The sequence below is a fragment of the Mustela putorius genome, unplaced genomic scaffold (genome assembly GCF_011764305.1).
Source record: "Mustela putorius furo isolate JIRA1106 unplaced genomic scaffold, ASM1176430v1.1 tig00537350_pilon_pilon_pilon, whole genome shotgun sequence".
Taxonomy (NCBI): domain Eukaryota; kingdom Metazoa; phylum Chordata; class Mammalia; order Carnivora; family Mustelidae; genus Mustela; species Mustela putorius.
The window spans coordinates 2655330-2787082 of NW_025422471.1; the positions used below are offsets into that span (position 1 = coordinate 2655330).

Consider the following 131753-nt stretch of genomic DNA (forward strand, 5'->3'; position numbering starts at 1 on the left):
GAGATCATGACCTGAGCTGAAACCAAGACTAGGATGCTTAACGGACTGAGCCACCCAAGCGCCCCAAAAGTGCTTTCATAATATGCCCCAGGACCTTGAATTAGGTCAAAACTTCCTGAGAAGACGAAGGGCTGTCCTGCTTTGAAGATAATCAACTTGGTCAGGCTAAATAAGCAGTCACTCTTTCAGTTGCTGTACTCACTTCAGTACTTTTTCAGGATCTCTCTCTTTTGCTCGGCCTCCCAAAGATCTTCTTTCCCTGTTTATGAAGCACCCCTAAATCCCACAAAAACCCCCAGATCTTTCACTGTTTCTTTTTTTTTAACTTTTTATTTTTTATAAACATATATTTTTATCCCCAGGGGTACAGGTCTGTGAATTGCCAGGTTTACACACTTCACAGCACTCACCAATCACTGTTTATTTCTAATTCAATTGCTATCCTATTTCACACATGCACATGCAAAATACTGGGATTCGTGGTGAAACTAATTATACCCCCTTTTTGCTTTGAGTTCTGAAAACATTTAAAAAGTAGAGACAGAAGTGAGGTAAGGAGTAAAATGGTAGCTGTTCTGCTAGGAAAGCTAGATCAAAGAGCACAGCTGGCACTTGAAGGTGAATTACACATTTCCTCCCACTGAATCAAATTTACCACTTTGTCAGAGGTCAAGAGAACAGATAACTTGTAGACCCCAGTCCTGCATGCTCAATCCTGACCCAATTTCACCAATTTGATAAATTAAGCCTTCTTCCTGGGGTCTTTTCAAGTAACGAGGCAGACAGGGTGATAGGAAATAATCCCCATTGAGTAATATAGGGGAAGGCCTTTTTCCTTGAGGAATGAGAGAAGTAGATGTCTCCCTCAGTCAAACTACTACATACGTAAAATGTCATTCAATCTGCTGAAACCTACCTACGGGCCAGTTTAACCCCTTTGGTTACTAATTTGTGTATAATCAATCCTGGCCTCAAAAATTTGAAAATTAGACATTCCTGATTCCTAACTAAGAGAATTTTAAAATCTGATTAAATGTTTAAAATTTGAAAAGTTCTGTGTTGTAACTTGTTTTATAAATATGTTATGCACTGTTATAAAAGTACTGCATAAAAAAATACACTATTGCACACCTAATACAGTCAGTAATTCCAACTCTTACAGAGTACTGGAAGCATGAATAATTCTGTAGTTTATAATAACTGAAAATATTTTCCTGCAAGAAAATGTAAGTAACAAATGTAACAGCATATGAATTCTACTTTAGTGTCTAAATCCATTTCTTTTAGATTTAATATAAAAATGAAAGTATATGCCCACTAGATGGCGGCAAACTAAATCTTTTAAAACTACCTCTGATGAAGCAGAGGCTGGTCATTAAGTTAGTAGACAGGCACTAGGAATTTAGACAGAAACCATGACTCACAAAATACACTGGCAAATTGTAAAAGCTATCAATCAGGTTGTGGTTACAGACTATCTAGATTGGCTTCCTAACGTCAAATTCTTTCAACACCAATTCCTTTGGACCCGTATGTTCGAAGATCACACCACAGATAAAACTGATTCAACAGTAACTCCTCGCAGTCTGATGAGTTCTGAAAATATAATCATTCACTGTGACAGAGACTGACCTAATTTACAAATTCTGACCAGTTTTTGCCAAGCCCACCGTTTGACTCAGTCTAGAACCAAACCCTTTCAGTACCCATCCTCCCCTGACTCCCTCCTGTGGTGGTCATTTTGTCTTGCTAGAGGTGGTAGACTCATAGAGGTTTTGGCCTTGTAGAAGTGTTCCTAGTTGTGTTGATTGGGAGTTTTAATACACCAATGAAACATGCTGCTTTCAAACTTATTAAGGGATTATCTTCAACATACCCTGTGATAATTAAAATAGATTTATTTTAGGGGTGCCTGGGTGGCTCTGTCAATTAAGTGTCCAATTCTTGAGGCTGAGGCTCAGGTCTTGATCTCAGGGTTTTGAGTTGGGCTATGTTGGGCTCCACACCTAGCGTGGAGCCTACTTAGAAAAAAAATAAAATAGATTTATTTTAGGTAGTGTAAGTTGAGTGTTATCAACAGTACAGAAGCAAAGCATCAAATATCCTGACAAAGACTTTCTCCCTGACCAAACTTTAGACAGACCTCCACCACCCTCTTTTCAAGTAGTCTAAAAAAGTCTTGGCAAAGAATCCTGCTAAGACATCATCCCCCACCCTCCATAATCAGATGACCCTTACTGTCTGATCAAATTCCTCGAACCCACCTTTGATCTATAAGTCCTTGGCTTGCTTTTAGCAAGAGTCCTGTTAGCAAGAATCCCCTCATGCTTGATGTCTCCTCTTAGTAATTTTCTATCTACAGACCCCCTTGGTCTGCTCTTTAGCTGTAAATCTGCACTTGCTTTGCTGTATTTGTAGTTGAGCACAATTTCTCACCATTATTGCAACATTTTTGTTTGTTTGTTTGTTTTAATTTTTAAGATTTACTTCCTTACTGGAGAGATACACAGAGCATGAGTGGGAGGGGCAGAAGGAGAGGGCAAAAAAATCCCAAGCAGACTCTGTGGCAAGCATGGAGCCTGTTGCTGGACTCATTGTAACAACCTGAGCCAAAACCAAGAGATGGATGTCCAACCAGCTGTGCCATCCAGGTGCCCACAAAGTCTTGAACAAAGTCTTCCTTTTCATTTTAATAATTTTTTTTAATGTTTTACTTGTTTTCAAAACATTAACGTGTAATCTAGGAATCATTCTGAATGGCTTTAAATTTGGAGTTTTATGTATATAGTTTTATATATATATTTATATCTATAGATATATATCCATATATATATATAGTTAAAGTGCATTATTTTTAACAGGAATTCTTTGCTAAAGGTCTTCTTCACCATCTATCTTTATATTCAGCATCTTATAAGTTTATTGATTGACTTAAATAATCTTCTACTGTCTCCAACCTCAATCCACTCAACCATTTTGCGCACTGAATTCCTAGACTTCACTAGCTAATGAGTAAAATTACTTTATGTTCATTTCAAAATCATACATTCTTTTTTTTTTTAAGATAGTGGGGTTATGGCCCATTATTGTTTTCTTCTTCTTTTTTAAAAAATATTTTATTTATTTATTTGTCAGAGAGAGAGAGAGAAAGAGAAGGCACAAGCAGGGGCAAAGGAAGAGGAAGAAGCCGGCTCCCCAGTGAGCAGGGAACCCAATGTGCAACTTGATCCCAGCACCCTGGGATCATGACCTGAGCTGAAAGCAGACACTTAATGAACTGAGGCACCCAGGAGTCCTCAACATCATACATGTAGAACTCAGCTCTCCAAGATACTTCCATGTGCTTCCTATTTCCACAAAGATGTCAGCCAGGGGTCATTCCTGAGTATCTACATATATATATATATATATATATATATATATTTTTTTTTTTTTTTCCCCAGCTCTTTCCCTTCCAGAGTCATTTGTTGTTGTAAAGCAGCTTCAGGTAGCCTTAAAACTCTTTATTAGAGTTTTAAACTTTATTTCTAAGTGTCTTCAGCTTTATCTCTAAGGTACCTCGTGGTAAACATTGATTGTGGCTGTTAGATTTCTTATAAACCGTTACTTACTCAAGTTCATTAAGGATACTTTCAAGTGTTGTCCTCTGCCTTCTGCCTTCTGTGAGAGCATATGCTGATGTATTTCCTCCTCAGTTAAGTCAACTTCTACCCATTGATGGAGGCTCTAACTTATAGAGGGCTATGCATAGTAGGTACTTTTTAATATACAGGTTTATGATTATAATAATTTGATAAATAATTATCTTTGTTGAAGTACTCTATATCGGGAACCGTGCTAGACACTTTTAGCATATTGCTTCTAACCCACACAATAATCTTTCAAATGAGTTACCATTATTTTAATTGTACAGATGAAGAACTAAGGGTGAGAGTGTTTAAAAGAATTCTCCAAAATCATGTAATAACTAAGCAGAAGAGCTGGATCCAAAGTCTAGGTTGAATTCTCCATACAGAATGCTTCCTTCATGCCCCAATGTTTGTTTTTCTCTGGGTTTAAACATTACTTTGCATTTCAATTATCCAGCAGTGAGACCTTTAACCTCAATAAACTTGGGAGGTGAGGTATTAAAGAATCAAGCATCATTTACCAGAGCAGCTAAGCAAACCAGGGCCATTTACTAAAGGCACAAATAGTTCTCTATCCCTCAATAAGGAAGTCATTCCCGTGTTAAAACTACATTACGGTAATTTTTGCCATCATGTTGTTTTTCAGCTTTATTGATGCATTTGCCAAAAAGAGTCATATGAAATACACTCAGTAGGCTAATTTAGTGACTTGTTCTTCCTACATACATGTTTGGAGGTTTTAGCTTAAAATAGATATTATATGGAGGATGTTTAACAGCACCTCATAAACATTCATTGTTTAATTCAAGCTTGTTTCTTGAAATGTCTTAAGCTCTTGAATTGCTTAGTTTCTCAGGGATTGCTTTAGTTGGTAGCTATATTCACTGCTCACACTGAAATTTTATTTGTCTAAATTACGACAGTTAACTTGTTAACTTCTGGAAACCATGCAAAAATATTTTAATATCCATGTTTACAGATTCAAAGACAGTTTTTTCTACATTTAGTATTTCCAAAATTGGGTTCTGTTTTATAACTTTGTTTACATTTTCTATGAAAAGTTGTTTTAAATCAGTGACTCATCTTTCAGAAGAATACTCTGCATATGAAGATGTCCATTTCAGTATTGTCAAAGCCAAAATTGGAAACAAGCCATACCATCAACACGGGATTGACTAAATTACAGCAAATTCATACATGGGATTTTATGCAAATAAGAATATCGAATATGGATTGTTCAGTGTGATGTTTACTAAAGTTAAACATGCAAGGCGGGTGCCTGGGTGGCTCAGTGGGTTAAGCCACTGCCTTCGGCTCAGGTCATGATCCCAGGGTCCTGGGATCGAGTCCCGCATCGGGCTCTCTGCTCGGCAGGAAGCCTGCTTCCTCCTCTTTCTCTCTGCCTGCCTCTCTGCTTACTTGTGATCTCTGTCTGTCAAATAAATAAATAAAATCTTAAAAAAAAAAAAACTTAGTCTATACTCCTTGGGTTGGATGGCAGTACCCTCTATTATATAATAAAAACTCATGGTTAGACATTTCTCCACTCAAATAAATGCTTTTTTTTTTTTTTTAAAGATACAATGAAATCATTTAGCTAGCTTTAAAAAATTTATTATAAAAATGGGAAAATATCAATGTAATATGAAATATTGCTATTAATTCTGTGATTTAAACACATTTAGTCCCCAAATAACTTACAAACTTTTTCGAAATGAAAAGGAGCCTCTGTAATCACATTCTGCATTATGGTAGCCACTGGACCCATATGGCTACCAAGCATTTGAAATGTAGCTAATCTGAACTGAGACGTCCTATAAGTATAAAATACAAACTAAATACTAAAGACGTACTGGAAACAAATACAAAAGAGTCCATTAATAATTGGTGATTTCAAAAATATTAGTTACATGTTGAAATGCTAATGTTTAGGACATATTACTCAAATTAATTTACAAAAGAGTCCATTAATAATTGGCGATTTCAAAAATATTAGTTACATGTTGAAATGCTAATGTTTAGGACATATTACTCAAATTAATTTACCTGTTAATTTACCCGGGGGCTAGAGAATTTAAAATTATGTATTTGTTGACATTTTATTTCTATTGTACAGTACTGCTCTATAATTTTGATTTCTTACAGACTCAGAAACTTCAAAGGTCTCATTTTTGGCTAAAACTGAAAATAAATTAGTGAGGCACCACTTATTATTTCATTTTCACACTCCTTTGGACTTTAAAAAATTTTTTTCTGATCAGGACAACAACCATTAAAAAAGCCAAATTACATGGGCAGATCTTCCTCTAAGACCTCATCTTTCTATCAGTAGGCAATTATGTTAGTAAACAACACTACAGGTGTGGTTGCCCTGACCTTCTAGCTCATACTCTCTGTTACACTAGAAAGGCTATATCTTTTTATGACTGTCACCTGCTGCTTCCAGTAGTGATTTCCAAACTTAACTTTCTTTTTTTTTAAAAAATATTTTTAAAATTTATTTATTTGAGAGAGAACGAGTGAGAGAGAACATGAGAGAGGAGAAGGTCAGAGGGAGAAGCAGACTCTCCAAGGAGCTGGGAGCCCGATGCGGGACTCGATCCTGGAAGTCCAGGATCATGACCTAAGCCAAAGACAGCTGCTCAACCAACTGGGCCACCCAGACGCCTCCAGACTTAACTTTCTTAAAGGGCTAAATCATCTTTTTCTCCATGGGTATTTTAAACATTGGCTACTGAAAATATGACTATACTTTCACACAGTTGTTTCTTGCATAAAGGATTACTCAAGTAACCCTGGACCAAGTCAAAGGTCAATAGGTATGATACCATTTATCAGTTTGGGGCACTTCCCTTGTATTCTTAATTTCTTGTGTGTTTTTATCATGAAAAGATGATGAGTATTTTCAAATGCTTTTTCTGCATCTACTAAAATGATCAGGTAAATTTTGCCTTTTGTTAATCTGGTATATTTCATTAAATGATCTTCAAATGTTAAACCAAATTTGTATTCTTAGAATAAATTCCACTTGATCATGGACTATAGCTCTTTTCATATGTTGTTGGGTTTGACTTGCTAATATTTTGAGGTGGTTTTTTTTGTGTGTTTGTTTTGTTTTGTTTTTACAGTCCTTGACATCTTTTTGAAAGATATTTTGATGGATAAAGAATTTTTAGTTGGAGACTTTTCTTTTCCATTTTAAAGATAGAGTTTACTTATATTCTGAACTGCATAGTTTCTGATATTATAATTTACTATTATTTATTTAATTTTTAACAGTTTCATTACTTATATATTTATTTTAGCATAATTTACTTTTAAAATTTGTTTCTCTATAAACTATACTTCTCTTTTCTGTGACTTCCTTCAAACTGCTCTAATTAGGCTTGATTTTTAGCAACTTGACTGTGATATGTGTAAGTATATTTTTCTATGTATTTATCTTGTTTGGGATTTTCTGAGATTATTGAGATTATTGGGATTATCTGAGATTATGTGGTTCTACATCTTTCACTAGTGTTATAAAATTTGTGACCATTGCATCCTCAAATAATTTTTCTACTTCATTGTCTGTCTGTCTGTCTCTCTCTTTCTCTGACTCTCTGGTACCTCAGTTATACGTGTGTTAGACCACTTACAACTAATTTTCAGACACTGTATAAGAATGTGTATTTCAGACTAATGTATTTACACCTGGAAGTGATGATTCTTCTATCTGACTGTCAGTGTAAGTTTGTCAGTGTTGACAGGGGTGGAGACGGATTGGGCTTTTGTTTTTGCTCTATTTATCTTTAGCGTATCACAGGCTTCAAATTCTTCTGATGGGGATTGAAACTTCCTCACTTGGTCTGGAACCTGGAGTGCTTGAGAGTGTTTTGTTAGTGTTACTAACACTAACCTACTCTCAGACTTCAGTAGGTCTAATATGCCTGCACCACAGAAGGGGCCTCCCTCTGCTCCCTTACCCACCTATATTGGTATAGTGCCACTGATTTGTATTCATGCAAATCTCATAATGGAAGCAGGGGATAGGTTCCCCTAGACCAGCCACAATCTTAGTCCTGAGTGTCTGAGTCTCAAGGGTTGGACTTTGCTTGTTTTGGTGCCAGGTCTTGGGAAGGTATAATGTTCTTGCTCCTCCCTCTTTGTCAGATGATTTGTATTTCTACCCTTCCTTCTTGTGGGAGCCAACCTTTGGGTGAAACAGGATGTTTTCCTGCCTCTCTTTCAAGGACAAATGGCTTTTCCTCTGTTTCTCTTGCTTTGCAAGTGACTAGAGGACAGGAGAGTTTCCTGCCTCAATCCCAGAGACAGAACTGCTTTGGCTTTGCTTGATAAAAGGCTCAGGAACATGAAACTTCAGAGCAGGAAGGTAAGCAATAGTCCCTGATTCTCCCTCAGTGTCAGCCTATACCTCCCCGCCCCCCATCAAATGCATTCCTCACTAAGGAGGCTCCCTTGCTTTGTCAGATGGCAGAGATCTGATATATGGGTGTGGATTCCCCTTGTTTTTAAGGCTCCTGGGGTTTCTAAACCATTATGCTACCCCTCACTTGTTCTTTAAGAATTAATTAAGATTTCAAATGTTTTCTTTTTATCTTCTTTTATGGTTTATTGCTTACCTCCTCCTTCTGTGTTCTACCAAAGGTGAGTTCATGTATCTCATCCTTCTTCCTAGGAGTTTGCTTCCGTCTGGAAGCAATCCCCTGGTTGCTTTGCAAATGCAGTTCTCCAATGGGCTTAAAAGTGATAATTTTTTATGTTATCCAGGTTTTTTTTTCTTTTGGTTATTATTGTTGGTAGAGTCAGGTGACATTCTGTTTGGCTCTGTATTTTGAATAGAAGCAAAAAGTCTCAGAATAATTTCTTTTGAACAGAGACATTTGTGCCCAGCTGGGTACCAAAGCACAAAGATGAGTCCCCCTGCTTTCCTCCTTCCTAGGCATCCTATTTCCCTTATGCTTATTAATGTCATGAAGCAATGTGAGGGGATACCCTAGTTGAGAATGATGAATATGGAAGAACCAGGGCATTTTTTCTACTTATGTAGTGATTGTTTCTTTGACAAAGTAGGTCTTGTCCTAAAGGCAAAATAACATTTCCACCCACTGATCGACATATAGTAAGGCAAGCTGAGGATTCAGGTTGGAAGTAGGGTCTGTGTACCCTCTTCCACAGCTCTTCTCAGTGATTTTTCTCCTAGCACTTGCTAGCTGCACAATATTTTGTTGAAGACCTGGATTGTTTTTAGTAACACGATGTCTAATCCATTGGAAGGAAGAGCCTTTCATTTCTCCTGTAAAGTCAATTGGCCTGTATATATGGCCTGAATAACTTACATATCTGTCTAAGAAAGCTGATAAGAAGGTGAATTTTTACCATAAAAATATACAAGTTTCATATTCTATTACTGTTCTCCAATTCTTTTTTTTTTTCCAGTAAACTTTTTTTTTTTTTTTTAAGATTTTATTTATTTATTTGACAGGAAGAGAGAGATCACAAGTAGGCAGAGAGGCAGGCAGAGAGAGAAGGCGAGGCAGGCTTCCTGCTGAGCAGAGAGCCTGATATGGGGCTCGATCCCAGGACCTTGAGATCATGACCTGAGCCGAAGGCAGAGGCTTAACCCACTGAGCCACCCAGGCGCCCCTCCAGTAAACTTTTTATACCTGAGAAAGTAAAACACACCCTGGGTCCCATCCCCCTCTTTAGGGAAGAAAATAATAAAGCTTTCTACTCTTGGTTAAGGATAGTTTCTAGGGCAAAAACGTCTATGTGTAAAACACTTAAGAGCATTCCTTGGGGGTATTTTATGATCTTTGCTGGTTTCTCTAAATGTAGTAGAAGTGTCTTTTTCATGTCTCTCATTTCTCCTGGTCCCTTAACAATTTTCAGGTTGTTTATAGTGAGATCATCCAGTTCAAAAAACATTACAATAACGTTATAACATTAGATAAGCCTGGAGAAATCGGGGGATTTCTCCACTATTTCTCCACTATTGCCTCACTGCACATTTCTCTTTCCTTGCTTCCTAAGAAAAAGTCTTAAATCTAGCATCTTTTGACTTCCTTGAGAATTACTCTGGCACCCCCTGTTTGTGTTAGCAATGATCAGATTCTAGTCGTACGAGCTTCCTTCCCTCCCCACCCCCACTCCTCTTCCCCACGTGGAAGCAGAGAAGGAAACAGCCTTGGAAGTTCTCTCTGGGCAACTGTCAGCCTTTCAGGGACGTTTGCTTTCTGCCCAAGGAGAAACGTTCCCCTCTGGAGGCTTGGGCTGCAGGCAGCTTTGGGGGCCACCAGTTCCCAGACGTCCAGGCCGGCTGGCCTTTCAGTAGAGCTGGTAGAGCAGGAAACCCCTGCAAGCAACAGGGCACACCTCCTCTGGCCCAGTGCCGCCCTCTGTGAACAAGGCCTCAGCCTCCGCAGGCCATCAAGCCGCCATGCCAGACGCCCTGGCGGAAGTGGAGCCGAAGGCTGCCCAGCCTCAGGTTGCTGAAAATCCTTTGGAGACGGAACAGGCAAAGCGCAAGAAAAAACCCAGGCTTATGACGATGGTTCCCAGTAGCCTGATCAAGTTCAGCACTTTTCAAAAAAAAGAAAAAGGTCAGGCTGGGGCCACATCCCCCATTACGAAGAAGCCAAAAGAAAATCTGGAGGGTCCCTGCGGCTTGGGCTGTATAGTTATTTCCAGATGTCAGCGTTTCAACACGTTCCATTGCTTCGTGGTTTTCTTCTGCCTCCTGATCACGTCTCAAGGTGACCTTGAGTGGGGTGGCAGGCATTCTGGGGAGGGCAGCCCCGGGGCACCTTGGGACAGGCGCGAAAGGGGTAACCCCCTGTGGTGACTCAGCTTGAAACAGCTGTAGTCTCTCCGGTTCTCAAGGTCTGTCTGGAATCACAGCAGGTTAATCGGGCCATTACCTTGGGTGCATACCCCGTCATAGCTTTACCTGGGAAGAAGGTACGTGAGTGCCAGTCCACTGCACACAGTGTAGGTGATAGGGGCCTGGCCTCCAAATAGGAAGGGACTGTAGAGTCATTTAACGTTGTTGGGTCAGGGATCCTGGGAAGTAAAGGGTTGAATTAACTGGGGAGGTTAAAATAAAATTGAATATGGTGTTTGTGAGCACCAGTTTGTTTTCTGCTTCTGCTTACCATTTTGAGACCAGCTGGCCAAACTGCTTGCTGCCTGGATTTGGTATCCTCACATGTGAACTGAGGAGGTGAAGTGGGACCTCAAACAACCTATACCATAGAACCCAGACTGGAAAGTGTTTTATCTTTTCCCACACAGTTAAACAAAGCATGTGAATTTGAATGCCCTTAGAGGGGGTGTCTGTTCTTTATTTGGCCTCAGCCCTCACCACTCCCTTTATGCTCAAGATTCTTTACTATCCTGTTAACACTGATGGCATTGACGCTTCCTGGACATGATCTTTTTGCCCTAAAATGTTATTTCTAAATAAGTACAATAAAAAGGCTGTGTGTGATAAGAACCACATGAAAGGGACACATAAATAGCGATAATTTTATCTTGATTTTATTAAAGAAGTTTCTTGGGGAAGAGGTGTTTGAATTATGCCCTGATAAATAGGGTACAGTTGTGATAATGGAATGTAGTTAAGGAGTATTGTATAAGGAAATGAATGTATGAATGAGTGAATGTTTGGATGAATAAACACTCAGGTATGGGAAAGCCTTGTTCCAGAATGGTGAGTGATGAGTTTAGCTTGGATGATGGTTTCACTTAAGCATCCAAAGGCAATTATATTTGTTTTATTCATTGTGTCTCCTTAAGACCTAATTATAGTGACTAAAACAGAAAAGACACTCATTAAGTATGTATTGAATGCATAAATGAATTAAAAAGATGGAAAAGACAATTTTATGAAGGTCTTTAAGTGACAGACTAGAGATTTTGAGAGGACACTGAAAGTTGTTCACTTCCTCCTAATGTGCTGGGTGACGAGTAAGGTGCTTTACAGGTATTCTCTTACTGATATAATCTCCTTACTAGGTTCATAATGAAAGTTTTTGCAAAAGTAGTTCGCAGTGAAGTTTTTTAGCTCCACTACTTTTTAATTGACTTCTTATAGATCATTAGCTCAGTTTAGGTATAACATTGGGTCTTCGATTTATAAAAATGATTTATCCATGTGTATTTACCAGTTGATCTATTTATTATTTGTTGTTACCTTTTAAACAATTTTGAAATAATTTCAAACATAGGAAAAGGGTGCAAAGTTGATACAAAGAATTCCTGCGGCCCCTCACACACATTCTCTAGTTGTTTTCATTTCACCACATTTATTCCTTCCCCTTTTCTTGAACATACGGACTTTTTCAGACATGGTGTCTATTATAGCTAAAGACTCCAGTGTGCATTCTCCCAAAATGAGGACACTCTTCTTCCTAACCACTATACGCCTCTCTCAGTCAGGAATATCAGTGCCACACTATCATCAAATTTGGAATTGGTGGCCCCACTCAGATATTGCCAACTGCTTCAATACTGTCTCCTTTTCCTTTCTGGCCCGAAATTCTATCCAGGATCACACAATGGATTTAGTTGTCATATTTTAGACTTCTTTCATCTGCAGCAGTTCCCCCACTTTGTCCCTGTTTCTTATGTCCCTGCAAGTCTTAAGGTCTTTCATTCTGTATGTTGAATTTCAACCTGGGTATATTTGATGTGTCTTTATGACCAGATTCAGGTCATGCCTGCCTGATTGGATCCATGCTACTGCGAAACTGATATCAGGCCTAGTCCCAGAAGATATATCCATAAAAGGTGGGATTTTAGTGGGAGATGGGTAATCATTTTCGGCATGTAGTGGCATCATAATGCATCAAGCTATCGCTTATGTTTGATTGGGATGAAGTACCAGCTGAAGTACAGATCTTAAAAGCCCAAGTGGCTCTACGCTTTACCTGATAGTAGCAATAATGATTATAAGGATTCTGATGCTGGATGGAATCTTCTGAGTGCCCTTAAGCACTTACGAAGAGAAAATGTCCAATTCAGTCCTCTTAACTCTCAGCTCTCAAGCCCTGTCTGAGAATTCTGGAGCTTCCATTGCAGCCCTAAAAGAAGTTCTCATTTCTTTTAGCCATAGATGTTATATATTGGGGAATCGAACACAAAATTTAAGTGTATGGACTCATGAGTTGTAATGGCAGTTGAGTGCACAGTCAAGTTTGTCCTCTTCTGTTACATATCCAATAAGAGTGGTTGATTTTTTAGTCTGTTAAGTTTGTTACTTGTTAGGACCGAATGGTGATTACCAAGCTTCTTACATGTAGAACTGGAATGGTATGTACGTGTGTGTGAGGGCACGTATTTTCATTTTTCTGGATTTTATACCCAGGATTGGAATTGCTCAATCCTAGTAACTTTATGATTCACTTTTTAAATATTCTGTAGGCTTATCATATATGTGTTTTATGGGTTTGAGGAAGTTGTCTTCTATTCCTAGTTCATTGAGTAGTTTTACTAAAAGTGTGTTGGGTTTTGTTAAATGCTTTCTCTCTCTCTCTCTCTGTGCGTGTGTGTGTGTGTGTTTTGCCCATTATTATATTAATGTAATGAATTACATTGATTCACTTTCATATTTTGGTAGAAGTCCCATGGCTTTCACATTTAAATTTGGTGAAGCATTCAAAATAATCATAAATAGAAAAAAAATTTATTTGAAGAGTTTTGTCTTATAAGGTATTTGTCAAAAATTCTCTGAATGGAGTATTTTGGCTGAAATATTTCAGTGGAAAACAGAGCTTCATACATTATTTAGTAGTGATTTCCTTGAGCTTGCTAGACATTTATGCACCTGTAGAGAGTGTTTTCTATTAAAATGGAGAGTCATTTGAAATGGAGAGTCATTTGAAGTCATTTATTAGCTATTATGTTGGAGGTACCTATGACCTCTTTCAGGCTCAGTGATTCAATAGGAGAATGTGGGACTCAGAGAAAGATGTTATTATTTATGGTTATGATGTATTATAATAAAAGGATACAGATTAAAATCAGTAAAGAGAAAAGGTATATGAGACAAAATCCAGAAGAAACCAGGTCCAAGCTTCCATGTATCTTTTCCCAGAGGATTTGCATGGACATGCTTAATTTTCCCCCCAACAATGTGTTGTAATACATGCAAACAGTTGCCAGCTTATGTGAGCCTTGGTGTTTTTTGGGGGGGGCATAAATTATCTGATCAAACAGATGTTTACCTTAGATGACCTTGTTTAATATAAGCTGTTGAATCAGACTTGTTCTGTGTGGTCCAAGGCCTCAGGCAGAATATTCCAAAGGCTCAAAGTCACTTTCCAGGAGCCAATGAATGGCCAGTCTTGAAGACAGGCATTTTTTGAGCAACCAAGACCTGCTGCAAAACTATACAAAGCAACTTGGATGAATTGCAGCTATTTTCAGGGGAACAGTCGGGAAAAAAGATCATATTAAAATGTATTCTCCAGAGAAAAATATGAATAACATTTTATTAGAGGTAAGTATGGCTAAGAAATTAAAGTAAGTGGAGTGCATATCAAGAATCATATTCTTTTATTTTTCCAAAGTTATGATATCTAATATAAAGGTGTTTGAAAAGTTTTTTTCTTAATTTTTTATTTTTTATTAATATATAATGTATTATTAGCCCCAGGGGTACAGGTCTGTGAATCGCCAGGTTTACACACTTCACAGCACTCACCATATCACATACCCTCCCCAATGTCCATAACTCAACCACCCTCTCCTTTCCCCCCTCCCCCCAGCAACACTTATTTTATTTAGTGAGATTAAGAGTCTCTTATTGTTTCTCTCCCTCCCAATCCCATCTTGATTCATTTTTTCCTTCTCTATCCCCTAAACCCCCCACTTTGCCTCTCAACTTCCTTATATCAGGGAGATCATATGATAATTGTCTTTCTCTCATTGGCTTATTTCACTCAGCATAATATCCTCTAGTTCTATCCACGTCATTGCAAATGGCAAGGTACCATTTCTTTTGATGGCTGCATAGTATTCTATTGTATTTATATACCACTTCTTATTTATCCATTCATCTGTTGATGGACATCCATAGTTTGGCTATGTATAGTAGACATTGCTACTATAAACATTCGGGTGCATGTGCTCCTTCGGATCACTACATTTGTATCTTTAGGGTAAATACCCAGTAGTGCAATTGCTGGGTTGTAGGGCAACTCTATTTTTAACTTTTTGAAGAACCTCCATGCTGTTTTCCAGAGTGGTTGCACCAGCTTGCATTCCCACCAACAGTGTAGGAGGGTTCCCCTTTCTCTGCATCCTTGCTAACATCTGTCATTTCTTGACTTGTCAATTTAGCCATTCTGACTGGTGTGAGGTGATATCTCATTGTGGTTTTGATTTGTATTTCCCTGATACCAAGTGATATGGAGCACTTTTTCATGTATCTGTTGACCATATGGATGTCTTCTTTACAGAAATGTCCGTACATGTCCTCTGCCCATTTATTGATTGGATTATTTGTTCTTTGGGTGTTGTTTGGTAAGTTCTTTATAGATTTTGGATGCTAGCCCTTTATCTGATATGTTGTTTGCAAATATCTTCTCCCATTCTGTCAGTTGTCTTTTGGTTTTGTTAACTGTTTCTTTTGCTGTGCAAAAGCTTTTGATCTTGATGAAGTCCTAATAGTTCATTTTTGCCCTTGCTTCCCTTGCCTTTGGTGATGTTTCTAGGAAGCATTTGCTGCGGTTGAGGTCGAAGAGGTTGCTGCCTGTGTTCTTCTCAAGAATTTTGATGTATTCCTTTCTCACATTGAGGTCCTTCATCCATTTTGAGTCTATTTTCATGTGTGGCATAAGGAAATGGTCCAGTTTCATTCTTCTGCATGTGGCTGTCCCAATTTTCCCAACACCATTTTTTAAGAGACTGTCTTTTTTCCATTGGACATTCTTTCCTGCTTTGTCAAAGATTAGTTGACCATATTGTTGAGGGTCTATTTCTGGGCTTTCTATTCTGTTCCACTGATCTATATGTCTGTTTTTGTGCCAGTACCTTACTGTCTTGATGATGACAGCTTTGTAATAGAGCTTGAGGTCTGGAATTGTGATGCCACCAACTTTGGTTTTCTTTTTCAATATTCCTCTGGATATTCGAGGTCTTTTCTGGTTCCATATAAATTTTAGGATTATTTGTTCCATTTCTTTGAAAAAAATGGATGGGATTTTGATAGGGATTGCATTAAACACGTAGATTGCTTTAGGTAGCATAGACATTTTCACAATATTTGTTCTTCCAATCCATAAGCATGGAACATTTTTCCATTTCTTTGTGTCCTCCTCAATATCTTTCATGAGTACTTTATAGTTTTCTGAGTACAGATTCTTTGTCTCTTTGGTTACATTTTATTCCTGGGAATCTTATGGTTCTGGGTGCAATTGTAAATGGGATTGACTCCTTAATTTCTCTTTCTTCTGTCTTGTTGTTGGTGAAGAGAAAAGCAACCGATTTCTGTGCATTGACTTTATATTCCTGTACAAGTTTTAGCAGTTTTGGACTGGAGCCTTTTGGGTTTTCCACATATACTATCATATCATCTGCAAAGAGTGAAGTTTGACTTCTTCTTTGCTAATTTGGATGCCTTTAATTTCTTTTTATTGTCTGATTGCTGAGGCTAGGACTACTAGTAGTATGTTGAATAGCAGTGGTGATAATGGGCATCCCTACCATATTCCTGACCTTCGCAGAAAAGCTCTCAGTTTTTCTCCATTGAGAATGATATTCGCTGTGGGTTTTTCGTAGATGGCTTTGATGATATTGAGGTATGTACCCTCTATCTCTGCACTTTGAAGAGTTTTGATCAAGAAAGGATGCTGTACTTTGTCAAATGCTTTTTCAGCATCTGTTGAGAGTATCCTATGGTTCTTGTTCTTTCTTTTATTAATATAATGCATCACATTGATTGATTTGCGGATGTTGGACCAACCTTGCAGCCTGAAGGAATCCCACTTGGTCATGGTGAATAATCCTTTTTTTTTTTTTTAAATTAACATGTAATGTATTATTAGCCCCAGGGGGTAAATAATCCTCTTAATGTACTGTTGGTTCCTATTGGCTAGTATTTTGGTGAGAATTTTTGCATCTTTGTTCATCAAGGATATTGGTCTGTAATTTTCTTTTTTGATGGAGTCTTTGGTTTTGGGATGAAGGTAATGTTGGTCTCATAAAATGAGTTTAGAAGTTTTCCTTTCATTTCTATTTTTTGGAACAGTTTCAGGAGAATGGGAATTAATTCTTCTTTAAATGTTTGGTAGAATTCTCCTGGGAAGCCATCTGGCCCTGGGCTTTTGTTTGTTTGGAGATTTTTGATGACTGTTTCAATCTCCTTACTGGTTTTGGGTCTGTTCAGGTTTTCTATTTCTTCCTGGTTCAGCTGTGGTAGTTTATATGTGTCTAGGAATGCATCCATCTCTTCCAGATTGTCAAATTTGTTGGCGTAGAGTTGCTCATAGTATGTTCTTATAATTGTTTGTATTTCTTTGGTGTTGATTGTGATCTCTCCTCTTTCATTCACGATTTTATTTATTTGGATCCTTTTTCTTTTCTTTTTGATAAGTCTGGCCAGGGGTTTGTCAATCTTATTAATTCTTTCAGAGAACCAGCTCCTAGTTTCGTTGATTTGTTCTATTGTTTTTTTGGTTTCTATTTCATTGATTTCTGCTCTGATCTTTATGATTCCTTTTCTTCTGGGTTTGGCTTTCTTTGTTATTCTTTCTCCAGCTCCTTTAGGTGTAGTGTTAGGTAGTGTATTTGAGACCTTTCTTGTTTCTTGAGAAAGGCTTGTATCACTATATATTTTCCTCTCAGGACTGCCTTTGCTGTGTCCCATAGATTTTGAACCATTGTGTTTTCATTATCATTTGTTTCCATGAATTTTTTCAATTCTTCTTTAATTTCCTGGTTGACCCATTCATTCTTTAGTAGGATGCTCTTTAGCCTGCATGTATTGAGTTCTTTCCAAATTTCCTCTTGTGATTGAGTTCTAGCTTCAGAGCATTGTGGTCTGAAAATATTCAGGGAATGATCCCAGTCTTCTGGTACCAGTTGAGACCTGATTTGTGACCCAGGATGTGATCTATTCTGGAGAATGTTCCATGCGTACTAGAGAAGAATGTGTATTCTGGGATGGAATGTTCTAAATATTTCTGTGATGTCCATCTGGTCCAGTGTGTCATTTAAGGCCTTTATTTCCTTGTTGATCTTTTACTTGGATGATCTGTCCCTTTCAGTGAGGGGGGGGGTGTTAAAGTCCCCTACTATTATTGTCAATGTGTTTCATTGATTTTTTAATTAATTGGTTTATGTAGTTGGCTGTTCCCATGTTTGGGGCATAGATATTTAAATTTGTTAGATCTTGTTGGACGACCCTCTGAGTATGATATAGTGTCCTTCGTCATCTCTCATTATAGTCTTTGGCTTTAAATCTGATTAATCTGATAGAAGGATTGCTACCTCAGCTTTCTTTTGATGTCCATTAGCATGGTAAATTGTTTTCCACCCCCTCACTTTAAATCTGGAGGTGTCTTTGGGTCTAAAAGGAGTTTCTTGTAGACAGCATATTGGTGGATTTTGTTTTTTTTATCCATTATGATATTTGTGTCCTTTTATTGGGGGCATTTAGCCCATTTACATTAAGGGTAACTATTAAGAGATATGAATTTAATGCCATTGTATTGCCTGTAAGGTGACCGTTACTGTATATTGTCTCTGTTCCTTTCTGGTCTACTACTTTTAGGCTCTCTCTTTGCTTAGAGTACCCCTTTCAATATTTTTTTTTAGAGCTGGTTTGGTGTTTACTCTTCTTTTAGTTTTTGTTTGTCCTGGAAGCTTTTTATCTCTCCTTCTATTTTCAATCATAGCCTAGCTGGATATAGCATTCTTGGCTGCATGTTTTTCTCATTTAGTGCTCTGAGTATGTCATGCCAGTTCTTTCTGGCCTGCCAGGTCTCTGTGGATAAGTCTGCTGCTAATCTAATATTTTTACCATTGTATATTACAGACTTCTTGTCCCGGGCTGCATTCAGGATTTTCTCTTTGTCACTAAGACTTGTAAGTTTTACTATTAGATGATGGGGTGTGGACCTATTCTTATTGATTTTGAGGGGGGTTCTCTGTGCCTCCTGGATTTTGATGCTTGTTCCTTTTGCCATATTAGGGAAATTCTCTACAATAGTTTGCTCCAATATACCTTCTGTACCCCTCTCTCTTTTTCTTCTGGAATCCCAATTATTCTAATATTGTTTCATCTTATGGTATCACTTATCTCTCAAATTCTCCCCTCATGGTCCAGTAGTTCTTTGTCTCTCTTTTGCTCAGCTTCTTTATATTCTGTCATTTGGTCTTTTATATCTCTAATTCTCTCTTCTGCCTCATTTATCCTAGCAGTAAGAACCTCCATTTTTTATTGCACCTCATTAGTAGCTTTTTTGATTTCACCTTCTTTAGATTTTAGTTCTTTCATTTCTCCAGAAAGGGCTTTTATTTCTCCAGACAGGGTTTCTCAATATCTTCCATGACTTTTTCGAGCCCGGCTAGCATCTTGAGAATCGTCATTCTGAACTCTAGATCTGACATATTACCAACATCCGTATTGATTAGGTCCCTAGCCTTCAGCACAGCCTCTTGGTTTTTTTTGTTTGTTTGTTTGTTTTTGTTTGTGGTGAGTTTTCCCACCTTGTCATTTTATCTAGTTAAGAATATATGAATGAGAGAATAAAATACCAAAAGGATGGCAAAGACCCCAGAAAAATGTGCATTAACCAAACTATAAGAGACCCCAAGTCATGGGGAGAAGAAAGGGGGTAAAAAGAAGTTAAGAAAAAAAAAAGGAAAGAAGAAAAAATATATATTAGACTGGTGAATAGAACAGAACCACCCACTTGATTTGGGGGATATTTTGGTCTTTTTGAAGAAAATACCTCCCAAAATTTTTAAGAAAGAAAACACAAACACACACACACACACACACACACACACACACACAAATAATGGTAAACACGATGAAGGGATGGAATATGACTATAAAGATGTAAATTTTTAAAAAAATTCTAAAAATGAGTTGATAAGATAAGTCGATTGGGAAAGAAAGAAAAAGAAAGTGGAGAGAAATTCTGCTCAGGTTGAAGACTAGAACAAACCCTATGCTAGATTTAGGGTATATTTTGATCTATTAGAAGAAGTTGTATCCCAAAAATTTTTAGAGGTAAAAACCCTATGTGTACACAAAATATAAAGTTAGATAAAATGAAGGACAAAATAGGACTATAATAATGAACGTTCAAAAAGATATTTTTTTTTTGAAAAGATTTTTTTTAAAGAAAGGTATTGTTAAGATAAACCAGTTCAAAAAAAGTTAAAGGAGGAAAACTTAAAAGTTAAAAAAATTAGAATAAGAAAAAAATAAAATTAAAACATTTAATTAACTTTGCAAGACTAAAGAATCATGGGGAGAAAGCCATGAATTCCATACTGTGATTTCTCCTCCTCTGGAATTCTGCTGTTCTCCTTGATCAGTGAGCTTGGCCTTGGCTGAATTTCTTGCTGATCTTCTGGGGGAGGGCCTGTTGTAGTGGTTCTCAAGTGTCTTTGCCCAGGTGGAATTGCTCCGCCTTTGCCAGGAGGCGGGCTAAGTATTTTGCTTGGGTTTGCTCTCGGGAGATTTTGTTCCCTGAACACTTTCCAGAGAGCTCTGGAGGATGGGAATGAAAATGGCGGCCTCCCAATCTCTGGCCTGGAGGAGCTAAGAGCTCAGGGCCCCACTCCTCAGTGCACCCTCAGAGAAAAGCTCTCAGTCACTCCCACCTCCTTGGTCTCTGGTTGCAATCTGAGCTCACCCGGCCTGTGACCGAGCGTCTCTATCTCTGGCACACAACCTTGCCTGGAGTCTCCAAACCCAGCAGATCCCTCCCACTCTTCCAGGGGGTTCTCCCTGGATGTGCCACTTGTGGGGGCCCTGCTCAAAGAGCAGTCATCTGACCATGCCACAGATCACAGTTTAAGGTAACCCTGAGCTGAGAGCTCACTCCTTGTCTCTGTCTCTGTGGCTGGCTTCCTGCTCTAATACTGTGAGCTCTATGATACTCAGACACCCCTGATCCTTCTGTGACCCCACAAGCGATGTATGGAGTGATGTCCCTCAGTGGAACAGACTTTTAAAAGTTCTGATTTTGTATTCCATTGCTCTGCCGTTTTCTGGGACCTGGCCCCTCCCCCGTGGTCTATCTTCCCATTGATTCGGATTCACTTCTCCAAAGGTTCTACCTTTCAGAAAGTGTTTGATTTTCTGTTTCTGGAATTGCTGCTTTTCTTCTCTTCGATCTCCTTTTGGATTTGTAGGTGTTCAGAATGGTTTGATAACTATCTAGCTGATCTCTTGCTACCTGATGTCATCGCAGCCTTCTTCTCTGCCTTCTTGACTCTTCCCCCTGAAAAGTTTTTGAATAAACTTTTAGTTTCACCAATGTAATAAAACTAATTTGCCTATAAATGACAAAAATCTTAGGATTTTTTTTTTTATTACTAATTCATTACCAGGCATTGAACCAGGAAACAAACAAACCGTCAAAGATGGAATCTGAAGCTGGTTATCTGACCTGATTGGGCTTGAAAACAATGAAAACAGCAATATTGTGCCAATATTTGTGGAAAATGATGTAGTGGGCATTTATGTCATGTAGTGTTGTTATTTAAAATGTTGCCCAAAATCAAGTTCTCACTGAAGGCAAGACTTGGGGAGATGAATGGCTTCTCTGGCTGACTCCTATGGTAGAACTTTTGACTAGAGAGATTCTGGGGTTGATCAACGGCTTCTGACTGCTCTGGAAAGGTTACAGAAAGGAAATAAGAAGTTTAAGTCACGATTAAGGAAATTTGTGAGCTTCTCTGGTGTTCTACGAGAATCTCATCATTTTTAGTCACACTCTGCATATTTTGAACAGTTCTAACTCAGAATTACAACGTTTTAAATTCAATGCACAGATTCACCAGATCGCTTTTGTTATAGTTGAGATACTGATTGGAGAAGAGTGGACCCTTAAGAATTGGGATGAAGGCATTTGGCTGGAATTCAGTGAATCTGAGGGCCATAATTCCCCAAATCCTAAACCTCCTTTCCTAGTAGGAGCAACTATACCTTTTATGTCTGAAGAAAAATCATTTCCTTTTTTTTATAGACACTGAACTTGCCTCATCCAAGTTAAGAGAGTGCTGATTGCCCCATGATCTATCCCACTACACCTTCTTGCTGCCAGACTCATAACTACAGTTAGATCCCAGCCTTCCCAGAATGACTGACATGAGGTCTATCCTGGAAGATACCACACACCACAAGTTTGCCTGCCACTTCAGTGATGTCTCTAGGGAACAATTGGTTTAGAGTGTGAGGGCTACCTCTTCTAAAATGAAGGAGAAGTTTCATCACTTGTTTCATTCCAATTAAGAAACATAATCTTTAGTGAACCTGTGTGTGTGTGTGTGTGTGTTTTAAAGGTAGAAGTATGTTATGTAGCACTATAGCTCCCCTCAGGGGAGGCCCTAAAAAAATAGAGGAAAAAGGAAATCTTTCCAATGGGCAGACCATTGAGCAGTACATCTGATGATCCACACTGCCTAGATACCATGCTGACATTGCCTAATGGTCTGACCATTTGGTGACTTGGAGAGTTGGGTAAGTGGCATGTCTCTTTGAATGAGCACAGTTATCCATTGTGGATCTTCACCAAAAGAAATCCATTGCAGAGGAAGCTTTCAATAATGGGACAGGTAACTGTCCTCTGAAAATTCCCCACTCATTGTAAGTCTTGTCCAATGGGTTCATATTTATAGTGACAGTTACATCAAGAATAGAGGTTATGCAAGAGCTGAATGCATGGAATACATACACACATACACACATCTGTACCAGTGCTGATGTCTTTATTGTCCTTATCGAATGCCTTATACACCATTGTGATCATCTTATTTCTTATCACAATGTTTTAAATGAAGGAACTCACTTTATAGGAGAAGAAGTAGAGCTGGAAGTTCATGTTCATGGAATTCACTAAGGTGAGAGATAAGCTTTGAGGTAGCAACCTACATGTTATGGTGATCAAGAAGTAGAAGAGAGAGTGAATAATGGAGGAGGGAAGTTATCAACTGTGTTTGCATAGCCATTTAGAGAAATAGAAACTGCAGCAACTATGCATTTTTTCTCGTTTGTTTTATGTGTACGTTTGTATACACATTTGTGTGTGTGTGTGTGTGTGTATGTATTCCATTTTTTCCCTCTTTTCCCCTTATTATTTGATGAGAGTATTATGGGAGATAATGTTACAAATTCATCTCTAGGTTACAAAATATCCCTGAGAAGGGGAATTAATACCCCAACCCCAGAGATGGACATAGTAACTGACAGGACATTTCTTGCCTTGACCATTATCCTCCTTGGCCACATCTAAAATGAGAGTTGAAGAAAACTCTTCTCTTTGATGCAACCAAGTTTTTAGATCTTGTCTTCTGCTGGTCTTGGTCTGTTAAACTGGTGTTGCTCCAATTTGACTTACAGTTTCTTTCTCAGTACTGTTCCCTCACAAATTTAGTTAGGTCTATGATGTGTTTGAGAAGTTATTTATTTATACCCTTCATGCAGTTTTATACCATTTATACCTTTGCAGTTTACTTTTTGTATTAAAAAAGTTCATTTAGGTTTATGATTGACCTAGAAGATGGAGTAATTTTACCTTGTGGTAGATATGATGACTGGTTGATCTCATGTCTGCTTTTTTTTCTTTTTCTTCTTTTTATTTGAAAGAGTAAGAATATCTTTGTAAGAATGATAAATGTACAATGTTAGGCATTAAAATGATGACGTTACTATTCATTGGTATGCTAGTTTAAATAGAAGAAGAAGGGCGAAAATGAATCCTGAGTGTCTAAAATGTGAACTCTGCGAGCTACTTGTCTGTTGGCCATAGACTTCATTATGCGTGGTCTGGACTCACTGCTTTTTCCAAGGGGCATAGGAGACTGTAAACTGCATTTCCCAGCCCTTCTTTCTTGCTGGCTTCCACTTAGGTGTTGCCAATGAGAGGCTGTGACAGTAGATTTGGAAAAGGGGCAAAGGAAAGCCTCTTTTTTGTTTTCTCCTCCCTGTGGTGACGTCTTTGGCAATAGCAGCAATACTGGATGGACAGGAACTCCTGGATTTATGCTCAGGCATTGCTACATCTCCATCAGCAGCAACAGTTGGCGCTTCAACAGCCAATGCTTATGGCCCTGGCTCCACAAATGCAAGAAGAGCAGAAGTAGTGGAAGGCTGTGAGTTGGCTCTCAGAGCATTAGCAGTAGTGTAGGTTCTGGCCTTCTGGAAAAGAGGTAGCTATTGCAGTTCCAACAGCAGTAGCAGTCCATGTTCCAGCAACTTCTGCTTCATAGGTATTCATGAGCTTTGATTGGTAACTCTTTTCTGTTTTCACTCCAATAAATGTATGACTTTTGTATCCAACCTCTGTATGCATTTCTTGAAGTTTCAAATATTTAGTACAATATATTTCAAATATTGAGGACAATTGTTTTTTTCCTAGTTGGATACTAGGGGATAGAAATGCACCTCTATGATAAAATTTACTTAATGTTTAGGAACATGACAAACAATTCTCCATATTGTTCAAGGATGTACACATTCTGGCTTTTAAAAGAGTCAGAAATTATGACCTTCAAATATAGGTTATGGGTTATGGAGAGAGAGAAGAATGCATTTTGGGGGGGTACATGCTTGGCTTCAAATACTTGGATGTTTTATTTCCTGTTCTGAGTGATAGATAAGTATTCATTAGATTGTCATTTATTTATTTTTTAAAAAGATTTTATTTATGTATTTGAGAGCAAGAGAGAGCAAGAGCGAGAGAGCGTGAGGGGGGGAGTTGCAGAGGAAGAGGGAGAAGCCAACTCCTCGCTGAGCAGGGAGCCTGACACAGGGCTCGATACCAGAACCCTGGGACCATGACCTGAGCCAAAGGCAGATGCTTAACTGACTGAGCCACCCAGGTGCCCCTGTTATTTATTCATTTTTATAACTGAATCATAATACATTCAAATAAAGATCAGTACTAAGTAAGATGACTGAAAAAGATAAGTATTCTCCAGTAAATCAGTACAAAATAGGTAAAATTCAATTAGCAAATATTTCACAAAGGTTAAGGCCTGTTAAGTATTTTTTTTTAAGATTTTATTTATTTATTTATTTGACAGACAGAGAGCACAAGTAGGCAGAGAGGCAGGCAGAGAGAGAGAGGAGGAAGCAGGGCTCCCTGCCGGGCAGAGAGCCCAATGTGGGGCTCAATCCCACAACCCTGGGATCATGATCTGAGCTGAAGGCAGAGGCTTTAACCCACTCTGCCACCCAGGTGTTCCAGTATTTTAGAAAACAAATCATGTATTTATGGATCTTAAACAGTCAGAATAATGTAAAGTAAACTTAAATTAGTGTAAATTGTTTTGATTTGTAATGATTATATTTTGATTTGATTATATTTTGTCTCTTAAAATGAATGCTACTGCTTTCTTTTTTTTCTTGTTACATTTTAGGTATTGTGTTTGGTCTCAAAGAATTGAGCATGGAAACTTTTGTAAAGGACAGTCATCTGAATGATGTGGAGAATTTTTTGTTGCCTATGACTTATGATATTTCATCTTCCCTGGTAGCAGTGTTTATAGCATACTATGGAGGGAAAGGAAACATACCAAGATGGGTTACATTTGCCTCCTTTTTAGTGGGATGTGGATCACTTTTATTTGCTTACCCATACTTTACTGAGGAAGATTTTAAAGCAAATGTAGATATTGAAGGTAAGATTATAAAAGGTGTCAAATTATTATTTAAATATTGGCTTTAAGAACTTAAAATAGGTTATAATACTTGTTTGTACATCCATCCGTCTGTATCTATGTATATTACCAGGTTTATTAAGCTAATTTATTGCAGCTCCCAACTAATATATATATGCCATTCTCTTTTCTTCTCATGATCAAATATCCTTTCATGTAAGAGATAGGCATAGGAAAAAGAAGGAGTTTGGGGGATAATTATTTTATGAAATTGTTTTTCTTTTATTAGTTTTTATATGTATTATAAATCTCTTGAGAACTTTGGTAATTCCTTATGTCTTCCACAATATGCTTTCCTTAATCCTGCATTTTGACCTCAATACACATACACAAGAACACAGATAGATACATAAATAAATGCACAGAAAAAGAAAGATCAGACTCCTACCATTTCAAAATGGGAGCTGCCCTTTGGCCTAGGACTTGGAATCTAAAAATATTAGTGCCTTCTTCACTTTATTCATTTTTAAAAAGATTTATTCTGGGTGCCTGGGTGGCTCAGCCAGTTAAACGCCTGCCTTCAGCTCAGGTCATGATTCCAGAGTTCTGGGATCTCATCGAGCTCCTTGCTGGGCGGGGAGCCTGCTTCTCCCTCTCCCTCTGCCTGCCGCTACCCCTGCTTATGCTCGCTCTCCCTCTGTGTCAAATAAATAAATAAAATCTTAAAAAAAAGATTTATTCCACAATCTTTTTGCTATTGCCAGTAGTTAAAGGCTATTTTGAAGTTTCATAGCTCTATTCCTGGCACTGTTGTGTTGAGTACTTTCTTGCTGTGTATAGGTCAGCAATGTTAAAATGGATTTACCCATTTTGGCAACTTTAAAATGGACTTGAGTGAGACATGGGGGAAAAAGCCAGAAGGATGTTTTCATGTGTGTATGTATGTGTATATACATGCTTATGATATTTAAAAGTATGCTTATGATGTGTGCACACAATTTAAATAAATAGTTCATATTAAGTGCAATTTATACAACATATTTATATACTGTAGAATTCACATATTAAACAATATGTTGGTATACATTTTCAACATATGAACTATATAATATTCATTTATATTTACAATATTTTGTTCTTTTTGTAGAAAGTATTTATTTTCAGATATTGGACAGTAGGAACCTCAGGATCATGATCCCTAGGAGAAGGGAAACAAACAAATTGAATTTTATAGGAGAAGAAAAGTGTAGCAGACTATGGACATATTTGATTATCAGGAGGCTGAATGACCTCCTTGAATTTAATAATTATGAATTCAAAGTGAGATTTGCATGGTTGTGTGTTTTCCCCCAGCCATAGTCAGCTTTACAAGTATAAAAGCAGAGTAGGTAGAAGACTTTAATTTGATGAGGGTTGCAATTTTACCAAGAGATTGCTTGATAAGAGAGCATGGGATTTAAAAGTGCTAAAATGACAATGGGAGAAGATAAAGGACATCAGAGGATATTGGTATGGCGAAAAGGAGCAGTATCAAAATCCTAGTGGGTTTTAAGGATTGTTGAATTGGGTTACTAGAAGTGAGCTGGAAAGATAGGGATATTTTGAATGTGAAATGCTTGAAATTACAACTAAGAAAGGTTTTTGGTTATTCTTTTTGAAAGTTTAAAATTAATTAAGTGGGTGGAGAAAAATTCAAGGGACCAAGAGATTGGGGTATTTAAAACATCACATTGATACCAATGTCACCACAAGTTAATATATCTTTATAAGATTGAATTATCAGTATTTTGAATCACAATTCTTTTTTTTTTTTTTTTGAATTTATTTATTTGACAGAGAAAGATCACAAGTAGGCAGAGAGGCAGGCAGAAAGAGAGAGAGAAAGATCACAAGTAGGCAGAGAGCCTGATGTGGGACTCGATCCCAGGACCCTGAGATCATGACCTGAGCCGAAGGCAGTGGCTTAACCCACTGAGCCACCCAGGCGCCCCTTGAATTACAATTCTAAAGACCTCCTCCCACTTGATATGAAGTCAACTAGCATTTGGTATGGATACTGAACCAGATGAAAATTTCCATTAGTGTACTATATTGCGATCTGCATTCTAGTCAGTTTTCTACAAAAATATTTTCAGAGCATTTGTTAATACCAATCAAAATGGACACAATCAGAATGATCTAATGACATTGCCTGTATCTACCAATCTAATAACAAATGAAATTCCAGGAAATCTTACTATCGTTTTACAACCATAATGAATAAAAAAAAGTGTGAGAAATAGATGGCCACCTAAAGGAATTTAAAATCTAGTGGTTTACCATATAATGACTAACTTTAATGGAAATAATTTTTTATTGTATGATGCTTTCTCTTTATGAGAAGTTAATGGGTCTAAAAAGGGAAATTATTTGTTTGCTCGGATATTTATTTATTTATTTTTAAAGATTTTATTTATTTGAGAGCGAGTTAGAGAGAGAGAGAGAGAGCATGAGTAGGGGAGAGGGAGAAGTGGACTCCCCTCTGAGCAAGGAGCCCGATGTGGGACTTGGTTTCAGGAACCTGGCTGGCATCATGACATGAGCCGAAGGCAGACACTTAACTGACTCAAGCACCCAGGTGCCCTAAAAAGGGAAATTATTTAAATAGAGTGCCACAAAGTTAATGTGAAGATTGCTGAAGAAGTGGATATAGAACTAAACTCAGAGGATAATCTGAAGATACAAATAATCTAGAACATCAGAAACACTTTTTTCTGCATGTCAAAAGTTAGGGATACCAGTTACTAAATTTAAGAGGAACATATGTATGTTGTGTATGTGTGTATATGTATAGATACCTATGCATATATACATGTTATCATGTATATATACATGTTATCATGCATATACATTTATATTTGGTTTATAATTTTTTTTTCTCTTTTAAAAATTAACATATAGTGTATTATTTGTTTCGGGGGTACAGGTCTGTGATTCATTAGCCTTACACAATTCACAGCACTCACCTAGCACATACCCTCCCCAATGTACTTATCTTTTCCAGTATTCCCACAAAATTCCTTTTATAATTGTGTTTTTTATGAGAATATAATGACTGATTTTAGAACTGCTACATTCAGTGTAAATGAAATGTTAACTTAAAAAAAAGGTATACTGGTGGAAATAACTTTGTAAAAGGTGAAATATTTCATGAGAGATACTGCATATTTGTTGTATGTTTAATTTTTGACTCATTTAACAAAAATAATTGTTTTTTCAGAAGATATTTGCCAAGAAATGAAGAGTGCCCAGGCTTGCAGGAAAACTGTACCATCATTCCATGTGAAATATTTAGTTTCCTTCATCCTGGGGCAGACTGTGCAGGGAGTAGCAGCAATGATTCTTTATATCCTTGGAATAGTCTTTATTGACAACAGTGTTGCCATACACTCAACTGGTATTTATATAGGCAAGTTTTTTTTTCTCCACCTCTCTAATATGGTTGACCCATTTTGAGTTTTTATTGAGCTTTTACATCTTGGTGTACATATCTAAACTGATATGTAAGTGCTAATTATTGGCCCTTATAATAACATTATAACAAATGTTATAATATAATGTTAGATTTATAAGTCTTGTGTTTGACTTCAAAATCACATTGGGTTGCCTAATTCTGAGGAATTGCTTGAGATTTTGAATTGTAGACAAGTCATCTGAAAGTCATCAAAAAGATAAAGAGAAGTAGGAAAAGCACATACTTTCTTAAGTAATAAACACTATATTCTTTCTATGTACTGTGTCTAATATATAATACATAGAACATTGGTATATATATGTCATATCAAACTATATAGATTACATTTCATTTCTCTGGAAAAAGTCTCAAGTTATTAGATTGAATTGTCTGAATAATTGTATGTCTAAACTTTGGGGACATAGGTGAGAGTTGCTGCCATCATGTTCGTAAGGGGATAGAAATACTGTTTCACATTTCCTCAGTACTTGATTCAGTGTCGTGTTGAAATCATCATCATCGTTTTATTAAGCTCTTTAATGCTTTAACTCAGTTCACCTTTTGGGGGGCTCAGATATTGTGAAGTTAATGAAAATACAATCTTGTTCATTAAATCAAGGAGGGAAGTTATATGCCTTTTAATCGACTACAATGTAGTACATTCTATTTCTAGTCTTTTGTGTCATGGTATCCCACAATAAGTAACCCAGGGGTATATCTCACAATAACCGGTATTTCTTTATGTTGCAATAGCTCTGGTTTTGGTAGATCATCTATCTGTACAGAGTTATCATATTTTTAAAAAAATTTTAAATTAAAGTATTGGAAAGCATTTTGCACCAAAATAATTATTTTTCCATGAGAAGTAAGGAAGGTTATGTCAATAAATTTAAATAGATGATATTCATATTTATGTTTGCTTTTAGAAAAAAATGCAGTGAGTTATTAGTGTTGGCTGAGGATGACAACAAATTTGTTTGTTTTACTTTTGGTTCTACTGATTAGTAATTAAAATGCACATCTACACACTGCAAACAGTTGCCACCTCTTTCCACCATGGCAGCTATGGTGAAGTATACAAAGTTGCCACAAAGTGTAATCAGCTATATTGGATTTATATTTATATTAAATAGAAATATATTTATATTATATTAAATATGTAGATTTTAAATAAGATACAGTGAATTATATAATTATCTAAGTTTCTTTAATATAGATATAAGAATATATGAATATATGTGTATATATATGATTAATTTTATATGTCTGTTTTGCTAGATTTGTTTGGTCAGAGATCATTCTAGATGTTTCTGCTATATTTTTTAGATGTGAGTAACACGGTCAGTAGACTGAATAAAACAGATTACTCTCCATTATTAATCCATTATTTATGTGGGTGAATCTTATCAGTTGAAGTCTTTCAGAGCAAAAATGTAGGTTTCCCAAAAAAGAAGCAATTCTTTCTCTAGACTGCTAGATAAAAACTCTGCCTGAGTTTTTCCAGCTTTCTGATCTGCTCTGTGGGTTTTAAGCTTAAGTATGGACTCAATACTGTAATATTAACTCTCACCTGGATTACCAGCCCACTGGCCTGCCCTACAAATTTGGACTTGGCAGGCCTTATAATTGTATAAGGCAATGCCTTAAAAATCTCTTTCAGTATCCTATGGGTTTTGTTTCTCAGGAGGATCTTGACTAATAAAGTAGGACATGAGGATTTCAGAAGTGATCTATTTCAGTGATATAATTTTTACCATGACAAAGCTGGCTTATGTGGTTGTTTGATGTTCAGTATTCATTTTATAGGTTTAATGGACGCGTCCTTTGTATTTGGATATTCTCTGAGTTTTGGGATAGCAGCACCCCTTTTGAAGGGCACTAAGAACGGAACTTCTGCAATTAGGTAAGCCATTTTATGTCCTTGTTTGTTGTTTACATTGTTTTCAATATTTTGGGTAGATACTGTAACCTATAAACCTATTACACTTAATTTGTAATAACCATATTTTTAGGAAAAACATGTAAATGTGACTGATATGGATATATATGTACATATAAATCTAGAATATGCACTTTTATCCTTACTGTTTGATATGTAATTTTAAAAACACTATTTATAATGACAATCTTATTACTGTTCTACATAGTTTTGTGAAAAATTGTGGAGAAACCCCATAACATAAAATTTACCAACTTAGCCATTTGTAAGTGTATGATACAGTTGTGTTAACCATGTGTACTTTGTTGTGTAACAGACCACTAGAACTTTTTATCTTGCAAAGCTAAAACTCTATATCCATCACAAATAACTTCTATTTACCCACTTCTCCCCAGACCCTGAAAACCACCATTCTACTTTCTACAATTTTGACTACTTTTTATAACTCATGTAAGTGGGATCATGTAGTATTTGTCTTTTTCGTGACTGGCTTATTTTACTTAGCATAATGTCCTCAAGGTTAATCCATGTTATAGCATATGCCAGTATTTTCTTCCTTTTAAAGGCTAAATAATATTCCATTGCATGTATATGCTATAGTTCTTTATCTTTTAAGCTTTTATTATTTACTTATTTTTATTTATTTTATTTTTTCCCCACCCTATCCCTCCCCCCACTCCCCCAGAAACCCTCAGTTTTGTTTCCTGAGAGTAAGAGTCTCTTATGGTTTGTCTCCCTACCTGATCCCATTTTGTTTCAATTTTCCTTCCCTTCCCTCTACAACCCCCTGCTCTGCTTCTCAAATTCCTCATATCAGAGAGATCACATGATAATTGTCTTTCTCCGATTGACTTATTTCACTCAGCATAATACCCTCTAGTTCCATCCATGTTGTAGCAAATGGCAAGATTTCTTTTTTGATGACTGCATAGTATTCCATTGTGTGTATATATACTACATCTTCTTTATTCATTCATCTGTTGATGGACATCTAGGCTCTTTCCATAGTTTGGCTATTGTGGACATTGCTGCTATAAACATTTGGGTGCACGTGCCCCTTCAGATCACTGCATTTGTATCTTTAGAGTAAATACCTATCAGTGCGATTGCTGGGTCATAAGATAGCTCTATTTTCAACTTTTTGAGGAACCTCCATGCTGTTTTCCAGAGTGGCTGCTCCAGCTTGCCTTCCCACCAACAGGGTAGGAGGGTCCCCTTTTCTCCACATCCTCACCAACATCTGTCATTTCCTGACTTGTTAATTTTATATGCCATACTTCTTTATCCATGTATCTGTCTATGGACATTTAGCTTATTATGTACACTCCTTGATTACTATGAATAATGCTTCAGTTAACATTGATAACATGGATAAGCAAATATCTCTTTGAAATTCTATTTTCAGTTCTTTTGTATATATACTCAGAAGTGGGATTAGTAAATCATATGGTAATTCTATTTTTAATATTTTTGAGGAACTTTCATCTTATTTTCCATGGAGGCTCTACCATTTACATTGCCACTAGTATTATATAAGGGTTCCAATTTTTCAATGTCCTAGTTAGCACTTACTATTTTCTTTCTTCTTCTGCCTCTTCCTCCACCTTTTCTTTCTTCTTTTTTCTTCTCTTTATCCTTCTTCTAGTAGTCATCCTGACAGTTATGAGGTGATAGCTCATTGCAGTTTTGATTTTCTTTTCCCTAATGATTAGTGATATTGAGCACCTTTTCATTTACTTGTTGCCTATTTGTCTATTTTTTTTGGAGAAATGTCTAAACATTTAGTGTGTAACATGTACATATGGTGCTTCTTCTAACAATACCATTCAAAGACTCATAGATGCCATATTCATCATATTCATTTCTCTCATCATACTACCTCTTACAAGGGACCATCTGAGAAGACAAGAAAAGTGTGACAGTATGACAGCTACAGATTTCACTGGTCTTACTCTGTAATCCATTGTCCAGAAATAGCTGACTTGATAGAACAGTGTCATGGCTTGGTACCTTCAACAGTTTTTTGGTGGAATCTTTAAGTTTTCTATATTTAGGATCATGTCATCTTCAGAGACAGTTTTACTCATTCCTTTCTGATCTGAATGCCTTTATTTGTTTTTCTTGACCAGTTGATTGGGTTAGTATATCTAGTGCTGTGTTGACTGAAAGTGGGCATCCTTGTCTTGCTCCTGATCTTACTTTGTCATATATGGTCTTTATTATGTTGATGTATGTTTTCTTAAGTTCAATTTGTTGAGAGTTTTTATTATGAATGAATGATGAATTTTTTCAATGATTCTCTATATCAATTAACATGATCCTATGATATTTTATCTTTCATTTTATTCATGTGGTGTATCACATTGATTGATATGCAGTTATTGAACCATCCTTGCATGCCTGTTATAAATCCCACTTGATCATGGTGTATGATTCTTTTAATGTATTGTTAAATTTGGTTTCCTAAGATTTTGTTGAGCATTTTTGAATCTGTGTGCATAAAGGATATTGGCTTGTAATTTTCTTTTCTTGTAGTGTCTTTGTCTGGTTTTAGTTATACATATGAATGTAACATCCAATTTTAATTTTTTTTTATTTAATATGACAAATGGGTAAAGTTTCCCTTTCCCCCCTCAAAGGGATAGATATCTCATTGTACAGATAACATTTATGGATCATACCTTTTTTTTAAATTTTAATTTTTATTTATTTATTTTTTTACATAAAACAGACTTCAATATTTATGACATAAAGGGTACTAACTTAATACATTAAGAATCTTCTAGAGATCAATAAGGGAAAAAAAACTCCTGCAAACACTTGTAAAGATTAGCAGGAAGTTCACAAAGGAAGGAATACATCTTCCCAATAAACATAAAAATATATAGAAATTGGTTCCATTTCACTACTAATTTGCAAAAATAATAACAGTAATATATACATATACATATTATTATGTTAGATATTATATTACATTATATTATATGTAGTTAGCAAAGATTTTGAATGAATATTTAGTGCTAGCTAATTTGTGGTGAAAAGACACAACATTTGAAGAATATAATTAGAATAATTTTTTTCCTTTTTAATTCCTTTTAATTTAAATTCAATTATTTGTTTCTGAAGTAAAGTTCAGGGATTCATCAGTCTTATATAATACCCAGTGCTCATTACATCATGTGCCCTTCTTCACCCAGTAACCCCATCCCCTAACCTCCCCCAGCAACCTTCAGTTTGTTTCCTATGATTATGAGTCTCTTATGTTTTGTTTTCCTCTCTGATTTCATCTTATTTTATTTTTCCCTCCCTTCCCCTATTTGTTTTGTTTCTTAAGTCCCACGTATGAGTGAGATCATATAATAATTGTGTTTCTCTGATTGACTCATTTCACTTAGCCAGATACACTCTAGTCATAGCCAAATACCATCCACATCATTGCAAATGGCAAGATGTCATTTTTTGATGACTGAGTAGTATTCCATTGTGTGTGTCTGTATATATGTATGTACGTGTGTATGTATGTATGTATGTATGTTTGTGTGTGTGTGTATACACACATAGATGTATGTGTGTATATATATATATATATAAACAATATTTGTTCTGGCAGTCCATAAACTTGGAATGTTCTTCCATTTCTTTGTGTTCTTCAGTTTTTTCATGAGTGTTCTATAGTTTTCTGAGTACACATCATTTGCCTCTTTGGTTAGGCTTATTCCTGGGTATCTTAGGGATTTTGGTGCAATTGTGTGTGGGATAGACTCCTTAACTTATCTTCTGTCTCATTGTTAGTGTATAAAAATGCAACTGATTTCTGTGTATTGATTTTATATCCTGCTACTTTGCTGAATTCCTGTATGAGTTCTAGAAATTTTTTGGTGGAGTCTTTTGGTTTTTCCACATAGAGTATCATGTCATCTGTGAAGACCGAGAGTTTGACTTCTTTGCTAATTTGGATGGATGCTTTTTATTTCTTTTTGTTGTCTGACTGCCGAAGCTAGGACTTCTAGTACTGTGTTGAACAACAGTGGTGAGAGTGAACATCCCTGCCATGTTCCTGACCTTAGGGGAAAAGCTCTCAGTTTTCTCCCATTGAGAATGATATTCTCTATAGGCTTTTTACATATGGCTTTTATGATATTGAGGTATGTACCCTCTATCCCTACACTTTAAGGAGTTTTAACCAAGAAAGGATGCTATACACTGTCAAATGCCTTTTCTGCATCTATTGAGAGGATCATAGGGTTATTATCCTTTATTTTATTAATGTATTGTATTACACTGGTTGATTTACAGATGTTGAACCACCTTTGCAGCCCAGGAATAAATCTCACTTGGTTGTGGTGAATAAGCCTTTTAATGTACTGTTGGATCCTGTTGACTTGTATCTTGGTGAGAATTTTTGTATCCATGTTCATCAGGGATATTGGTCTGTAATTCCTTTTAGTGGGGTCTGTGTCTGGTTTTATGATCAAGGTAATGCTGGCCTCATAGAAAGAGTTTGGAAGTTTTGCTTCCATTTCTATTTTTTGAAACAGCTTCAGAACAATAGTTACTCATTTTTTAAATGTTTGGTAGAATTCTCCTGGGAGGCCATCCATCCCTGGACTCTTGTTTTGGGGATTTTTTAAAAAAGATTTTATTTATTTGTCAAAGAGAGGTAGAGTGAAAGCACAAACTGGGGGAGCTGTAGGCAGTGGGAGAACCAGGCTCCCTGCTGAGCTAGGCGTTCAATTCAGGACTCAATCCCAGGACCCTGAAATCATGACCTGAGTCAAAGGTAGATGCTTAAATGACTGAGACAGCCAGGCATCCCTGTTGGGAGATTTTTGATTACTGCTTCATTTTCCTTGCTGGTTATTGGTCTGTTCATTTTTTCTATTTATTCCTGTTTCAATTTTGGTAGTTTATACGTTTCTAGGAATGTCTCCGTTTCTTCCAGATCGCCTACTTTTTTGCTGTATAGTTGCTCCACAATATGTGTTCTTATAATTGTTTGTATTTCTTCAGTGTTGGTTGTGATTTCTTTCATTCATTATTTTATTTATTTGTGTCCTTTCTCTTTTCTTTTTAATAAGTCTGGCCAGGGGTTTATCAATCTTATCAATTCTTTTAAAGAACCAACTCCTAATTTCATTGATCTGTTCTACTATTTTTTTTGTTTCTATTTCACTGATATCTGTTCTAATCTTTATTAATTCTCTTCTCCTGCTGGATTTAGTCTTTATTTGCTATTATTTCTCCAGCTCCTTTAGGTATAAAGTTAGGTTGTGTATTTGAGCTCTTTTATGTTTTTTGAGAAAAGTTTGTATTGCTATACACTCTTAGGACCACCTCTGCTGCATTCCAAAGGATTTGGATAGTTGAGTTTTCATTTTCATTTGTTTCTATTAATTCTTTTAAATTCTTCTTTAATTTCCTGGTTGACCCCGTCATTCTTTAGTCAGATGCTCTTTAACCTCCTTATATTTGAGTTCTTTCCAAATTTTCTGTTGTGATTGAGCTGACAGTTCAAAGCACTGTGGTCTGAAAATATGCAGGGAATAATCACAGACTTTTGGTACTGGTTGAAATATGATTTGTGACCTAGTATGTGATCTATTCTGGAGAATATTCCATGTGCACTCCAGAAGAATGTATATTTTGTTGCTTTAGGATGGAATGCTCTAAAAATATCTGTGAAGTCCATCTGGTCCAATGTGTCATTCAAAGCCCTTTTTCCTTATTGATCTTCTACTTAGATGATTTGTCCATTGCAGTGGATGGCGTGTTATAGTACCTTACTATTATTGTATTATCATCAATATGTATCTTTAATTTTGTTGATAATTCATGTTTATAATTGGCTGCTCCCATGTTAGGGGCATAAATATTTACAATTGTTAGATCTACTTGGTGGATAGACCCTTTACTTATGATCTAGTGTCCTTCCTCGTCTCTTATTACAGTCTTGGATTTAAAATCTAACTTGTCTGATATAAGGATTATGACCCCAGCTTTCTTTTGATGTCCATTAGCATGATAAATGGTTTTGCACCCTCTCACTTTCAATTTGGAGGTGTCTTTGGGTCTAAAATGAATCTCTTTTGAGCAGCATATCTATGGGTCTTGCTTTTTTATCTAATCTGATATCCTTTGTCTTTTAATTGGGGCTTTTCCCCCATTTACATTCAGAGTAATGTATATCAGAGTATCTATTGAAAGATATAAATTTAGTGCCATTGTATTACTTGTACAGTCACTGTTTTGTATATTGTCTCTGTTCCTTTCTGGTCTATGTTACTTTTAGGCTCTCTCTTTGGTTAAAAGATCTCCCTTAATATTTCTTGCAAGGCTGGTTCAGTGATCACAAATTCTTTTAGTTTGTGTTTGTCCTGAAGCTTTTTATCTTCCTTCTATTTTGATTGGCAACCTGGTTGAATAAAGTATTCTTGGTGCATATTTTTCTCATTTAGCACCCTGTCTATATCATGCCAGTCCTTTCTATCCTCCCAGGTCTCTTTGGATAGGTGTTCTGCCAATCTAATGTTTCTGCTTGTATATGTTAAGGACCTCTTGTCCTTCACTGCTTTCAGGACTTTTTCTTTGTCTCTGAGATTTGCAAGCTTCACTGTTATATATTGAGATATTTACCTATATTTATTGGTTTTGAGGGGGTTCTCCGTACCTCCTGAACTTGAATATTTGTTTCCTTCCTCAGATTAGGTATGTTCTCAGCTGTCACTTTCTCAAAGATACCTTCTGCCTATACCCTTTACTCTTCTTCTAGGATCCCAATTCTAATATTGTTTATTTTTATAGTATCATTTATTTCTCTGATTCTCCCCTCATGACCCAGTAGTTGTGTATCTCTTTTTATCAGCTTCTTTATTCTCCATAATTTTGTCTTCTATATCACTAATTCTCTCTTCTGCTTCATTTATCCTAATAATTAGTGCTTCCATTTTTTATTGCATCTCATTAATACCCCTTTTTATTTCAACTTGATTAGATTTGAGTTCTTTTATTTCTCCAGAAAGGGGATTCTTTCTCTTTTTTTAAAAAATTAAATTTATTTATTTTTTAAAAATAAACCTATAATGTATTTTTATCCCTAGGGGTACAGGTCTATGTGAATCACCAGGTTTACACATTTCATAGCACTCATCATAGCACATACTCTCCCCATTGTCCATATCCCCACCACCCTCGCCTGTCCCCCCTACCCCCAGCAACCCTCATTCTGTTTTTTGAGATTAAGTCTTGGTTTGTCTCCCTCCCAATCCCACCCCTTTCATTTTTTCTTTCCTACCACCCAACCCCCCCACATTGCATCTCCACTTCTTCATATCAGGGAGATCATATGATAGTGGTCAGAAAGGGATTCTTTTTATTGAAAATATTCCATTAAGCTTATTCCTAGTAATTTAAATTGTTTTGTTAGTATTGTGCATGGAATCTTTATAGTATTATGTTTCTTAATTATTTCTAGTAGGAGGAAAATCTATTGATATAGAGGGCACTGTATTCAATTCTTTGCTTATACTTTGTTTTTTCCTTTGTTCTTTGCTTACACTTTTAATTAATTTCCTCAGTCTTCTTGGTTATCAGTTGTTTACACATATGTAATAACCATATGTAGCATAATGCACATACTTATAATACATAGCTGGATTCAAAAACAAAAAGAGAAAAAGAGCAAATTTCTAAGTATTATAATCAGTGAGGAAACACATAGCCCTAGTGACAATCTTCTCCCTAAGTGTTATAAAATAATTTTACAACTATGAAAAATTTTCCAAGATTGTGGCCTTAGCATAACTGAAGGCAAAGAATGTTGAAACTGCAAAATGAACAATCAGTAAAAAGAGAAAATCAACAAATCCAGCACAGGATCCCTCACCTTCCCCTCCCACCCTGCTCACTGCAAAGTCTGTAGAGGCAGACCAAGAAGAACTGCAGAAGATAAAGCCTATAAAAGGGTCCTTTGGGTGATTAGGTATGATCACTAGAAGGGTAATTAACATTCAGTCTGAGTTGAGTCAGAGAAGGAACTGTTTGAATAAGATTTCCAAGTATTGGTGATTTAAAGGGCCAGATATCAGATAAAGTGTTAGTTATGTACCTTAAAGGGCCAGGGTTGTCCTAAAGGGTATGCATGATTTAAAGGGGCAGGGGTGATTTTAAAGATAGGTGATATTTAAAGGGATAGTCTTCCAAACACCTGGTTTCTGCTGAAGAAAAAAAGTAAAAAAGAACAAAGAATTATTTTTGCCTCCTGGGTGGACATGGGAAAAGAAAGAAAAGGGAAAAATAATTCTTTGGAGGACTCACAATCAGCAAAAAAAACCAATAGGGACAAATTAACAGAAAATGTTTCATCTCTCTCTCTCTGTTTGATTATGGCATTATTGTAATGAAATATACGATGTTAAATTTTTTTATTTTTTCTCTGTTAAAGTGTTGAAGATAGTTATGACATCCAAAGCTGGCTGCAGCATTGGTGGATTTATTTTGGTTTGGTTTCAATTATTGCATGGTCTACATTAATACCATTGTCATGCTTTCCACACAGTGTACGAGGTAACTATAAAACTATAATTCATTTAATTAAAAGACAATAGATTCCTTGTCCCCACCCCCATCTCCAATGTCAGAATATGGCTGAACTACATTTCTTTTTGTTATGGAGATATGGTGACATATGCTAGTGTTATTTGAGCAAATGAAGCTGGATTTGGCCAAATATTATTTTACTTATGTGCCAGACTTTAATTAGTATGTATTTTTGCTTCTTGACATTTTTTAAAATACTAGAGTTCATAATTTTTCTTTAAAAAGAAGCATGTTTTAATCTATTTATCTAGTATTATTTAATACATGAAAGAATTATTGTAAGCTAAAATAAGTATTAACTTTTTTTTTAAAACACTGAAAAATAACATGTAACATTAGAGAAATCATATACTTTCCTAACAGTAGTACAAAATATTTTTAGCAATATCAAAGATTACTCTTTTACATTTTAGGGCTGTGCTGTCAAATGCTAAAGTCACTTGCCACATGTGGCTACTTAAATTTCAAATTAAAATTAGAAACCCATGTACTCAGTCATAGGAGCTACATTTCTAGTATTAATAATAGCTTCATATAGCCCATCGCTACAGTCTTAGACAGTACAGATACAGATACAGATTCTATAATAATGAAAAAAATTTTCGTTATTATAGAATATTCTTCATGACAACACTGTTTTAGGAGAATGTGCTTTTTACTTAATTAGATTGATCTTAGCTTGTTCACACATAGCTCACTTGTCATTTCAAGAAAAACTGGGTTTATTAAGATGTGTGCATATATTTGTATACTTTTTAAATTACTCAAACATGTCATAAGATTCTTTTACTTGTTATCCTATAGGTACAGCAAAGATAAAAGCTGAGAAGCGTAAGCAGCCTCATCCATTTGGTGGACAGATTAAAGATAAGGAATTTGAAACTAGTATCAAGGATTTATTTGCTACTCTTTGGGTAAAGTAAAATATTTTATGCACATAAGGCAAATAAGTTGACCTGTAGAAGATTTAAGAAAATAACCACAAAGTGTTCAACTAAAATCTGAGTAGGACTTTCAAAGTCTTAATTAACTTTTTCATTTTATAGATAATGAGAAATAGGACCTGCCTTACATAAGTGGCATTTCCAGGAACATGGCTAGTGTCAGAGAATGGTACTAGTATTTTCTCTCTATTTCTTTTAATTTTACTTTTGTGTTAATTTGTTTTGTTCTTTCCCTGAAGAAATACATAAGACATTTAATGAGATGACTTACAGGTATTAACATCTTTTTAGTATGCTTAAATGACTTAGCAGAGAACTCTAGAAGTTAGCAAATATTCTTGCAAACATCATATTTTATGGAAAATACCTCAGTATCCAATGGAGAAGAAATCTTTGCTTCTCTAGGTAAGAAACAAGACCTACGATATAGACATAGAGGGATTTAAAAACTCAACTTCTTTTTAAAATTTTTTAGATTTTATTTATTTGAGAGCGTAAGAGACAGAGAGTATGTGAGTGCAAGCAGAGGAGGAGCAGAAGGGGGCGGAAAGGCAAAGAATCTCAAGCCGACTCCATGCTCAGCATGGAGTGGGCCATGGAGCTCCATCTCACGACCCTGTGATTATGATCTAAGCTGAAACTGAGAGTCCGATGCTCAACCGACTGAGCCCCCCAGCGCCCTGAAAAAAACCCAGCTTCTAAATAGTGATTCTATATTCAATTTGCTTCCTCTTCTCCTTTTCATAACTTTATCCTTTATGTTGTGGGCAGAACGGCATTGAAGATATAATTCTAACACCCATGGCCCTATGGAGCCATGTTCTTATGTGGGTCTTAGATCTTAAAAAAATTACAGATTAAAAGCAAGTGATTAACAATTATGTAGAGGAAATTCCATGTAAAATGGAATTGGGTCAAAGTCAGCTTCACCAACCAGGAGCTTTTAAATGGAAAACCCTAAAGCAAGAGAAGGAATTACTCATGCAAAGAATGGTCATTAAGAAAATTCCAGGCATAAGAAACACATGTGGAAACAGCTTGAGACGGCAGAGTTTTGGCTACATTCAGTTTAGAGAATACTTGTATGTTTAGAGCATGGTTCCTTGGTGGGCAGAGTGAAAGAATATACTGGGTTGGAGAGACAAGCAGAGGCTAGCTCTTGAAGGTCCTTGTGGGACATGATGAGAACTTCAGATTTTGTTTTTAACACAACAGGAAGTCACTAATGTACATAAGGGAATAATGTTTTAAGAACTTTAAAACATGGTTTTATGTAAAAAACAGGTTAGAGTGGGATAAGAATTGAAAAGGCAGTATGATTTGGGTGTTGTTAACAGGTAGTTTTCTCTCGGTATTATAAATGGTTATTTTTTATTCAGCTGTAGTATATGAGACCCAGTTGCAAGAACCATCTAAAGAATTACTTGGCATTTGTAAATTCAGGGCTATTGACAATGGTTTGTAGAAGGAAAAAGGTAAACCTTTCACACAGGAATATGATTTGAGGTTCTTGAACCTTAAGAAAGAAAGAAAATAAATTAAAACCTAAAATATGGGGAAGCAAATGTTCTAAAATCTACATATAGACATGTAATATTAAGATCCAACAGAAAGCTTATGTATCTAGGCTCTTGCCTTTAGGTAAGAAAACAGAGGAGAATGGGCCATACTTTAGTGAACCTACTAGATTAGAAAAGTTCCCACTGTTTGCCTTGTTTCGTGACTTAGCACCTGCCAAAGCTATTTCTCAGCAAAATGTATCTATTAAGCCATGTTGGTGAGATTATTCTTTTTATTTTATTTTACATTTTGGTGAAATTTGAGTAGGGTATTTCTTCTCTGATCCTAAGTGAGTCAGCCAGTGATTTCTATTAGGTTGGTGGTTACTCGTGAGTTAATTAAGCAATGCAGGTCATTAAAGAATTCACATAAGGAATGTAAGAATTCATGTAAGGAATTGAACAGTGGGTAAAAATCTCCTGATTTTTTTAGGTGTAGGTTTTTTTTTTTTTCTAAAAAAAGAGTTTTCTTGTTATAAATTTTTATTTAAAGCATCCAGAGAACTATCTAGTTTTAGAATGTATTCTCTCTACTATCACCATATATCTTGCTGGTCCTTACTTATATATTTAAGAAAATTCATCAATTAAGGAAAGAAAAGAGTTTTATTTAGATTCAGTAAAGATAATTTTAATTTTAAAATAGATAAAATAGACATAAATAAAAGCTAAAAAGCCAGAACAGAGACAAAATATTTAATATATTTATAAAGTTGTAATATCCATTGCAAATCCTTAATAATATCTTAGCAAATCAAATCCAACATTAAGAGAATTATTCACCATGATTGAGTGGGATTTATTCCTGGGGTGTAGGGTGGTTCAATATTTGCAAAACAATCAACATGATATATTACATTAATAAAAAGAGAAGAATGATATGGTCCTCTCAATAGGTGCAGAAGAAGTGTTTAACAAAATACAGCATCCATTTTTGATAAAAAACCCTCAACAAAATGGGTGTGTATGGAACATGCCTCAACATTATAAAGGCCATGTATGAAAGACCCACAACTAATACCATTGGGGAAAAACTGAGAGCTTTTCTTCTAAGTTTAGGAACAAGACAGAGATGTCTATTTCACCATTTCTATTTAACATAGTATTAGAAGTCTTTAGCCTTTGACAATCAGACAACAAAAAGAAATAAAAAGAATCTAAGTTGACAAGAAGTAAACTTTCATTATTTGCAGAGGACAGGACACTTTATGTAGAAAATCCAAAAGATTCCACCAAAAAATTGCTAGAACTAATACATGAATTCAGCAGAGTTGCAGGATACAAAATCAATGTACAGAAATTTGTTGCATTTCTATACACTAACAATGAAGCTGAAGAATGAGAAATCAAGTAATTGATCCTATTTACAATTGCACCAAAAAACACAAGATAGGAATAAACCTAACCAAAGAGGAGGTAAAAGATCTGTACTCTGAAAACTATAGAACACTTATAAAAGAAACTGAAGATGACACAAAGAAATAGAAAGGTCTTCCATGCTCATGAATTGGAAGAACAAATATTATTAAAATATGTATACTACCCAAAGCAATCTACATATTTAACACAACCCTTATCAAAATACCACCAACATTTTTCACAGCATTAGAACAAATAATCCTAAAATGTGTATGGAACCACAAAGCCACAGAGTAACAAAAGCAATCTTGAAAAACAAAAGCAAAGCTGGAGGCATCATGATTGGGGACTTCAAACTATACTGTAAAGCTGTAGCTATCAAGACAGTATGGTACTGGCATACTGTCTTAATATTAAGATCTGTTGGATCTCAATATTACATGTCTATATGTAGATTTTAGAACATTTAGGACATTTGCTTCCCCATATCAACAGATCAAAAGAACAGAACAGAAAACCCCAAAATGGATCCACAACTATAAGGTCAGCTAATCTTCAACAAAGCCGGAAAGAATATCCACTGGAAAAAAGACAGTCTCTTCAACAAATTGTATTGGAAAAACTGACAACAATATGCAGAAGAAGGAAATCGGACCACTTTGTACATTACACACAAAAGTAAATTAAAAAATGGATGAATGACCTAAATGTGAGAAAGCAATTCATCAGAATCCTAGAGGAGGAACAAGCAGCAACTTCTTTGACATCAATGGTAGCAACTTCTTACTGAACACATCACTGAAGGCAAGGGAAACAAAAACAGAAATAAACTATTGGTAGTTTGTCAAGATAAAAAGCTTCTGCACAGCAAAGGAAACAATCAACAAAACTAAAATGTAGCCCGTGGAATGGGAGAAGATATTTGCAAATGACATATCTGATAAAGGGCTAGTATCCAAAATCTATGAAGAACTTACCAAACTCAACACCCAAAACCCAAATAATCCAGTTAAGAAATGGACAGAAGACATGAATAGATATTTTTCTAAAGAAGACATACAGATGGCTAACAGACTCATGAAAATATGCTCAACATCACTCATCACTGAGAAATGCAAATCAAAACCATGACAAGATACCACCTCACACCTGTCAGAATGGCTGAAACTAATGACACAGGAACTAAAAGATTTTGGTGAGCTGTAGGGAAAAGGGACCCCTCTTGCACTCTTGGTGGGAATGCAAACTGGAGCAGCTGCTCTGGAAAACAGTATGGAGGTACCTCAAAAAGTTAAAAATAGGGATGCCTGGGTGGCCCAGTCAGTTAAGTGTCCAACTGTTGATTTCAGCTCAGGACATGATTTCAGAGTCCCGGGATTGAGCTCCACATCGGGCTCTCTGCTTAGTGGGGAGTCTTTTTCTCTCTCCTTCTGCTTGCTCTCTCTCTCTCTCAAATAAATAAATAAATCTTACAAAAAAAAAAAGGCTAAGAAAAGGACTATCCTATAACCCAGCAATTGCATTATAGGCATTACCCAAAGGATTTAAAAAAATACAGATTCAAAGGGGCATATGCACTTTGATGTTTATACCAGCATTATCATCAATAGCCAAAATAATGAGAGAGACCAAATGTCCATCAGCTGATGAATGGTAAAGAAAATGTGGTGTACACACACACACACACACACACACACGGGAATATTACTCAGCCATCAAAAGAATGATATATTGCCATTTGCAATCACGTGGATCGAGATACAGTGTATTATGCTATGTGAAATAAGTCAGTCAGAGAAAGACAATGCCATACATGGAATTTAAGAAACAAAATATATGAACATATGGGAAGGGTAAAAAGGAGGGGGGGGGACAAATTATTAGAGACTCTTAAAGATAGAGAACAAACAAGATTGATGGAAGGAAGTGGGAAGGGGATGAATTAAATGGGTGATGGGTGTTAAGGAGGGCAGTTGTTATCATGAGCACTGGGTGTTGTGTGTAAGTGATTAATCACTGAACTCTACTCCTGAAACAATGTTGTACTTTATGTTAATTAACTAGAATTTATTTAATTTATTTTTTTAATATTTTTAAAAAAATTTATTTATTTGACAGACAGAGATCACAAGTAGGCAGAGAGAGAGGGGGAAAGCAGGCTCCCCACCAAGCAGAGAGCCCGATGTGGGGCTTGATCCCAGGACCCTGGGATCATGACCTGAGCTGAAGCCAGAAGCTTTAACCCACTGAGCCACCCAGGTGCCCCAACTAGAATTTAAATAAAAATTTGAAGAAAAAAAAGTAAAAAAAAAAAAACATTATAATATCCATGAGGTGAAAAGTTACAAATAAAAAGTCAATGGGTTTAAGCTCAAGAATAGAAGGTGAACCCTCTTATGCTGTTGGTGGGAATGCAAGTTGGTGTAGCCACTTTGGGAAACAGTGTGGAGGTTCCTCAAAAATTTAAAAATAGGGCTACCCTATGACCCTGCAATTGCACTACTGGGTATTTACCCCGAAAGATACAGATATAGTGAAAAGAAGGGTCATCTGCACCCCAATGTTCATTGCAACAATGGCTACAATAGCCAAACTGTGGAAAGAGCCAAGATGCCCTTCAATAGATGAATGGATAAAGAAGATATGGTCCATATATACAACGGAATATTACTCAGCCATCAGAAAAGACGAGTACCCAGCTTTTGTATCAGCATGGGTGGGACTGGAGGAGATTATGCTAAGTGAAATAAGTCAAGCAGAGAAAGTCAATTATCATATGGTTTCACTTATTTGTGGAACATAAGGAATAGCATGGAGGACATTAGAAGAAGGAAGGGAAAATGAAGGGGGGAAATTATAGGGGGGGAGAGGAACCACGAGAGACTGTGTACTCCAAGAAAGAAACTGAGGGTTTTAGAGCAGAAGGGGGTGGGGTGATGGGTGAGCCTGGTGATAGGTATTAAGGAGAACACATATTGCATAGAGCACTGGGTATTACATGCAAACTATGAATTATGGAACACTACATCAAAAACCCCTGTACACATATAGGAGTACTATTGTATGGTGACTAACAACATAATAAAAAATAGATTAAGTAGATTAAGCATGTGAATTAGTGAAATGTTAATGTGTAAATTTGAAAATGTTTCAAAAATATTTTGTTGTAGAATGCCAAAAAAAAAAGAGCAATAACTATCCATAGCTCTCAGAATATAATGGATTAAAAATATATTTCAAAAGAATAAAAATAGAAAGCTTAGTAATTAGGGAAATAAATCAGGGAAAAGAAAAAAATGAAATTATGACTGGCTAGAAGTAGGTAAAGAATAAATTTTATAGGAGAAAACTTTTTAAATGTATAGAGCAGAGAGATCAACACCTTTACCTTCTCTTTCTTTCTCATGCCTTAAGTCTTATACCTTATTAACAGAGAAGACAGTTATATACTAGAACTCCAGTGAATGAAGACTTGTTAATGAATATTATGACATGAAAGAACTTTTTGAGCTATATAGGACAAATTGAATTTAAAGTGTTACTCATTAGTTTTGTGACTAGAAATGGTTGACAGAATACGTCAAAGGCAACTAGTGTCCAATTATTTAGATATTATGCTATTGGTGGTCAAAATATTGAATTTCCTTGGAAAACAGGTGGACTGCTATCATAGAAACTAGAATCAATATACGTTTGACACAAGTAAGATTTTTAAAAATATAGTTATTACTTGTATTTATATCAGGACTTCATGTACTATTTTCAGTTTCTGATCCATCTACTAGGTTTGATGAAATAAATTGTTGTTTGTAGAAGCAGAGTAAGTGAGATTTCAGGATAGAGGGCTGAAACATTTTTAAACTTGGAAAAACAGCCTTTTCTAGGTGAGTTATTTTACTCTTATTGACAGATTTAATAAAGATAACCATCATTGATTTTCTATGGCTAATTGTAGATGTTCTTCATGAGGAACCAAGATGAGAGAAAGGGAAAAGTTAATTGATCAAGTAAAACACTTGAATAATTCCAAGAAGTTTATTGGTATCCTCTTCAACTTATGTTTTCCTTCTATTTGCCGATATGAAGGCCTTTTACTGGCAAGATCATTGTCTCCTGTCATACTACTTTGATTAGGGTAGAAAATAGATTAATGCTTCTATCACCTAAAAGAAGAAGCTCCATAATTAATTGGGACACTGCATACCACATCTTCAATGAATCTTGGTTCGGTCTTTAGGAGCTCTTTCCTTCCTGCAGCATTCCTCTGCCTCAGTTTCCTCATTAACATTTGTTTCCCACTGCTACTTGAAACCTGTCCTGTGTCTCAGTCTACTTGTCTGTGTCTACTATACCATTTACCTTATATTTTGCTGATCCTGTCCTTGTTTCCTACTCTTAGTGAGTAAGTACATGCAGGAGTACTATTTTGGTTGGTTACCATTTGAAAGCATGCATCCCAGACCAGCATGAACCCCCTCTGGTGTGGTAAAGACCATGGTTTTAGATAAAACTGTGGTGGAGTAGGGCTGAGGCCCACAGTACTATAAGAAATGGTTGTTGCATGAATTATCTGCTACTATGAAGATTTGATTTCTTCTTTTCTTTTTCAGTTTAAGTCTGATTTTATTACATAAAATACCTTAAATACTGGTTTTCTGTCTGGCCTTTGTCTTTGCCTCCTGTATTTATATTTAAGAAAAAAATACATTTTTTGAAGATTTTAATTATTTATTTGAAAGACAGAAATCACAAGTAGGCAGAGAGGCAGGCAGAGAGAGGGGGAAGCAGCCTCCCTGCTCAGTAGAGAGCCCGATGCGGGGCTTGATCCCAGGACCCTGAGATCATGACCTGAGCCAAAGATAGAGGCTTAACCCACTGAGCCACCCAGGCACCCGACCCAGCCACCCAAATAGACTTTTTTAAAATGAAGAAAGCCTAGATACTTTTTCGGAAGGGTCTATTGTAGTCTGAGTGTTTGCTATGCTCACAGTGTCTTTCTAAGTAAAGTGCCTGTAGCCCTTTCTGAATAAAGTGCCCAGAAGTGTTTCCTTGTGCAGAGTTGCCATGCTCTATATAATGTAGTTCAAATGTAATAGAAGTAGATATAAGCACACAGCTGATGGAAAGAAGCTGAATATCTGGGTCTTTGTAGCAATTAAGACAAAACAATGGAATGCCCACTAGAGAGCAGACCAGATAAGCTGCCATTTGCTTCTGAATAATCTTCTGTTTCTTTAGGAGTGCTGAATTATTCAGCTACTCAGTGTTTTTGGCTTTTTCACTTTACTGTATAACATTATAGTAAGTCTCATCAACTGGATTAACCTGTTCATTTTAATTCTAAGAAGTTCAAACACAAAAATTATCTAGTGCAGTGGTTCTTAGTGTGGCTCCCAGGCCACCACTATCCTCATCATTGCCTGGGAATCTGCTAAAACTGCAAATTCCTGGGCTGTGCTCCAAACCTATTGAATCAGAAACTGAAAGTAGGACCTGGTAATCTGTGTTTTACACCATCCCAACGATTCAAAGCACACTACAGTTTGTAAACAACAAATCTCCTAATCTAGTGTGACCCTCTTACTTTATAAATTATGAAAATGATGTGTATTCTTTCCTGGGTAATTTCTAGTTGCCAGAAATTAAATTATTACATATATTCCATTCTCATGATTACCTGGATATATATATATATATTATCATTTCTAGTTTATAGATCATCAAGCAATAATTTAAAGAGGATGAGTAATTTTTCCAAAGGCATCTGTATCTTTGGATGCACACACACACACACACACACACACACACACAGGTAGCTGAACCGAGGTTAAGAATATAAAAATATCTCATGTACCTGACTAAAACACCATTCCTGCATCTACTATTATATAATACTCCCTAAAAATGGAATATAGAGAGATGTGACTTGCTAATTGTTGTTTCAAAAATCAGTTGCAGGGCCAAGATAAAAGCGAGGTTTTCTGTTCCTTATTCTACCTGTTATACCTAATACAGATTGCCGTTTCCTATAAGATCATGGTATAGACCTGTGAAACAAAAGACAGAACTCAGCAACAGATTAATATATATAAAAACTTGCTATCTGATAGGGGAGGCAGTACAGTGATATAGTTCAGTAAATGTGATGATAAATTTGATTCTCTGTATGGTGAAATGAAGTTGGACCACTACTTCATATGATACACAAAGGTGATTTACAGGTTAATAAAACGTGACTAGGAAAAAAAAAAAAAACCAGCACAGTTAATGCTAACCCATGAAAGAAGTATCTTGTGACATAGAGGTAGGAAAAGTTAAGCAAGGTTGTAATAGTGTAAAATACAAAGTAAAAATTAGTGGATTAAAGTTCTGTTCTATGAAGGAAACTGCAGACAATGTTAAAAGATGGGTAACAGGGGAGCTTGGGTGGCTCAGTGGGTTCAGCTTCTGCTTTTGGCTTAGGTCATGATCTCAGGGTCCTGGGATGGAGCCCTGTATGGGACTCTCTGCTCAGCAGGGAGCCTGCCCCCCGCCCCCACCGCCTGCCTCTCTGCCTACTTGTGATCTCTGTCAAATAAATAAGTAAAATCTTAAAAAAAAAAAAAAAAAAAAGATGAGTAACATCTCTCAATGTAACAAGAGATTAGTAATTAGAATAAATAAGGAATTCCTGGAAAATCTATACAAAAATTTTAGGAAGCCTAATAAAAATATGAATAAGCAGTTCACACACAATAACCAAGTCTAAATAGCTATGAATTACATGAAGAAATGCTCAGTTGGACTTGAATTTAGGAAAGTACCATATAAAGCATTGTGGTATGACTTTATATCCATCAGCATGGCAAAATTTTAAAAGCCTGCTGATAATACCAAGTGTTGCTGATTACATGGAGTGTACTACTTATGTATTGCTACGTGACAAACCACCCCAAAACTTAGTGGCTTAAATAATAGAACATGATTTTGCTCATTAATCTGCAGCTTTGTCAGGGCTTACTCCGCTCAGCTCTATTTGTCAATTAAAGTGAAGTCTGGGGGATAAAATCCCCTGATGGCTTGTTTACTTAACTGTGAGCTATCGATACTGGCTGTTTGCTGGAACACCCACACATGGCCTCTCCATCTGGCCTTGACTTCTCACAACATGGTGAAAGAGTCCCAAAGCCAGAGTCCTGAGAGAATGAGCATATACAGCAGAAGTCCTATTGTCGTGTTATGATCCAACCTCAGAAGTCATGCCGCATCTCTTAGTTGAGACAGCCATTGAGGACTTTCCCAGTTCAGTGCCTCCTGATGGGGGAATGGCAAAGTTCTCAAGGGTATGTGGAACTGAAAATATTGCTGTGGTGAATATTATAAATTGCTACATGAAGAAAATAGAAAACTCTGCTTCATTATTGGTGGGATTATAAAGTGATACATTTTTGGGAAAAATTTTAAAGAAATAATGGAATGAAGTGTATAGTACATCTTAATGCCCAAGCAATCCTGTTCTGGGATATATACTTCCAAAGACATTCTACTCTGGTCCTTAAGTGTGCACGCACAGGCACATTTAATATAGTCTTGTTTGTGACAGTGGGAGTTGAAGTGAGCCTAACTTGTGGGAGTAGATGAATATGGTAGGATCACAGTATGTAAATTTAGATAGCACTCAGAAGATGAATTAGATTAATACAGAGAATATGTTTAGATTTTTTTTAAATGGTGTTTACGATTAGAAAAAAAATTAAGTTAATTTAACAATATATAAACAAAATGCCACTGAAATGTTTCAAAGATAAGTATATAAGAAATACAGAAATCAGTTTGAAAGTTTATATTTTAATGTTAATAATTATCATGTTAATTACTATGTATAGTATAATAGTACTATACATCCTCCTGAGACTTCTTTTTTTTTTTTTTTTTTCCTCCTGAGACTTCTGAGTAAGTTAAAAAAATGCAGAATTTGGGCAACTGGGTGGCTCAGTGTGTTAAAGCCTCGGCCTTCGGCTCTGGTCATGATCTGAGGGTCCTGGGATCAAGCCCTTCATCAGGCTCTATGCTTAGCAGGGAGCCTGCTTCCTCCTCTCTCTCTGCCTGCTTCTCTGCCTACTTGTGATCTGCCAAATAAATAAATAAAATCTTTAAAAACAAATGCAGAATTTACGTGACTTCACTGTATGTGGAATACCCAGGAGTAAAATGTTATAGAATCTTAATAGTAATATTAGTAATTTTCCTTGTGTGTTGCTTAAGTTATCTTCATTTTGTTTTTTAGTTAGGTGAAAAGATTTCTTAAGGAAAGAAATAGATTAACTAAGGTAAAGGAACATTCTAGACACCTGGTTAATGATATCTATTTTTCCTTAATTTTTGTAGAAATTTCCTTATTTTTGTAGAAAACTGCCAGAATCTCAAATAAAAATTATAGGTGGTATGGAGGTCAAATGAATAAAAATGGTTCAAATACTACATGTCTTTAATAGTATATTATTATATATTATATCTTGGTGAACAGCAGATTTTGATTTATATATATGTTCAGTTTAGATTGGGAAAGGTAAAATTTTTGCTGATTTGTCATTAACATGTGAGTGAATAAATCTATTTTTCTTTACCTAACAAAATGAAATAATTTGTGTATAACATTTCTATTTTAGGTTCTGTTGAAGAATCCAATATTAATATGCCTAGCTCTGACTAAAGCTTCAGGATCTTTTGTTTTTATTGGAGCTTCTGAATATTTGCCTTTGTATATAGAAACTCAGTTTTCATTAACACGTCCTATAGCAACTAAAATTGCAGGTAGACCTTTTCTGCTCATTATACTCATTTTGAAGTTTTTATATAAAATTTTCTTATATATTTTTATGAAATATTTGAAATAAGCATAAAGTGGGAGTAATATCATTTGCTGAAGTTTCATTTATCTTATTTCATTTTATTATTTTTCAATGCTATATATTACTATATATCACTCAGTGTTCATCAATGCACATCACAATGAGTGTACTTTTAATCTCCTTTATTTTACCTACTCCCCCACCCACCTTCCCTGTGGCAACCACCAGCTTATCACCTGTATTTAGAGTCTGGCTTTTTGTTCCCCTCTTTTTTTTTTTTCATTTGTTTTTTTATTAAATTCCACATATAAGTGGAATCATTCGGTATTTGTTTTCTCTGAATGACTTATTTTGCTCAGGATTATAACCTTTAGGACCATCCATACTGTTGTGAATGGCAAGACTGCATTCTTTTATTCCATTGTATATGTATTTCACATTGTCTTTATCCATGCGTCCGTCTATTAGTGGACACTTTGACTGCTTCTATAATTTGGCTTTGTAAATAATGCTACAATAAACATAGGGAGGCATATATCCCTCCAAATTAGTGCTTTTGTATTCTTTGGAAATATTCCTGGTAGAGAAATTACTTGATCATAAAATAATTCTATTTTTAATTTTTTGAGGACTTCCCTACTGTTTTCCATGGTGGTTGTATCAGTTTGCATTCCCACCAACAGTGTACAAGGGTTCCTTTTCCTCCACATCTTTGTCAGCACTTGTTTTGATTCTAGCCATTCTGATAGGTATGAGGTGATATCTGGTTGTGGTTTTAATTTACATTTCCTTGATGGTGAGTGATGGTGAACATCTTTAAACGTGTCTGAAATGTGTCTCTTGTAGGCAACATATAAATGCTTTTTTTTTTTTTTTTGAGAGAGAGAGAGAGAGAGGTGGGGAGGGGGCAGAGGGAGAGAGAGAGAATCTTAACCTTTTTTGTATTTTCACATTGATATTCTCCACTCTTTTCTCAAGTCCAGTGAGTATCTTTATGATCATGACTTTGACTTCTCTATCAGGCATATTACTTATATCTGTTTCACTTAGATCTCTTGCTGTGGTTTTGTTTTGTCCTGCTATTCATTTGGGACATATTCCTCTGTCTCCTCATTTTGTCTAACCCTCTGTGTCTATTTCTCTTGTTAGGGAGCTGTATCTCCTTAGGAAGAAGAGGTCCTGTAGTGCTCTGCAGTGCAGAGTCCTCTCTTCACCAGAAGCTGGCACTTCAGGGTTGTTTCCTATGTGTGTTGCTTGTGCCCAGCTCTTGTGTCCCAGCTGCTTTTTCCTTCAGTCCATCCAACTGAAATGGCTCTCTTTACCTGTTGTGGGCAAGTGTTAAGTCCCCAGCTGGGGTGGGGCACACGGTTTTAACCACTCCTACTGCTGCTGGGACTGAGGCCCTTAAAACATGTGAGTTGAGAGGTATGGTGTTGGCAAGGTTTGCACCAGTGTTCTGGGGAAGACTTCTCCAGACACTGGGACTGAGGCAAATGTGGCTGAAGGGTGGATCCATCGAAATCTGGGAGTCCAGGGCACAGTGTAAACAAGTTAGTTAGTGAATGTGGGGACAACTCTGGAGGAACATAAATCTTAAAATAGACAGTAATCATGCTTATCTTTTGATCCAAAAGAAGACATTATCTCTATTGTACTTGACAGTACATGTATCTTCTCTTAGTTCCAGGAGGAACAAAATCTCTGTTTTCTAGAACTATAAGCAAACTTCCTTCTGTTATTGAGAACACTCTCTCTATTACCCAAGGCTGTGCAAATATCTTTGAAGAGATAGGGCAAAGATCGGTCAGTGATTCTGTTTGCTAGATATGCAGAAACATGAGATACATGGAGAATTGCTGCCCAATTTATATGACAGTAATTATGTAACATGTAAATAATGATTGTCAGATTAAGCAGACAATCTAGTATGTTACTTGCAAGAGGCACTCCTTAAATATGATGACATTGAAAAGGCTGAAAGTCAAAGGGTAGGAAAAGTTCTACTATGTGGATGCTAGCCAGAAGAAAAGGTGGTATAAATAGTTGTTGTGAAGAGATCATTTATAGTGACAGCAGTGAGGTAGATGAAACAATTATACATGGGCATGCCCTCAAAAATGTAGCTTTAATTTTTTTAAAAAAGATTTTATTTATTTGAAGAGAGAGAAAAAGAGCACAAGCAGGCAGATAATTCAATAAAAATGGACAAGAGACTTGAAAAAGTATTCAATAGAAGATGCTATCCCTTGGCCAATATTCATATGAAAGTGGGTTCACCTCTACTGGTTTTTAGGGAAATGCATATGAAAACCACAACACAATCCTATTATTAATTCACCACAATGGCTAAAATGAAAAAAGGGGGATGCAAGTTGGCATGGATGTGGAGTGGTAGCATTTCATTCCCTACTAGTGAAAGTAAATTGGTTTAACCATTATATATCTGTTTGGTAGTATCATGAAAAGCTGAACTTATATATATATTCCCTCCTTCAGGAATTCTACTCCATGTTACATACCAGACTTAAATTCCTCTCTTAAGGATATACCTAGAGGAAGTGCAAATATTTACAAAAAGATATGTACACGAATTTTTTAAGTTGCACCATTATTCACAATATCACAGTGAATAAGTTGTGGTGTATGAGTATTTTAGAATGCTGTTCAGCAATGAGAAGGCATCATCTGTTTTCATGTATAAAAACATGAGTGAATTTTTCTAACATCATACAAAGAAGCCTTAATGTATACATACTTTATGATCCATATTTTATAAAATCTTGTAAGTGCATAAAAGAGCCTTTGATCTTCTGGAAGTATTAAATTTTTGATCTGGATGGTAGTTTCATAAGAACAGTCACTTTGAAAAGTCATCGGCATGTACAGTTGTGATTTGTGTACTTTTCTGTACATCAGTAAAATCTTTACAGAGTTGAAGTTCTGTGCATTGGTTGAATTTCCAATTGTCTTGTTTCCTTTTGGGGTAGACTTTAAAGAGCTAGCCACTTAATTGTTGAACTCCCTGTGCCCAGTATTTTCTTATCACCTAGGTCAATAGCCTGACAGGCAATGTTTTCCTAGCTGAGTGGAGTTCTCAGTTTTGTACTCACAAATGTTTGTGGTTTTCCCAAATCTGTACTTGTTGGGTTCAAGCTGAATAAACTAAGGGCCTTTCCCTGGGTTAGTTATATGGCTTGGGGATGGGGATAGGACTTGGAGCTCAAACATTTTATATAGACTGCCATCCATTCCCCTTGTTTTTCCTTTATCTCATTCCTGCTTGTGATTGTACTATTGTCCTTCATTTCTGGGATTCTGGGGTAAAATGTGGCTTGCCTCTTTTTGACTTCCTTACTTTCAGGCTTACTTCTCACCCTTTGAAGTCTCCTGATTCAGTTCCATTTCTCACAATTTTCTTCATAAATATTGCCCCTCCTCTATTTATTTGTAGTTTTTTTTTTTTTTGCTTTCTAATGAAGGTATTTGTGAATGTCTACCTTTTTTCAAACATTCATATGTTTACTTTGTGCCGAACACTTTTCTAAGCGATTAAATATGGGCTCCTGTAATTCTCTTAACAACCTTATCATGGTGATATAATTATTTATAGATTTTCCTTAATAGTATCTCATACTTTAGGTGTAATTTTCATTGATTTTTCTGTTGTAAGTATTTTTAAAATTATGATTCTCATCATGTTTTTATTTAAGTCATGTCTTACTTTTTTTTTTTTTTTTAGGATTTTATTTTTTTATTTATTTGACACAGAGAGAGAGAGATCACAAATAGGCAGAGAGGCAGGCAGAGAGAAAGGGGGAAGCAGGCTCCCTGCTGAACAGAGAGCCTGATGCGGGGCTCGATCCCAGGACTCTGAGATCATGACCTGAGCTGAAGGCAGAGGCTTAACCCACTGAGCCACTCAGGTGCCCCTCAAGTCATGTCTTACTGAGAAGAGATTTTTAGTGTTTAAATATATGGTTTGCTTTTCTTTTTAAATAACTATTCACATCGAGTAATAGTTTCCATATCTTTAGTAATGTTGTAAGCTGGGACTTTGTGAGAAAGCTGAGTCCAAATACTTTGCTTATGGATTTTTTTAATTTCCCGGGCAATTTTAACAAAATTTATATGCAATGTTAAATATGTATAGGTTTATGAACAACATTTCATGGCACATTTTTTTAGTATTTTATTTTCAGACTTTCCTTTAAAAATACCCAATTTAATTATCTGTCTTTTTAATAGTTAAGCTTTATCCATTTACCATTATTGGGTATTCTGACTTTTTTAAAAGATTTTATTTATTTATTTGACAGGGAGAGAGATCACAAGTAGGCAGAGAGGGAGAGGGAAGCAGTTTTGCTCCCCACTGAGCAGAGAGCCGGGCTTGATTCCAGGATGCCGGGCTTGATTCCAGGACCCTGAGATCATGACCTGAACCAAAGGCAGTGGCTTAACCCACTGAGACACCCAGGCATCCCTGGATTCTGACATTTTTAAGTAACTTTTAACTTCTTACTTACATTTCTTTGTTTATTACCTTTCAATTTGCTTCTTTTCCCCCCTACTATCTTGTTCTCTCTCAGTAGACTCATTTCTTTTTTTCATTTTATCCCCTTTGTTTTGTTCAGGAGATTTTAACAATCCACTGGTAGTTCACTAGCCCCACTCTTCAAGAGTGAGTGCATGTGTTCATGTCTAGTCTAGTTCAGGAGGTTTTAACTATCCACTGAGATAGTTCACTAGCCCCACTCTTCAAGAGTGAGTGCATATGCTCATATCATGTCTAGATAATTTTATCATTTATGAATTAGCTATAATTATTCTTTTGCAAGTAACATGCTGTTTGGAAGATTTTTACAATTTCTCTTTATTCTTGATGATATGAAGTTTTCTTACCTTCTGTCTATCTTAGGATAGATTCAATTATTTACTCTTAATCGTTCTCAGTAGTTGGAGTGTTCTTTTATTCCCAGAACTAATGTTTTTTTTTTTTTTAATGGTGGAAATTTCTTATTCTCAGTTTCAATTGTTCATGTATTACTTCTGGGGAAATAATTCCCCAGAATTTATTCCATTATACTTCTCACAAGTGCAGTAAAGCATTTTGTAGAGCCTCTTCCTGTTGTCTGAAGTCAGTATCTCATTTTTATTTCCTTTGCTTTTACACAATGTCCTTTTTTCTATCCCAAGATTTCATTCAGGATACATCATATTTAGTTATCATATCTCTTAGGTGTCTATTGGGTTTGACAGTTTCTAAGTCTTGCCACTGTTTTTTATGATCTTGACAGTTTTGAAGAGTGCTGGTCAGGTATTTTTTAGAATGTTCCTTAACTGGGAATTGTCTGATTTTTTTCCACCTGTGATTATACAAAAGTTATGGGTTTTAGAGGGAGGATCACAGAAGTAAAGTGGCATTTGCATCAAATCATATCAAGGGTGCATACTGTCACCATGGTTTACTACTTTTGAATTTGACCTTGTTCAACTGGGTAATGTTTATCATATTTCTCTACTGTACTCATTGCCTTTAATTACTTATTTTGGTTATTCTCCTTTCACTCTTCTTTTTAAAAAAATATTACATAGTGCATGAATTATACAATGTTCTCTTCCAATCTATTAACTTTTCAAACATCTCTGGTCTGGGACTTTAGTTTTTATTTTAGGAATTAGAGTTTTAAATATCCAGGTTTATTATTTTTTATTCATCTGCTCTTATTTCATTCCTTTATCTTTTTATTTTATTTCTTCTTTTTATGGAAGTTAAACTTTCATTTATCTTTTTGAACATTCTAAAATTACTTACTTACAAGTCTCCCACAGACCTTCAAAGATAATAAATTTAATCTGATGTTGGTGGAACTTTTTTTGTTTTTTTTGCCATATATTTCTCTTGCTATATTCTTATCTAAATCTACCACTTCTTTATGTTTGGAGCAAAGGAAATCACAGCAATGTTTGCATTTACTGTGCTACTTTCATATGACTATCTTCTAATTACATGTCTTCTTCTCCCTCTTTCTTTTCCTCCTCCTGTTCACCTCTATCTAATCCTTTATGCTTGATTGAAAAAAAGACTATTTCTCATAGTGACTATTCTGAATTCTCAGTTTGTTGTGAGATTGTTAATATTGTACACCCATTCATAGAATCAGTGGGTGGCTTAGTTAAATTTTTGGTAGTAAGTTTCTGTTACTGAACTCTTGTGATGGGCGTGTCTCTTGCTGTAAGGTATAAATCCAGACACCTATCCAATAATAGCTCTGAATAAGACAGTTCTCATCTTCTGTTTTGCGTGGATTAAGTTCTGGGTTTATCTTAGATGTCGTTACCACATAGGAGCAAAATTTCTCCATCGTTCCACTAGGCCTATAGGTTTAGCCCTACTCCCAAATTTGTACTTCTCTTAAGGTTCAGGTTTGTTGAGATGTTTATCATGCCTTTAAGATTTCATTGTCTTTTTATTTAAATCTATATTTGATTTATGTTTAGAGCTGGGGGATTGTATCAACCTATGAATGTTCTGTACTATCTTCAGCTATTTTTTTTAAAAAACTGTTTTCTTTTCCTCCTTTTTTCTTTTAGGATTTGTTTTACTTCCAGCAGGTGGACTTGGCGTGCTTCTGGGAGGTATCATTGTTTCCACGTTACACATGTCTTGTAAAGCCCTTATGAGATTTGTAATGGTTACATCTGCTGTATCACTTATGTTCTTTGGGTTTGTAATTTTTATAAACTGTGCTCCAGTACCATTTGCTGGGATCAATGAAGATTATTCCGGGTAAATATTATTTTGCAGATTGAATATTTACATTCAAGTCAACAATGTATTTCTCAGTTAGTTAATAATTATCTAGTAACTCTGTAAGTTTATGCCATTCTTAGAATTATTCAACATGTAAAATAAATATAAAGCACACTTTTACCTTTCATATTAAGGGCAGAAATATCATGATGGTAGCTTGAGACACGGCTGTTTATGCATAAAGTACTAAAGAAAAAAAAGGCATTGAAATGATTCAGAACCAAGAAGTAATATTCTGTATTTAAGTGGCTAACAACTAAAAGACAATACTGTCTATACAAAGCCTTACCTTGTGTTCCTGAATTGATATATCTGCCTTTTTATAGATATCAAAGAATAGAACTGAAGTACAGCTGAAAGTATGTGTAAGTAATATCTCCTTTAACCAAAAATTCAAAGAACTTGGCAGAGATTGATATTAAACACAGCAGAACAGAATTTAAATAGAAAACCTAAGGACAGAGCAAGTAAAATAAGTAAAAAAAAACAAGAGTTTCATTGCTACCCACAATGGAGTAATTTGTGGCCGACCAATGCTCCCACTGAGAACAGCTATACAGAACTGAATCAAGTTTAAAAGATTTGTCTCAAGGTATCAGAGGATTGTTTAGGCAAATAGAAATTGAAAGGCCAAAATTTTGGAATAAGGCATACCCTAAAGAAGAGAAGCAACTTCTTGCATTTGGATACTTTAGAGGTATTTGCTAACTCTCAACATTGAGAAGAAGCTGAGAATTTGGGCAAAGGTCTGGGCAAAAAGCATCTAGTTAGATGACAAGAAATCAGCACACATTTGTGACAGATGCGTCAACCTAGAGACACAAAAATAGGGCTGCGCAGGATATCAGAGAGGAGAGAGAGAGAGAGACAAATGACACAACACTCTTGGGTTTTCACTCAGTACTCAGTACATGTGCTGAATTATGAATGTAAGCAGCTGTAATCAAGCAGAAATCTTAGAAAAAGTAGAGGAAAATTCTAGCAGTACTGTGATACTCTGTAGATGAGAGTGAGTTTAGCATACACTGGGAAGAGGAACGGTGATGAATACTACTTGTTCTCTGATATCTCTGTAAGGCTAAGACCTGAGAGTAAGGGCCTTCCAGATGTACTATAGCCTATCCAGGAGTTAATTTGGTTTCTAATTGGATTAATTTTGTCATCTAGCACTCTTTAACTAGCTGCAGAAAAAAACCAACACTCTAAAAAAAAAGATAATACCCAAAATTATCAGACAAAACGGACAATAGGACAGACCACAGGGGATCCAGAGATCATCATGATCAAAAAAGAATGTTGAAACAATATTGAGAAACAAACTGAGGGTTTTGGAGGGGAGGTGGGGCTAGGTGAGACTGGTGGTGGGTATTAAGGAGGGCACATATTGCATGGAGCACTGGGTGTGGTGCATAAACAATGAATCTTGGAACACGGAAAAAATAAAATTTAAAAAAATAGACAAATGGATTAAAAAAACCAGTATTGATATGAGCAATAATACAAATGACTATGAATATCTCTTCAGAAACCACGGGTTCAGAAGAGAGTAAAACAGTAGCTTTAGAATGCTGAACGACAACCCTCCCCCCAAAATAAACGTTGACTTAAAAATTATTATCCAGTGAAAATAGCCTTCAAGAATGAAAATGAAGTAAAGATATCCTCAGGTGAAGGATAACTCGTAAAATTTGTTATTAGCTCTAAAAGAAATTATTAGGTATTTTTTCAGTCTGAAGCAAAATAATCCTAGAGGAGAACCTGGAGGGTAGAGGAGGAATAAAACAAGTGATAAATATACTTGTAAGTAGACTAACTTTTCATCTTACGTTTAAAATATATATAACTACTGAAAGAGAAGTATAACATTGTCTGGTGTAGTTTTTCAAAGGTTGTAGATGTCATACATCTGACAACCATAAAGCGAGAGAAGAAAAGGACCTCTTATAGCACTTATACATTTTAAGTATCGTGGCAAAATGTCAGCTTGAAGTAGAAAAGTAAGTATATATACATATAGTTTAGATATCTGTATCTGTATCTCCTGTCTTTGTATGGTCTGCACACTAAGATTGTTTTTATATTAGTAAGTGTTGTGAAAAACAATAAAGAACAAGAGGACTTATAGTTTCTACTCCAGTATGTAAAGAGCTTATAAGTCATCGCTCCCATCCTCACAGTAAGGAAGAGGTTGAACAGATAAAAAAAATTAACAGTAGAGGACAGACTGGGTGAACTGCTGTGGCCCAAAGTGGAGAGATAGGCAGGGAGGGAGAGTTATAGTTTGCTGGAGCAGAAGCCATTGGAACTGAATATTAAACAGCACTTAATCATTTGCTGGAGGTAGAACATGGAGTAACTTGAGAGTTAAAATCTACTGGAGACTTAGTGGTAGGAGGACCCCACACACTCTCATGACTCTAAACATCCCAACATCCCAGGTGCCCTACCAGGTTCTCAGAGTGGAAACTGAAAGAAAATCCTCTTGTGTTTGGGCAGGAGAAGAGGGAAAATAACCATGTGAAATATGCCCAAGAGAAGTCTACTGTCTGTAACAGAAGCCTTACCCTGTCGGAAACTACTTGACCAGAGTTTCCCCTGCCAAACTTTAAAAAGGAGGGTAATCAGACAAGTCAATCCCTCTCTAACCTTCCTGTCTAACCTAAGGGAAGGGAGAAAAGGGGCTCAGAAAAACTGAAAGTCACAGCTTAGAGACTCAGGCACACTGGGGTGGAAAGAGACACAAAATCTAAGATTTGATTTGATTTTTATTTATTTATTTGACAGAGATCACAAGTAGCAGAAAGGCAGGCAGAGAGAGAGGGGGATGCAGGCTCCCCACTGAGCAGAGAGCCCAAAGCGGGGCTCGATCCCAGGACCCTGAGACCATGACCTGAGCTGAAGGCAGAGGCTTAACCTACTGAGCCACCCATGTGCCCCCCAAATCCAAGATTTAAATGTAAGATTATAGAGCACTTTCCCTCAGCAATATCTTACCGCCACACCACTAGATCCCCAGCATTATAACAGAGAAGCACAACTGAGAGAGCTGGAAGGCTCACTCTGTTTCATAAAAAGATTCTAGGGAAACGCAAAGACAACTAGGAAGACAGAATGAGGATACCATGGGAAACTGAGGCCTTTGCCACCTTGCTACAGCAAACTTTAAACACAGCCTAACTCCTAGACAGAGAAACATAAAAACCTCTTATTAAAAGACCAATTTACCTCTTTTTTTTTAACATGATGCATAATGCCTGACTTTTAACAAACACATTACAAGGTATTCTGAGGGCAAGAAAACGTGCAAACCGAAAAAGCACAACATGCGTCAGACCCAGACTCAGGTATGGCACAGGTTTGGGAATGATCGGACTGGGAACGTAAAATAACTAAGATTAATATGCCAAGGGTTCTAATGGGAAAAAGTGTGCAACATGAAAGCAAAAATAGATAATAAGAGAAATACAAATTCAAGAAAAAATCAGAGGTAAATTTCAGAAAGCAAAAACCATAAGAGAAATGAAGAAATCCTTTCGTGGGCTCATCAGTAGACTGGAGAAAACTGAGGAAAGTATCAGTGACTGTGAAGATATGTCAATAGAAACTTCTTAAACCGAAAAGTACAGAGAAAAAGATGAAAAAAAACCCAACAACCCAAAATAAACAGAATGTCCAAGAACTGTAGCAATTACAAAGCTAAAACCAATTGCAAAACAAACACCAGAAAGAGAAGGACAGAGAGGAACAGAAGAAGGGAGTAATAATGGCTGAGAATTGTCCAGAATTAACAAACACCAAACTACTGATCCAGGGAGCTCAGAGAACACCATGACGGAAAAAAAATAAAAAATACAACTAGGCATTCAACCTGTAGAATCAGGAAACAATGACAAAATCCTGAAAGAAGCCAGAAGAAACAAAACCTCACTGATAGAGGATTAAGGATTATTTATCTCAGACTAATCTTACAAACCATACAAAAAAGAAGACAGTGAAATGAAATATTTAAAGGACTGAAAAAAAAAATCATTAACCTAGAATGCTATGTGCAATGAAATTGTCCTTCAAAAATCATGAAATAAATATATTCTCAGATAAACAAAAACAAACAAAAAAACCCACATGAATTGTAAACATGCTTTGCCAGAAATGTTTAAGGAAGTTCTTCAGATAAAAGAAAGATGGTATGAGTCAGAAATTTGAGTCCACCCAAACGAACAAAGAAACATGCTTTGCAAGTAACTTACTTTGCAAAAAAGAAAAATGATATGAGTCAGAAATTTGAGTTTGCATGAAGAAACAATACCAGAGAATGAATAAATGAAGGGATAATATTTCATTTTTTATTTTTAATTGGTATAATTGAAGACTTGTGTTCAAACTAATAATGGCGATAAGATGTTAAGTGTTTAAAGTCTATGGACTGTGAAATAGATGAGAGAAATCTTATAAAAGAGGAAGGAGGAATTGAGAATATTTTCTTACAAGGTACCTTCACTACCCATGAAGTGGTATTGTGTTATTTGAAAGTAGACTTAACCTGCTTATATACTGGGAATCCTATAGAGACTCCTAAAACATTTTTAAGAAATATCATTGTCGTGGCCCCTGGTGACTCAGTTGGCTGAGCATGTGACTTGATTTCCGCTCAGGTCATGATCTTGATGAGCCTCCTGTCAGGCTCTGTTTGCAAGGCAGTCAGCTCGAGGGCTCTTTTTTTCCTTCTGCCACTCCCCCTGCTCGTGCACAATATACCCTCTCTCAAATAAATCTTTAAAAAGAAAAAGTATAATTCCATTCTAACAGATGAGAAACAATAGAATCTCATAAAATAATAAAACCAGAGTAGGGAAAAAAAATGAAAAAGAAAGAAGAAAAAAGAGGGAAGGATGAAAGCAAGAAAGAACAATTTGTTGGCATGTAATTGTTTGTAGTCATCATTTATGATCTTTTGTATTTGTGTTGTGTCATCTGTGATGTCTCCTTTTTCATTCATAATTTCATTTGTTTGAGTCCTCTTTTTTTCTTGGCAAGTCTAGCTGAAAGTTTGTCTATTTCGTTTACCTTTTCAAAAAACCATAGATCTTTTCTATTGCTTTTTTAGTCTTTATTTCACTTATTTCTGTTCTGACTTTGTCGTTTCCTTCCTTCTATTAACTTTGGGCTTAGATTGTTGTTTTCATAATTCCTTGAAGTATAAAATTAGGTTGTTTATTTGAGATCTTTCTTTTTTCATAATGTAGGCATTTATTGGTGTGAACTTCACTCAGAATTTCTTTTGCTGCATCCCATAGATTTTGGTATGTTACACTTCTACCTTTATTTATCTCAAGGTATTTTTTAAATTTCTCTTTTGAGTTCTCCTTTAAACCATTGGTTGTTCATTAGGATGTTTTTAAACCTCAACATATTTGTGAATTTTCCAGTTTTCTTATTGAAATCGATTTCTAGTTCCATACTATTGTTGAAAAAGATGTTTGATATGATTTCACTCTTCTTAAACGTAATAAGTCTTGTTTTGTGGCCTACTATGTGATCTGTTCCACATGTACTTGAGAAGAATATGTACTCTCCTGCTGGGGATGCAGTGTTGTGTAAATGTTTGTCGGTCCATCAGACCCAATGTGTAGTTTAAGTCCAATGTTTCTTTACCGATTTTCTGTCTGGATGATCTATCCTTGTTGAAAGTAGGGCGTTTAGGTCCCCTACTATAATTGTATTGCTATCTGTTTTTCCCTCTAGGTCTGCTAAAATTTGCTTTACATATTTAGATGTTCCTCTGTTAGATAAATAAATATTTGCAAATGTTATATTCTCTCACTGGATTGATTCTTTTTCATTATGAAATGATATTTGCCTCTCATTACAGTTTATTGTCTACCCCAGCTTTCTTTTGGCTTCTATTTGCACGGAATCCTTTTCATCTCTTTACTTTTAGTCTGTGTGTGTCCTTACATATGAAGTGAGTCCCTTGTAGGCAGTATATAGATCGGTCTTGTTTTGTTTTGTTTTGTTTTTATCCATTCAGTCATTCTATGTCTTTAAATTGGAGAATTTCATCCATTACATTTAAAGTAATTATCAAAAGGTATGTACTTGTTGCCATTTTGTTAATTGTTTTCTGGCTGTTTGTAGTTCCTGTTTCCTTTTGTCTTCTCTTGCTTTCCTCCTTGTGGTTTGATGATTTTCTGCAGTGGTATGCTCTGATTCCTTTCTCTATATCTTTTGTGTGTCTACTATAGATTTTGTGTTTCTGGTTACCATGAGGTCTACATAAAACATATTTTTAATGAGCTCAGCTTAACCTTGAACACATACTAAAACTCTAATTTCTTTTTTTAAAGATTTCATTTATTTATTTGACAGAGGGATCACAAGTAGGCAGAGAGGTAGGCAGAGAGAGTGGAGGCAGGGTGGGGGGGGAAGCAGGCTTCCCACTGAGCAGGGAGCCTGATGCGGGGCTCCTCCCAGGACCCTGAGATCATGACCTGAGCCAAAGGCAGAGGCTTTAACCCACTGATGCACCGAAGCGCCCCAGAAGCTCTAATTTTTTACTCCTTCCCTACATTTTATGTTTCTGATGTCACAGTTTACATCTTTATACCTGTGTGTCCATTAACAAATTCTTGTAGTTATGTTTATTTTTATTAGCTATATTAACCAGATAGACCTTATTTATAATCGCACCTGTAATTATAATTACATGAAACTTTTCCTTCAGCCAAGCCTGGGCTCTTGGTTGTCTCTCAAACTTTTGTGATTGTCCAAATTACCTTCTTTGTGGGTCCTATTGAGAATGTGCTAGACCTCTCAGTGTCCCAAAGGGGAGAATAACAGTACCTAGATTTAGTCTAATTGGAAGCTGTACCCTCAGCACTGTTAAGAAAGAGTTAGTTTGGACTCTTCCAGGGAGAAACTGGGAGTTGTGCTTTTTTTTTGCCTGTTACCTCTTTGCTGGGTTTGAGTGTATAGCTGCGGGAGGGTAGATCTGTGCACATTAATGACTGCTTCTTTGTATGCTATGGTCCTGTGGGACTTCTCAGTGCAACACCTTTTGGCTATGAGAGCCATACAATCCTGGGACACATCCTTTGGGTGGCAGCCACAAAAAAACAGGGATGCCGGGGTGCCTGGGTGGCTCAGTGGATTGGGCCGCTGCCTTTGGCTCAGGTCATGATCTCAGTGTCCTGGGATCGAGCCCCGCATCGGGCTCTTTGCTCAGCGGGAGCCTGCTTCTCTCTCTCTCTCTGCCTGACTCTCCGCCGACTTGTGATCTCTCTCTCTGTCAAATAAATAAATAAAATCTTTAAAAAAAAAAAAAAACAAAACAGGGATGCCAGTATAGGTGGAAGCTGCTTCTAGGGAGACATTGGCAATTTGGAATGAGCTCAAGTGAGAAGGCAAACGTGGTGTCTAATGGTTTCCCTGATCTCTGGGGAGGATTGCAGTCAACCCCAATAGGCCTTCTAAATTGGAAACCTGATGCTCAGACAGCTACTTTTAAAATACTCAAATAGGCCTCTTTCAGGGAAAATGTGAAAGATGGGTATTTTTTCTTGCTCCCTCTGCACTGAACCCTGTGGAAATAGCTGGTTAGGAACTGTTTCTTTGGAATGGCCTGGGTGTCTCAGTCCTTAGACATCTGCCTTCGGCTCTGGTCATGATCCCCGGGTCCTGGGATCGAGCCATCTCTCTTTCTCTGCATGTCAAATAAACAAATAAAATCTAAAAAAAGAAAAGAAAAGAAAAGAAAAAATAAGAAAGAAAGGAAGAAAAAATAAGAATAAAAAAGAAAAAGAACTGTTTCTTTGTTTGCTACAGTATTGTGGAACTCTGCAAGGAGCATTGTGATCAGCCCCTGAATACATGTTAAATTAGAAGCCTGACCCTCAAGTAGTGACTTTTAAATTATGCAGATAGACCTCTTTCAGGCAATGATAGAGATGAGCATTTTTTCCATTCTCTTTCTGTGCTGAGCCCTGTGGGATAGCCACGGTGAGTCTGCAGAGACCATTAAATGTTTCTTCTTTGCCACAATCTCATGGATGTGTGGATGCAAGCCGCATTGGCTTTTGGAGCTAAGTGTTTTGGGTGTCTACCACTTGGTGTGAGTCTTAAAAGTTGATGCAATAGATGTGGGGTCGATTCTCTTCACTCCTTACGGAGAGGTTGCTAGTTGGGTGGTCCTTCCTGAATATCAGGCACTGCGCCTGGGGAAGGGATCATGGTAAAAAATATGTCTCAGGGTTTCCTCCCTGTTCAGTGTGGGTGATGGAATTCTCTTACTTGCCCAATGGGTAGGAGGGATTCAGCTAGTTTTGGATTCTTTTCAGTGGAATTTCTCTGTGTGGCTATAGATTTGGTGTCCTTGGGAGGAGGTCAGTTCTGGAGGTCCCTATGTCATCATCTTGGACTGCAACCAAGATAATCTTTTCAACAAATGATGCTAGAAAAACTGAACATGTACATGCAAAAGAAGAAGAAGAAGAAGAAGAAGAAGAAGAAAAGAAAAGAAAAAGAAAAAAAATCTAGAGACAGACAGACTTACATGCTTTACAAAAATTAAAACAAAACTAACTAAAAATGGATTATAGACTTAAATATAAACACCAAACTATAAAACTTCTGGAAGATAAAGTAGGATAAAATCTAGATAACCTTGGGTTTTGTGATGATATTTCAGATACAACACAAAAAAAGGAAGTATGAAAGAAAAAAAAAGATATGTTAAATGTCATTAAAATTAAAATCATACTCTGTGAAAGACGCTGTTAATAGAATTAAAAGATGATGCACAATTTGGGAAAAAAATACATATTTGATACAGGACATACCCCAAATATTTAAAGAACTCTTAAAACCCATCAATTTACAGAGAAACAACTCAATTGCAAATGGCCAAAAGGTCTGAACATTCACCTCACTAAGGAAGATGTACAGGTGCCAGTAAGCACATGAACATATGTTTAGAATTATATGCCATCAAGGACCTGCAACTTAAAACAACAATGAGATGCCACTACACATCTATTGAAATGGCTGAAATCCAAAAAAACCGACAAAACCAAATGCTAGCAAGGATGTGAAGTAAAAACGACTCACATTTGCTGCTACTGGTAATATAAAATAGTAAGTCACTTTACCAGTTTGGCAGTTTCTCATATCGCTGCACATAGCTTTTCCATACCATTCAGCAATTGTGCTTTCCGGTATTTACTCAAAGGAATTGGAAACTTACATTCACACAAAAACCCATCAGTGAATGTTAATAGCATCTTCATTCATAATCACTAAAATTGGAAATAATCAACATACCTTTCAGTTGTTGAATAGATAAACTATAGTACACCATACACAGAAAATTATTCAGTGATAAAATGAACTATTAAGCCACAAAAAGACATGGAAGAACCTTAGATGTATATATTGCTAAGTGAGAGAGACAGTATGGAGGTTACATATTATATGATTCCAACTAGAAGACATTCTGGAAAAGGCAAAATTATTGGCAAAATTGCATATCTGATTTGGGCTTTTAAAAATATCCTCTGGGGGTGCCTGGATGGCTCAGTCAGTTAAGCATCTGTCTTCAGTTCAGGTCATGATCCAAGGGTTCTGGGATCGAGTCCCACATGGGGCTCCCTGCTCTGCGGGAAGTCTGCTTCTCCCTTTTCCTCTGCCCATCCCCCTGTTTCTGTTCTCTCTGTCAGATAAAGAAATAAAAGTTTAAAAATTTCTATTTACTCTTTTGAACATATGGAATACTGATGTAATAACTGATATAAGATCAATTGTGAAAAAATGTACCACACTAAGGCAACTTACTACTAATTGCTGAAACTGTGTGTTGAAGGAGAAAGAGGTATATGGTAACTCTGTATGCTCAATTATTCTGTAGACCTAAAATTATTCAAATATCTAGTTTATAAATCAGAATATAATAATCTAAAATTATTTTGAACTATAGGTACTTTTTCAAATGATTTATAATATAAAGTAAGACCCTTTGGCTTCATTCTAAATTTATATTTGGAAATTGTTCTGGGCTTTCACTTCCAGCCAAGATGGGATAACAGATTTCCTCTCCTACCAAAACAACCGAAAATTTGACAAAAATCAAAACAGTGGTTTTCAAGATCTTGGAATCAGTCACTGAAGGACAGTGGTACATGAGATGAGAAGCATTCAAGATGAGCCCTGCAATTCCTCCAGCTTACTGCCTTAGTAGAGTTTTAAGGTCGTAGCACAGGGAATGCAAATGAGACAGATCCTGGCTGATTGCCTGAATTGAGGACATTGAACTGAGAGTTCAGAGAGACCAATAGAGCTAGGGTTCACAGGCTTGTATACTAGAGGACATACCTGTAGAAGACTCTCTTATGTATTCAGTAAAGTGGTAGCTAGTAACTAGGCTATGTTTGAAGAAAGTTATTGAGTCTAAGTCCACCAAGAGAATGAGAATTACAGTGTACACCACTCATACAAAATTGTCAATAATATCTGCTCTAGTCAGTCAAATTGAAACCTCAAAAATCATAGTATGTAAAGTACACAGAAGGATCTTGTCTCAGCAGTGGGTGATAATTAATTCTAAACCGAATACTACTCTCGCTCTTCCTGTCAAATCTGCCTACCGGCTAAGAAAGAAACATATATTTTTATCTCCAGGGGTACAGGTCTGTGAATCACCAGGTTTACACACTTCACAGCACTCACCAAAGCACATACCCTCCCCAATGTCCATAATCCCACCCCCTTCTCCCAAACCCCCTCCCCCCGGCAACCCTCAGTTTGTTTTGTGAGATTAAGAGTCACTTATGGTTTGTCTCCCTCCCAATCCCATCTTGTTTCATTTATTCTTCTTCTACCCACTTAAGCCTCCATGTTGCATCACCACTTCCTCATATCAGGGAGATCATATGATAGTTGTCTTTCTCTGTTTATAAAAAATAAAAAATTAAAAAAAAAAAAAAAGAACTGCTTCTGCAGTATTATAGGAAAAAAAAAGTGTTTCTTCAGAATAAAGCTTAAAAATAGTCACAAAAATAAAAAAATAGTCAACATTCAACATTGAAATTTACAAAGTCCAATATCCAGTAAAACGTTGTAAGGAATTCAAAGCAGCAGGAAAATACAACCCATAAGAAGAAGCTAAATCAGCTGGTCAAAACTGACCCATAACTGACGGATGTTATTATCAGAGTTAACACAGTTATTATATTAGTATTCCATATGTTCAAAAAGTTAAGTAAAAGATATTTTTAAAAAACCCAAATTGAGTATATAGAAACAAAAAACCAGGAACTCTGAGGAAAACACTATGAGATTAATGACAGATTAGACATTGCAGATGATTTAATAAATTTGAAATTAATAACAATATATATCCAATGAAAAATACAGAGAAAATACAATTAACAAAATTGAAGCATCCAGTGAGTTGGACAAGTTCAGTGGCCAACCATATATACAGCCGGAGTCTCCAAAGGAGGGGCCTTGAGGAAAAAAAAGTAATTGAAAAAATTATGTTCAAGCTTTAAAAATTTCATGTAAACTGTAAACCTACAGAACAGATCCGGGAAACTGAGCAAACCCTCAGAACAAGAAACATGAAGAAAATTATATCATGCTACATAATAATCTAATTGCTCAAAATGAGTGTAGAGAAAAAATCTTAAAAGCAGTTAGGAGTGGGAAAAATACGTTATATACAAATGACCAAAGATAAGAGTAACAGAGGGTTGTGGAAAGAGACATGGGTGGGGGGGTGACATAACTGGGTGATGGGCATTAAAGAAGGCACATGATATGATGAGCACTGGGTGATATACTCAACTAATGAATCATTGAACATTATACATCAAAAACTAATGATTGCTATACCTTGGCTAATTGAATTTAAGTTGAAAAAAAGAAACAATGCAGATAAGAAGACAGTAGGATATTTTAGAAGTACTGAAAGACAAAAGTCAACTAATAATTCTATACCAAGTCAGAATGTCTATAAACAATGAAGGAAAAATAATTTACACACAAATAATGTAAGTAGTATTTGAACAACAGACTTACACTAAATGAAATCTCTACAAATGTCTTTCTGGATGAAATAAAATGATACCAGATAAGAATATGAACTACACAAAGCAAAGAAGAGGAAAAGAAATGGTAATTTATAGGTATTTTTTCTTAATTAAATCTCTTTTAAAATAATTATTTAAAATAGATAAACATAATATGGGTTTACTCGAAGTGCTATATATCACATGTTGGTAGACTGTGTTAAGCTAAACATGTATAATATACATGCTGAAGCATCATAAAATAACAGGATCACAGCTAGTAAACTAAGCTGACACATAAATTAAAATAGAATTTTATAAAAACATTTGTTTAGTCTCAAATCAGCCAAAAAAAGAAAAAAGAGAACAAAGAAAAGATAAAAAAGGAAACAACTAGAAAGGGTAGATTCAAATCTAACAATAGTGCTAATTACATATAATGTCAGTAAAAAGGCAGAAAATTTCCAAGTTGATGAAAAAAAAAGAAGCAAGACCCAACTATATATGTTGCGTAAAAGAAATGTGCTTCAAATATGGACACAAGTAGATTATGAGTAAAAGCGGGGGGGGGGAAGGATGTATCATATTAACAGTAATCTAAAGAAAGCTGGAGTATAATCATAGACAAAGCAGATTTGGGAACAAATAATATTAGCAGGAATAAGGTGATTATGTAATGATAGAGTGATCAACTAATCAAGAATTGAAACAATTCTTAATATTATGAACCAAATGAAAGAGCTTTAATATATGTGAAGCAAAAACTTAGACACTGCAAGTAGAAATACAGAAATCCACAAAGATAGTTATTTTGATACTCTTCTCTTAATGATAGAAATAGGCAAAAATACCTCAGTGAGGATGCAAAAGATTTGAATAATATTAACAACCAACTTCACATGATTGACATTTATAGGATATTTCGCATATCAAAGAATACACATTCTTTTTAATAACACAGGAAACCCAGGGGTACCTGGGTGGCTCATTGGGTTAAAGCCTCTGCCTTCAGCTCAGGTCATGATCCTGGAGTCCTGAGATCGAGCCCCGCATCGGGCTCTCTGCTTAGCAGGGAGCCTGCTTCCTCCTCTCTCTCTCTGCCTGCCTCTCTGCCTACTTGAGATCTCTGTCTGTCAAATAAATAAATAAAATCTTTAAATAAAAATAAAATAGCACAGGAAACCCAAAGTCAAGCATATTCTGTAAAGCAAATCTCAGTCAATTTAAAGGATTAAACCATATAATTGAATTAAATTTCTGACCATGATGAAATTAAATTAGATGCACATTAGTAAAAAGATTTCTGAAAAAGTCCTGAATATTTGGAAACTGAATAACAATCCCCTAAATAACTTGTGTTCAAATAATTTCTTCAGAAGAAGAATTTTTGAAGTGAATGAAAATGAAAACACAAGTAACAAAACTTACAGAATGTCGCTAAGACAGTACTTAGAGGAAAATGTATTAGCTTATATTAGAGAAGAAAAAAATCTCAAACAAATGACACTTGCGTCTGCCTTAATAAACGAGAAACATCAAAGCATATTGATCCCAAAGTAAGTACAAGAAGGGAAACAATTGAAGTTAGAACAGAAATCAATGAAGTAGAAATGAGAAAAACAATAGAGGAAATATAATCAGGTCAAATTTTGAGGAGATCGATAAAATTGCTAAATCTCTAGACAGAGAAAACTACCACTATCAAGAATTAGAGTTCTGATGTGATGTTTTTGTAGATTCCATCAGTATTAAAAGGATAGTAAGGTGATGTTATAAATAACTTATGCTCATAAATCTGATGGCTTCCATGAAATGGGTAAATGCTTCAAAGGACACATACTCATATAAAAGAAAAAAACTATGTGTCTAGTAAGTAAATCAGATTTGTACTTAAATTACTTTCTGACAAAGAAAATTCCAAGCCCAAATGGTTTTGCTGGAGAACTAAACCAAATATTTAAACAATATCTGATGTTACACAGATTCTTTCAGAAAATTGAAAAGGAGTGTATACTTTCCAACATATTCTATAAAACTTGCATTACCTTTATTTCAAAACTGGACAAAAGACATTGTAAGAAAAGAGAACTATAGACCTATTTCTCTCATGAACATAGATTCAAAAACTATTAAAAAAATTCTGGCAAATTGAACCCAATAGTATAGTAAAAGGAAAATAAACTATGATTAAGCAAGATTTATCAAAGGAATGTAAGGTGGCTTTAATAGTTGAAAGCCAATTGATATAATCCACATATTAATAAACTAAAAATGAAAAAACCCATAATCACAATAGTGTCAAAAAGCTCCACAATGAAGTGCAACATTTATTCCTTATAAACTAGGAAACTAGGAATGGAAGGGAAGTGTAAAAACATAAAGTTAACACTCTACTTAGTGATTATTGTGGAATGAATGTGTTTACTCTCCCACTAAATTCATATGTTGAAGCCTTAATCTCCAATGTGATTGTGTTAGGAGGTGGAGCCTTAAGGAGATATTAGGTTTAGATAAGGTCCTGAGGGTAGACCACCCTCCCCCTGATGATGGAAGTTAATGTCCTTATAAGAAGGGGAATAAACCAAAGACTTCCCTCAATTTGCCATGTGAGGATACATTGAGAAGGTGATGGTCTGTAATCTGGGAAGAGAGCCCACACCAGATACTGTGGGGAATAAATGTTTGTTGTTTAAACTACCCAATCTATAGTATTTGTTCCAGGAATCTGAGCAGACTAAGACAATGATGAAACATTGAATAACCAGGAGTATAATAATATCTACTTCCAGTACTTCTATATTAACATTATTGTGGATGTTCTAACCATTGCAATACTGTACGAAAAGGAAAGAAAAGGCATCCTGATAAGAAAAATAGAAGTAAAATTGTGTTTATTTGAAGGTGACAAAATTGCTTTTGTATATGAAGATTCAGAACCTACTATAATTTAAAAAACGAGTTTAGGGGCACCTGGGTGGCTCAGTGGGTTAAGCATCTGCCTTAAGCTTGGGTCATGATTCCAGGGTTCTGGGATCCAGCCCAGCAACTGGCTCCCTGCTTAACAGGGAGCCTGCTTCTCCTTCTTGCTCTGCTATTCCCCCTGCTTGTGCTCTCTCTGACTTGCTATCTTTTTGTCAAATAAAAATCTTAAAAAAAATGACTTTGGCAAGTTTGCAGGACACAAGATCAACATGTAAGAACTTACAGTTTTTCTACATACAACCTACAAATAAGCAGAAATTAGTGTAAAAAATAACACCGTTAACAGTATTAAGAAAAAAGAAATACTATAGAAGAAAAGATCATTATACAAGAAACTATGGTGTTTTTATATACTACCTACAAACAACTGGAAATTGATAATACACAAAAATGCCATTAGAATTAGTATCAAAAAGAAGAAATACTTAAGGTCAAATATAAGATGTGAAAGCCCTATTCATAATTACTACAAAATATTCCTGTACTAAATTAAAGACCTAAATTTTTAAATAGATATCCCATGTTCATGGGTGTGAAGACTCAATATGCTAAGAAGTTAATCCTCCCCAAGCTGATGTCTGTATTCAGTGTGATGACAATCAAAATCCCAACAGGTACTTTGATAGGAATTGCATTAAATGTGTAGATTGCTTTAGGTAGCATAGATATTTTCACAATATTTATTCTTCCAATCCAGGAGCATGGAACATTTTTCCATTTCTTTGTGTCTTCCTGAATTTCTTTCATGAGTACTTTATAGTTTTCTGAGTATAGATTCCTTGCCTCTTTGGATAGGTTTATTCCTAGGTATCTTATGGTTTTGGGTGCAATTGTAAATGGGATTGACTCCTTTATTTCTCTTTCTTCTGTCTTTTGTTGGTGTAAAGAAATGCAACTGATTTCTGTGCATTGATTTCCTTACACCACACACAAAAATAGACTCAAAGTGGATGAAGGACCTCAATGTGAGAAAGGAATCCATCAAAATCCTTGAGGAGAACACAGGCAGCAACCTCTTTTTCTTCAGCCACAGCAACATCTTCCTAGGAACATCACCAAAGGCAAGGAAAACAAGGGCAAAAATGAACTATTGGGATTTTATCAAGATCAAAAGCTTTTGCACAGCAAAGGAAACAGTTAACAAAACCAAAAGACAACTGACAGAATGGGAGAAGATATTTGCAAGCAACATATCAGAAAAAGGGCTAGTGTCCAAAATCTATAAAGAACTTAGCAAACTTAGCAAATTCAACACCCAAAGAACAAATAATCCAATCAAGAAATGGGCAGAAGACATGAACAGACATTTCTGCAAAGAAGACATCCAGATGGCCAACAGACACATGAAAAAGTGCTCCATATCACTCGGCATCAGGGAAATACAAATCAAAACCACAATGAGATATCACCTCACACCAGTCAGAATGGCTAAAATTAACAAGTCAGGAAATGACAAATGCTGGCGAGGATGTGGAGAAAGGGGACCCCTCCTACACTGTTGATGGGAATGCAAGCTGGTGCAACCCTTCTGGAAAACAGCATGGAGGTTCCTCAAAATGTTGAAAATAGAACTACCCTATGATCCCGCAATTGCAATACTGGGTATTTACCCTAAAGATACAAACGTAGTGATCCAAAGGGGCACGTGCACCCAAATGTTTATAGCAGCAATGTCCGCAATTGCCAAACTATGGAAAGAACCTAGATGTCCATGAACAGATGAATGGATAAAGAAGATGTGGTATATATACACAATGGAATATATGCAGCCATCAAAAGAAATGAAATCTTGCCATTTGCGATGATGTGGATGGAACTAGAGCATATCATGCTTAGCGAAATAAGTCAAACAGAGAAAGACAACTATCATATGATCTCCCTGATATGAGGAAGTGGAGATGCAACATGGGGGGTTAAGGGTGTAGGAGAAGAATCAATGAAACAAGATGGGATTGGGAGGGAGACAAAACATAAGTGACTCTTAATCTCACCAAACAAACTGAGGGTTGCTGGGGGGAGGGGGGTTGGGAGAAGGGGGTGGGGTTATGGACATTGGGGAGGGTATGTGCTATGGTGAGTGCTGTGAAGTGTGTAAACCTGGTGATTCACAGACCTGTACCCTGGGGGATAAAAATATATGTTTATAAAAAATAAAAAATTAAAAAAAAATAATCCCAACAGGCTTTCTCTTTCAGATACCTTACAATAACTTAAATTCATACAATATACAAAGGACCTAGAAAAATAAAAAAAGATTCTGATGAAAAGTGGAGGAAAAACACTATTTGATTTCAAGAGTTATTAGCTAATGTAATGAAGAAAATAGTATTGGTGTAAATATAGACAGATATATCAGTGTAAAGAACAGAGAATCTAGAAATAGGCCCACATGTAAATGGATAATTTATTTTTGATAGGATGCATGGGCAATATTTTTTTTCTTAATTTGACAGACTGAGATCAAAAGTAGGCAGAGAGGCTGTCAGGGGGTATGGGGGAAGAAGGCTTCTGCCCAGTAGAATGCCCAATGTGGGGCTCGATCCCAGGACCCTGGGATCATGATCTGAGCCGAAGGCAGAGGCTTAACCCACTGAGACACCCAGGCGCCCTAGATACATGGGCAATTTAGTGGAGAACATATAGTCATTTTAACAAATGATGATGGAACAAAGAGATATCTATATGTAGACAAATGAAATTTGGTCCCTATCATGCAGCACATAAAATAGTTAAAATGGATTGTAGATGTGACTATAAAATATAAAATACCAAGAATATAGGAGAATATCTTGTAAACTGGGGCTCAGCAAAGTTTTCTTAGATAGGCACCAAATATATGATCCATAAAGAAATACATTGATTAATTGGTCTACATCAAAATAAAATATTTCTGTTCTTTGAAAGACCCTGTTAAGGGTGAGAAGATATTTGAAAATCAGATATCTGATGAAGGACTTGTTTCCAGAATATATAAAGACATTTCAATGCTTAATAATAAGAAGAGAAAATACAAATGGGCAAAAGGTTTAAACAGACATTTAACCAAATATATATAGATGAGAAATAATTATATGAAAGATGGCCAACATCACTAGCGTTGAGGGAAAGGAATATTAAAAGCCACAGTATGAATCTACTATATTTTTGTTAGAATGTCTAAAATTAAAAAGACTGGGGGCACCCGGGTGGCTCAGTTGGTTAGGCATCTGCCTTTAGCTCAGGTCTTGATCCTGGGGTCCTGGGATCGAGCCCCACATTGGGCTCCCTGCTCAGAAGGTTCCTTCTGCCCCTCACCCCACTTGTTCTCTCAGTCTCTTTCTCTTTCAAATGAATACATTAAAAAAAATCTTAAAAAAAAAGACTAATTATACTAAGTGTTGGTGAGGAATGTAGAAAACAGCTAAAACTCTTATACACTGCTAATGGAAATATAAAATAGCACAACCAAATTGGAAAAGTGATGGTTTCTCAAAAAGTTATATGATCCTACCCCTTAGTATTTACCCAGGAGACATGGAGACATATCATTATACAAAGACCATATAAAGAATAACTGCATGAAAGAAGGCAGACAAAGACAGTGTACATACTGTATGATTCCATTTCATAAAATTCTATAAAATTCAAATTAATGAATAACAGCAGAAGATACATCAGCAGATGCCAGGGGACAGAGGTATTTACAAAGGGGCACAAGGAAATTTTGGAGGTGATGATTGTTTGTTAACATGATTGTGATGATTTCACAAGTGTATACATATATTAAAAAAATTCAGGTTGTAAACTTTATTGTATATATTGAGTATGCTTCAATAAACTTGATAAAAAGAAATTAATTTAAATAATCATGTTTATGGATTTCATTGATATCCTGATATTTACATTAATAAGTATAATACTGTGGTATAATTACATTAAATCTCTTTTATTTTACAGAACAGGACAGTTGGGAAACCTGACAGCTCCTTGTAATTCTCACTGTAAATGCTCATCTTCATTTTATTCTGCTATCTGTGGAAGAGATAATATTGGATATTTTTCTCCTTGCTATGCAGGCTGTACACTATTTAAAACATTAAATGATGGCAAGGTAATTATTTTTTATTATGCTTCTCCCTCTGGCTGGTCTTTGTGAGGGGGAGAGAGCAAGAGAGATCTTTATTTATTGTGACCAATGGGCATTATACTACCCCCATAGAAAGCAATAATGTCTTTTTTTTTTTTAAATAATGTCTTTTGTTATTTATACACCTACATAAAAATGTGTTTTTTCCTGTTATATACAGGTCACTTTTTAAAAATAGCATATTAGCATACCTGACCAACTCCGGTTCCTCATAGTCAGGTTTTCACCAGTGTATGACTTAATACTATATCTTCAATTGTTTTTAATGAATATCAATATAAAAAAGGTTACATACACTTTAAAAATATCTCTTCTTAAATGTTACAGTATATGTTTTAAATGATACTTTAAGTCTTTAAAATATATTACTATGGAAAACGTTAAGTGTAAGAGAAAATAAAAAAGCATGCTGAACTCCTATATGTCCATTACCTCTCTTCAGCAACTTATTAACTTAGGGAGAATCTTACTTTATATTCCTTCCAACTTCTTCTCCTCCATTTCAGTTTGAAAAAAACAAACGACCTTTTTAAATGCTCATGTTTTCACTACAGTATAAAGCCTAATTGTTTGACCTCTGTGTTTTGAACCCATGTGATATTCAAGAGCTAAAACAGCCACCATAGATTTCCTTCTTTCTTTTCTTGGGGGATTCTCTTTTAGGGAATCCTTAGGGATTTTTTTCTTTTTCATAAAAGTGTTTATAATCTTCTTGCATTTGTCTAGGAGTAATTAACTCAATGAGTAGCAGTGATAGAAGTAATCCACAAAATTGTCACTCAATCTGTGTGGTAACATTTGATACTGAGGAAAATTGCAAGAAGAATAAAATATTTTGGACAAATATTAAAGCTGTTAAAAATTATCCGGAATTAGCCTTGATAGAATTAATGGCTCTGAAGGGAAGTGGAAAATAGCCAAAGCTATTTATAGAATTTGATTAATACAAATTGATATGGATAGAATGATTAATAGATGTTAAATGATTAATGCAATTTGATATGGATGGAACTGATGAATAGTTAAAATATGCTTTAATTTCAAATGGGAAATAATTGATACCAATATAAATCTTATAAATTATAAATAATTTTATTAAACAAATATTTAATAATCTCATTAAATAATTTAATTTTATTAAATGTTATTAAATGACAATTAAATAAAAGAAATAGTATATATAAAAAGTAATTTTGTATATAAATGATGTTAATGGAATTCCCGCCATTGAAAATATTTTTTCAGTTATTTTAAATATCAGGATCATGGTGCTTTTCCCAAAGATTGCTCTATTATAACAGGAGCCTCATTCTAATTATCTATGAAGGGGAATATTAATCTTGCCCAATACATTAAGAATTTTAAGAAGCCAGGCTTTAAAATCTCCTTCCATTGGCACATCCTTAGAATATTTTAACTTCATTTACTCACTTTCCACCTTAGTTTTATTTTTATCATCTACTGTATTTCTTCATGTATTTTAAATAATATGAACTATTATTATTGTTTTGTAAAGTCAGTATACACTTATATTTACTCATTTCCTTGTATTTCCATGTTTTCATATGAGATTACTTTCTTTCTTCCTGAAGAACCATATTTCACCTTCATTTCTGAAAAACAAAACAAAACAAAAAACAAAAACCGTTTCACTGGGTCTGGAATTCTATATTGGCAGTGATCAGCCCACCCCCAGTCCTGCCACCCTGGAATTTAAAAGATGCCATGTGATTGTCGTATATATATCTCTTACTGCTTGGTGGCTGTTAGGATTTTCTTTTTGTTTTTGGTTCTCAGCAGTTTTACTTTGATAGTCCTAGATTGGATTTTCGTTACACTTACTTTGCTTGGTTTCCACAGAGCATCTTTGGTCAGTAGATTTATGTGGTTCTGTTGGAAAATTCTCAGCTGTTGTTTCTCCCTTACTCTCTTCTCTTTTTTGTGGGCAGTGGGGAACCATAAGTTAATTTACTATTGCTACCTGATGAATTACCACAGGCCTAGCGTCTTTAAATAATTCTGTTTATTTCACAGTTCTAAGGTCATATTTCCAGACGCCATGACCGGGTTCTTTGTTGAGTGTCACAGACTGAAATCTGTGTGTTGGCTGGGCTGTGCTCCTTTCTGGAGGCTCTGGGAAAGATTCTGCTTCCAAGTTCATTCAGGTTATTGGCCATTCTGTTGTTTTGGGATGTAAAGAATGAGGTCTTTGTTTCCTTGCTAGCTGTCAACTGAAGACCCATTTTAGCTCTTATAAGCTACCCCTATTCTTTTCTGCATGATTCCCTTTGTCTTCAAGGCTGGAACAGATAGTCACTCCTATATCACATGCTTTGAATCTCTAATTTCAGAAAAATCCCAGTACTTTTCAAGGCTTACCTAGTTAGGTGAGGTTTATCCTCTCTCTTTTATAGTCATCTATACCACATAACATAATTTACTAAGGGGAGAGAATTTCAGCAATTCATAGTCCTCAGAATCATGCAGGCTTATGCAATGGGGGTGAGAATCTTAGGCGGCATCTTAGAATTCTACCCCACACCCTTACAAATAGGCTTTCTGCTGTGTTTACTCACCATGTTTTTCAGTTCTAACATTTATGTTTTTGTAGGATGCAAAACCCTGGTGAAATTCTCCATCATTTAAAATATTTTATCCATTTCCCCCTCTCTTTCCTGGAAATTATTAATCATTGCTATTTTAACTTTCCTACTGTTAGGTACATTATGTGGATCATCCATGAGTCTTACTTGTATTTGTTCTTCTCTTAATGATAAGCCAATTATTTTATCTCCCAATAAAATTTTACAATTGTCTATTTCTCTGTTTCAGCTTAATGTATTTTTAGACTATTCTATGTATACACATTGATAATTGTTACATCTCATTACTGAGTTATTTTCATTTTTATTAAGTGTCTTTTTCCATCCCTGGTCATTGTCTTTGTCTTAACATCTGTATCTTATTTTAAAATTTTTAAAATTAAAAAATATATATTTATTTATTTATTCATGAGAGACAGAGATCAGGGTCAGCAGGAGAAACAGGCTTCTCATGGAGCAGGGAGCCCAATGGGTGACTCAATCCCAGGACCCTGGGATCATGACCTGAGCCAAAGGCAGATACCTAACCAGTTCAGCCACCCAGGTGCCCATTAACATCTATATTTTAAATAGTTACTTTAGCTTTCTCTTGCTGACTGTTTCCGTGTATATCTTATTTCATCATTTTATGTTCCAACTATTTGTGTCTACATTTAAAGTGTTTCTTATAGTCAGCATGTAATATGGTTTTGCTTTTTCTTCAATGCTGCTAATCTATTTTTTTTTTAAGATTTACTTATTTATTTGAGATAGAGAAAAAGAGCGTGTGCAAGTGGGGGGAGGGGCAGAGAGGGAGGGAGAGAATCTCAGACTCCCCACTAAGTGAGGAGCATGACATAACTGATCTCACCCCCCTGAGATCATGCATGACCTGAACTGAAATCAGAATTGGACGCTTAACCAACTGAGCCATGCAGAAGCCCATCTGCTAAATCTCTTTTAACTGAATTTTTCTTCTATTGGAATTTATTGTAATTATTGATATAATGGATTTGGATCTACCTTCTTTTTTTTAATTATTTGAATTGAATATATGTTACTATTTTATTTTAATGTAACTTTTGGCATTTTGATTATATTGCTTTGAATATGACTCCATGGTCCTTCAACCCTTCCAGGGCCAAATGTCTTGTGGTTCTACCATTTGCTCACTAAACCTTCTTCTTATTTTCATTTTCCCCTTTGTCAGCCTAGGTTCTATTGTCTGCAACCATTTATTATGCATTTATCTTTTGTCTAAATTTCAGGTCCACTTTTCATTGTTCTCTGTATTCCTCATTGTTCAAGGAGAATGAACTATAGGATGAGAGCGTCCTTGGCTTCTGACTGGGCTAAGATAATAAAAAGTTCTAGTAGAAAATCAGCTCAAGTCATGATCTCAGGGTTATGAGATCAGACCCATGTCAAGCTTCTCACTCAGTGGGGAGTCTGAGATTCTCTCCCTCCTTCTCTTCTCTACCCCCCCCCCACTTGCAAACATTCTTTTTCTCTCTCTCAAATAAATAAGTAAAAAAAATTTTTTTTAACCTGGAATTTACTTTTTTTCAGATAACCACAAGGCTCACTTCCTTATCTTCTTCAAATCCCTGCTCAAATATCACTGCATCACTGAGACATTCCCTAATCATGCTAGATTCACTTCTATAATCTCTACATTTTTTCCTTGATTTATTTTTTCCTCCAAAGTATTTGTCACCATGTGTTTCATTATAAAGTGGTTTTTTAAAATTACCTGTTTTATCCAAGTTATCTACGTGATGGCAGGGATTTCTTTTGTATTGTTTACTATGTTTTCCCAGCACCTAGACTGGTGTTTGGCACATGGGCACTAAAAAGAATATGGTGGAATAAATTAACTACAATTTGAATATTTGGATATTTCCAGTTATTATCTAACAGATCTACAATCACATAACAACTGTGCCAAAGAATCTGACATGATTTTGAATCACAGTTTTATGAATCACTCAAATTCAAGTCATCTTTGTTTCCTCTTATTCTTTAACTGGTAACCTAGTTCCATATTTCTAGTGAATTTATTGTTATTTTTTAAAGTTAGAATATTTTCAGTAGACTAGTAAGTTGCTAACTAGTCTCTGTATCTCCAAGCTCTGTTTTGTTCTTTTTAGAAAATATTACCTATTCATTTTCTTTGATTATTCAACCCTACAACAACAACCCCAAATTTTCATTCGGGGCTACTTTGTGACTTTAATCGACTCTAGACTCTTTTGCCTTTGTAAGCCCCTTCCCTCACTTAAAAAAAAAAAAATAGTGTAAAATTTCATGGTATGGGGACAAGTGTGATCCCAGCTGGATTCATTTATTTTTTCATTATTATTATTATATTCATTTTTCCTTTAATTTTAGGAGACACTAAAACTCAAACATCTGATTGGGCCCTTAAAGTATTGTGGACCTTAGCCATTGTGCCTACTTTGCCTACTAGATAACAGCCCTCATCATTACATACAAAAGTCTTATCTTTTTCTCACGGTTCCAAAACCTTTACAGTTGGGTAAATGTCCATTTTTCAAGTCCCAGCTAAAAATCCACTTTATTTATTATCTTAATTGTCCTCATTTTATACAACTCTCCAAGAGTTATTTGTGCAATTGAATGTAAATACCTTTGGAGAAATTTTTTAGATTAATAGAATTTATCCAAAAAAACTCTAGTTATACACACATGCACACATATTTTCTTACATAAAATACCTAGGGCTTATCATTGATATGCAGAGTTAATGTAAGAATATTGACTCATAAAACTAGCTAGTGTCCCTGCAGTTATTTATTTTATTTTATTTTGCAATAACAGGAGTATTGCTTTATGACTATATTTTTAAAAGATCCTTTCTTATTTTCATTTTCCTAGGCATACTACAATTGTTCTTGCATTCAAGAAGGATTAACAACCTCAGATGAGCAGGGTGATTTTATTGATGCTAGACCTGGGGCATGCAATACAAAGTGCTATAAATTACCTTTGTTCATTGCTTTTATCTTCTCTACGATTTTATTTTCTGCTTTATCTAATACACCATGCACCCTGACCATCCTTCGGTATGTATATATTATTCAAAATCATTGTTCATTTAATGCATGAGAAAGCCAATTTTAGGAAGATTTTAGAATATTGCTATAAATGATTTACTCTTCTGTTTTGAGGTAGCAACTGTAAGAGAGGAAATTGTTATATTATCGAAATTCATATATTTGCTTATTTCTCTGTTTGAACGAATTTTATTGGCTTAAAGTTGATAACTGTCACATTTAGGTTCAATTAAATTTAACTTACAATGTGGTAACTTCTTATATAGGAAAATTGTTACATTGTCAAAATTTATGTATATGTTTAATTTTTTATTTTATCTAATTTATTTACATAAAGCATATAGATAACATTTAGCTTATCTTTAAAACTACTTGATTAAGTTGATTCAATACACCTGGAAAATTCATAAATAGAAAATTCTTAATTATAACACAAATGTGATTTTAATGTTGAATCATTAGTTACAGGTATTTATTAAATATTTGTTTCTGTATTAACCAGTTTGATTATGAAAAACATCAGTGTCATTAGCAAAGGAACACGACAATTTAAAAAATTTTAGAAAATCAGTACACAAGTTTTTCTAAATTAAAGCAACATTTGCTCTTATTTGTACTTTTTTAAAAAAAAATATTTTTAAAATTTATTTATTTGTCAGAGAGATCACAAGTGGGCAGAGAGGCAGGCGCAGAGAGGAGAGGAAGCAGGCTCTCTGTCTAGCAGAGAGTCCTATGCGGGGCTTGATCCCAGGACCCTGAGATCATGACTTGAGCTGAAGGCAGAGGCTTAACCCACTGAGCCACCGAGGCGCCCCTATTTGTACTTTCTGAATATGTGAAATATATTTAGTATTTCTTTTCATCGTATTAGTAAAATAGTCATTTATTATTTTCAATTATTTTTTCAAGAGACTAGCATAAAACTTTAAGTCATGAGGATCACTTTGTCCCCTGGGAAAACAGACTAGAAAACATAAATAAATGTATGCAAAAACAATTCTGAGAACTTGGGGACATGTGGTTTCTGCTTTCAATTAACTTGCAATTTAGATAGGAGACAAAAGTTGGACATACCCCTACAGTGAAGCAGCTTTTTTATCCATTCTTCAGTGTCGGACTAAATTACAGGGACCAATAAGATATATGCCTTGCCTTCAAGTTGCTTAGAGTATAGGAGGAGAAAAAACACATAAGTATAGTGGCTACTTAAAGGTGCCTTGATTGAAGCTTGGAGAGATTGACGCTGGAAAATGTGGAAGAAATGGTAATTCTTATCTAGGATGATTGGGAAGTGCTTATAGAAGGTATGGTGCTTGAACTGAGTTAGGAAGATAAGTGCTTTGTTATAATGCAAGTAGATTCAGGGAAATGTCTTAACAGGAAAACTGAACAGTGAAAGTAGAGGCAAAAATGTGTGAAATATCTTGGCAAGGAGTTTGTTATGACTGGAGTAGCGCGATGGTAAATGAGACAGGGAGGTTTGTATTCTATAAGAGTCTGATCATGGAAGGGTTTCCTTGCCATATTAACATGAATTTATGCACTAGGAGGCCATTGAAAATAATAAACCTCAGAATTTAAAGTGACCAACTATGCAATTTAGATAGTATACTTTGAAGATAGTGTAAAAAGATGAAGCTGAGGGAAAAACTAGAGAAAAAGGAAAGTACTTAAGATACCATTTTTTAATTTAATAGTGGTATTTAGACATACAGGTGATGGAATACTTTTGAAAAACATTTAGTTTAGTTATAAGGGCAACATTATTTGTTTGATGTTCCTCATACAAAATATAAAGGATTATGTGCAGATTTCCAGTCCAGGGAGCTAACTTAATTACAGTCCATTAACTGAGATAGGAAATTCAAAAAGAGAATGCTTAGATTAAAAATCATCAGTATAATGTTAAACAAACCTTATGTAAAGTTCATGTGAAACATCCAAGCAAATATTTCCAGGAATGAGGTGAGGCAGACGTTAGTAATATTCCAGAAATTTAATTCTGAGTCTTCTCACTTCTCCTTGTAACTATACAAAACAATAAGAAAATGAATAAAATAAATAAGGAAAATAAAACACACATGCCTATGTGCATATGCACGCACACACTCATATGCTATAGTTTCTGTGTAATTATAAAATAGATAAAAAATCACAGTGTTTAAATTACATGTAAGTATTGCCAAAATTGAAGCAGAATTGGAAGCCAGCTTGTAGATTCACAAAGATGTTACAAAGCCTGGCATGAAATATGGAGAGGATCTCAGGATTGACAGACCTCCTATATCTCTTCAGAATATATTTCTGCTCAGAAGGAGAAGGCCCCACCTTATAATGGAAGTTTTGGGAGCACAACCTAAGTAGATGAGTCAAGGTAGACTCTTTCTGGAAAGAATGAAAGAAAAGGCCTGGAAAATGCCCAGGAGCTCCAGACATAGCAGATCTCAAAAAGTGCCAGCAAAGTGTACCTTCTATAATTGAATGCATAACATTAGAAAACAAGAAATATGAAGAGATCTCAGAAGCCCATGGCTTGCAGTAGAAGTTCTTTTGAGGTAGACCAGAATTGGAGAGGCACAGGAGGTAGAGCCATACATAGGAATCATAGTTAATCATAGCCTGTCAACAGAGGAGATAACTTTAGTTTTGAAGCTTGGAAGCCCTGCTTTATGTTCCATTATCATAACCTGTCTCTAATTTAAGAAAGTTCATCTTATCATATTGTATAGCCTGGTTTCCACTTATTCAAGTGGAAAAGGAAAGGTTTCTGCCTTCATACCAAATAGCCATAGTAAAAGAAAAAGTTGTTAAACATTACTACACACAATGAAAGCTCAATAGAATACTATTACTGTGAATCAGATAAAAATATAAATGTAGCTATATGTAAGTTTAAGCTAAAAATAATTTTTTAAAATATGGCCACAAAATGAGAAAATAGCTAGATAAAAGTGGTTATGGAATGCAAACTAACAAAACTCAGGAAAGAAATTGAGAGGAAACAATTCAGAAATGTGAACAAAATTACAAAGCACACAGGGAAGAAAAGACAACATATAAACCAACTGTGGCTGAGAAAGAGGGAGGGAGAGCAGGAGGGAGAAATGGAGAATATATAATGAAAATAAGAAACAAGTATTAGAAAAAAAGGGACAAAAATAGAAGATAGGAAAAGAAGATCCAACATACACATAATTGAAGTTCCCAATGAAAAAAACCAAAACAATCCAACAATAAATCTCAGGTTAAACTTTACTGAAATGATATTTAATAAATACTGAAAGAGTAAGCAATAATAATAAACAATGAATATATACTGAAATATAAAATATTTACATATTAAAATGGCACATCAAGTTTCTAAGGAAACTGACTCAAAACAGTCAATGCTGAAATATATAATAGTAAAAATATTGTATTTAGACATGAACAAATACTTCTTTTGCCATTTAAAAAAAGAGGAAAGCAAAAAAATTTGGCACTGGATTTCTCAACAGCAATATTCACCTCTACAAAACTAGAGAGACACTTAAAAGATTGCTGAGGAAAGAAAATATGAGTTAATTATTGTATCATCAACAAACTTCCTTACAATTATAAATAGTTTTGATGTGGCAGAACCCAGGAAATGTTGTTATGAGATACTTCTTAAGAATTGACAGCAAGACAAGTTATAAATAGCCAAGATATGATTGGGAAAACTTTGATAAAATGTCCGTTGGTGAGCATTAGCTATATTAAACTAAACAGGTTTAAATGCTTATATTTAACTAATATATCTTCTAAATATAATTAATTTATGCTAGAACTAAGACAAATACTAAGCTGAGCATAAGGGTTACAAAAGAGAATTCAAAGTAATATGATTTGATAAGGTAGAAATTATATAACAAAAATGGGTGAAGAAAACAGATCAAAAGAAGGACAGCTTACTGGATGCCTAATAGATAATAAATGAGGAGTCAAGGGAAATCAACTTTATAGACATTTTACTGAAACATAGAATATATTCAGAAGAGTGCATATATCACTTGTATATAGTCTGGTGCATTTTTACAAAGTGAAGACACCAGTGTAACCACAATCCAGTTCAGGAAATCAATAATTATAAATATTCCAAAAATCCTTCCAGGAATAACTTCTTTCTTGTCACCAAGTCTTTCATTCCTTAAGGTTACCATTATCCTGGGGCACCTGCGTGGCTCAGTGGGTTAAAGCCTCTGCCTTTGGCTCGGATCATGATCCCAGGTCCTGGGATTGAGCCCCCATCGGGCTCTCTGCTCAACAGGGAGCCTGCTTCCTCCCTCCCTCTCTGCCTGCCTCTCTGCCTACCTTGTGTCTGCCAAATAAATAAATAAAACCTTTAAAAAAAGTTTACCATTATCCTGAATTCTATGCTGAATAGGTTAATTTGTTCTGTTTGTATTTTATGTGTATAGGAGATTATTGCACATAGTCATTTGTGTCTAGATTGTGTTACTCAACAATTTGTTTCTAAGAGTCAATATTGTTGCATGTAAAAGAAATTATCTTCATTGCCCTATAGTATTGCTGTCCAACTGTATATTCTAAATTAATGAAATGTTTTATATATCTACAGTCCAAAATAGTGGTCTCTATTCACATGTGTATGTTGACATTTGAAACACAATTAAGTTGAATGAGACACTGGACTTTAATTTTTATTTAGTTTTAGCTGATTTAAATTCAAGTAGGCATAAATAGTTAATGGTTACCTTATTGTATAGCCTGGTTTATAGTAGTCCATTGTATGAATATACTAAAATTTGTCCGTTGTTCTATGGTTAACGTTTTCAGTTTAGGGCTGTTAGGATTGCTGTTTCCATGAACATTTTTGTACCTGTTTTTGGGGAAAAATATGAATGCATTTCTATTGAATACATATTAAAAGAACAGAATTGCTGGGTTATAGGGTTTATGTACATTAAGCTTTTTAATTTTAAAAGTATTTGCCCAAATTCATTCTTCTAGCAGTCTGTTATTGTTTTTTTTTTAACGAGCAATTTTGATGGGTATGTGTTAATATTTCAAAGTGGTTTTAAATTTCTTATTTAAGGGCGCCTGGGTGGCTCAGTGGTTAAGCCGCTGCCTTCGGCTCAGGTCATGATCTCAGGGTCCTGGGATCGAGTCCCGCATCGGGCTCCCTGCTCAGCAGGGAGCCTGCTTCCTCCTCTCTCTCTCTGCCTGCCTCTCTGCCTACTTGTGATTTCTCTCTGTCAAATAAATAAATAAAAAATCTTTAAAAAAAAAAAATTTCTTATTTAAAGGACTGATATGATTGAACACATTTTCTTGTACTTCTTAGCTATATGAAAGTGCAATTTTTTCAAATATCTGTTTCATTCCTTTTTCTTTTTTTACATTGGGTTGTCTGTTTATTATTGATTTGTAGGATTTCTTTTTTTTTTTTTTTAAGATTTTATTTATTTGACAGAGAGAGAGATCACAAATAGGCAGAGAGACAAACAGAGAGAGAGATGAGGAGAAGCAGGCTCCCTGCTGAGCAGAGAGCCCTATGCGGGACTCGATCCCAGGCCCCTGGGATCATGACCTGAGCCGAAGGTAGAGGCTTAACCCACTGAGCCACCCAGGCGCCCCTGTAGGATTTCTTTCTATATTTTTTATATAACCCAAGTCAGGAATTACTGATCATATATTCATAACAAATACTTTTTTTTTCCAATTCAATGGCTTGCCTTTTTGGCTGTAATAATGTCATTTTTTGAGGGAAATAAATTTTTGATTTTAATGTACTATTTAAGAAATATTTCCCTAAGCAGAATCATGAGAACATTTACGACATTATTTTAATAAAAGTTATGAAATAATTCAGCTGGGAATTTTTAAAATATAATATAGGAATCTAGTTTCATTTTTTTTATTTTATGCATACTAAGAGACTCTCCACCTTTTACTTAAAGGCTATACTTACCCTGTAGCAGTGTACAAGATGCTATATATGTGGCTCTGTTTCTGTATCTATTCTGTTCCCTTGGTTTATTTATGCATCACTGCACCAGTATTCCACTGTCTTAATTGTTGTATAGTTATTGTGAATATTTGTATCAGTTGTTGTTGTAAGTCCATCTTTGAGACTTTCTTGGCCATTCTTGTATTTTGAGGTGATTGAAATCCAACTAGTCAATAAAAACATGATAAGATTTAAAAAATAACATTTTATTTGATAGAGAGAGTGTGCAGGAGGGAGGGGCAGAGAGAGAAAGAGAATCTTCAAGCAGACTCCCTGCAGAGCAGAGAATGTATGTGTGTGTGTGTGTGTGTGTGTGTGTGAAAGACAGAGAGAGAGAGAGAGAAGGAGAAAGAAGCTAATCAATCTTTTTGCTTTTAATTTTCACTTTTCATCATTTCACTTTTATGCTTATTATATTTTTATTTTATTCACATATACCTTCTGTATATTGATATATATTCTTTTTCTGTCCAAATGTGAATATAGCTGTATCCCAAAAGTCTTAATATGTGTTTTTTTCATTCTTTCAATTTAAATATGCCTTTCAATGTAATTTTTTATTTAAGTCATATCTTATTTAGAAGTGTATAGTTTAATTTCTAAACATTTGAATTTTTCTTATATATCTTATATTTGTATATAATATAAACATAATTAGTATTCTGTTTATTTTTAGATGGAGCCCACTGTGTTCAGGGAACATAATTTTATGTTTTCTTCCTTGAAAACTTCTTTGGACCTTTTTTTATTATGGTGCATTTGTCCATTATTGCATCATTTTTGCTGTATATATTTTGAGGCTTTATTAGTTGAAAAAAATTGAATTGCTACAACTTGTTTTATTGACCCTTTAGATCCTTTAGAAATATTCTAATATTCTTTTTTATCTCTAATAACTTTTTGTTTTAGAATTACTTTTTCTCACTTTAATATTGTTTTATCTACTATATTTCTGTTAGCATAATATACATTTTTCCATTCTATTACTTTCAATAATTCTCTGATTATACATATTTAAGGTATCTACTAAGCAGTCTGTAGTTGCCTTTAAAAAAATCTAATCTAATAACTTATTTTTTAAACTAGACTATATAGACTATTAAATTAAGAATAATTGGTGATATATTTGGATATTCGTCTCATTTTAGTATTTGCTTTACTATATTTTCTACTCATTCTTTTAGTTCTTTACTTCTTTTGCATTATTTTTAGCTTTCATTATTTTCCTTTTATTATTTTGCTAATTATATATTATTCTTCTTATAGTGGTCAAGACATCATAAGAGTATTTGGTTTGTTAGAGTCAAATTAAATTAGTAGTTTTGCCACTTTCTGAATAATTCAAGGACCTAAGAATACTTTAACTCCATTAACTTTCTTCCAAACCTCTGTTATTGTTGTCATATATTCTGGTGCTACACAAATTTTACAATCTAATGGATATAATTTTATGTATATATTTAATATCATATTATCAGAATCTCTTTGTATTTTCCTGCATTTTTTCTTTCTTCAGAGATCATTTCTTTCCTCAAAAGAATTCTTTTACTGTGGGTCTGATGGAAATGAATCTTGTTCTTTTTGTTTGTTTGTTTAAAAATGTCTTTAATTCACCTTTATTTAAAAAAAATGAATGGGGGGGGGCGCCTGGGTAGCTCAGTGGGTTAAAGCCTCTGCCTTTGGCTCAGGTCATGATCCCAGGGTCCTGGGATCGAGACCCACATTGGGCTCTCTGCTCAGCGGGGAGCTTGCTTCCTCCTCTCTCTCTCTGCCTGCCTCTCTGCCTACTTGTGATCTCTGTCTGTCACATAAATAAAATCTTTTTAAAAAAATGAATAGGGAGGAGCTCTATTTTTATGCAGGAAGAAATCTTGAGAATACATTGTTACATGAAAAAATCAAGTACAGAACAGTGAATATAGTATGCTACCTTCTGTGAAGAAAGAGATACAGAGATATGCATTTACAATTATTTGTATTTGCATAAAGAACACTAGATATAAGCAAGAAAGAAATTAAAATGGTAGCCTAAAGGTAGCTCAAAGGAATGGGGTAGAAATAGATGTAGATGAAGGCAGGGGTAGAAGCAAGCAAGTTTCTCCAGCATATTCTCTTTATATTGTTTTGCTTTCCAAATCATGTAATTACACCACAAATGCAACAAATAAAGTTTAATTTTAAAAATACAGTAAGATTCAGAACCAAAGACATAAATTGTGAAATCTCTGACAAACAAATGATAATGAAAGTCAAGGAAGAGGGGTAGCATGGAGTACTTTGTAGCAGACCAATCATCCTATAGAGGCAACTAGAAAAACTGGGTTAAAGGATAAAAACCATGTATTTAAAGGCAGAAAAAATGACAGAGGACTAGAGGGATTAAAATTCTAGAGAGAGCAGAAGTTTTTAGAGGTGAACTGGAGATCTAAAGCTGTCCCTGAGGTTCTTGCCAATTCTTGACGAAGGCCAGCAGCTGACAGTCTAGACTAGGTCCAGATAGGGAGTCACTGCTGGAGACAAGCAAACTGGTAGAGTTTTTGGTGATCACGTGGGACTACGAGTGACAGAATTATTTTTTTCTCTGGAGAAATTAGTTAAAATCTGAGATGTGTGAGGCTGAAGTCTAAACAGAAAACTACCATGACTTATCTATATCTCTCCATGAAGATGCTCATTAATAAAAATAATATAAAATAATATAAAATAAAATGGTAAAATACATCAGAAATTTTAAAATGTATGTGGATTAAAATAAGATTTACAAGTTTAACCAAATAAATAAATAATAGTTGAAATAAAGGAAAACAAGAAAATAACTTAAAAGCAAAGAAAAATTAGTTCTTCAGTTCTTTCCTTTCCGTCCCACATTTAAAAAATAATGTTTATGTCTTCTCAGCTGTGATAGTTGCCAGAGATTCAAGCAAGAAGGTAGATGAGAACTTTAAAGAAAAATGTAGAATAAAAGAGAGATAAAAGTATCCAGTTCCCTGCTGCACTGGTAGCTGTTGGAGGGTGGCAAGAAAAGCAGCAAAAAATAAAATAAAATAAATTTTAAAAGTGTGTTTTTACTAGTAAGCAATTAGAATATTAAAACACATTGCAAATAAAATGCAGGGAAATGAAATGAGAAAATTATACAATAATCTAACTCAGTCCAAGGATTCAGACAGGGTGTTCTGGAAGAACTGACCTTTAAGCTGAGCCTTAAATGTTAGGGGCTGAGTATTTCACACAGTGGCAACATAGGCAGAGAGTCTAAGTGGGGGAAGCAGCTCCATAAGGTTGTTGTGTCATCGAATGTCATGAACAGGGAGGGTGATAAGGGCAAAAATGTGGTGTGAGGTGGTGAGTAATGATCACTGATGTGATGACTTTTGTAAAGTTTTCTGCAATTCTAGATGTTACCATAAGAACAAGGAGAAGCTGTTGAAAGATCCTAGTGGGGCAGTGAAATGATCAGAATTTCATAGTAAAAAAAAAAAAAAAAAATCACTTTGTTCCATGTAAAGTAGACTGAAAGGGTAAGGATGGTTGTTGGGAGATACATTAAGAAGTCATTCCTTTTTTTTAAGGGGTAAGATACAGCCTTGGAATAGGCCAGTAGTCTTAGAGATAATTTTTTTTTTAATCAGAGAAAGAGATATGAAAAAGTTGTATTTTTTAAAAAATCACAGTGTTTGGTTATTGAATCTGGTCAGTGAGGAAAAGGGGTGTCAAGAATGCCTCTTCACATTTTGGACTTGGACATGGCATGATGGTGGATGACAGTTCCACTTCTTGGGATAGGCAACACTAAGGGGAAGAACAGCTTTTGTGCAAAACAGTAACTTAAGTCTAGAACTGCTGTCTTTTAAGAAAGATATGAAGTGAAAATATAAATTTAGAAGTCATAAGAGATAGTAAAAGTTGCTTTTTTACATTTTGGAAGAGTACTAATGAATGTTTTGTTTATTCCACGAAATTCTGAAATCATTTTATCATAGCCTTACTTCATTAGATGATGTACCAAAAAATTCTCTTCATTGGTAAAAGATACTCATTTTCCATTAAATATTTTTAATACATATCTATTATTCATTTTGTGCTGTTCATTTAAGTGATTATGGAAAATCCTAGGAATCATTGCTCTTTTCATCTTGTTTTATATATGTCAGAAAGATGGTTAATCAAACTGAAGATACATAAATACATCTTAATGATTATACTTGAGTTATGGTCAACTCTATCTATGCTTCCGAAAGCAATGATAAGCCATGTAAGAAAACTACCTATGCTAAATGAAGAAGAACACACAATTAAAGTTAGGGTTATTATTCATATTTCAACATTATACCAAGACCTATACAAAAGTGTGGTTCTAAAATGTGACACTTTCTTTTTCCTCCTTAAGAATCTGCTCATTATAGAAGTGTAAGTTATTTTTTTATTTAAAAATGTCATTCTCTTTTGAGGATTGGTTTATTTGTTTTCATTTTCCTAGTAGTAAACATCTAAGGAAAGAATGTATATTTTCACCAGGTTGATATGGGTAGAATTACCTCATTTTTAGTAAAATAGCCACAAAATATTGTATGTATGCTACATTTTAGTAAATGAGTCAGTTTGGATGAAAATACTGGTCCTACTAGTTTATTGTTCAAGTTCTAGAGCAAGGGAACAAAGGGTAAGCATAGAGTTTATTTAAAATAAGATGTAGCTCTTATTTTTTTTTTTTACTCCCTAGTATGTTCAAAGGTTGATTTTTTTATTGTATTTTCATTTTCCAAACTAGCATGTGGCATTATGCATGTTTTAAAACAAAAGGTTCATTTTTTTATATTTGGGAAAGTTATTTTTTGTTTATTTTAGCTTTTGAATAGGGAGGGTAACAGTCAGAGGTCCAGTAGGAAGACAAAGGCACCTTCCAATTAGGACAATTTAAGCAAGGCTGTAGAAAGTGACGATTTAAAATGTGGGTGGAGTATAAGAAATCACATGGTATAGTATAGTACCTCTGGTCTGTTACCACTTGGCTAGAGGAAAACAGGGATAGGAAGAAGAGAGACCTGTGGAGGGGACTGCTTTGCCTAGGGACCAAGTCAACCTATTATAACTCTGCAAGAGAGAGCCTGGGCAGGAACACCTTGACCTCAGTTTCCTTCCTCACTCTGGAACATCCAATTCGCAAACGCTAACTAGAAGACAGAAAACAAGAGAGCCTACTTATTTAGTACATTTAGGTCAGCCTTCCAAGACAGAGATAAAGGGAGAGCAATGTAGGGAGTGGATCTCAGAGGGGCCAAAAAAAAAAAAAAAAGGAGAAATCGAAAACAGTGGGTATGCCCCTCAAAATGGAAAAGATAAGTGTGAGAGTTAGTGCAAAGTTTTTTTCAGCAAATGAAAAAGAGGCTGGGGCAGAAGGTTTGGTCTACAAATTCTTCCTCCTTGTGGAGAGCAAGAAGCTTTGGAATCAGTGGGCAAGGGGCAGGATATGAAGAAATTGAAGGAGTGGTGCTTCTTTGATTCACCTGAATGAACTCTGTCAACTGGCTAAAGATTCTTAGTTTAACTGACACACCGGAAAAAAAATAATCTTGAACCTAGCAAACATTCTCTATAGCTAATAATAATGATGTTTTAGTAATATCATTACTATTTGCTTGCAGGATTGTATCAGACAATCAACGTTCTTTGGCCTTGAGTTTGACCTTTATGATTTTGAGAATATTTGGTATGGATTTTTGGCAATCTTTTATTACACTGAATTGTTAATTTTTTTATGTGTGTCTACATGTATTTTTGGAATTTCAAATAAATAATAATGGTTAACTGACACAAAACAAGTGACTGGGGGAGCTGCTTTGCAGTATTTAGGAGATGATATTTATGTTAAAAAGACAATACCTAATGCAAAGCTCATCCTAACTGTCATATAAAATATGTATTAATATTATATTTGATTAGAACAATCTATTTGATTAGAGGTATACTCATCAAGCTCCTAAAAGTGGTTTGGTAAGCTGAAACCAAACATAAAACCACAGGATTGCTTGTATGTTTGGAAAGTCACTAATCTAAACTAGCGCTTTTAAACATTTTCATGACTGAAGACTCTGACTCTGATGTTTTCAAGGATTTATAGCTAAAGAAAAAATTGGTTTTGCTTAGGGTAAAGCACTTTGTACTTCAGGCTTTCTTAATAGCAAAAACTAGCTTTCCAAATCTACGTTATGACTATATTAGCACCCCCAGTTCAAAAGTTGATTAAAAATATTAATAGGAAAAAAGTATTAATAGGACAAGGAAGCAAGATTGAACTGGATTGAAGTCTGAAAGATATATGATAAATGAAGTCAAGAATATAGAAAAATTGGGGCACCTGGGTGGCTCAGTGGGTTAAGCCTCTGCCTTCGTCTCAGGTCATGATCTCAGGGTGGTGGGATGGAAGCCTGGCATTGGGCTCTCTGCTCAGCAGGGAGCCTGCTTCCCTTTCTCTCTCTCTGCCTGCATCTCTGCCTACTTGTGATCTCTGTCTGTCAAATAAATGAATAGAATCTTTTAAAAAATGTAGAAAAAATTAAGTATGGTTTTGATGGAGATCAAAGAAATAATTTTATAACTAGATCAGTATGCGAGGTTAAAATTGCTTTTTTAATCAGGAAAAATTAGAGCATATTCTTGTGTGAATAATGACCATTAGATAAGGACAGATTTTTTTTTTTTTTAAGATTTTGTATATTTATTTGAGAGAGAGAGAGAGAGAGCATGAGTCAGGGAGAGGGAGAAAGGGAGAGGGAAAAGCAGGCTCTGCAACGAGCAGGGAGCCCAATGCGGGATCCTGTCCTGAGCCCAAGGCAGACCAAGGCAGACACTTGTCCTTAACTGACTGAGTTACCCAGGTGCTCAAGGTCAACTTTTTTTTTTTTTAATTAACATATAATGTATAATTTGTTTCAGGGGTACAGATCTGTGAATCATGTCTTACACATTTCACACAATTCACAGCACTCACTATAGCACATATACTCCCCCATGTCCACAACCCAGCCACCCATCCTCCACCTGCCCCCAATCCCCCCGACCCCCCAGTAACCCTCAGTTTGTTTCCCTAGATTAAGAGTCTCTTATGGTTTGTCTTCTTCTCTGGTTTCATCTTGTTTCATTTTTCCTTCCCTTCCCCCCATGACCCTGCCACCCCAAGGACAACTTTGTAATGGGCAAAGGAACATGAGAAAAACAAAGTATATAAATAGTTTCAGCATCAGAAAGGAAGACAGGGAGACTAATACATTTTTGGTGGAAGAGGGAGGAATGTGATATTTTAGATACAGACCGACTCTATATCTAACGGATTTTGCCAACAGAGAGTTTGAAGCAGAGGAAAGAGATTATCTGATTTACATTTAAAAGATAACTCTGCTTCTGAGGGAGAAATACTTACAGAAGATAAATGTGGAGGAAAAAAAGGCTTCTGCTGAAGTCCAAGTCAGAATTATATTAAATTGGATTCTGGGGGTTGTAAAAGAGACAGAGAAATCAAGATATGTCTAGAGTTAGTGTCACACAGATTTATTATCATGGGTTGGAAAAATAATGATGAAAAGTAGAAAAAAGTGTACAGGAGGCCTCAGTTTTTCATCTTGGGCAATTGTAAACAGAGTGTTAACGCTCAATGAGACTGGGAAAATTGGTGATGGACAGTGATCTTTGGCAGAAATCAAGAGTCATGAAGCATGAGGGCCCTGATAGAAGGAAGATGGTTAAGACATGTTAGTTCCGAGATCCTTTTTCTAGTGTCTTTGGGGTGGCTTTTTTCCCCCTAAGATTTTATTTTGAAGTCCTCTTTACATCAAACTGGGGCTCGAACTCATAACCCCAACGTCAAAAGTCTTATGCTTCACCAACTGAGCCAGCCTGTCTTCCCACTGACTTTTTAAAAAAGTGACTTTTAATTCAATTTTAGCTGAAATTGTTGCTGAGCAGATTTGTCTCTGAGTATATAGAGATTTACCTCAGGCAGCACACAACTGTTCCTCTGGATTAGAGGTTCTCTGAATTTAGGGGGTGCTACAAACATACCAAAGCATTTACATTTTCAGTTATTTCTGTCAATATCTTGATAACAGATATACGTTGGATTATGAAACTAACTTATCATTGAAAATTTCACAATTTGAAATATTTGGAGGTACACTGAGTTCACAAAAATTATATTTAATCTCTTGTAAACACTTTCTCCTAAATTTTTAAATGAAAAATTAAAAGTTTTGAGATGTCAACTGCATAACAATATGTACACCATTCTAAAAATATGAAAGATACTAATTTTTTATACCTGTAGAGATAAGGATTTTTTTTTTTTTTTTAGATTTTTTCTTTATTTATCTGACAGAGATCACAAGTAGGCAGAGAGGCAGGCAGAGAGAGAGGAGGAAGCAGGCTACCTGCAGAGCAGAAAGCCCGATGTGGGGCTCGATCCCAGGACCCTGGGATCATGACCCGAGCCGAAGGCAGAGGCTTAACCCACTGAGCCACCCAGGTGCCCCCGAGATAAGGATTTTTAAAAAAATACATTGTTTCCAGTTATTAGTAATTCTATTTGTAAGTAAACTCTTAGCTAGTTTTAAATGCTATATTTAAATGTGATGATGACTAAATATATGTCTAGTTTTAGAATAAAAGCATTCTTATCCCTACCTGTGGTATTTTCATGGAGTATTTACAATTATTGCATTTTTCATAGCGACAATACCTGGACCAATACTTTTTAAACTGTCAGTAGACTCTTCTTGTCTATTTCGAGAGACTGAATACTGTGAAAGGAAAGGAAATTGTTTGAGCTATGATAAGAAAAAAATGGCCTACCTTATGGTAGGAATGAGTAAGTAATACCTATTGAAGAAATATAGGAAAGTATAATTGTTTTAAAAAATGTATAGTTGTTTATAGTAACGTACAGTAATAAACTGAACAAATGGATAGTTTGATTTAAGTATATAATAAGAAGACATATATAAGAAGCCTTATTATATAGAAAATATTTTAGAAACTAAAGTTTTATAGTATTTGTGTGAATATTTGAGTCACTCCACTATACACAATAGTTTTATGTTACTCCTGAATAAAGGGTCGTAATTAGCAAAATTTCAATTTAGGAAACAATTTTGTCCATATACATATACAACCAAGTTGCTTGACCTTGTGACCATTTCCATTTCCATAGTAAAAGATTGATAATTAAAAATTATTTTTCACACTCTTAAAGAACATCAAGATATTTTATACTAATTACATGTAAGTTTCACTGTTTCTTTTACTCAGTGTTATAACAACCCACATAGCAAGTATTCGTTATTTATGAATAAATAAGAGATATGGAGAATTGGGATGCTATGGTAGTATGGGCCATGGCCAGTGTTGAGAAAGTCCAAATATGCTTGTATTACTTTGGAAAGCTCACTAGCTCTTCCTGGATCTCAATTTATTCATCTATAAAATGAGGATGTTGGACTACATAATTTCTGAAATCTTGGTCACTGCTAACATTCAGTGATTTCGTTGCATAGATGTCGTTGGTGTGATAAATACTTAGAAGTGTTTATATGTTTTGTGATTTTAATGAATGGGTTCATTAATTCAAAGAAACACATAATAATAGACTCTACTATTTAACAGTAACAGATACCTCTGTGATAAAGTATACAGTGTGCCTTATAATTCAAAAGTCAGTTATCCAGCAAGCTTAGTCTACATTAAGCACTAAGTAAAATTTTAAAAAACAATGAAAAAATTTAAAAAATGGGGCGCCTTGGTGGCTCAGTGGGTTAAAGCCTCTGCCTTCAGCTCAGGTCATGATCCCAGGGTCCTGGGATGGAGCTCCACATCGGGCTCTCTGCTCAGCGGGGAGCCTGTTTCCACCCGCCCACCGCAGGCTTCTCTGTCTACTTGTGATCTCTATCTGTCAAATAAATAAAAAACCTTTTAAAAAAAGATAAAAAATGACATTTAAGTAGTTAAAATTTATCAGAGATAATTGAATGAAACTAGGCATTGTTCATAATTAAGTCCTCTTAAGACACTGCTGAGCCTTTTAATTTTTATTTTAGATATAACTATAGCACACTTATTTATTTTCAAACAGCACATAATTGAGAAAACTGGTGAACTGCTAGAGAACCTGCTAAGGAGCTATTAACAGGAGATGACAATAATAAAGAAATAGGGAATTAAGTCACAAAGGACAAACAGAAAACTACAATAGGAATATGCTTTTGTGGCCATTTAGTGTCAACTAGTCCATTTGGAAGAAATGAAATAATTAAAGAAATAAATAAAAGATAGGGCTGTATCTTTAAGAAATCTAAAAGTTTTTATAAACATTAAAAAAGTCTCCTTTAAATAACTTGACATGCATTTATGACATTAATTACATTTTACAATTGGAAAGTTGATATTTTATGGAGATGAAATATACTTACTTTTTCTTTAGTATTTGGCATTTTTTCCACAAATATTTTCACTCTAAGTAGATTGATACATCTGATACTTGTATTTTTTTTAATTTAGGTTCTGTTTGCAAACTATTCACTATCTTCTTCACTGCTATTGCATATTGCCTGTATAAATATATGTCAAAGAGAGACGGTGACAGCCTGCATATACCTGTAAAGAGTGTAAAAGTAAAAAAAAAGGGAAAGAAGTGATTTATAATTGGATCATCAATGTGGAAGAATTATACACTGTCAGTCCATCAATGTAATGCTATATTAATAAAATTTGAAATAATTACAATATAGTCATATGTTTAATAAATGAATGTGATTCATGTGACCCCATAAGTTTTATTATAATTTGAGTACAAATATAATAACATAGTCTCTGTGTTTTAGATTTTTAAAAGATACTGTAAAATACACATTTAATGCATTCAATAGAGAATGCTTTGAAAGAAGAAGATGAAGCAGAAGTGGGAAAATACATGTAAGTTAATTCTGACTACAGTGATATCCTTATGTATTAGTTATTAGACCTTGTTGATGTAGGACTACTTAGGTTTCATATTACTTTTCATTTGGGCTGTGGATTTTTTTTTCTATAATTTTTCAAAATAACATTAGATTTGTCAATCCAGTTAATATAATAAAAATTTAAATTAATGTCATGATTTTTAACCAAAAGAAGCTAATTTTAAACAGTATTAAAAAATGTCATTTTATTTATCTTTTATTTCACCACAGAGAGTTTTCTTCAAAAACTTTCTGTGGTCAGTTGGCTAACTTGCAATATGCATTTTTATGTTCCTTTAATTTTATTAGACACAAAATTCAGTATGATCATATATTTTTACTTTGGCCTTAAATTTGTTGATAATGACTGTCTGACACCTGAACTGGTATTCATTTTTGTGCTTTTATATTTCATTGTATGATAATTATAATTGTTCCATGTGAGCTTATATTCAAATTTCAATGTAGGAGATGTGTCAACATTTGTGGAATTTTTTCTTAACCTTAAATGTTTTCCTCTAGAGAGTTTTCTTATAATTGCGTCATATATCATTGTACATCCATCCAAATTATATAGCAATCTTCTAAATATTGGAGTAAAAATCAAATTTTTATAAAACAAAGTCTTCTTTACATTGTTTCCATTGTTTTGTTGGAAGAAGAAACAAGTGACAAAATTTCTCCTTTATTATACATATTAGCCAATGACCCTGTTTTAAGGGTAGACATTGTCCTATTCTTTTTTTTTTTTAAAGATTTTATTTATTTATTTGACAGAGATCACAAGTAGGCAGAGAGGCAGGCAGAGAGAGAGAGGAAGGGAAGCAGGCCCCCTGCTGAGCAGAGAGCCCGATGTGGGACTCGATCCCAGGACCCTGAGACCATGACCTGAGCGGAAGGCAGCGGCTCAACCCACTGAGCCACCCAGGCACCCTTTTTTTTTTTTTTTTTTTAAAGATTTTATTTATTTATCAGAGAGAGAGGGAGAGGGCGAGCACAGGCAGACAGAATGGCAGACAGAGGCAGAGGGAGAAGCAGGCTCCCTGCTGAGCAAGGAGCCCGATGTGGGACTCGATCCCAGGACGCTGGGATCATGACCCGAGCCGAAGGCAGCTGCTTAACCAACTGAGCCACCCAGGCGTCCCGACATTGTCCTATTCTTTACTTTGTTTTCCTTTCTCCAAATTTTAATTTAAATTCCAGGTAGTTAACATACAGTGTAATATTGGTTTCAGGTGTAGAATTTAATGATTTCTCTTTACATATAACACCCAGCACTCGTCACAAGTGCCCTCCTTAATCCCCATCACCTATTTAAACCATCCCACCTGACCAGCAACCCTCGGTTTGTTGTCCATAGTTAAGATTGTTTCTTGGTTTGCCTATCTTCTCCCCGCCCCCTCCGCCCATGCTCATTTGTTTTGTATCTTGAATTCCACATATGAGGGAAATCATTTGGTATTTGTCTTTCTCTAAGTTATTTAGCTTAGCATAATACTTTCCAGCTCCTTCTACATCACTGCAAATGGCCTATTCACGGTATTGGCTGGCAGAAGGAAATGTGAAGCGTAAGTATTCGTATTTTATTATATACCGTTCTTCCTTAACTTCAACATGCATTATGAAAACCTATATACTGGTCTTTATGTGAAATTCTATTTCACTGCTTGACTCACTCTTCTCTTTGGACCAGTAGGATTGGAGAATATCTGTGGATCAGAGTGTGAAACAGGAGTTTCTCCTTTAAAGATTCTACAAGGTCTGTTGCTATGCCTTATATTCAGAAAAGAAAAATCACACATGATGTTTACCTAAGTAGTAGAAATATATCTATAGTGATCTGTATTTTCATAATAGAATACCTTCTTATGAAACATGTCTCGTGTTTTTAAAGTACATGGGAATTGAGAGACAGGGTGGGGGGGTTTTGGGGGGTAGGGAAGGAACAAATGAAACAAGATGGGATCGGGAGGGAGACCAACCATAAGAGACTCTTAATCTCACAAACAAACTGAGGGGTTTTTTGGGGGTGGGGTGGGAGGGTGGGGATAGGGTGGCTGGGTGATGGACATTGGGGAGGGTATGTGCTGTGGTGAGTGCTGTGAAATGTGTAAGCCTGATGATTCACAGACCTGTACCCCTGGGAGACATAATACATTATATGTTAATAAAAATAATTAAAAAAGAAGTGCATGGGATTTTAGACATCAGTGTATAACGTAGGTTTTTCTAGGAAAATTAAATTTTTAATAGTTTTAGGTTATTCATTTCCTTAATATTTTTCTAAAGATATTATCTGAAAATTTATACAACCAGGAAATAAAGGTAAAACAATAACACTTAGATCCATTTTGAAGGTGCTTGATGCCTGTGTGTGTAGATGTGTATATATTATCTATAGCTCTGTCCTGTTTAAAAAAAAAAATCAAATGTAAAACAAAATTACAGTAATGTGGGGAGTAGTGTTAAGACGTCTAAATTTGATGATAGCTTTGATACAAAAGACCATTTGTTTCTGTCACAAATTAGGGTTTAGTAGATGGCTAAAGAGGAAAATGATAGAAGTATAACCCAGAAGTTTCATTGGTTAACACCAAGTTAGCTTTGGAAACAACCAGGGGACTCTTTCTTACTGTTACACAAGACCTCAACAAGAAATGAAATCTTAAGAAAAAAAACGGCTAAAAATCCTACAGTAGTACCTTCCTCTGGAATCAGTTTTGATTAGTTTGATGCTATGGAGAATCATTATGCTTTTTACAATGTTACCGTATCCAGTGAGGCTGCAAGCACAGGTAAAGAAGCTGCAAAGATACTCCTAAATATTTTTATTTCTGATAAGACTGACTTCTGTTGGGAATAGGTGTCCTTAAGAAGCTGTATCTCAGTGGAAGAAGGTGAGCCACAGGGTTTAAACGTATGAAAGATAACTCTGCTACTGGGTGAAAACCCAGCTGGTACTGTACGGGGTGAAAACCGAACCTGGGTTTAGCTATACGAAAATGTACTAAGATTGTGGTTGTTTTTGTTGGAACTTGGTTACAAAGTTGCAGTGGTTTACCTCTACATTGTTTTCTCCAGAAGCCTAGTTATTTCTGGTGTTTGATTTTGCCCAAGGGGATGTTTTAAAGGAATGCACAGGTTATTATAGCAGAAATGTTTATATTTTTAGCATTGAGAGTTTCAAATTACATGTTCTCCAAAATCTTAGGATAATTGCCATGAAAATCCTAGTTCCTCAGTGTTTTTGAAAATTACTTCTTATTAATATTGGATTAAAGATTTCCTGTTTTAACATGTGGCATTAAATTTTCCCTACATAGTCTACAAAAAATCAAGTTTTGATGTATTAGTGTCATATTTCCCTTCTCAGCACTGAGTTTATTCTCCTTTTCCCCAAGTTTGTTAATATATAATTGTATATATAGTATATAATTCATTGCAACACTATAAAAGTTTAAGGTATACAGCATGGGGCACCTGGGTCGCTCATCGGGTTAAGTCTCTGCCTTCTGCCTCTGCGCAGTTCATGATCTCAGGGTCCTGGGATGAGCCCCTGCATTGGGCTCCCTGCTCAGCAGAGAACCTGCTTCCCCTGCTCTCTGCCTGCCTCTCTGCCTGCTTCTGATCTCTCTCTGTCAAATAAATAATAAATAAAATCTTGGAAAAAAAAGCTATACAACATAATGACTTGATTTAAATATGTTGTGAAATGATTATCAAAGTAAGTTAGGTAACATCCATCATATATAAATACAAAAAAGAAAGAAAGGAAACCAGTGTTTTTTGGCTCATGATGAGAACTCTTAGTATCTCCCTCTTAACTTTCAATTATTCTGCAAGCAGTGTTAACTGCTGTCATCGTGTTGCACATTTTTCTCCAGTACTTATTTATCTTACAACTGAAAGTTTGCATATTTGACCCACCTTTGTCAGATTCTACCCCCTCAGCCAAACCTCTGCTTCTGGTAAGCACAAATCTAATCTCTTCTAAGTTTTGTTTGTTTGTATGTTTGTTTGTTTTATATCCCACATATAAGTGAGATCATAAAGAATTTGTCTTTCTCAGGGGTGCCTGGGTAACTCAGTTGGTTGAGTTGCTGACTCTTGGTTTTGGCTCAGATCATGATCTCATAGTTCTGGGATCAAGCTCCACATCAGGCTCTGTGCTGAGTGTGGAATCAGCTTGAGATTCTTTCTTCCTCACTCTCCCTCTCCTTCTGTCCCTGCGCTTTCTCTCTTTAATATGAATGAATAAAATCTTTTTTTAAAAAAGCATTTGTCAAAAAATGGGTGGAAGACATGAACAGACACTTCTCCAATGAAGACATACAAATGGCTAACAGACACATGAAAAAATGTTCATCATCACTAGCCATCAAGGAGATTCAGATCAAAACCACATTGAGGGGGCACCTGGGTGGCTCAGTGGGTTAAGCCTCTGCTTTTAGCTCAGGTCATGATCTCAGGGTCCTTGGATTGAGTCCCACATTGGGCTCTCTGCTCAGCGGGGAGCCTGCTTCCTCCTCTCTCTCTGCCAGCCTCTCTGCCTACTTGTGATCTCTCTCTGTCAAATAAATAAATAAAAATCTTTAAAAACACACACACACAAAAAAATAAATAAAAGAAAACCACATTGAGATTCCATCTTACACCAGTCAGAATGGCCAAAATTAACAAGACAGGAAACACCATGTGTTGGAGAGGATGTGGAGAGAGGGGAACCCTCTTACACTGTTGGTGGGAATGCAAGTTAGTGCAGCCACTTTGGAAAATAGTGTGGAGATTCCTTAAGAAGTTAAAAATAGAGCTTCCCTATGACCCTGCCATTGCCCTACTGGGTATTTACCCCAAAGATACAGATGTAGTGAAAAGAAGGGCCCTCTGTACCCCAATGTTCATAGCAGCAATGGCCACGGTTGCCAAACTGTGGAAAGAACCAAGATGCCCTTCAACAGACGAATGGATAAGGAAGATATGGTCCATATACACTATGGAGTATTATGCCTCCATCAGAAAGGATGAATACCCAACTTTTGTAGCAACATGGATGGGACTGGAAGAGATTATGCTGAGTGAAATAAGTTAAGCCGAGAGAGTCAATTATCATATGATTTCACTTATTTGTGGAGCATAACAAATAACATGGAGGACATGGGGAGATGGAGAGGATAAGAGAGTTGAGGGAAATTGGAGGGGGAGACGAACAATGAGAGACTGTGGACTCTGAGAAACAATCTGAGGGTTTTGGAGGGGAAAGGAGTGGGAGATTGGGTGAGCTTGGTGGTGGGTATTATGGAGGGCACATATTGAATGGAGCATTGGCTGTGGGGCATGAACAATAATTCTGGTACACTGAAAAGAAATTAAAAAAATAAAAAGCATTTGTCTTTCTCTGTCTTATTTCACTTAACATAATACTCTGTAGATCTATCCATGTTATCACAAATGAAAGGATTTCTTTTTTATAGCTGAATAATATTCTGTTGTATATACATATACCACAACTTCTTTATCATTGATGAGTACTTGGGTTGTTTCATGTCTTGACTACTATAATAATGTTGTGAACATGAGAATGCGGATATCTCTTGGACAGTGTATTTATTTATTTTGGATATGTGTTTCTAGGAGTGGAATTGTGGACAATATAGTAGTTCTATTTTAAGTTTTGAACAACCTTCATACTATTTTCCATAGTTGGTGTACCAGTTTATAAATGTACCAACAGTGAACAAGGGTTTCTCTTCCCTACATCCTCATCAGCATTTGTTACCCTCTTGTCTTTTGGTGATAGCCATTCTAACAAGCATAGGGTGATACCCCAGTGTGGTTTTGGTTTGCATTTCCCTGATAGTTAATGATATTGAGCATGTTTTCATGTACCTATTTGCCATTGGTATATCTTCTTGGGAAAAATTGTCTATTCAGATACTCTGCCCATTAATTGGATTGTTTGTTTGGCTATTGAGTTGTTTGAGTTCTTTTTATATTTTGAATATTAACACCTTGTCAGTTATATAACTTGCAAATATCTTTCCAAATGGTAAATTGTCTTTTCATTCCATTGATCATTTCTTTTGCTGTACAAAAGGTTTTTAATTTGATATAATCCCACTTACTTATTTTTAATTTTGTTGCTGATGCTCTAGGTTACATATCCAATAAAATCATTGCTAAGACCCATCCCAAAGTACTTCTTTTTTATGTCTTCTTCTACGCGTTTTATGGTTTCTGGATTTTCGTTCAAGTCTTTAACTCATTCTAAGTTAATTTTTGTAAGTGGTATAAAGTAGGGACATAGATTCATTCTTTTATATGTAAATATATAATTTTCTCTGCACCCACTATTTATTGAAGACACTTGTTTCTCCATTGAGTATTCTTGAAACCTTTGTCAAATATTAATTGATAATATATACATAGTTTATTTCTGAGCACTTCATTATGTTTCATTAGTCTATGTGTTTGTATTTATAGCTGCACCAAAATGTATAGATTGTTCACTTGACCTCAGTGTGCATCTTTATGACCATTATTTTGAAGTTTTCATGAGGTAAATAATTCATCTTCATTTCATTAAGATCCATTTCTAATATTTTTAGCTTTTTAAAAAATATTTTATTTATTTACTTGACAGAGATCACAAGTAGGCAGGGGGGTGGGAGGCAGGCTCCCCGAGGAGTAGAGAGCCAGATGCAGTGCTCGATCCCAGGACCCTGGGATCATGACTTGAGCCAAACGCAGAGGCTTTAACCCACTGAGCCACCCAGGTGCCCCAATTTCTAACATCTTTAAGTTTTATTTATTTTTTCAGTGTCCACTACAATGTTATGTTAGTTCCAAGCATACAACAGTGGTTCAACAGCTCCAGTTATTACTCAATGCTCATCAAGATAAGTGTACTTTTAATCCTCTTCACTTATTTCACCCATCCCCCAACCCACTTCTCCTCTGGTAACCATCTGTTTCTTTTCTATAGTTTAAAGTCTGTTTTTTGGTTTCTTTCCCTTTGTTCATTTGTTTCTTTTTCTTTTTCTTTTTTAAGATTTTATTTATTTTAAGAGAGAGAGAGAGAGAGAGAGAGAGAGAGAGAGCATGTGAGCAGGGCGGGAGAGTGAGAGGGGTAGAAGGAGAGGGAAAAGCAGACTCTCCACTGAGTAGGGAGCCCAGTGTGGGGCTGGATCCCAGGACATCGGGATCACAGCCTGAGCTGAAGGCAGATGCTTAACCGACTGAGCCACCAAGGTGTCCCTCATTTATTTTGTTTCTTAAATACACATATGCATGAAATAATATAGTATTTGTCTTTCTCTAACTTATTTTGCTTAACATTATACCCTCTAGGTCCTCCATTCTGTTGTGAACGACAAGATTTCATTCTTTTTATGGCTGGATAATATTCTATTGCATAGCTATATACCACGTCCTCTTTATCCATTCATCTATTTTTTTTTTAAAGATTTTATTTATTTACCTGACAAACTGAGAACACAAGCAGACAGAGAGGCAGGAAGAGAGAGAGGTGGAAGCAGGGTCAGGGTCCCCACTGAGCAGAGAGCCTGATGCAGGGCTCAATCCCAGGATCCTGAGATCATGACCTGAGACGAAGCAGAGGCTCAACCCACTGAGCCACCCAGGCGCCCCTCTATTCATCTATTGATGGACACTAGGGCTGCTCCATAATTTGGCTATTGTAAATAATTCTGCAGTAAACGTGGGGATGCCTATATCTCATCAAATTAATGTTCTTGTATTTTTTTGTTAAATACCCAGTAATCTGGATCATTGGGTATTTCTATGATTTTTTGAGGAGGCTCCATACTGCTTTCCACAGTGGTTGTACCAGTTCTCATTCCCACCAACCATGCAAAAAGAGTTCCCTTTTCTCTACATCCTCGGTAGCACCTATTGTTTTTTGAGTTTTTGGTTTCAGCAATTCTGATGGGTGTGAAATGGTATCTCATTGTGGTTTTGATTTGCATCTCCCTGTTGATGGGTTGTGTTAAGCATCTTTTCATGTGTCTGTTGGCCATTTCTATGTCTTTTTTGGAGAAATGTCTGTTCATGCCTTCTGCCTATTTCTAAATTGGATTATTATTATTATTATTACTTAGTATTGAGTTGTGTAAATTCCTTATATATTTTGGATGCTAACCCTTTAGAGATGTCATTTGCAAGCATCTTCTCTTATTCAGTAGGTTGTCTTTTAATTTTTTGACTCTTTCCTTTGCTGAGCAGAAGCTTTTTCTTTTGATGAAGTTCCAATAATTTAATTTTGCTTTTGCCTTCCTTGCCTCAGGAGATATACCTAGAAAAATGTTCTATGTCTGATGTCAGAGAAATTACTGCCTGTGCTCTCTTCTTGGATTTTTATGGTTTCAAGTCTCAAATTTAGGTCCTTAATCCATTTTGAGTTTTTTTGTGTGTGTGGAAAGTGACCCATTTTCTTTCTTTGCATGTAGCTGTCCAGTTTCTCCATACCGTTTGTTGGAGAGACTATCTTTTTACCTTTGCACATACTTGCCTTCCACATTGAAGATTAATTGACCATATAATTATGGATTCACTTCTACATTTTATACTTTGTTCTATTGAGTAGTATACATTTTGATTACTACAGTTTTGTAATGAAACTTGAAGTCTGGAATTGTGATACTTACAGCTTTGTTTCTCATTTCCAAGATTCCTTTGGTTATTTGGGGGTCTTTTGTGGTTCCATAAAATTCTTAAGATTGTTTGTTCTACCTCTATGAAAAGTGCCATTGGAATTTTGATAGGGATTGCCTTGGATGTGTAGATTGCTTTAGATAGTATGGACATTTTAACTGTATTAATTCTTCCAATAATGAGAATAGTGTATTTTCCATTTATTTCTATTGTCTTGCCTAGTCTAGGGCAATAGTGAATATATTAATACAAGTAAATACTGAAACTTCTAAAATTCATTAAGCAAAATACAAACCTCTAAAAAAAAAAAAAAAGAAGGGCATTTCATAGAGGAGGAAAAACAACTGCCCAATAGTCATATTAAAAACATGATTAAGGATTTAATTAGTAATCATGAGAACACAAATTGAAATGCATCATAAAGATGCCATTTCATACTCATTAGAACTGCAAAAATTTACAAACCATGACAAAAATCTCTTGCTGCAGCTTTGGATGAACTGAAGCTCTCTTAGACTACTGGTGGAAGTGTAAAATGTTACAGGCATTGTGGATAGCCATTTAGTTTTTTTCTTTAAAATGTATACACTGTAACCCAGAAATTCCATCTCTGGGAATATATATTTTAGAAAATTCCTTTATATAGTAAAAAAAAAAAAAAAGACATGTTCAGGGGTGCCTGGATGGCTCAGTTAAGTACCTGCTTTTGGCTGAGGTCATGAACTCAGGGTCCTGGGATCTAGTCCCACATCAGGCTCCCTGCTCAGTGGGGAGTCTGTTTCTCCCTCTGCTGCGCCCCCTGTCTGTGCACATTCTCTTGCTGTGTCAAATAAATAAATTTTTTTTTTTTTAAAAAGAGACATGCCCAACAATATTTGTAGAAGCATTGGTTTATATTAGCAAAGATGGAAAAATACAAGTATTAATAAGAATGCATAAACAAATTGTACTATTTTTGTATTGGAAACCATATTACTATGAAAGTGAATGTAATTGAAGTGTTGCTATCAAAACAAATAAATCTTAAGCAATTTTGACAAAAATACCAAATTGTAGACTATATATGTGTGTGTATGTGTGTGTGTGTGTTTATGTTTATAATATGCAATATTATTTATGGGCATACACATTTGTCATAGAATTGTAAAAAAAATTAAGGGAGTGATAAAACATCAGTTGTGGCAGCAAAGTTACCATGCTGCATTGCTTATATCCACTGGGGGAGAAATAAACTCTCTCCCCAGATTTGAAAAGAAAAAAAAAAAAAAAACACTCCTTTGCTTCTGTCTGGTTGGACAAATTTCGTTCCATGCCCAACCTGGAACAGTAACAGTTGCAAAGGTAATACTAACCAGATTGACTTAAATTTGAGCTCCTAAATTAATAATTTTTCAAGAGGAATATACTTGCCATAATCAGATGATTTATGTGGTCCTAGCCCTAGAATTGAACATGGAATCGGTTTTCCTAGGTCCCATGAGCAGTTTGGGAGAGGTATATATAATCAACAAAATGGATTTTTTTAAGGAAGAAATCTGTAGGATTTAGGAGTATAGTAGTTACAGTGCAATTATGGGTAGAATGTGAATGGTGAGGGATGAGAGGTGAGGGAGTGAGAGAAGGAAGAAAGAGGGTTGGGGTGGGTGGAGATGGAGAGAGAGAAGGTAATTCAACTTGGTACCTTGTAGTTGGTTTGTAGAATTTTATGTAGAGTGTTACCATTTATTAATATGTGAATCATAGGAGGAATAGAGGACTTAGAAGAGGAGATGAGTTCAGTTTTGAACAGGCTGAGTTTGAGGTACCAATGAGTCAGCCAAATGCCATTTGGCAGCTGAAAATAAAAGATCTAAAGTTGAGGAGAGAGATCTCAATTGGAGTCACAATTGGGGATCACCAGTATGACAATAATTGTTTGATCCCATGGAGAAAAGATAAATTTTCTCAAGAAAGGAAAAGAGTCTACTACCATTTGAGGAATTCTGAAGAATATAACATGTAAGAAATACCTAGAGGAAGAAACTAAGAAAGAAAAGCAAGGAGAAAACCAGAGCTAAAATCGGTATAATAAAAGTAAGGTAAGAGGTTATATAAAAATGATGGGAGCAGTCAAAATTGCTACATGTTGCTGAGAGTTCAAGGGAAGCAATGATAATGTTTACTGGATTTAATAACAAAGAGTTTGTTGGAAACTAGAATGAGAGAAATTTCAGAGAATTTTAAGAACAGAAGCCAAATGGCAACAGATCAAGAAATGTGTTGGAGATGAGCACTGGACACATCATATGTAAACAAATCTTCTATAAGTATAGCTGTGAAAAAAAAAGTGTAGCTGTGAATAGAAGATATGTCTTTAGTTGGCTGCAGTGCTGAGGTTTGTTGAGGAAGATGAAGTAATTGTTGCTATGTGTTGTGATGGCTGGTTTGAGCATGTTCAAAGCTGATAAGAAGAAACAAGTAGGAAGAGATTGGGGTTTAAGAACAAGAATTAATAGAGTAAGATGACTAAGGTGATAGAATGGGTTCCAAAGCACAGGGAAAAGGATTAGCTTTAATAAGGAGAGAGAACTTCATCCTTTGCAATAGATCACAAAGGAAGGGATGGGTGCAACTGCAGGTGATTCTGTAGGTTTGGTGGCTGGAACTTGAGCCCACATAATCTTCTGAACGTGTGTCCTCTCCTTATAATTATTTCCTCATGCTCTAACCTTTGCAACCTATGTTCTGTTACATAAACAGCATGATACCTCTATAACTGTACTCTTGGCTTTTTTTTTTTTTTTTCTTTCAACCCACTCCTTTCTCTATTGTGAAAGGAGTCTTTAAAATGTCAGTCTGATCATGTTACATAATGAGTTGTAATTGTTTACTTGCCTCGCTCTTTTCTAGATAAGGAGACTATGAAAGGAAGTATTGTGTTGCTCATTACTCTGTTCTCTTTTTTGATGTAATGTTCAAAAAATTTTAGTTGGGTGAATAAATGGCTGGTGACTTTATCTTTAATGTCATTGGCACCAAAGTATTTGTTTTTTATTGAGATTATCAGAAGATAGATTGCTGAATACAAGTATAAAATCTTCTGCGGGACTTTGAGAATTCACAATTAAGATCTTAAGGACTTCTTTTCAAAGAACAACCCAGCTTGCTCAAACCTCCCTCATTTGCTATTTAAAAGCCTATTTCAGCAAAGTTTGTTCAATTGCAGGTTAAACTGTGTCCCCATAAAAGATATTTTGGGTCCTAACTTTTAGTACCTGTAAATGTGAACTTCTTGGGAAACAGGATCTATTAATTTCTTTTAAAGTTTCATTTATTTTAAGTAATCTCTATATCCAACATGGGGCTCAAACTCACGACCCTGTGATCAAAAGTCATATGCTCTTCCAACTGAGCCAGGTAGGCACACTGGAAGACAGGAGCTTTGCAGATGGAATCAAGTTAAGATGAAGTTGAACTGGATTAAGCTGGGCCCTACTCCAATGACTGGAATTTACCTAAGAAGAGGGAGATTTGGACACAGAACACACAGGGGAGAACACTACATGAAGAATAAGGCAGAGATTGGAGTGATACACCCAAAAGCCAAGCAACACCAAAAAACATAGGTAGGAAGAAGATAGGAAAACTTCTTCCCTAGAGCATTCAGCGGTAGCATGACCTTGCCAATACCTTGATTTTGAACTTCTAGCCTCTAAGCTGTGAGAAAATCAAATTATGTTGTTTTAGCTACCCAGTTTGTGGTACTTTGTTATGACAGCTCTAGGAATCGAATGCACCTTATATATGTATATCTTTGTTCTTGATTAGATTTATTTCAGGAGTCTTATGAAACTTCCAACTAGGTAAGTCTTCTCACTTCCTGAATGAAAGTTTTTTGGTCTCATCCATCCAGGGAGCTATTCTTTCCCATTCCAACATAAAATTCAAACAACAACATTGCAGTAACTTTATTATCTTCAGAACAAAAATGCACTGATCCCATGGGTTTGTTTTCTTTTTTAAAATTTCCTCTATGACTTTTTTATTTCAATGTTGTTGTTTGACGAGGAAGAAAGATTTTAAATGGCATTAATCTGTTTAAATGGCTGTGCGTGACACTTAGGAAACCACGTAGGTGGTGGGAAATTTTTGACACTGGTCATAGACTTCACAAAGAAATTTTACAAAAGAAAAGTCTCCATGTTAAATGATTTCAGGAGAATCATAAAAATAATGAAAACTGTGACACTTCTGACTCTAAAACTACTTCAGTATTGACAAAAAAAAAAAAAAAAAAAAAAGAAGAAGAAAAGAAAAGAAAAGAAAAAAAACTTACATGAGAGTTTGTTTCCAAAATACCAAGATATATCTGCCTTACTCTTATTTAACCTGGAGATTACAAAAGGATTACAAAAGGTTAGCATTTCTTTAAAACATATTTTATCAACTTAAAATATGTAAAAATGTAATCTTTTTTCAATAGTAAACATTTAGGACTGTATTAGAACAAACAATCTTTTAACTAGGTTATAATGGGTATATTTTATCTCAATTTATGCAAAATGTTGCTAAAGAGAGTATATAAATTGAACTTTTGTGTCATGAGCTGACAAATGAAACTACTGTTTAATGTAATCATGTAATATGAACCAAGGCAATTAAGGATAATAAAAATAAGAGAGTTTCTGGTTTTCACTTACTATAAAGTATTATAAGTTAATTCATCTTTTTATCAGAGATAGATATATTGGGGATGAGTTATAGAAAGTGATTATTGTCATATTTTTAATCTGTTATTTTGCTTTGTGTCATCAAGTCTAGATCCAGGGGTTGCCAGTATTATTTAGGAAAAATAGCTTTTTGTTTAGCTCAAGGCTAAGGAAGGAGATTAAGAGGTGTGAATAAAGGATTAGCATTCTTTTTTCTTTATTATGTTCAGTTAGCCAGCATATAGTACATCATTAGTTTTTGAGGTAGTGTTCAATGATTCATTAGTTGCATATAACACCCAGTGCTCATAACAACACATACTCTCCTTAATGCATTCTTTAAACATATTTAAACATATTTTATCATCTTAAAGTAGGTAAAGAATCTGTTCTCCACTTCTCTGGGTTTTCCTGTTTTAGATTCCAGATGTAAGTGAGATCATATAGTATTGCTCTTCCTCTGACTTTTTTTCACAGCATATTCCCATCAAGGTTCATCCATGTTTTCACAAATGATAGCATTTCCTTCATTTTTGTGGGCAAATTAAAGTTCCCTTATACATAAAAATTGATATTTATGGGTTTATATATATATATAAATATATAAAATAATATTATATACATATCACATTTTCTTTGTTTTTTTTTTTCCACCTGTGAATACTTGGTTGTTTTCATACCTTGGCTTTTGTAAATAATGATACAATAAACATGGAAATGCAGATATCTCTTGGATATACAGTTTCCGACTTCACAGTGGTTTGACTTACAATTTTTCTACTTAAAATGGTGTAAAAGTAAACAAGCAATAAAAAACACACTTCAAAGATTTGGGATGCTTTATCAGATATATTATTTGCAAATATTTTTATCAGATATGTCATTTGCAAATATTTTCTCTTTCTGAAGGTTGCTTTTTAGTTATGCTGATTATTTCCTTCACTGTGCAGAATCACTAAATTCTACTCCTAATACTAATATTATGCCATATATTAACTAATTGGAATTTAAATAAAAACTTGAAACTATAAAAAAAAAAAGATAAAATATACTTCAGATTTTGATCTTTTCTGGCTAGGATATGTGGTATGATATCTCTTATGCTGCTGGGCTGTGGCGGTGAGCTGCAGTTCCTGGAAAGCCATGCAATCATGAGGTTAAATAACATATTCGCTGACAACCATTCTGTTTTTTACTTCAGTACAGTATTCAGAAAATTTAATGAGCTTTCAGCACATTATTATAAAATAGACTTGGTTTTAGATAATTTTGCCCAAATGTGGTTCTAATATAACCAATATAAGTGTTCTAAGCACATTTAAAATAGGCCAGACTAAGATACGACGTTTGGTAAGCTAGATGTAGTAAATGCACTTTTGATTTAGGAAGTTTTCAATTTATAATGGGTTTATTTGGAGGTAATCTCACCCTAAATTTAGGAAGTGATTTCATTTCCTCTGGATATATACACAGAAGTAGGATTGCTAGATATATAGTAGTTCTTTTTTAATTTTTTGAGGAACCTCTGTACTATTTTCCATAGTAGCTGCACCAATTTACATTCCTACCAACAGTATATGAGGTTCTCCGCATCCTCTAATCTTTTGTCTCTTTTATAATAGATATTCTAACAAGTTGAGATAACTCATTGTGGTTTTGATTTATATTTCCTGACAGTTAGTAATAGCATCTTTTCATGTACCTCTTGGTCATTTAAATATCTTCTCTGGAAAAATGCCTATTTAGGTCTCTTGCCCATTTTAAAATCCAATTATTTGGGGGTTTTTGCTCTTAAATTGTATGAGTTTCTTACATATTTTTTAAAAAGGTTTTATTTATTTATTTGACAAAGAGACAATGAGAGAGGGAATACAAGCAGGGGGAGTTGGAGAGGGAGAAGCAGGCTTCTGGCTGAGCAGGGAGCCCTAAGCGGGGCTAGATCCCAGCAGGGTTTGATCCCAGGACCCTGTGATCATGACCTGAGCTGATGACAGATGTTTAATGATTGAACCACCCAGGCACCCCAAGTTTCTTACATATTTTGTGTATCTCTTATCAGGTTATGGTTTGCAAATATTTTTGTTCATTTGTAGGTAAGCTTTTCATTTTCTTGATTACTTCTTTAGCTGTGCAGAGCTTTTTAGTTTGATTTAGTGACATTTGTTTATTTTACTCTTATTGCTTATGCTTTTGATATCATATCCATAAAATCTTCGCTAAGATCAATGTCAAAGAGGTTTTTCCCTATGTTTTCTTCTAGGTTTTATATTTAAGACAATTAAAACTAATTTTATCCCAGGGATTTGAATCAAGAAAGATAGATGAGAGTTTGAACTGGCAAAGAATTTTGTCTTTTTATGGCTTCAGGTTTTATATTTAAGACAATTAATGACTAATTTTATCCCAGGGATTTGAATCAAAAAAGTTAGATGAGAGTTTGAACTGGCAAAGAATAGGTGAGAAAAAAAGGACTACAGTTTATTAAACAGTCTCTAAAACATTTTGTAATTTCTTAAAGGGTATGGATGTCCTTGAGAGTATCAGTCTCAAACAAGAATTTGGGAACAGTGACTTTGGGAACCTGATTTAGGACAACTACTAAATGTATGTAGGCTATTCTATGAACTAATTGAAAACTTCTGGTTTAGCTGGAAGTAAAGTCTGGAGCCCATTTTTTATGAGTAGAATTTCACTACAGAGATCACAGGATGTATATGATCTTGAAATGAAAGAGTTAAATTAAGAATGGTGACTATAACAACCATGGTGCCAACTAGGGATATATTTTTCTCACAAATTGGAACACCTCACCACTGCTTTTCAACATTATACTAGAAGTTCTAGCTAATATAATAAGACAAGAAAAGGAAATACAAGGGTATACAGATTGGGAAGGAAGAAATAAAGTTGCTTTTACTTGCAGATGATATATTCATTTATGTAGACAATCCGAAAAAAAGGACAAACTCCTCAACTAATAAGCAATTATAGCAAGGTTACAGAATACATGGTTAATATGCAAAAGTATGTCACTTTTCTATATACCAAAAATGAACAAGTGGAATTGGAAATTGAAAACACAATACCATTTACATTACCAAGAGAAAAAAAAAAGAAATTCTATAGTATAAAGCTAACAAGAGGTGTATAATGTGGAAAACTGCAAAACTATGATGAAAGAAATTAAAGAAGAACTAAATAAATTGAGAGCTATTCCATGTTCATAAATAGGGAGCCTCAATATTATCAAGATGTCAGTTCTTCCCAAATTAATCCTTAGATTCAATATGATTCCAACAAACTATTGTATAGATATGACAGACTGAATCTAAAATTTATATGGAGAGCAAAAAGACTCCAATGAGGCAACAAAATATTGAAGGAGAAAAACAATGTTGGAGGACCAAATTATCTGATTTTTAAGACAATACAAAGCTATAGTAATCAAGGTAGTATAGTACTGGTAAAAGAACAGACAAGTAGATCAATGGAACATAATAGCTCAGAAATAGATCTACATAAACAAATTCAATTTATCTTTGACAAAGGAGTAAATATAATGGAGCAAAGATAATCTTCAATTAATGGTGCTGGAACAACTGGGCATCCTGTCAAAGAAATGAATCTAGACACAGATTTTATATCCTTCACAAAAATTAACTTTAAATGAATCACAGACCTAAATGTAAAATAAAAAACTACAAAACTCATAGAGGATCACATAGGAGAAAACTACATAATCTTGGGCATATTGATGACTTTTTAGATTAAATATCATAGGTACAATCCATGAAAGAAATGATTGATAAGCTGGATTTAATTAAAATTAAAAACTTCTGCACTTCAAAAGACAACGAGAAGATAAACCACAGACTGAAAGAAAATATTTGCAAAAAGACTGATATCCAAAACATAAAAGAACTCTTAAAACTCAATAATAGGGAACAAACAAGTTCGTTTAAAAAATGAGCCAAAGACCTTAACAGATATCTCATGGAAGAGGATATACAGATGGCAAATACGCATATGAAAAGAGGCTCCACATCATTTGTCATCGTGAAAATGCAAATTAAAATGAAATACCACTATACATCTATTAGAATGGCCAGCATTTGGAGTACTGACAACACAAGTCCTTGTGAGAATGTAGAGCAAAAGGAATTCTCATTCATGACTGCTGGGAATTCCAAATTGGACAGCCATGTTGCAACATAGTTTGGCAGTTTCTTAGAAGAGTAATCATACTCTTAGCATGGGACTCAGCAATCACACTTATTGGCATTTACTCAAAGGAGTTGAAACTTTATATCCACACAAAAACCTATACGTGGATTTTTACCTCAGGTTATTCATAATTACTAAAACTTGGAAGCAAACAAGCTGTCCTTCAGTAGCTAATGGATAAACTGGTACATCTAGACAATGCTATATGATTCAGTGCTAAAACAATGAGCTCTCATGCCATGAAAAGATATGGAGGAAATTAAATGTGTATTAAGTGAAAGAAGCCAATCTGAAAAGACTATAAACCATATGATTCCAATTATATGATCTTTCAGAAAAGGCAAAAGGTGTGCATAGTCAGAGCTCAGATAATCCTTAGGGCAATCAAACCACTCTGTATGATATTATAATTGTAGATATGTATCATAAGGAAATTTCCCAAGCCCATGAAATGTATATCAAGAGTAAACCTAAAGTAAATTATTTGAGTGATAATAATTTGTTGGTGTAGTTTCATCAATTGTAACAAATGTACACTACTCTGGTGAAGGATGTTGATAACGGAGGAGGCTCTCCATGGTGGGACAGGGGCTAGGGTTTGTATGGAAAATCTCTGTGCCTCCTCTCATTTCTGCTATAAACCTATAACTCAACCTCCCAAAAATAAGATCTATTATAAAAAAAATTTACTCCTGACTTATCAGATGATTTTTCCCATATAATTACTCATTTCCCTTTCTTTTCTTTCTGATATAACTTCGAGTATTTATCTATAAGACACTACTCTGCTTGTATCATACTAGCTAGTTATGCCTTTTATGTGTCTGATTTTGCCATTCTAAATAAATGTTATGCTCCTTAAGGGAAGGGATTCTGTTTTATTCCTCTAAATATTTTTAAAAGATATTACTTATTTATTTGGGGGACAGAGAGAGAGAGAGAGGGAGAGAACAAGAGAGAGCAGGAGCAGGAAGAGGGGCTGAACAGGGAGCCTTATTTGGGGCTGAATCCTAGGACCCTGAGATCATGACCTGGACTGAAGACAGATGCTTAATCTACTGCACCAACCAGGTGTCCCTAAATTTTCTTTCTTCCAAGTATATATATGTCTTGCTCTCTGTATATTTGTAAATAAGACATGAGAAAATGTTTATTCTGCAGAATAATGCTTAATATTTATTTTCTCTTCAATCTGTAATCCATATTCTATAATTTTCAATTCAACAAAGCTGACATTTTTCCTTTTAATGTGATTTTTAATATTTTTTGCTTCTAAAAGTGTTGGAGGCAGCAGGTAGTATTTTTTTAAGGAGAAATAAAGTTACAGGACTACCTAGGAAAACAGGATTAACTTGTTTTGGAAACTGATACGGATATGGCAATGTATTACTGAATTCATTTTTTTTTCCCTGTCTCTAAGACCAAAAGGAAAACATATTGTATTACTCCATTCCCATGAACTAATAAAAGGAGGATTATTCTTAAAGTTGTTAAATGTGAATTTTATATAAAAGTTATTGCATGACATAATAAGAATTCTCTTTATGGCAGGTATGTTAAAGCTGCGCAAATGTTTTTCATGTTCTATTGTGGTAGGCAAAATGACGGCTTCTCAAAAACATCTATCTCCCGATCTCTGGAGGTTGGAGATGGAATTAAGTTTCTAATCAGGTAACCTTAAAATAGAGAGATTTTCCTGGATTTTTCTAGGTTACATGTAATCACAGGGACCCTGAAATGTGGAAGAAGGAAGCAGGAGAGTCCATGTCAGAGTGATGTGATGTGAGAAGGACTCAAAAGCCCATTTCTTTCTTTGAAGAGAGAAGGAAAGGGAACTATGAGACAAAAACACCTTGATTATAATCCAGCAAGGCCCCTTTTGGACTTCTGAATTTCATATTATAAAATGATAAATTTTTGTTGTTTTGAAGTCACTTGTTGGTGGTACTTTGTTAAAGCAGCTATAGGAAATGAATAACACCCATTATATGATCCCTTAAAAGCTTACAAGAGGGGTGCCTGGGTGGCTCAGTGGGTTAGGCCGCTGCCTTCGGCTCGGGTCATGATCTCGGGGTCCTGAGATCGAGTTCCGCATCAGGCTCTCTGCTCAGCAGGGAGCCTGCTTCCCTCTCTCTCTCTGCCTGCCTCTCTGCCTACTTGTGATCTCTCTGTCAAATGAATAAATAAAATCTTAAAAAAAAAAACTTACAAGAATGGCACTGTCATAGAGATGATATTCATCAAATATTCTATTTTCTACACTCACATTTTCCAGTCTCCTTGAAGCTGGATGTTACTCATTTTGGCCAATGAAATATGAACAGAAGTGGAATGGATCTCTTTCAGATTCTTTTCTTCTGTTTGTGTGATTCAGACGGTACAACTACAAGGTGGTAGGTCCTCAGTCACCCTGGGCCACAGACTGTGTCTGTATAGCAGAGTAGACACACTCAAACACTTGTTGAACATGTCATGAAACTAGACAAAAATGCTTTACTATGTTGAGCCACCACAATTTAAGTGGTAATTTGTTACTGTAATATGATATAGTTTATCCTAAAAAAAATAAAATTCTGATACCAAGTTATAGCTTAGTAAAGATCAGGGATTAAGTTTCTCTGATGTCTAGAATTCTGGCTTAAAAATAGAGTTCAGAAAATTTAGAAGACTTCATGGTTAACATTCACTTAGATTGTTACATCCTGTCTACAGCTTTAGCGCACAAGATTGCCAATTCCAAATTATGCTCTCTGGCCAGTGATTAAAAGGAAGACAATGTATCTTATTGAAAAAAAAAAAAGCCATACCTCTTTATGAACAATGATTACTAGCAGAATAAGATATAGTTATTAACATTAAAGATTTAAAAAAAATTTTTCTCTTAGAGGTAATTCCACATTTTCATGAAAGTGGCTGGGGCAGGGTCTATAGTAATGCCTGGCAAGACATTTCTCAAAGAGCTTTGAGCCTCTCATATGCCTGAACAAATATTTCTTTAGCAGTTGAGAGTTCTCTAAGAACTAAAAGTTAAGATTTTATCTCTGCCTAGAAGATTTTAGAGGCAAGTTGTTGACATTTTATCCAGTCAATTATAGAAGAACTTTAGTGTGAATCTGTTACTAAATTAACCAAAGGTGGCCCCTGAGTTGTTTATTTTGTCACAGAGTTCTGGGGCTTATTAGCCCAAAGACCACGGATGCCAAATTAAAATTTTTACACACTGATGTTATATTTTTAGCATAGCCCAAATAGATTTTTATCCATTCAGAGCTGGCTTCCTTTGTGTATCACGGAAAACAGTGCCCAGCATCTGCCAGCCATGGATAAAACCTGTACCTATAAAACTTCCTGAGCTGCTGCTGCCCTTTGGAGCTCTGTGACCCAGATCCCCTGCTTTAAGCGGTTGAGTGGTATCGCCTACTCATCATCACGGTTGTTGGTAGAACTCAGTTTTTTCAAGGCATGTTGGACCAATGGCCTTAGGGACTCACTAGCTTTTGCCCAGAGACAACTCTCCATTCCTTGTCATGTGGGCCTGTCCATGTGGGCTCACATCATAGACCTTGTGTCATCAGAGCAGCAAGCTAGAAGAGCCAGAGAGTAAGCACAAGCAAATTCGCCTTCTGTAGACTAGTCTCAGAATGACATAGCATCAAAATTTTTTTTATAGCCTTGAGATCTTTTATTTTCCTACACTTAGTATGCCATGAACTCATAGGAAATGGGTTCCAGCAGCTCAGGCTCCTTTCCATTGGTTCTTGCCAAGTGTGCTCCTTTGGGTGCAGCAGGTTGGTCCTTCTGTTGAATCCAAATACCTTTCTCTTTGGCTTCCTACTTTTTGGGATCACTTTTCTCCACATGCTCGTGGGTTTTGTGGAAGATAATAATAAAAAAGTTTAAAGGAAGTATTTGTGAATTGTGATATGTAATATAAGGAAAGGAATCAGGACAAGGTGTATTCGTGTGCATGTATGATGATTATTTAAATCATACAGAAGAGCCTTCCTGAGATGACATTTATGCTGAGATTGAATGATGTGAAAATATCAGCTTTATAGATAGAATAGCAGGTTCAAGGGCCATAAGGCAGAGAAGAATTTGTTAAGTGAAGGAAGTAGGAGAGCCTTAGGACTAAAACATATTTAGCAAGGGGTAAAGAGTTATGAACTAATGTTGGAGGTAGATAGGGGCTAAAATATATATGGCCTTGTAGGTCGTGGGAAGAACAGTATTTTATTCTAAGTATAATGGAAAGCATTGGAGAGTTTTATGAAAGGTAATATCAAGATCTTACTTTTACAAATTTTGGTCTTATTGCAAAATTATAAAGAAAACTGACAAGAAGAGTGCAAGGAAGTTCTAAACATCCTTCATGTGAGCTGAAAATTATATGACCATGCCAGCTTTGTATTATTCTGATCAAATCTATTCTATTTAAAACATCTAAATGGTATACTGGCCTTTACTTTTCTAGGATTCAAAGAAAGACGTATCTGTACATACTATCTAAGAACCAGAAATCATAATAATTAGGTTCCTTTCCCTTCAAATAATTTGGATAATAACTGCAACAATGTTGGGAGGACCATTAAGATTATCTGTAGTGTTTATGTTTAGGAGATCCACAGATTAGTACTTACTGGTTAATGGGAAACTATTTTCCAGATCACCCTCTATTGCTTTGTGTCATTCCAGGTATCTCATGGCAATTTTATTTTACTGGTTGAATTTTACCTTAGGATGTTTGCCTTTCCCCTTGACTTTTTTTTTTTTTTTGACAAGGAAATATTAGGTATAAGTTTCTCAACCATGGACATTATTAAAGAATGTATAAATGATTCCAAAGTTTTGACCATCTGTGATGTTTGAATATTATGACACCTACATTATAGGAACCAGTTACTGTTTATGCTTACAGTATCATCATGACTATAGCATAGCATACTTACCAACATCATACTTCAGTAAGTCTCATGTGGCATTTGTTCAATATACCTCTTATATTCAAGTACATTATTTGAGAAATTATTTGTTAGTGTACAATTGTGTATGGCTTACTGTTTTATGACTCATCCCACTTCATGAATAACCTCAAGAGCAGGTAGTATCCTCATCTGGCTTCATTCTTGTTTTCTTACTTTCCACCCACATCCCAGGACTGAATCTTTCTTTGCTAGGACGTACTTTGAATGCCTTAGACCCATAAAGAAAACAAGAGTCTAGGTAAACAGTGTATCAGAAGGCTGAGAAATCTTTTGTCTATGCAGTGACAGAGCACTAGGAGAGGAAGGTAGTTACAACCAACAAACATCTTAGGCAATGAACTCATGAAAGTTTCCAGTTAAAATACATCACAGTCCATTTAATCGTTTGGCCAAAATCTGGAGATTAACGTAAACTAAACTATGGGAATAGGATAAGGCAAAGGAATAAAAGTGGTCTAGTAAGAAGATAAAGGAATTCTAAGTATGGTTCTGACAGTAAATAGATGTTTGATGAAACAAATTTAACTAAATTTAAGTTCATGTCAATATTGTATTAAATTAACAGGTGATTACAGATTTTTAGCATCATTGTATATCAGATTTAGAATGAGCTTCAAAGGCTTCAGTCTATTTTATCCCATTTTGTAAAGCTCTAATTCTACAGGCCTCAAATTATTTTGTCTCAGGACCCATTTATACTTTTAGCACTTACTAAAACTGCAAAGAGCTTTTGTTTTTGTGGGATATACCTACTTATGTTTGTCATATTGGAAATTAAAATGAACAATCTTAATGATTCATTTTAAATAGCTATATATTTCTATATTAACATAAATATTTTTAAGGTTCAATAGTTACAAGCCAGACACAGAAAGACAACTATCTCATGACATCACTTGTATGTGGAGTCCCAAAACAAAACAAACATTTGCATTCATGTTACAGAAAGCAGACTGGATGTTACCAGGACCTGGGAGTTGTGGGGGGAAAGGGATATGTTAGTCAAAGACTATACACTTTCAGTTGTAAGATGAGCAAGTTATGGAGATCTAATATACAGCACAGTGACTGTAGTTAATGTAGACTAGAAATTTGCTAAGAGAGTAGATCTCAAGTATTTTACACACACACGTGCACTCACAGATACCTATGTGAAAATTGATAGATATGTTAATTGACTGTGGTAATTATTTCACAATATATACATATATCAAATATCATGTTGTATACCATAAATATACACAATTTTTGTTTGTCAATCATACCTCAATAAAGTAGAAAAATATATTTTCAAAAATTATGGTGAGAAGAATGGAATGGTTTTGTCTTTTTTCAAATCTGTTTTATGTCTGGCTTAAGAGGTTCTTATGTCTTCTTTTTGTGATATGACATGTCTAGTGGTCTCTGGAAAACATCACTGTAGGCTCATGAGAAAATGAGAATCTAAAAGGCAAATAACACCCCAGTATCATTTTGAATATAATTGTGAATTGGAAGAGCCCTTGAAAATATTTCAGAATTTTCCTAGGTATCCTGGATGACATTTTGAGAATCACTGCTCTAATTATAAAGATTTTCTTTATTTGGAGCCCATATTTTTCTTCTACTTTCTAATCTCAAGAACCATAAAGAGTAAGTCTGATGTGTTTTAAATGGTATCTCCACTCAAATATTTTATGACAACTCTTTTGTTAACCTTTTATCTTTCCTTCAGGATCAATGTTCATAGTTCTTTCAACTAATGTTCATGTGGCAAATCTCAATTTTTCTTTCTATCTTAGTTATATTATCCTTGGGCCTGCACTCATTAGTCATTTGTTCTTTTGGTGTAACAATTAGTGTTGAGTACAATATTTCAAGATAGTCTGAATGTTGGGAAGTTGAGAAAAAAAAAATCTTAACCTGGATTCCACATCTCTTAAGTTCTATACAATTTGATCCAGATTTTAACTTGCTAATATTAAGTCTTTCCTATTTTATAGTTTTTAATTGATATAGAGAATTAAAAAAAATTCTATGTCATCTTATTAGAAGATGGATCATCATTTTAGCTTGTGGATCTTGATGGTATATGAAATATATCATAATATTTATGGCAGATAGTATTCACCAAATTGTTTCATCTTCCTCCTGGACATGTAGCACGAACCATATACTGAGCCCTCCTTGTATCCAGGTAGAGCCTAGGACTGAGTTCTTGTCAGTGGGGTGTACAGTTCAGTGCCCGCCAGAAACATGCAGTATAAATATTTGTAGTATCCCCACAATTGACTTGCTGCAAGTGAAGAACTCTGAGAGAACTAGAAAGTGGAAGGAACTTGGATCTGAGTTCACTATTTTGAAGGACAACTTTCCACAGAGGCTTCTGGAAGGGAAGATGGATTTCATCTTGATTCTTCTATGAGCTAGAAAGTGTTAGATGTTGCTTGAAGCTCTTGGGATTTTTGATAGCCTACGCCACGAAATGTTCTCAGCTTTATTAAAACACTCTATGTTGACATTAATCTGTTATTCAGTCACTATTTTTCTATAGTCATTCAATCAAAAAAGACCATACTACTTCAGCCATACTAATTGTACTAATCCTGCCGTCATTTATCCCATACTTATCTTACCCACAAGAATACAAGATAACTTTTGATAGATGCTACGGTGAAATTTGGATAAATGACGAGTAATGCTGTCATCAGAATGAGCTGGGGATGTGTTCTCTTTATTTTTTTTAAAGATTTTATGTATTTATTTAACAGAGAGAGAGAGAGAGAGCACAAGCAGGGAAGCAGCAGGCAGAGGGGAGGGAGAAGCAGGCTCCCTATGGAGCAAGAAGCCCGATGAAGAGCTGGATCCCAGGACTCTGGGATCATAACCTGAGCTGAAGGCAGGTGCTTAAACAGCTGAGACACCCAGACTTCCTTTGTTCCTTTATCTTTAATTTTGTGAAAGAATTTGTGTAGAATTGGTATTAGTTCTCCCTTATATGCTCAGTAGAATTTACTACTGAAGTCCTTGCTCGTGAGTTTGTGGGAACATTTTTTTTTTTTTTTAAAGATTTTATTTACTTGACAGAGAGAGAAAGAGAGATCTATCAGAAGCAGGCAGGCAGAGAGAGAGGGGGAAGCAGGCTTCCTGTTGAGCAGGGAGCCTGATGCAGGGCTGGATTCCAGGACCCTGAGATCATGACCTGAGCCCAAGGCAGAGGCTTAACCCTCTGAGCCACCCAGCGCCCCATGTGAGAACATTCTTAACTACAAATTCAATTTCTTTAATAGACATACGTTGTTTAGGTTACCTATTACCTCTAGAAAGATCTTTTGTAATTTGTTTTAGAGGGATTTTTGTCATTTTCATCCATATGGCCAAACTTAGAGTTCGGTATAACTTTATCCTTTAAATATTTGTAGAATTTGTAGTTTTATAACCATTCACATTTCAGATATTGAAAATATGTGTTTTATCTCTTTTTCTTCTGGTTTCACTAGAGGTTTACCAACTTTATCTCCTCAAAGAACTCCATTTTGGTTTTATTAATTTTCTCTATTGTTTTCCTGTACTCTTTTTTGATTTGTTTGTTTGTTGTTTTCCTGTTTTCTATTTCATTAATTTCCTTCCTGGTCTTTATTATCTCCTTTGTCCTATTTACTTTGGATTTAATGTGTTCTTCACTTTTTAATTTCTTATGGTAGAAATTGAAGTCACTGATTTGAAACTTTTCTTCTTTTTAATATGGGCTGGTTATAGGTTTTCCCCAAGTGGTGCTTTTAAGTAGCACCCTACAAATTCTGATGTTTTGTTTTTATTTTCATTCAGTTTACAATACTTTCTAATTTTCCTTTTGATTTTATCTTTGACCCATGGGTTATTTGAGATGCGTTTTTTTTTTTTTCTTTACACATTTGGAGATTTTCCAGTTATCTTTTTTAATGATTTTTAATTTCACTCCCTTGTGACCAGAGAATGTACTTTGTATAACTTGAATCCCTTTAAAATTGAGACTTTTTCCATGTCTCAGGATCTGGTCTATCTTGATAAGTGTTCCATATGTACCCTGAAAGATGTGTAGTCTTCTGTTGGTGGTGGAAATTTCTGTCAATGTCAGTTAGGTCAAATTTGTTGATAGTGTTGTTCGAATATACCATACCATAGTGTTGTTCAAGTACACCATACCACTTTGATTTTCTATCTATTCTTTGAGTTATTGAGAGACAGATATTAAAATTATTTAATTTAAATTAATTTAAAAATTAATTGAATTATTTAAAAATTAAAATGAGTATAATTGTTATTATGCTTAGTTTTCCTTGCAGTTATATCTGTTTTTTTTCATGCATTTTACATTGTTTTTAAGTGCCTAATTTTTAAGACTCTTAAATCCTCTTGGTGAATTCACCAATTCACCTCTTTATCGTTAGGAAATAACCTTCTTTATCTCAGGTAATATTCTTTGCTCTGAAGTCCACTTAGACTTTATTAATGTAGTCTTTCCAGCTTTCTGAAGATTAATGTAAATATATCATTTCAACTTTTTACTTTCAGCCTATTAGCATTTATATTTGAATTGTTTTTCTTATTGGCAGTATTTAATTGGTTCTTGCTTTTTTAATATCCCATCTGATCATCTTTTCCTTTTAATTAGAACATTTACTCTATTTCCATTTAATGTAACTATTAATATAGTCTGGTGGCAATCATTACCTTGTTACATGTTTTCTTTCTGTCTTCTCCATTTTTCTTCCCTTTTCTGCCTTCTTTTGGATTAATGGAATATTTTTTTAGGCTTCCACTTTATCTTGTTTATTGGCTCTTCTATTGTTGCTATTTTAGAGCTTGCTCTAGGTCTTACAAGTCATTATAATATTCTACCTTTTTTTTTTTAAAAAAGATTTTACTTATTTATTTGACAGAGAGAGAGAGAGATCACAAGTAGGCTGAGTGCAGGCAGAGAGAAAGGGAGAAGCAGGCTCCTTGCTGAGCAGAGAGCCTGATGTGGGGCTTGATCTCAGGACCCTGGGATCACAACCTGTGCTGAAGGCAGAGGCTTAACCCGTGAGCCACTCAGGTACCCCATAATATTCTATCTTTCGCATATCACTTCACTTATAAGGCAAGTATATCGTTTCAGATATAAAATACTTACAATAATATACTTCCATTTACTTACTTATTTCCGTTTCTCTTTACCTGGCCTTTGCACTATTACCATACATTTTACCTTTACTTATGAATATCACAATACTTTTAAATTTCTGTTTAAGTAGTTTATCTTTTGGAGAGACAGAAATTTTAAAAAATCACATATATTTATCAGTCTTAAACTACATCTCCTCTTTTTTGTTGCTCTTTATTCCTTTGTATAAATAAAGCATTATTTCCACATCGTGTCATTTTCCATCTGCCCGAAGGATTTCTTTTAACATGTATGTAGGGTTCTGGGTATTAAATTATTTATGTTTCCTTTTCCTTTTTTTTTTTTTAATGCTGGAAAACTTTGTTATCTTATGCTTTTTTTCTGAATATTGGCTGCTGTCTCTCTAATCCCTTCATATGACTCCATCTGTGGTCAAGGGTAGTTTCTTCATGTGAACATGCCATCTGTACTCTGCTGAGTACTTGAGGGATCCCGCTGACATCAACTCTTGCAGCTGTCTCCTCTCTAGTATTCTGCTCTATATATTCCAACCACCTTGGTGTCCTTGGACCTTCAGTATTCTTTCCATGAACTCAGAGTCTGCGGGGTTTTCTGTGCCTTTCACATCTTGCCTCACCCTTCCCACACCATCACTTGAAAGCTCTCTCAAGGCAGTAGATTGCTCACCTAGTTTACTTCCCATCTCTTAAAGATTTTTTTTTTTTTAAGATTTTATTTATTTATTTGTCAGAGAGAGATTGAGAGCACAAGCAGGGGGAATGGCAGGCAGAAGGAGAAGCAGAGTCCCTGCTAATCAAGGAGTCCAATGCGGGCCTCATCTCAGGACCCCGGGATCATAACCTGAACCCAAGGCAGATGCCCAATTGACTGAGCCACCCAGGCGTCCCAGGACTATTTTTTTTTTTTTTTTATTACATGAAATCCAGTGCCTTGAAACTTTTTTTTTCCTTATGTATTTTTTTCTTCTTCTTTGTTTCTTTTGAGTGTTCCAAGAAGTTAAATCTGGTCTTTGCTATTATCCCATCTTGTCTTGAAGCAGAGGTCCCTCCATTTGGCTCTACTTTTAATGCCCATTTTAAAAATTTATTTTTAAAAAGTTTGCCTTTGTTCCATCACGGCCTCAGAAGTTTTACTTCTTATCATTCTTCGATATTCTTTTCTCCTCTAGTCTAGCAAATTTTCCTCTCCCCTGATAAGCAGAAGTATGGTAATCTTTGTATCTTCTCTTCAATCAAGGAAGACACTTTATTTCTGTGGATTTTCTCTCACACTCACTTAAGAAATTCTCTGTTTTCTTATCTCTTTTGTAGAGTATAAAATCTTCATCCCTGTCCTTTAGGAACATGCTCTGAGAACTTTCACAAATTATAAAGTGGAAGTATAAGGGTTTTTTAAAAGTTTTTTTGTTTGTTTGTTTTATTTCTGTCTACTGACTTGAGCACTGTTCATGAAAGCTCTTATTTGTATTTACAAGTAAATTATTTTACTAAGTAATAGTAGCCTGCTAGCTCCCTCAACCTCACACTAGACTTCTACCAACTCCCAATAAATTGTAAAATGATTACTGTGAAATAAATGATAATTCCTCACTCACCACTACCACTCCTCCTGTTACTGTCCTATTTCCTGCTTCTGAATGCATTGAGCTTTTGGGTGCATTTGACATTAACCTGCCTAGAAACAGGCTGCTGGAACAAATGACATCTTGATGTCTCTTGTAAGTCTAAATTTTAATAACTGTCATCATCCACTTTGTTAAGAAATGGTAGTGGTTAAATTGTGGGAATGATGGAACTATCAAGAATGGAAGCATGGCTGTTTCTCTAGTCAATAAAGCTGGCATTTTGTCATGAGGATGACATTGTGATTATATATTCTATAAAATGATCACATTGAAGACCGTTTCCTGGCATCAAAATCAGATTTTGAGTAGAAAAGAACATGTTTTAGAAATACACTATTTATTTGCTATAGAATTTCTTCTAGCTTAAAGCATTTCTTGAGATATATATATATATATATATATGTATATATATATATATAAATCCAGCTGCGCTATCTTCACTATACCTAATGTTATATTTGTATAATAAATATCTTTCTATAGAGTTCACAGTATTTTGAGTAAATTATAATAGTATTTACTTATCAGTGAAAAGCTTAACTTGATACTACAGCAAATTTTATGCTAGAATACATTTTTTCACTGCCTACTGGGTTAGCTTTCTTATGGGAATTATAGTATTAAATGTTTACATGTTTTGTTTTTTAAAAATTATATTCATCCATGTTCATAGATACATGGCTTTCTTAATGATTTATGGTTACTTAATGATTAATGATTACTAAAGAAAATATAACTGCTATTTCTTCTAAACATAAATGTATCTGTGCAACTGCAACCAAAAAGTACCAAAAATAATCTAGTTCAACATTACATTTTTTCTTAAATATAATTTATTTTTAATTATACATTTTGTAGAGCATTTAAAATAGAAAAGATAAATGAAGAATACTAAGATCACTTAGATTGTGCCATTGCTTTCATTTAATAAACATAAGATCCAAGAGTATTAATAAGTCCTTAATAGTGGGATTTTTAATTACCACAACAATATCAGCACTTGACCATCTTTGTATTCAGGCTCTCTCAAGATCCTGTAATTTTAATATTCTGTGAGCATCATAGTGTTATATTACTAAAGGATCCACTGCACAATTGAAAGGGAACTAATACACTATTAAAAGCACACAGAAAGAAAAATGATAAAGTACCAAGATAGACATATAAGTATATTTCATTCCAGTAGGTATACCTACATGGAAGGCCAACATATAACGATGAGATTTCTTTAAAGCATGGAATCAAAGCAAGGGGAGTTGGTTTGATCATCTTGATAGCTCCTGTCATTAAGCCACTTTATTTTGGTTTATCCAGTTCCTGAAGGGAAAGATCTACTGCACATTCCAGAGAATGATCCATAGGCAGGGGCATCTGCTCCTGTGTATGCTGTTGGAGCTTTACTACAAAGTTTGAATACTATTCTTTATCCCATTTTCTACCCTTTAAAAATACATCAAATGATATCTATTACAAGAATAGCAATTTATTAATTACCTTCTCAAATTTAAATTTTTTGACTATGCTCACTAGATATGCCCTACCTTGACCAAAGAATTAAAAAAATGACGACTTTCCACAGAATTAGAAAAAAATTCTATCAAAATTTT

The 131753-nt window shown here is 35.3% G+C and overlaps 1 protein-coding gene across 2 annotated transcripts; it reads left to right on the forward strand.

Moving 5' to 3' along the window:
• The first annotated feature begins 9814 nt into the window (after positions 1-9814).
• On the forward strand, positions 9815-100617 carry SLCO6A1 (solute carrier organic anion transporter family member 6A1). Of its 2 annotated transcripts, XM_013044166.2 has the most exons (13): positions 9815-10384; positions 25236-25496; positions 28735-28923; positions 30775-30871; positions 39348-39469; positions 40307-40416; positions 52013-52157; positions 58787-58982; positions 77984-78137; positions 83654-83841; positions 95470-95534; positions 98547-98684; positions 100370-100617. In XM_013044166.2, exons 1-13 carry the CDS (start codon positions 10069-10071, stop codon positions 100504-100506), a joined length of 2118 nt encoding a protein of 705 aa, XP_012899620.1. In that variant the 5' UTR covers positions 9815-10068; the 3' UTR covers positions 100507-100617. The 2 variants fall into 2 exon arrangements, with proteins under 2 accessions (XP_012899620.1, XP_044930415.1); XM_045074480.1 differs by lacking the exon at positions 98547-98684.
• Positions 100618-131753: the final 31136 nt, after the last annotated feature.

Bases quoted from the DNA above. Each gene is read 5' to 3' on its own strand.
- SLCO6A1 (XM_013044166.2), top strand. From the start codon at position 10,069: ATGCCAGACGCCCTGGCGGAAGTGGAGCCGAAGGCTGCCCAGCCTCAG. The intron at 39,470-40,306 runs GTAACTATAAAA...GTTATCCTATAG, and splicing joins CTTTCCACACAGTGTACGAG to GTACAGCAAAGATAAAAGCT. The intron at 52,158-58,786 runs GTAGACCTTTTC...TTTTTCTTTTAG, and splicing joins TATAGCAACTAAAATTGCAG to GATTTGTTTTACTTCCAGCA.